This window comes from Eublepharis macularius, chromosome 12 (genome assembly GCF_028583425.1).
Source record: "Eublepharis macularius isolate TG4126 chromosome 12, MPM_Emac_v1.0, whole genome shotgun sequence".
Lineage (NCBI taxonomy): Eukaryota > Metazoa > Chordata > Lepidosauria > Squamata > Eublepharidae > Eublepharis > Eublepharis macularius.
The window spans coordinates 26,220,445-26,342,340 of NC_072801.1; the positions used below are offsets into that span (position 1 = coordinate 26,220,445).

Below are 121,896 nucleotides of genomic sequence, written 5' to 3' on the forward strand. Positions count from 1 at the left end.
TATTGTATCTGCTTCTCTCATTTCACCCTGCACAAAGCTTTACATTTTGCCTTTCTAACATCACTTGAGATTGCCTCATATGCTTGCTAAGCAAACTCTTTGGACCTGATCTTCTTTTGAAACTGCTTCCTTTTGTGACACCCCTCCCCCGATCTTTGTTGAGTATATAAATCTGCTGGACAGACATACACTTCCATTCATCTGATAAAATGAGCTGGGACTCAAAAAGCTTCCACTGGGACTATGTTTGTCTTTAAAGATGCTGCTGCAGTCCTGTTTTATCTGTTGCTATAGAACTGGTGTGGGCTACTCATCTGGTATTACTCTCGTGAGGGTATTTAGAATTCAATCTTAAAAAATAAAAACATTGCCTGGAGTTCAAAGGTTCATTTTGCTATACATGTCAGAAGGACAGGAATTGGGGATTTCAACTCATGGGCAACCTCAGGGGATCAGTTGCATAGGAACTCCTGAAGGCATAGTTCTCTGGTTCAAGTGACCACATGGAGGGTGGCATGATGAAGAGATGCCAGCCTACCACAGGGGCTTGGCTCCCTGGTGTCATGGAGATGGCTGGCGTCCCCTTCTGGATCTGTGCCACTGGGGGCTTGCAACACCATAGGAAATGCCGTGGACCTGGGTGCCACGTACACAAGCCTAGTATACCTTGCTTGGGATTACAAAATACCTGATGCCAGGCCTGAAGTCCTGTCTGTTAAGAAAAGCAAATACAGGAAGGGGGGGGGGCGCAATCATGTGCCAGTGTTGCATTCCGAGGTGTTTGAACAGGGCAGCCTGTGCTGCCTTTGTTCTTAGATCGGTATCTCTCCCTCAGTGAGGCTAACAAAATCGCCACCACGGGACAAAGCAACGTTCAATTGTCGCTTGCTTCAAAAGAACCCTTTCAGTGTCCCATTTCCCACAGAGGCCAGCCAGATACCTTCAGGAAGACTCTAAGCGGGGCATGAAGGCCAAGGAGCCGCCTTCTGCTGACCTTTACACAGCAGCTGAGGTATACTGCCCATGAACATGGAGGTTCCACTTGCTCGTCAGCATCAATAGCCACTGATATTCCAAGTACAGTTGCCAACCTCCAGGTGGGGCCTGGAGATCTCCTGGGATTGCAACTGGTCTCCAGGATACAGGGATCAGATCCCCAGGAGAAAACGGCTGCCATGAAGGGTGGACTCTCTGGCATCGTACCCTACAAGGGTCCCTCCCCTCCTCCAGCTCTACTCCCAAATCTCCAAGAGTGTCTCAAGGTGGAGCTGACAACCCTAACTCTAAGAATATATGAAATTTCCCAGTTAAAGGCATAAAAGCAACCAGCATGACCACATTTCCTGTGGAGCCAGTATGTTGTACTGGTTAGACTGTTGAACTAGGATCTGGGAGACCCAGGTTCGAATCTCCACTCAGACACAGAAGCTCACCAGGTGACCGTGGGCCTCTCACAGCCTCTCAATCTTGACCTACCTCACAGGGATGTTGTGATGATAAAATGGAAGGCAGGAAAATTTTGTAAGCCACTTTGAGTCCCCCAGTGGGGAGAACTGTGGGGTATAAAGGAAATTAAAGTCATAAAAATGCCTTGGCCACTCTTGCAGCTTCCTTACGGCTCAATCCTAAGCAGGTTTACGCCAAAGTAGGTCCCACTGAATTCAGTCTAGGACATTCTTCTCCTGCCCTTCCTCTGCGAAACTCAGGGTTGTGTACATGATGCTCCCTTCCCTTTTGTTTTCCCAACGACCTTCCAAGGTAAGCGCCGTTGAAAGCGAGCAACTGACCTAGGTCTTCCCAGCAAGCTTCATAGCAGTGTGGGGATTTGAACTTGAGAATCCTGGAGCCTAGCCTGACTCTCCACGTTAGATTAACAGAGCTTGCTTTCTTGTACACCTACTGAGTCAGACCCTTGGTCTATTGTCTACTCTGGCTGGCAGCAGCTGTCCAGGAGACATCTTTCATGTAACTGATTATTCCATCCTTTTAACTGGGGATTGAAGCAGAGACCTTCTGCATGCAAAGCTGGTGCTGTAACCACAAAGCCACAGCCCCTCCCCAAAAGTCGGCTGACCTTGCAGCTTTATACTCTGCTTCTGCATCTCTCCCCGCTGCATCCCAGGAACACCAAGACCAGCCAAGTAGCACCGTCCCTGTCCTCTCCCGCCAAGCGTGTGCGCGTGCAGACATCCCAACTGGTAGGTTGCTGGGAGCATATTTAAAGCCCCCCCTCAAACAAGGTTTTGGCATTCCAGCAGCAAGCCCTGCATAAACACACACCCTGGGCTGCTGCTTTTGGGCTGTGAAAACAAGCTGATGAAAGCAGGCAGGACGTCTCCCGATTAGGGACCCACTCAACCGATAGGATGGGCACCTGAACAACAACAACAATAACAACAACAGCCTGCGCTTATGTACCACTCTTCTAGACAGATTAGTACCTCACCCAGAGTGGTGAACAAGTTAGTGTTATTATTATCCCCACAATACAGTTGGGGAGCTGGGGCTGAGAAGAACGGTTTACCCAAGGCCGCCTACTGAGCTCATAGCAGTAGTGGGATTTGAACTGGTGGAGTGCTGATTCGCAGTCAGACCACTTAACCACTGTGCTACAGCAGCTCTCATAATCTAATCTTTCCTCATGCAGGAAAAATGGGTAGCTAGATCTCCAGAAAGGTTCTGTCAAACCCAGACAATATGCAGTAGTAGTGGTTAATGACTAGGAAGACCTGTGCCAGGCAATCTGTCTCTATCTGACCTACCTCACAGGGTTGTTATTGTGAGGATAAAATGGAGAAGGTGAGAACAGTGTTTGTTGTAAGCCATTTTTTGTCGTCACTGGGGTAGCAAGTGGTAAGTATCTAATTTAAATAATCAGAATATATATATATATATATATATATCCAAGCTGATGACATGCATACAACACTAGCACAAGCTGTTTGGTTGGAAATGGAACTTTTGTTTAATTTTATTAAAACTTCATTTTGTTGTGGTGATTCAATGTTGACTTTCATCCTTTTTGGCTAAGCTCCCAGAACATATGTCATATTCAAGCTCCGTAAGTTGTTCTGGACATGGGAGGAACTAATTTTCTACATGGCAATGTTTTCCATGTACTGAGACCCCTCCACCCTGCTTCACGATATATTTAGAGCAATGAATCAACAATTCAACACTTTAGCATCAGTGTCTCTGGGGGGAAAACTAAAGGACGCCCCAGTATAACATCTCGGACATGGAAATTCTTTCAGGGCTTTCACTATTAACTGTTATTAGCCACAGTAGTTAAACAGAACCTCTGCATCCAGGAGCACCATTATCTGTTGAGGACCAAACAGGTTGGTCCAGCTTGTATGTTCCGGACTAGCTACTGCAGGCAACAGCGTTCATCAAGATAGTCTTCTGTCTAACTGCTGCAGTCACATTGCTGATGACTTGAAATTCCTCATTTTCAAATTATCATAAGCAGAATGGTAAGGTTTAATGGAGTAGGGGAACTTGCACATCGTTATGTGGCCAGTAGGTGTCACTCTCCTGTATGCAAGGACATTAATTCAACAATTGGGCACCTGGATCCTTTAAATACATTCCTGTTAAAGTGATTTTTGGAACTGCGCCAGTGTGTTCACGCCTCATCATAATTTTTCTGGGACAATGGGAACCAAGGCACAGGGACCACACGTTTAGTTTCTGAACCATTTCCCCATACTAAAGTCAAACCTAGCATCCTAACCACGAATCCACACTACCTCTTGGAGATCTTCGGGGTGGGGTCCTCTAATAAAATGATTCCCCCCCAAAGATGGCAGCGAAGTAACCTACAGCTTTAATGCAACTTCCATTTCTTTACCCCATCTAAATCATGCCTCCCCCTACCAACCTGTACCCTCCTCTTCAACCACACTGAGAACCAACACCAGAAACCAGACCAAAGATGTGATAGTTTGAAAAGTTTTTATTTTGTAGAAAAAATATAACAAAAAAGACAAGTGTCGCACACTGCAGAACCACTCAGCTCTGATTTTTGTTCATGTCCGAGGACCAAAATACTCTGCGTGTAAAGTGCCTGTGTTTTAAATGGAGTTTTCTTTTTGCAAGAAAAAAATTTAAAGACAGACAAAGACAATGTAAACACAAGAAAACTTGCCCACCAGCCCACCCCCTACTGTTCCCTTGGGGGCGGGGAAGAGAAAGGGAGTAGAGAGTTTTGCCAGTATAGCAGCAAACAGGTTTTCTTAAAGTGCTTCACAGGAGCACACAGAAACATCACATACAGACAGACACAGCCTTAGTTCCGTATGGGCTGGTTTGACCCTCTCGGTCAACCCCCCCCCCCAAGTCTTCCACAAAATGGGATGCAGAGAGGCTTGGAGGGAACACCCTTTTCCTGCAATGTTCTCAGTTTGCAAAAGATGCCTCCTCCATTCCAAAGTCCACAGTCCCGTCTCTTGCCAGGGAGCCCCCAACTGGCAATCTCGACACCCCTTTTTCCGAAAGGAAAATGGGGAACAGATTAAAAAGCGTCCCCTTTTCAAAAAAGGATTTGGAGGCACAGTGCCCTGGAGGGGTGGGCCACGCCACCCTTGGCAGAAGGCAGATGCCACCGAATGGGTAGCCAAGTCTGGATAGCAGAACAGCCTCTTTCCTGGGGGAAAAAGTCATCCTAACTGATCACGCAGCGCTCTTTGTCCTTGGCCTGCCCACCTCGGATGGCCTTCTCCCGGATGTACATCAGGTCGCTGTGCACACTGGGACGGCGGGCAAAGGGAGCCACAATGCCGTATGCTTCACCGCCAGCATCCCGAGCCCCTTCTTTCAGCAGTTTCTTACTTTTGAGTGCCTTCTTTTGCAAAAGTTCGCAGTACTGGACGGAGACTTTCCGGTGGAGGTCAGGGCTCATTTCGCTGGGCAGCTTAGCCATACTGAATAGAGCTTGGAACATCTGGTCCAAACTGCTGTTCTTCTTGGCTGATATCTCAAAGTAGGCGCACTTTTTGGGATCCTGGCCCACCAATTGCTCGATCTCCCTGGGTTCGACCTCTCGGTAGAAATCCCGGTCGCCCTTATTCCCGCAGATGACCAGTGGAACGTCCACGTTCTCCTTGGTTTTGTTCTTCAGGCAAGACTTGGTCTCTACAATCTGCTGCTTCAGGCGCTGGACCTCTTCAAAGGAGTCTCGGTTGTCCAGGCTGAACACGAGAATGAAGACGTCTCCTGTGGGAGGGGGAAAGAAGACAGAGAGAAGCAGGATTAGACCTCTGCAGCAAGAACCACTGTCCCTTCCTGAGCCCAGAGAAGCATAAACCAGCTAGGTATAGGGAATAGCTGCGTGTTTCCAAGTTCAAGTTATTTATTCTGGAGGGGAAAAAGCATCTTTAAAGAACTTGTCACTTTTCCACAGGGGTGGAGGTGGCAGCAGAGAGAGAAAGCAAGGGTTTTTTTTTCAAAGGGGGGGGGGCTCTGCAATCCCTCTGCTGCTTTGCTTTGGCAAAGAGTTGCCCCGTTCTCCTTCTCAGTTCCTCAGAACTGCAACACTGAAGAACTCTCCAGCTCGCTTATGCCAGACCCTAATTGAAATGCAGTTAGTCTGCAGCTCATTAAAGGACTTGCATGCAAAGCAGATCATTGTGTTCTTAGGGAACATGGAACCTAAGTTACTGAGCCATTCCCAGCTAGTTTTGAATAAATGTGCCCCCCCCCGCCCAATTTTGTGCAAAATCACTCCAGTCCAGCCGTCTGAAACCAGAACTTCCCATAGGATTGCATTTTGATTTCAGACCACTGAGGCGATTCTACATGATAGTAGCAAGTTGTTCTGAATATCAAGAAATATGCATCTACTTGGGAGTTCAAACCAGCAAGCCTGACTCCAGGATGTCCCTTTGACAGATAGCAGTGATCTTAAGAGGGGCAGCTCGAAAGAGGCATGCCTGGCTTTTCATAGTGCATCTACCCCATACCCTCCTCTAAGCCAACAGGTGAGAGAGGTTTTTCAAAACCGTGGGCAAACCTACCCAACCTGTTTGACCAGAAGCAACAAGCATATATATCAGGAATAGCCCTCCCGGTTCTGCTACCTTTGGAGAAGGAGTTGAATAATAGAACCCGTAACTATTATTATTAATATTATATTATTATTAATCTCGGTATTATTCTTCACACCGTCTCACCTGTGAGGATGGAGAGGCGCCTCATGGCCGGGAACGGGTGGTTCCCCGAGGTGTCCAAGATGTCCAGCTGGTACACCTCCCCGCGGATGCTGTAGAACTTGCGGTGGAAATCCTCGATGGTGGGGGTGTACTGCTCCTCGAAGCGGCCGGTGAGGAAGCGGGAGACGATGGCCGTCTTGCCCACCTTGGACGAGCCCAGGATGACCATCCGGTAGCAGTTCTTGGCCGGGATGTTGAGCTCCGACTCGCTGGGACCCATTTTCTTGATCATCTCCGCCAGGCGCATTGGGCAAGACCGGAGCCGCGACGGCGCGCACGCTGCGAGGGGCTGGCGAGGCGAGGCGAGGCTGGCTCCGAGTGAGCAGGCGAGGCGCAGGCGAGCAGCTGAGCCGACCCCGGCGGCGGCCCGCCTTATGTAGAGCCCGCAGGGCCCGCCCCTTCGGAGGGCGGCGGCAATTCAGCCGCTCCAGCGGGCTGCTTCGCTCCAGCTTTGCTCACAGCAGCCCGGGCAAGCTCGGAGCGCGCTTGCTTGGTGCAGCCGGGCCGGTTGGGATCCGAGCGGGGCGTCACGGAGAGGCTGCAGAGGCGACGGTGCCTCTGAGCAGGTGCAGAGGGCCGTCTGTGCCCCCTCCCCCAGGGTTTTCCAAGGCGGGCAGGGGTTACTGGGAGACGATTGCTTGCCAGAGGCAACCTGCAAATGGTGGCGATTAACGCATTTTGCAGACGGGGACACTGAGGCTGTTAAGGGTTGGCGCAAAGTGGAATTTGAACTCCGAGCTCCGTGCACTGCAGAGAGTTTAAGGATTGCGGTTAGCCGGGCAGGAGGAACTCTGCACACGCTCAGGGGGCGCGTGTTGGGAAGGAGAGGGGGAGTCTCACCCCCCCCCCCCAAGGAATTAAGGCTGCAAGCCGAAGCCCCCTTTTCCTGGGAGTCATCCCCATAGAATAAAACGGGACCTGCTTCCAAATAGACCTGCTTCTGCTTGCTCTGTAGGGGATCGGGACCGGGAAAGGTTCTGCCACGCCAAACACTTTAAAAGGCACAAGGCTCCAAAGCGGCGGCGTGGGGTGGGGGGTGTCCGCAGCGGGACAGCCCTCAGCCCCGGCACCTTTTGCGGACCAGGAGCGAGCGGCTCTCTATGGCACGCGGCTGCGGTGTCAATGGTTAGAGCCCACACTTGTCGCGCGGATCTGTGCACGGTTACTCTGAAGTAAGCCCCACCAAATTCCTTAAGCGTGCACAGGATCGCAGCCTTCGGCGTCGTTGGGGGTGGGGAGCTGAAGATGGATCGGGGGGCCCTCACCCCTCTGCAGGGGTCCTCCTGTGGACTGCATTTCCCTGGTTAAAAGCGATGTGGGGGAAATGAATAAAGAAAATAAATCTCGGCAAGGGAGCTGGAAGAAGAGGGCTTGTGTTCGTTTCTGCAGGAGACCCAACCGCTGGCCGCTCCACTGCATTCCCTCCCCGCTGGCTCCCACACCTATTTAGTATTCTCCAAATCATCACAAACAAGAATATTTCTTCCCCCAAGTCCTGACTCAGCTCCGGAAGGTAAAATAGCAAGGAAAAATGCACTGCCACTTTCATGAGGCAGAGGGCACGATCCCCTGACTCCCGGGAGTTAAGAAGAATCCCTCCTCTCTTCCACAACCTTCCTACCAGAGCACCCCCTGAACATGTGCAGAGTTCCTTGGCTCTGGCTAGAGCTCTCACAAGTCTGCAGTGGAGGGAGACTGCAGTTCCAATTCCACTCCCCCCCCCCGCCCAAATTCTCGGGATTGCCCTGGGCAAATCGCTGTTGGCCTCAGTTTCCCCATCTGTAAAATGGTGGGAGAAGCTGGGGGTCATTTTCCTACTCCCTCTAACTGCCGATTCTCTGCTGTGCACCTCCTACTTGGTTTTAGGGAAAGAAATAATGAATCGGTGGCCTTCCAAAACTCTTGGCACTTGGCCAACTCTAGACCCACTTCCCCCCCCTTCAGCTGTCCCTCCTTCCTTCTTTCCAGAGCAAACAACAGCCTCTTTCTCTTTATTGTCTTTGCAAAATGAGAAAGAACTCTTCCAGAGAGCCTCCAGCGGTGGCGGGGAAAATGTTAATCGTTAACTAGATAAAAAAGGATCTTCCATCAACGGGAGTTATGTATGATTTCATAAGAAGTTGGGGGACGGGTAGAGAAATTTAAGTTGTGCTCAGTTTGGGGACTCCTGTTTCATAACCCCCACCCCACTCCGTCTGAAAGCATCAGCTGGGAAACAAACAAGGCCTGGTTCACAGGTACCAGGAGGGAAAGTGATCTCCAGCGGCTTCATTATGCAATGCTGGGGTCACCGCCGGAATATGCTTTCCCCTAGCTCCACTGGGGGAAAGTTGTGTCTGGGTAGACACCGTGCGGCAATTTCAGCAAGGGTGTCACAGGAATCAAAAGCCAAGTCAGTATATAATTTACACAACTTTACATTCTGATGGGAAATGAAAAGCCAGAGAGCAGTCCAGAGGCTTAGAAAGGGCAGCAGGTAATACTTCCTCTTTGCCTCTGTGCATACAAACTAATACAATAAAGCATATCTAGCTATTTAATATGGTGGAGGGAGGTAAGTGGAAGTAGGTGACTCTGGCCAGCAGCTGCTGATTGGACAGCAGATTTTGTTTTGCAATGCCTTCTGAGCAAGAGCAGTCTATCTGACTACTGAAAACCCTGAATTTCAAGCAATATTATCTGTAAAAGTCTATCATCCTTTTCAACTCATCTCAGATTTTGCCAATCACATCTGCCAAACTGGGGGACTGGAATAAAATAAAATAAAATTCAGAGTCATTCCAATGATTATTATATGTGTGTATTTGTGCACTTCTCTGTCAGTTGTGCTGAGAAGTCTTGTCTGTATTGATTAATCTGTGATGGCTCATTCACACATGCAAGTCATCCCATGACGGAGTAGCTGATGGGATGGAAATGCATTTCCGATCAGCCTGTACAATTTAGTCTGGATTTTAATGTATTTTATGCAACAGAGAAAATAATATTCCTCCCAGAATGTCAGCACATGTTAAATTGTAAAAAGCTACAATGTTTTGGCTATCTAACCAGAAAGCTTCTTAAAACAAATCAAATTGGAATTTATTTATTTATTTATTTATTTATTTATTTATTTATTTATTTATTTATTTATTTATTTATTTATTTATTCCTCCTATTCTCCTCAAAGGGGGCTTACCATATCATTCTCCCCTCCTCCAAACTATATCCATATGGTATAAGAATCTTATTTCTGCCCTATCTGGCCAACCTCATATTTCTGCTGAGAGAACACCCCTTGCATAAAGAATAAAATCAAAATGGGTAGCCCTGTTAGTCTGTCTGCAGCAGTGGAAAAGAGCAAGAGCCCAGCAGCACCTATAAGACTAACAAAATTTGTGGTAGGGTATGAGCTTTTGTGAGCCACAGTTCACGAAGAAGTGAGCTGTGACTCACGAAAGCTCATACCCTACCACATTATCTTTTAATACAGTCGTTCGAATTAGTATTGGACAGTAGTTGCAGCTCTTCATTTTCGCCGCTACGAGGCAGCAGAGGGCACATTTGGCGTCCTCGGGGTTAAGGCACACAATTATTGAAGGGGAGGGGGAAGGAGATAAAACCTGGAGCTGAGAACAAGCGCCAGTCTGCAAAGGGAGTGTTAGCAAGAGATAAAAAGTGGGGAACGTACCATAAACAGTGCCTTGGGGCTTCGTAATAAAATTTAGTTCTTGATAACTGTGGCCTGCCCAGGGCTATGCCCAGGGCAGGCAGGTGAGGGGGGTGGGGTTGAGCAAATGGGCTGAGGATACCTGCAAATTTCTCCCCACTGATTCCATATAGAATGCCTCTTTTCCCTCCCGTGGTGCACCAAGCAAATAAAAACAAAATTACATATTGCATTTACATACTTGGAATATTTTCCATCAGAAAAAAATGCATTTCAAAATGTATTTTTTAAAATGCGTAACCATTTCTTACGGTCAGCCATTCAGATTTGTTCCTGATGTGTAGAAAAAGTGTATAGATTAGGAAAGACAGAGAAACCCACAAACAAAAACAAACCAATGTTGAATGCTGGGTTGTTTTTGTGTTGCTGTGTGGAAGGATCCTTGTCCCTCTTCTAGTGAAATCGATCAACTAGTTCCAACCCCTTGTACGAAAACATGGAAAGTAATGGAAATGTTGACAACCTAAATTCATACGTTATGAAACTCCACACATTCATGCATTTCCGAAGACTGGGTGTGTAGTGTGAACCAAGCCATGCTTAGTGAAAAGGAAGCCCCCTGGAGTTCAACAGGATTTACTCCCCGGCAAGAGGCCTGCAGCCTAAAATTCATCATCTTTTATCTGAAGTGCCAAAGAGAGGAGGCATTTTTTGCTCCCCAGTCAGCCATTCCAAGGGAAATGGGGAATCCTTAAACTTGTATTTTCCTAGCAGAGGGGATGGGGGGGGGGCATTTGCAGGGGAGGGGTCAGCAAAGGGGAGGGTGGTGCTAAAGTGTCCTCCACCAACGGAGTCTTGCCTGCAAATGCTCCCCCAAGGAGCCCTTCATTCAATGATTTATTTTTAGCTTTATACCCCAACTTTCTCCCAGACAAGGCCTCAAAATGGCTTACAACATCCTCCTCCAATTTATCCTCACAACAACCCTATGAGGTAGGTTAGCTGAGAGTGTGACGGGCCAAAGGGCACCCAGTGAGCTTCCATGGCTGAGCAGGGATTCGAACCTGGCTCTCCCAGATCCTAGTCTAACGCTCTAACCACTATACAACATCATCTCCCTCAACTTGAAAAACTGTATGTGAGCCTGGCTTTGCGGAGGAGGAGGAGAGACTCAGTGGGCGCATGGGCGTTGTAAGCTTCCTGCTCTCTCACCCCCACTGACCTTCCCCTGCAAGTGGATCCTGCTTCTGCCTTCCCCCCTTAGCATAAATGATTTTGTCAGGATTAATCCATTTGCAGAAAGAGTTCACTTACATTATCTTTGCCAGCGGTTGCCATTATTATTTACATTATCTTTGCCAGTGCCATGACAGTGGTTTCTAGTCCTGATCTCATTTGGCTTGCAATACCACTGGTGAAAAGAGCGGCCAGATGAGAAGACGAAAACCTGCCCTGCCTACTTGAGTGCCAGCAGTGTGATCTGCATTGATCTGTTCAAATCAGTCAGTCAGCGAAAGATTCCTGTGGCATGCAGATGGGACCTCCGCTGCTGGCTTATGGCTGTGCCTCAAACTGGAGCTACCAAAGGCAGCACCACGAAAGCCTATAAAAAAGTTGGCAACCACTGGTGTGCTGAACCAAACCAGCTGCGACACTTTCTGGTGAGAATTTCACAGGTGCCCAAAAAGCTGCTAAGAGAGAATGGGCGACTCTCATGATGAAGCAGGCCTCCAAAATGTCATAACTAATAAACCAATTAAAAACTGGGCCATTTGACCTCAAGCAACATTCAGAGTTTCAAGAGATACAAGAAATCTACTAAATTCTTCTAGCACAGCGACGACTCGGATCCTCCGCCTCTCTAAAGACTCAAGGCAGAAGCTTGGGATTCAATTGTCTTCTGTCGTTCCTCCAAGGAATACAACTACCCTGCAAGGTAGATGAGGCAGACTGGCGTGTGGATGGGCAAGGCGATGGAAATTAACTTCTTTCGTCACTGCAGTTATGCTTGTGGAAGAGGACGGAGGAGAGAGTCCACCTCCCCCGTCCTTCTTAAATCCAACCACCCCCCAGCCCACACACTGTTCCTTCCACTGGGGCCTGTGATCTTGTGAATGATCTTTCCAGGGACCAGAAGGGAGAGGAATGCAGGAAAACACTGCTTTCCCTGCACAGCACGTCAGGATACTAACCACTGAGTATGCTTTGTGACTGGGCTGGGATTTGAACACAGCCAAAGTCAACACTAGTAGGAACACCACAGTGGTTCTCAGTAAGGCCACTGTGGGCATGGCATGGCAGACGTATGGCCTTCATGGCTGACACACAATTGGGCTATCGTTCTGTGCTTGGGACCAGAGAGGAATTGCCCGTACGCCGGCAAACTCACTCACGGTGCCCACATTATTTGGGGTGCTCAAGAGGTCACCAGCTAATTAAAATGCATTTTTAAATTTTTATTTTGCTTGGACGTAGATACATTACACGTATGGTCTTTAAAACATTTTAAACACCTTCATGGTCCTGTTGTCTAATCCAAGCATTTTAAAATGCCCTTTTTTAAATATTAGAAATGTACTATCCCCAAATTCACACATATGCAAGCCCTTCTCTGGTGGTGCTCTCCTGCTCCCAAGTGTGTGGGTTTGGGGTTTTTAAAGAGTTCAGCTGTCCTTTTCCCATACCCCCCACTAAATTTGCCGCAAACCTGCCCCCTTAATTTCTCTGGCATTTTCTTCTCCAAAGAAGTACACTTTATGTTTCCAGCCATGACGGCATAGGGGAATGCAGAAAAACAGGAATGCAGTCTTCCATCAGCAGGGCTGGTGGGGGAGCACAACCACAAACACTTTCAGACAGAGAGTCTCTCTACATAAGACATCTGATGAGTGAAGAACACGTGCCAGAATATGCAATGTTAGCGGGAAGGGTAGGTTAAAAAGACAGAGAGGTGAAATTGACAACCTTCAGGGCAGTGAAGATGAAATTAACAAACCCTCTGAAGAGCAATCTCCGCAGGCTCTATCTTTTTAAACTATGCTTCCCGGCAAAGTTTTAGACTGGACAGGTGAAACTGACACCTCTCCACCTAGACTGGGAAGCAAAGATGAAATTAACAAATCCTCTGAGGAGCCATCTCTACGGGCTCTGTCTTTTAAAACGACGCTTTCTAGCTAACATTGTGCCTCCCTACACTTGATGAACACCCGCCGAGGTGTCTTGTGTAGACAGACTCAGAGTTCACTTATCCTTTTGCAAACCTTTCTCTTTTTCAGGTCAGAAGCTTTTACATAAAATAACCACCTTTGTGAAGTACCTGGCCGTGCTCACAGAAAGGTGCTAAAAAGGAGATTCCCCCCCCACCAACACACACACACCTCTGCAGGTCCATTTAAGCATCATAAAGTGAAAACACCTTGAATTTTGTGGGGAGGCAGAGAGGGATGAATCAGATATATGAAGTCTTAAAAACAGCTGCTTTGGGAGGCTTGTTCACTATGATTGTCTAGTATTTTAATATTTTTTAAAAAGCATTATTTAAAAGGAAAAAGTCATGTTGTACAGTGGTTAGAGCATCAGACTAGGATCTGGGAGACCCAGGTTTGACTTCCCACTCTGCTATGGGACCTTGCTGGGTGACTTTAGGACAGTCACAGACACTCAGTCTAGCCTACCTCACAGGGCTGTTGTGAGGATAAACATGGAGGAGAATGCTATAAGTCCACTGGGAAGAAAGGTGGGACCCTGTCTTTCTCTGTTCCCTTGAGGGCTAGACCCTTCTAAAAATACAGACTGAAGTTTCGAACCTCAAGATTCAAATTTCAGTCCCCTGTATAGCGACCATGCCATTTGTGCGCTGTAATTATGGAAGCACAAAATGCCACGCCACCTGGCTAACAAGACGTCACGATGGTTCAGGACAGGCGCTGCAGAGAAAAGAATCACTTTCGGCTCACAAAGTCCAATCTAATTACCCAAATTGGGATGTTTTTCCTGTTTGAGTGACTCTGACAAGAGGGTTTATTAGACAATTATTATATCGTGTACATCCCCCCCACCCCCCACATCCAATAAACAGTCTGCCTTTAGTTTTCCAGTAACTAACAGCTACGCAGAGTGGCTGTCCCTTGGGGACAGACAAATTGGATATTGATTAGTGTCTATTGCTAATGACAAACTATTAATAGCTCGGGGGCAGTTTAAAAATAACAAGCTTATCCAGTCTCAGGCAACAGAAAGCGTATTTGCTCTCCTCAGTGGGGCTGTTCCTTCGATGGGAAAGGCAGCCACACTCTGACAGCCTCATGAGGCTGGAAAAAATGCAAAGGACCAACATTTTTAATTTTGTGGTGTCATGCTTAGAGCGTCAGACTAGGATCTGGGAAACCCAGATTCAAATCCCCGCTCTGCCATGGAAGTTTGCCGGACAACCTTGGACCAGTCTCAGCCTAACCTACAAATGGGGAAGTGATTGTGATAAAATGGAGGAGAATGACGTAGGCACCATGGTGAGAAAAGGCAGGGTATAAGTGAAATAAACAGCGTTTCAAATCAGAACATGGCTGCTCCTCTCCTTCTGCAACCCCAGACCTTTGGCCCCCCAGATCTGTACCTTTTGGTGCTCCAAGCGAGCTAGACCTGTTGCGTTCTGAGTCTGCTCTGCAGGAGCTTGGTTTGGAACTGGCAATGGCAGCATAAATGCAAGAGGTAATGCCAGACACCTGCCAAGCTGCTGAGGGCTGGAAGACAACTGGACTACTGTGGGGCATCTGCATGGCCCTTGCTGTGTTGCCCTAGGCAGTCACCTGAGTAAACTTCGCTGGCAGTCCGTCCCTGTTGTCCAAGTATGACTGAATAAAGCAGAATTATGTACTTCTCTCCAGGTGGGGAGTTCACAGGGAGGGCCTCAGGCCAGTTACCCATTTCACAGCCTACCCTACATCACAGGGTTGTTGTGAGGCTAAAATAAGGGAAGCAGTGATTTTTGTACACCACTCTTAGTTTTTGGAGGAAACGCTTGACAGAGATGAATGATTTTTGCTTGTTCAGTGACTAGCTTGAGCTATATATACTAAAAATAAAAATAAAACATGGGAAATCTCTCATAGAAAGAACTTGTGATGAAAATCATACCCATAGTGCGGGATTTACTCCCTCTGGCCATCTTTCTAATGCCCCTATGTGCAACGGAGCCAAGCTGACTAATTCTAGTGGCTGCTTTGGCTACGCCAATGACGTACAAAGTGATCATGGCTCTTCCGTTTGTATCCGATATGGGAACTGCTCGAGTCAGCCAGCTCTCGGAGGACTGATTTTAGTACCAATCAATCCGTCACATTATTGCTTCTCTTTCTGCCTCGCTCCCCCATTGATTCCCTGAAAGATTTTTAAGAGGGAAGGAAGAAATAAAACATTTTGTGGCAGTGTACAACTCAGCAAAAGGAATTAAATGCCAAGGATTTTTTTCTAACTGATCCTCCCATCCTACTGATCTCAGGGCCAAATTATATCATACATTTTTAAAATGAGTCTGTTCCAAATTCCCTGGACTCAACTGGATTCCCAAGACCCAGCCTGTTTTCACTACACCAGTTGCAGGGAATATCATTTTTAAAGACTGCGGGAGCCTGATTCGGCTCAGGGCTGTGGTATGGAAGTGCAGAAGGCCCCCTGCCTCCCGCCACGCCATCTTCTCCAGTTGAAATGGCCCTGTTGTGCATAACTTTGGGGCTGCACATGTTCCAAATACATCAACTGCAGGTGAAAAGTTACTCAACTCTCCATAACGGCCATTTTGGATCAGGAAATAGAGCAGAGGGGAAGGGAGGAGGCCCCCTCACCCCTGTGCCAAGATCCCAAGCCCAACTGGGCTCCTGCAGGCTTTAAAAATGACATTCCCTGCTACTGACATGAGGCTGCAGGGGAAGCCAGTCACTTTCATATCATTTGGCACCTTTTAAGTTCTGTTCCTATGCCTTTATCAATCACTCGGTGCTTAGAAATTCAGGGTCTGCAGTCACACATAGATGGGTATCGCACCACCTTTGCGCTAGAGCAGCCATTTGTAACTGGCCTTCCCTGTGTGGACACGAACATCCAATTGTAAGCATTGGCTGTCCATGTCGCTGTAGCAGATGCATTGTTGCCATTGAAAACTACAGCGCTTTGTCTCTTTCTCTCTCCCCCCATAAGGCCTAGTAATAAGAAATATGCACCATGATATCATCACATGGTAAGCTTCCCCCATCACTGGCTGTTACTTGCAGCCCAATGATAGTTCAGTTTGCCTTTAATATTACGAGATTTCCAGAGGAAGGAGACACAGAGCTGCTGTTTTCAGCGGCAGCCCTGTGCCTGCCATAATATCTCACCCCAGTGTCCCTCTTTGGCAAATTGCTCCATTCCAAGCAAGCCCTTAGCTTTGAACACCCTGACATCTTGCTTTAAAAAGAACTTGATGGATATCATCTTCTCCATCTTCCCCTCTCCAAAACCTATGTCTACTCTCTCTCCTTGCCTTTCCCTGAATCTCTACAACATCCCTCCCTGCTGAGACAAAGATCAGCAAGAACTACTGGGAGATCTGGCTCCCTCCCCTCTCCCTGCACTTCTGACGTGGCTTTGGATCTAGTTGCTACGGATCACTAGGTCTGCAGATCCTCCTGAAGAACAAAATATTCCTCACCCAGAAGCAGCTGAGAAACATCTAAGCATGTGGCCAGCCTGTAATTCAAAGCCCAGCTTTTGGTATTAACTGCTAACCGACTGGTGATTAAGAGTCTAATCCTATGCAAGTCTACTTGGAAGTCTGTCCCATGTTACCCCACGGGGCTTACTCCCAGGAAACCAGCCTTAGGATTGCAGCCAAAGGTTGGACAGCATGATCATGAAAGACCAGAGCGCATGGACGTTGTAAGCTGAGGATGTTTGGGGTTTTGTAGGATCTTCCCGTGCGGGTCTCGAAGACAGGTCTGACATGAGAAGCTGCCCTCCTTTTCTACTGGCCCTGCACCTGTATTTTTAACCTCCACCTACAGATCCTTCCCCCTTGGCAATAAATAAGCCAGGATGTTGCTAAGTGAAAGGGCCAAATCCATCAAAATCCAACATCTCCAAATTAGATTGAAAAGGACAAATGCAAATATGCTTTGTTTGCATAAGGAAGAGCGTGAGTTTCCCTGGTATAGCATTTGGGGATTGCGGGGGGCAGGGGTGAGTACATATAATAAATCAAGTTCTTAGGACAATGACTTCCCAGTTATGTGTTATGAAAAAAACACCCACAGAAAGAGGCTGCCTAATGCATCTCTGCATGATTCAGTGCTGGGGGAGGTGGGAGTAATTTCGCCATGTCTCGGCAGCGGGCTTGAGCCAAACATTCATTCAGAATACTGGCCTAAGCTCTTATTAATAACTGCACCACCTAGAGAATCAGAATAAAGACCCAGCAAATGATGCCAGACCTTTTACTGCCCTGTGAAATTAAATCTATTCATTTATCATTCACAAACATATTAAAATCCCATCAGGCCCACCTGAATTGCAAAGCCAGGAACGTCACACGTGCTGTAATCGCCAACTCAGGTCTTTTAATTTCCTTCTCTAGTTGAGTAAGTACACGCTGACCACCCCTTGTTAACAGCTGCCGGGCAAAGCAGCTGCATGTGACCCAACTGCCTATCTGCAAAAGGGGGAAAGAGTCGTGTGACCTCCTCAAATGCTTGGGATGTCTGCAGCATAACAATTTGGCAAGGGGTTGCCCAGAGAAACAGCAATGTAGGGGGCAAAGAAAACAAAAGAAGCCCATTACCGGGGGAGGAAAAAACAGCCAATTTAGCAGGTTCTATATCTGTGAATCTCCCCATCCATCTGTTTTTCCCCTTCTGAAACTGTTTTGAGGATAGAGAAGCTGAGAGAAAGAGCAAACTTTCCCCTAGAAGATAGATCACCAGATCCCATCTAGAAATTGCACAGAGGACTGTCACTTCCTTCCTTTGTGCTAGGAAGCCACCAAAAGCCATCAGCACTCATTACACCAATGCCCATCTCCTTTTGAGACCAATTTGCATGTCAGGCAACCAACACATGTCACTATACCGAAAGGACCATATAATGTTCTTTAGTGGTCTGGAAGCAAAGGATTAAGAACAAAGGTGAGCAAATAGAAGTTAAGAGTGTCAGACTAAGATCTGAGACACCCAGGTTCGAATCCCCACTCTGCCACAGAAGCTTGCCAGGTGACCTTGTGCCAGTCACACACTTTCAGCCTTACATTTCACAGGATTGTGGTGAGGATAAAAAGCAGAAGAGGACAATGTTGCAAGCTACTTTGAGTCCCACTGGGAATGGGGTACAAATGAAGTAAATAAATAAATATGGGTTAGCAATGGTTATGACTTTGGCTGCCTTAGCATAAATGAATCTGGTGATGTGAACTGACAAACGTCAAATGTGTACAAGGACTTAACAAAAGAGCATCGATATCCCTTAAAGGATGAAGTCTACAGAAAATGATACCTATCAGTGTTTGAACAGAGATCATGTGAAAAAGTAGCATGTCTGAACTGGGCAAAGCCAAGGAAGCTTGGTTTAGACGTAACCATGATTTGTTGTCTAAAGCCCTGAAGGACTCGGGGCTCCCTTCTGCACTTTTGTCTAATTAACAAGTCGACTCCCTCATTTGGGGCAAAGCACAGCGTTTGGTGTTACCTCTGAACTGCTGAACGATGGCTTGCAAACCAGGAGTGAACCATGCTTTGCAAACCTGGTTTGCAACTGGCAAACACTTATCACAGTTGCCAGTTTGGAATGTAATGACAAAACTGGTTTGCTATAAGCCAGGAAGATATTCATCTCCTTGTGGCGTGTGAGGGGAGGAGGACAAAGGGCGATTTGTTCCCCCTTTTAGGGGGAAAGAGGGGTGCACTTGTTTTAATTCAATACATGTAAATAAATTAAATGATTGGAGAACCAAGTCAAAGAATCGCACTATGAGACCTAGGAGTGGGTATTTTGGGGGGTCTAGAGATGGCTAAAATTTACTCTCTGAGAATCTGAAGGATAGTAATTGTGCTGCCAACTGCAGTAGTCCCCTCACTTAAAATTGGCCTTGCTTATATAGCAAATAAATCTCCAAAAGAAAATTAAACCCTGCAGGGTTTCTGCTGGGCTCCCCCGTTATTTCAGCCCTCCGCAGAAATGGCTTGATGTCTGAATCAAACCAGCAAAGGACTAAAATCTGGATGCATCTCTGTTGTTAAGCCTCGTTTTTCTGGCAAGATGCCCTTGATTTTGCCTGCACTGGATGCACTTATTTTTCAACATAGCAATACCTATCGCTCCACTTTTTTTTAATCCAGGGAACTGAGATGGTTTCTTTCTCCTCCATTTTTACCCTAATTTTATCCATATGAGGCAGGCTTGGCTGTGTGAGAGTGACTGGTCCGAGGTAACCCATGAGTTTCATGCCCAGTGAGGATTTGAACCCGGGTCTCTCCCTGGTCTCCGTCAGACAATCTCATCACTACGCTACACAGGCTCTTTGAATCGTGACTGAGTGTCGTCAGCAACTTATGTGCGTGAATGTGCTTGTGGAAAGTGACTCACTGTGTTTGACCTGGGAAAGGCTAACAGCAAGACCTTGAGGAAAAGCCAGGGAGAACTCGGAAGAGCTGGGTCAGGGTAACATGGGAGACGACAGCGGTGTCAAAAAGCTTTGATGTTCACTTTGGTTCAGGAAGCAGCACACGTAATCTTTTCCCCATTTCATGGCGCTGGAGTGACCTGCTCCGAACGTCCCTCTCAGAACAGAGCTAAGAGGCCCACTGGTCATGCCACATCTTTAACCGTGGCTTCAAAAACTGAGACTGACCTTTTAATCTCTCCTATTGAGTTGTATTTATTTATTTATATCCTGCTTTTCTACCTCATGGGGACCCAAAGCGGTTTAATCACATTGTTCTCCCCCTTATCCTCTGTATCCTCACAACCAACCTGTGAAGTAGGTTAGGAAAAGAGATTTTGATGAGCCCACGGTCACCCAGTGAGCTTCCATGGCAGAGCAGGGATTTAACCGCAATTGTCCTGGGGCCTAGTTCAACACTCTAACCACTATGCAGTGCTCTTCCATTTGTATCTCCCTTTTCTATTGTGTATTTTGTTATTTTAAATTGATTTTATTATGGTTTCTATTTGATTTGTGAGTTAACCTGCATTCCCCCTCACAAAAAAGGGAACTAATTTTTTTAAAAATAAGTAAATAGCTTTAAAAAAAAACACTCAGTTGAGTCTTAGCCATTTCATAGATCCAGAGGAGATAGCCATGTTAGTCTGTAGTCGCAAAACAGTAAAGAGCTGTGGTTCTCGAAAGCTTATGCTACAATAAAGTTGGTTAGTCTTAAAAGTGCTACTGGACTCTTTACTATTTAGACTTTTCAGAACAACATCTGCCTTCCTTTGGAGCTTTCCAAGGTCCTGTAAAATCCTTCCACCATCTTTAAGATGACAAACCAGTGCTTTCTGACCTTTCCACCATGTTGTACGACCTCTTAATTTCCAGGCCTTCATCTACTACCTTTGGTGCTTTTAGGGTGTGCGTGCACGCACGCACGAGCACACACACACTCTCTCTCATCATCCCTCCTCTCTGGTTGTGGGCATTTGTATATCTGTATGTTTTTATTGTATTGATAGTTATATATATTTTCAATGTTCTTTTAGCATTTTAAATGTTCTAATGTCTTGATATTCACTGCATTGAGGGCCTATTTGGGGGTAAAGGTGGCATATATATGTTTTAAAATAAAGAAAGAAATGGAGACTTCAATTCACAAAGGAAGAAAGAGAGATCCAAAAATAAAGAACCAGAAAAACGTGATTGGTATTCCGGGAAATCTGACACTGGGACAAGTTTGCCTGCACGTGACACGTGATATCATTATAGACCCAAAGCAGAGAAAGCCCTGTGGTTTACATAGCACATGGATGGATATGGGGTGTGAGAACCCACACCTTTGTTTTGTAATGCTCGCACCGCCCCTGGCCCTTTTCGCTACTCGGTTACGAGTGATGCACTGAATGTTCCGAAAGCAGCCCAGTCTGAATTAGCGTCACCTAGTTAACTGTCTGGGACGCCAGCGATGCGGAACACAGTGTTGAGAAACAGAACCCTGTTATGTTGCAGGTGTGGGGGAAAAAGGGCCTGGCCTTTGTCTGCCAGTGGGGTGCGAAGCATTAGCATGTCCTGGTGTTGTACCCAGAGAGAGAGCTCCATTCTAACACCTTCTGCTTGCTTCTAAGAGCCCGGGATTAGGAAGAAAATGTCATAGGTAACTAGAGACAGCCCAAACCCTGCACACATTATTGCAAAATATAGGCCATGGGTCGTAGTAGGTAGAAAAGCCAATCCAGCTGTTGAAGTTCCAAAATAGTGAAGGCAGCAGCTGTTTTGGAGAAAGTAAGGCTAGCTGCTCTATAGGAACTGACCACAGCCAGTTCCCTCTGTGGCCTACAGAGATGTTACAGATAAGCAGAGATAACCACAATACTCTTAAGAGTCTCTCTACATGTTACTAAGTACCTAGGGATGCTCAAGGGCAGGACTGCGTGTGTAGTCCTCAATTCACGTGCAGGCTGTTCTTGCTCAGTTGCACATGAATGCCTGCCTTCATGGGAGCTCCCTGTGTGTGGCTGCATCTGCAAGTGATTCCGAAGGGCAAAGCGCCAGTTCAGCTCTGCTTTTGTTGTGAGAACAAGTACCATAAGCGCCTTTGAATTGCCAATCTGTATTTCTCTAAGGTGTGAGAAAGTGTCAAGATCTGCATTTCAATGAATGGATGTGGAAGGTGGGGGAAACTGGGATACTTCTAGCAGCTGAGGAAGAACTGCTATGAAATTTGGGGAGCAAACTGAAGTGTGACTGTGTGAGCGAGAGCATGGAAAGTTGGAGGTGGGACATTTGAAATGAGGTTCACTTGAGCATCCCTTGTAATGTGTAGAGAGACTCTTAGGACACATACTTAATGTCGTAGAAGGGTCACGAGGTGGGGCAAAACCATGGCTCAGTGATTGCACACCTTGGGATGCTACACATTTTTGCTACTAACATGTTTGACTGTTGTGTTTGACTGTGGCGGTCAGACATGAGTAACCAGGTCTGTTTGGGTCAGCACCCGATTGCCTGAACACTTCACTTCTTGGAAGGTTTACATTAGGGTTTTGCAAAAGAGCACACGTGCGAAAATGCTGCTGATACAAACAGACCTGCAACTATTACATGTCACCAAGGGCTACATCAACAAACACCAAACTGTAGGCTGTTTTTCAAACACGGCAGTTGTTTGTGACTGATTTAACTGTCTATTTAAACAATTACCTTTGGGGCAGAGCAACAAGGGTGGGGGAGAAGTCAGTTGGGCTGTGTGAGAACACCCATGCACGAAAAAGGCAACTGCGCTGTACTGCAGTTTTAATAAGGAATACAGTGAAGTAACCCAAGAAAACAGCCACAAACTGGCAACCGACAGACAACTGGTCCACTGAAAACTGTCGCCATTTGCAACTGGTGAACGTGACATGAGCCAAAGTGGTGAACGTTTGAGCATTGTTACCTGCTTTGCATGTGGAAGGCCCTCACTTCACTCCCTGGAGAGCCAGTATGGTATAGTGGTTAAAGTGTCAGACTAGGACCCAGGAGGCCCAGGTACGAATCTCCACTCAGCTACGGAAGCTGGCAGGATGACTTTGGGCCAGTCACACCCTCAGCCTAACTAACCTCACAGGGCTGTTGTGAAGATAAAGTGGAGGAGAACAACATAAGCTGCTTCGGGTCCCCACTGAAGAGAAAGGTGGGACAAATTAATAATACATCATTATCATCATCATCTCTAGCTAGAAGGATTTCAGCTAGCCATTTCTGGAAAAAACTTTCCTTGACATAAGATAAGGGAGAGTTGCTGCCAGTTCGTAACAGAGAATACTATGACCAGGGCTTTTTTTCAGCTGGAGCGGAGTGGAGGGCAATCTAAACTCCCCTCTGTCTGGAGATCAGGGGGCGGGGCCACCAGCCATGTGACCATTTTCTCCAAGGGCAACCCACTGAGTTCCACCACCTCTTTTCCCAGAAAAAAAAGCCCTAACTAGGACTGATGGTGTGACTTGGTAAAATGCAGCTTCACATACATCCCAAATGTAGGCAGCAAATTTTAAACCGCTATTTATTGGAACAGTGAGGGAAAAGGGGCTTGACCACTAGTGCTGGTTAAGGTCTGCACTGTATTTCTTAAAGTGATGCCAGAGCTTTGGGGAAACCTAGAGCATTTTTAACTGGGTCAGAAACAAACCTTCTTTGGAGGTTTTTAAGCAGATGCTAGATGGCTATCTGACAGCAATGCTGATTCTGTGAACCTAGGCAGATCATGAGAGGGAGGGCATGAAGGGCTACATCAGTGCTTAGTTCTCACAGCCTTTTGCTTTCTGTGGATGACCAAAATAAACGTGTCAGGCAGTGTGTGTGTTTAATGAGCAGCAGGCATCTCCAGGTATCTCTCTTCGTTTAAGAGGAAAAGTAAACACTGTTTTAAGTTCAGGTCAGGCCAGACAAATATTCCACCGATTGGGTGAACCAGAAAAATGCAGTGAGCAGGTAAACACAGCCCATCTGTAAAAAGGGGGAATGAGTTGCCTCGTGTTGTTAAGAGAATGGGAAAGGAGCAAGAGAAATGGGTGATTTATTATGATTCCCTAGCAAAATGACAGCCATTATATGTGATGGTAGGGCTTGAACCTTGCAAAGATCCAAGGGACAGAATTCATCTGTGTGCCTGTAGATCTGCTTTGCCCCCAGCAAAATCCTTATCCTTGTGAGAACACTAGAAGAGCCCTGCTGATGAGACCAAAGGTCCACCTCCTCCAGCATCCTACATCCCTCAATGGTCAACAAGATGCTATGCAAAGGCTTACAAAAGCAGAGCAGAAATGCCTAAACACCTTCTATTTGTTGCCCTCCTACAGGTATACTAGGGGTGGCTCATTGGTAGAGTACTTGCTTTGTATACAGAAGGTCCCAGGTTCAATCCCCTACAGCTCTACCTAAAAAGGGTCAGATAGCAGGTGATGTGAAAGACCTCTAATTGACACCTGGATTGAAATCCCAAGTTTGGGCTCATTCAGTGATCTTGGACTGTGCACTCTTTCTCAACCTTGCCTACCTCAGAGGGTTGCTGTGAGGATAAATGAGGACCCCAAAGGAAGAATGGAATTGAAATGGCAATAGGGTTGTTTATCTGCAACCTCTTGAAAGCAAGCCTTGTCCAGATCCCATGTTTTATGCTGGTATTTTGGTCTGCTTTCCATTCATAAAGTGGCACTTATAATGCAAGCGTCGAGTGATGGCTAGACTAGGATCTGGAAGACTCAGGAGACCAAGGTCACTCAGCCTAAGCTACCTCGGAGGAGAGGAGAATAGAGTAAGCCACATTGGGAAGGAAAGTGGGGTATATATGAAGTAAATAAAAACACAATCTGGCTGGTGCCAGAGGCTATGCCTAAATGGAGTTCAAGTGCCAATCTCAGCCTGGAATGTATAGAATCATAGGATCACAGATTTGGAAGGGATCTTAAAGACCATCTAGTCCAACCCCCTGCCCAACGCACGAACAGCTTAAAGCATTCCCAACAAGTATTCCTCTAGCCACTTCTTGAAGACTGCCAGTGAAGAGGAACTCCCCTCATCCCTAGGCAGCTGATTCCACTGTTGGTCCACTGACCAGCTGGTTATATAGTGGGACAATGACATCCTGTGATTTTGAATGTTATGCCTTTATTTATACACCCTAAGATTGCATTCACCTTTTTTTTGCTGCTGAATCATACTGACTGCTCATATTTGGCTTCCCATCCACCTAGACCCCAAGGTCTTGTTCATACACACTGGTGCCCAGAAGTGTATCCCCCATCCAGTATACATGCTTTGCATTTTTGTTACCCAGATGGAGAACTTAGCATTTACCCTTGTTAAATTGCATCTTATTCAAATCTACCCACTTTTCCAGTGTGTTCTGATCTTGTCGAATAGAAAGAAAAGGAAAAGGGGATTAAAATGTTCTTGTAAGCCCTGGGCAACTATAGTTAGCGAAGTTAGTGGCAGGTGGGTAGCTGGGTTGGTCCGGAGTAGAACAGCAGGATTCGAGTCCAGCAGCACCTTAAAGACCAACAAGGTTTTCAGGATATAAGCTTTTGAGTGTGAAGGCTCCCTTAGTTAGATAACCAGATTCATATCTGATAAAGGGACCCTTGACTCTTAAATCAGATAGTTAGTGAAGTACTGTTCTGACAGGGGTGGTAACGGTGGAAAGGAAGCAAGATCCAGGCAGCTGCTCTTTCTTAGAAATGAACAAATGTTTCCCCCCATTCCATTTAACATTTTCCTCAACAGTTTTAGTTCCCTGCTTTTTTCGCCATCGGTTCCGCAGTTTAATTTGTGTACAGAACATTGCATGGATTTTATATGCAATTTATGTAGCCATTATGAAATTGATGGACGTCATTTAGACACGTGATCAATGTTTAATATTGATTCACTGATGCACCAATGACATCCAAAAATATATACATTTCCGGGGGGTGGGAGGAAGAGATGGACAGATCCTTTAACTTACAGGGAAGTTCCCAACAGGCTGGTATCCTGGAGGTCCACTGGCCACCAAGAGGCACTGGAACCAAATGGTCCTTGTCAGGCTAGTAGAGAGCAGTGTGGGCGTGCTCAGTGCAAACCCAGACTGCAGAGATGAGGGCAACAAGATTGAGCTTACCTACTGAGTGACTTGGACCGGGCTGCTTGCTTGGGGTCAGTTGTAATGTCCTAGTCCACTCCTACATTTTACAGGGTGCAAAAAATGATGCACAGAAACAGAAAAGGCACAAAAATTAAGAACTGGGGTGGTTTGGTTTGCAAAAGAAAGAAGGAGAATCAAGAGGGGGATTATTTTCATGTCAAAAACAGCAGAGAGGAGAAATTTGAAATCATCCATTTTCAGAGCCAGATTTTGGGAAGTGAGGCTGGGAAGGCCACCTGTGCGGACTTTGAGCGTCTCCTGAAGGATTCGGCTGCATATCGTTGAAAACAGAAGGCAGGGCTAGATGGAATGACAGTCTGATCTGGCAAGACAATGCTTTGGCCTCTTCAACTCTGGTCTCGCTTCACTGCCTTGATCTGCTCCAGTGTTTAGCGACTGTTTAGCCCCTTTGTTTTTATTTCCTAAAACTCTGCAGAGTGATGGTGTTGTTTGCCAAAGATGGCGTGTGATAACCCTTCTTCCCCCTCCCCCAAAGGCCTGCAGCCACCTGTGCACCAGGCAGGTGGCTCAGGCAGAATAAAGCAAACACCGGAAAAGAAGCTCAGAGAACAGCCATCAAGAATGCCTGCTTTGCAAGGGGAAAGAGCACCGAGTTCACTGCCAACCTTTGCAGTTAGAAGGCACTAAGGACTGAGCAGCTGCCGTGTTGGATCAGGGCACAGTCCAGACAATTCTGTGCTACTGGAGGATCAATGGCTGTTTCAGATGAACAACAAAGTGGCATTTTGCAGACTGCGACTCTGGTCTGCCTAGCCCAGTTGCTCTGCTAAATGTCTGGTGAGCTGAGGTCGTTTTCCCTTGTGCCAGGGGCCTCGCACCTACAAATCATTTGTTCTACCACAGGGCAACAATGCTGATCCATATAATGAAGTCACCACTCTCTGCAGTGGTCATGTACGTATGCCACGAACCCAGCCCACTTGCCCACAAAGCAGAAATGAGACAGAACCGCTCCAAAGAGAGTCGCTGGAATTGGGGTTTGTCTGGAAATGACATAACCTTCAGTCCCCATCCCAGATGCATGAGGACTTCCTCCAGGAGCGGACCAGCTGTTTAACTTAACAGGGAGTGTTCTCGATGGGACTTGACACCCTTTATTGTTGCTGATGGGCCTGGTTTGAGCAGTGCCCTGCAGTGTTGGCTTGTACCATGGTAGGGGCAACCCAGGTTTGTTCCTGGGCATTTTAACTTCATGGTTAGCTGCAGTCAGAAAAAACTGGCATGAAATCTGCAGAATACCTTTCGTTTAGACCCAGCAAATGGGCTCAAACCATTATTCAAATTTTTGTCTTCACCAGATTGCTTTCTTGTCTCAGGCTAGTCATAAAAATTAAAAACAGAGAAGAGGTGAAAAGCGGGATCTTCAAACCACGGTGTACGGTATGAAATTGCACGCATCCTCTGAGTAATACGAACAGGCAAGTGGTAAAGAAAGCTGCACATAATCGGAGGCAAGTGCAAGTTTTCAGGACTGGGGGCTGAATTGTGCCTCTCCGAAGTCCTGAGATTGCAATTTTTAAATTTCAAAACCTGACCCCTCCCCCGGGTGGGGATACAATGCACAGAGCCAGAAATGGATCAAGTGAGTCTTGGATAGAACCTGACTGAATCCGACAGGTCCTGGATGGAATCCTGAAAACGGAATTTTTGCTACTCGGAGCCCTGACATAGATTACTTGATAGTTTTGTTGGTCCAGCAGAATATTGGAGAATGAAGGTTAGAAATCATCAAACACCCCCCCCCCCCAGACCATGGCTGAAGGGCATGCTTGTAACCTTTCCCATACCGTTGCAGGCCCAGCCAATCCTTTCTCCGTTTTCCTTCCAAATAATTCTAACATGTTTTGTTCTCTCACGTTTAACGGGGGGGGGGGGGGAAGCAGGTTTCCCCGCTGTGGAATTCAAATCAGTGTGAAAGGCACACCGTTCTGGCACAAACAGGCTGTCACTCTGAGCTCATTTAGCAAGCAGGCCGAGAATAATATCTCATTTTCTACTCCGGGAGTCCTTTCTTCTCTCCCCACAGCTGGGGTCGAAGGCGGGGGCTGCAGCTCCCTCCTCCAAAAGAATAGCCGTTCTGTCTTCTGATTAACAGAGACAGGTATGAACCGAATCCAGCTACCTGAGACCCAATTAGTCTCGATCTCATGAGGCATTGCTTTGGAATAATTATCCTTCAAATAAATAGTAACAGAGCAGAAATTGTGGGCTCGGCCGGTGGCATTATACTGCTCAGCTCCACCAACACTCCATTCAGAAATTTCATCATGATACATAATTAAGTCCCCAAAGGATTTGTTGTTATTGCTATTTTTTTTAAAAAGGAAGATTTGAAGGGAAGAGGGGGACAGGTCTTTTTAGCTGTGACTTTGTAACGATCAAAGAAATGACTCTGCGGGAAACTGGGAAGTTTAGGTTGGAAAAGATCCCCCAGGGGCTGGTTTGGCTCCATCAGAACGTTTCCATAGATGGATTTCCACTCACGGAATGCACTTTCTCTCCTCCCCCTCCTCACTAGAGCCCCAAATGCTTCCCCCAGTGTTGTTCCTAGGGGTCCCCACTCCAAGACCTGCGTTTCAAGGGGAATTTGGAACTGCTGCAAGACGGAGGAGGTGAGAAAGTCACATTCCCTTGGTGGAAACTTATGCATGGAAATGTTCCACCAGTTCCAAAACATTTTACTTCTTTAGGTCATCACCTTTGAGGCCTGCACCGCCATGACTTGGCTGGTGTGGTGCAGGCTTAAGAGGAGATGCTCATCCTGTGCCCCCAGCTTCTCTGCTAGTGGCTGGAAGCCAAGCATTCTCCTCTGTGGTACATTAATGCCCACCTCTTTGTTCCACCCCAAGCAGTTGCCTGGCTCGGCTACAGAACCAGTCCAAGCACTGCATACAACACCATGACGGACTTAGGTTGAAAAAGCTGGCTTTAATGTTCAAGCAATTTTCTCCAGGGCTGAAGTCCAGAATGTGCTTTTAAGAAAAAGCTGCTGGGACAAACCATCTATTTTCAATGGTTGCCATAAATAGGGCATGAACAGAACAGTCCCTCCCCTGTCTTCCCCAGGTACATTGCCTCTGAATTTGCAAGTTCCATTTTGCAAGCATGGCTAATAGCTATAGGTCAATTTCTCCTTCTCCATAAATTTATCTAAATTCAGCTTTGTTTCACTGGTTGTGTGAATGACAGTCTTTTACTGTATGCAGTATGCTATGTTTCGTGCACTCTTCTCCGATTTTGTATGCCCGTTTACTGAATTGTTGACTCTACATATTATCCTGTTCTGAATGCATTGTTTTAGTTTGGCAAGCCACTTTGAGTCACAGTGAGAAGGGCAACCTAGAAACGGATGAATAAAAGCAATCAAAGCTGACGGCTGCCACTGTACTCTGTGGCAGTGATTTCCACAAAACAACTAAGCATTGTGCAAAGGAATAGCTGTATTTGTCTGTCCTGAAATCAGTGGGATAGGAACTGTAGAGTATACTACTTCGTACTGTCTGTTGCTGCAAGTAATGCTCCTGCTGGGTAGTTTCTGCATTGTTTTATATGTTATGTTAAATTGCTTATGTTTTGTTTCGAGTTCTGTATCAGATTTCTGCTTGTTCTTTTTTTTCAAATTTCTGTACCCCATACCTTATTGTATGATTGTATTGACTTATGCTGTTTTGTCTGCCTTGAATCTCAGTGAGAAAGCTAGTCTATAAATAATGTAAGTTTTAAAAAAATCTAAGCTCTCCACTCTGCTTACTGAATTCTACAAGTCCTCTGGGAATGCAGGGCTGGATTTGTCACTCCTCCCACTTTGGCCTGATATCTTTCTTTCCCTTCCCAAGCACCTGGTTGACTCCCTTCTACAATCATGGTAGGAAACTGCTTCCAAAATGGCACCAGATACGTGTACTGTGCACTGGTGTCCTAGAGCAAGAGTGGTCTCTTGCATAAGACTTGTTCACCTGAGTGTGCAGAACTACAGACCTGTTAATATGAGCAAACGGTTGCCAGTGGCTCTTGCATGGCAACTCCATAAACAGAGATGCTGCCAGCTGAGTATTTTCCAAATCCTAGAAATGCCAAGTGATTAATGACAGCTTCAGTAGTTCCTTAGAAATGCTGAGACTTCATCTTCCACCACAGGTGTTGTTCAAGACCCAAGTAGCTCCAATGATGTCTGCTGTATGAAAAAATACTGGCAGAATGTGAGCAACAGGCTGCCCAGAAGAGGCTAAACCAGGATCCTGGCCAGCTGTTATCATTATTACCACAACCTTCTTCTCAGAGATGGTAATTGTGAATTATACACAAGAACAGTGATAGAAGCGGTTGTTAACATTAGCTCCAGGCAGAGCAGGTTGGACTGTGAGGCAATACAAGGTGCAAATCTCCGTGAATGCTGAGCGCCGTGAAAGGTGCTCAAGTGGAAGATGGATCTGGCCCAAGGAATCAAATCTGATGGGACGTTTTCAGGGCAGACCCTGTGGAAATGAACAGAAGCTTGCACAGAACCTCCATAGGGTTGGGATGCCATCTTGGTTTCTTGCTGCAGGCAGGCCTCAAGCTATTTGATTGGTCCACCTTCCAAACATGAAGACAGGCCACTGGGGGATGCAACTGTGATTTCTTTGGCCTAACGTTTAGGTTGCCATCTTTCTTTGGGAACAAAAATTGTTGTGAAGATCAGAGAGCATTGTTGTGAAGATCACACCCACCATAGTAGACGTTTCAAGCAATGCTCAATCATTTTTGGCCAAGAAAGAGAGGCAAAAGATCAGGTGCGGCAAGGCAGGGGTGTTTGATTATCTGAAGAAACCAACTGCGTATGCTTCAGCCATTTTGTGTGGGTCGAGAAACCAAAATGACATTTCACACCCCAAATCCAGCAAACTCTCAATGTGTGACAAACAGAAAGCTCCTCCTTCTTGGTAACTATGCAGAGGTCTGGGATGTCCGCATCTGGTCATCTCATTGGACACTGTGAGTTCCACCTGGAGACGTTCTTCCCTTGCACTCTCTACTACTGCACTGGATTTTCACTTGTCTTTCGGGCTGTAATTCTCATAGCACATGGATGTGGAGTCCAGGAGACAGTGGTGAATGAAAAATGGGCTCTTCCTTGTGGCAACACTTGCTTTAAGCAAGCAAAACTGCTTGCAAGTTTGGGCCCATCTGAAGAAAGAGAGTTTCAACTAAGGCAGGAGAGCAGGAAGCTCCCAAGGGAGAGCGAAACAGGTTCTCAGACTGAGTCCCGGCACCAGTAAGCACTGAAGGCTGCTGAGCTCCAAGTGAGACAGCTGAAGTTGAATCCAAAAACAAAAAGCCACATAATAACTCTTACGAGGAGACATGAAAACAGCATGCAAGCTTTTGAGCTCTACAGAGCTCTTTATATGTTGGAGGTTTAAACCAAATGGAGGGCAGGGAGAGATCTCAGATGATCTTTGATCTTGTCCTGCGAGCCTCCCTGAGCAGATATGCACGTCTGAAATGGTTCTGATGTAAGGTTGGGAAGAAGCAAAAACTGGAAGAATCTCACTGACAGTACAAAAAATACCAGATAGGAGCCCCCTTAAGAGGCTGAGGAAAGAGGAAGAACAGTTCTGGAACATGCCTTAGCTAAGCGCTATCTATTTACATTGTTTCCTGCCCTTTCTCCAAGTATCTCAGGGTAGCATAGTATAGTGGTTAGAGTATCAGACCAGGCTCTGAGAGAATCAGCTTCCAATCCCCACTCTGCCATCGAAACAAATTGGGTGAACCTTGGCCAAGGTTGGCCCTCTTTCAGCCTCATCTGTCTCACAGGGTTACCGTGATGATTAAATGGAGGACAGGAGAATGGCATAGTAAGCTGCTTTGGGTCTCCACTGGAAAGGAAAAGCAGGATATACATGTTTGCTTCCCCCCTCTATTCTCTTCTTACTGACAACCCTGTAAGGTAGGTTAGGCTGTCAGAGAGTGGCAGTTTCATGGCTGAGGGGGGTCTTGAACCCAGACCTCCCCAGTTAACTACTACACCACACTGACCTTTCAGGATCACAGAATCTCAAGGTCTCACTTTGGGGCCTTCTCTGATTTCATTCCCCCCCCCCAAAAAAGATCTCTTTAGAATCAGACAGTTCTGCAATTCAGAAAACATTAAAAAAACTTAATCCTTTTGATAGCATTTGGGAGTGAAATTCTTCAGGTTACTAAAGACTCAACAGGCAGGCTCTGATCTACAGCGGCCAAAAAAATGCAACGTATTTGGAGGATCCTGGCATCATCTTAGTGGGCTCCTGTAAATGTAAAGCTGTAGAAAGTTTCTAATAAGGTTGACAAAAGAAACTCCAACTGAATGAGGGCAGAAAATGCAAAATAGTGACATGTTACAAGGGAGACACAACACACAAAAAACTAGATTGGAGGGGTTTCCCCCCCCCCCCTTGGTTTATTTTTTAAACAAGTGCATTTACTGCTCAATACCTTGAGATACAACTGATGTGGACATAATGTAAATAATTCAGATATCTATTCCTAGGTGAACAGCTCAGATCTCACTGGGGCTCCGAGCTCCAGAATGGTTAATCCGGCTCAGGTTTGGCATATAGTTTGGCATATAGTTGGATTATTACTAAAATACCGGCGTGAGCTCAGAAAACTAACAGGTACAAAGGAGAAGGGATTAGGGCAGTGGTGGAAAGAATGTGGCTATATCCCAGAAGCTGATATAGCGGTTTGTTTGGTGGCAGAGGGAGACAATGGGAAGGCATACTCTACTAAGGTTTAGATGTCCAAGCGGCAAGAAACCAAGGAAAGGTTTCTGAAAAACAACAGCCCCCAAAACAATAGGGAGAGAAAACAGACAAAGGCCTTTTATAAGTCCAATCCACTACAAAGCAAATAAGGGTCTCCAATTCCTGAGAATGAGACAGACGGTTTTTCCATTACCCTAAAGTGGCTGCAGAGCCAGATACATTGGTGGTGTTGGCCTTCGGGCCAACACACACACACACACACAAAGAGATCAAAACATGTACAGTTAGAAGAGAAGACGGCTTGAAACAATGAAGTACTGAGAGAAATTTTTACACAGCATGTGCTTTCAACCCTTGTTTTGCTCACATCTTCTAAAAGACAGCAGTTGCAACCTGCTAATGCATGCGCCGAGTGCATGTGTCCTTGTGCCATATTGCTCTTATGCATTTGCTGTCATTTTTGTTCTTTTCTTCTCTGTGTGTGCACGCGCGCTTACATAAAAATTCTCAGGCCTCCTACCTGCTTTACTTCTCTTGACACTTTCAAGCATATAATCAAACCCATTCAAACTTCCACACTTAACGGAACCTGCTGAAAGCCAGAGGTGGAGCCGGGTTCCTTGCGAAAAAGCCCACCTGCCTGGTATTGGTGGGAGGCTTTGCAAAGCACTGAAGCTCCCACCGCCCCGCCTTGGCTTCCATCTCAAAGGGACTTCTGAAAAGTTTTAGGAAAGCGGAATTAAAATCACTCTGAACCTTCATATCCCATTGTATTGTCCTGCATAGGGTGGCCGGTCCTGGCAGACCATCTTCCTGCTTCCAGACAACCCTGTTGTTTTTTTCTGGGCCTCTGCCTCCGTCGCTGCAGCTATTTACTCTTGGTTGCTTTCTGGTGATAGATTTCTTCAGTAAAAGGCCTGGAATTTGGGAGAGGAGTATGGGTCAGAGAAGGTAAAAGGTTTTGGAGAGGAAAGAAAAGGAGACAAAAGAAAGAGATGGGAAGATGAGTTTTAAGAAACCTGAACTCCAAAAGACAACTAGAAAATAAAAAGAGCCTTTGAGACAAAACTCGCCGTATCCTCAAGGGGACATGTGAGTCTGGGAATTTCACTCTGTTAATATTGTCCATGTATGACACTCTGTACAAAAAAAGTTGAAAATAAGAATCAGACTAGTGGAGTACTCAAGTCATACTGGTTCTGCTTTGGAAGCAAAATCAGCTGATTTGAACCAACAAAATCTAGGAAGGAATTTGGGGGGAGGGATTTCTGAAGCGTTTCTAGATCCTTGGGTTCCAAACATCACACTTGAGCTTCCAGTGTGACCAAGAGATGGAGCTAGGAGCAAATCTGTACCCCCAGTGTCACCTAGTGAGAGAAAGTGATACCAATCAATTTGCATGTAATGTGGCAAGGACCCCTTTTTTTGTGCCTGGGTCTTTGCGCTGCACATCAGCATCATCAAATTGGGATCTCTCTGGCAGTTGGAGAGGATGCACAGTTCAACACCCCTGCCCCTTGCCGCCAACACTTCACTTGCTTTTGTAGATCACACATGAATGAATGGATAGAAATATCTGCAACTGCTAAACTATAATTAAGACAACCAGGGAAACTTTCCCCCCGTTTCCTACAGATGTGTGGGTTTCAGAGAGAAACTCATGAATGGAACTGCAGAGTCCCAAATGTTTCTTATGGTATTGGGCTGTGTGTGTGTCAAATATTGCTAGTCTAGGCTCATACTCTAGAATGTCCTCGGATGAGCAGAAATCTTCTTTTACGAGGGCATCACAGAGTCACTGGATGATTATGGCCGGAGTAACAGCGCCACTCCATTCTGCTGCAGGGAAACAAATCTCCCCTGCAAAGCTGAGGATCAGATAGAAGGCAATGTGAAAGATCTCCCCTGGGACCTCAGAGAGCCGCTGCCAGTCAGAGGAGATGACACTGACCATCACAGATCGAGGGCCTGACACAGGAGAATGCAGCTTCATGGCTCAAATGAAGAGCATCTGCTCGGCATGCCGAAGGTCCCAGGTTCAATCCCTGACATCTCCAGTTAAAAGGACCAGGGAGAATCAGCTTCTGTACCCCCACCCCATTTTCCTGACCCCCCCATGGACAGCCACACATGTACTGACAGGCTACACATAACGTTTCCCCAGCAGGGCAATTTCCACCTTCAGGGTTGTTTTGAGTCAGGAAAATGGTGTGTGTGGGGGGGGGAGGCAGAAGTCCTTTCTTCACATGTGCTGTTGTCCCAATCCAAGTTGGGGCCCTGTCCGCTTGAAAACTGAATTCCCAATGGAGAATGGCAGGATCTGAGTCCAGCAGCACCTTAAAGACTAATGAGATTTGCAGGGGATAAGCCTCCCAATGGGGAAGTCGCAGCTGACATCCGGCTAAAAGTCAAAAGACAAATGTAAAACACAACATGCAGTTAAGCCGTTAAGTCACTGGAGAGGCCTTGACCATCTGAGTAGACACCCAACAGGCAGGAACTTCAGCCACGGCGGGAAATACACACAAGAGGTTCGCTAGAAAAACGCTCTTGGCACAATTCTCCGAAGCGGCAGGTAATTAATTTTTGCTTGCCAAGAACCAAAACAAACTCACCCTTCATACAGCATAGCAATTGTGTAGCACAGAGCTGTGATGGCTGTCAAGATGATCCCAGCTGGACTCGCATGCCTGGTTTTGAAAGGACAGAGGAAAACACAGGAGAAGGTAAGTGGGCTTTGTGCCATTGTGTTCTGAGCACGTCTTACGTAAGATACAATTGAGTCACTGGGATAGGAGGCCACAGCGGGTGAGATCAACCTCCGAAAAACACCCAGAATTATAGTGTTATGCCAAGTTCCCAACTCTCTTTCTCGCCATTTCTTTTTGCCCACCGTTACTTGCAGAAAGTTGCTGGTCCCTTGGTAAAAATGGCCTCCCAACCTAATTTTTTAGCTCCTTGTGGCTGCATTAAAACAGTGCTTCACTTGTAGGAGACAGAATGACAAGGCTGATTTTTATCAAGGCAATTGAAGAGCAAAACTCACACTTATATAAAGAGCCTCCTTGGCTGACAGGTAGGCACCGACAGCCACAACAGAAAGGCAGGACAAACTAGAGTGAGGTGCAAAAACATGCACCTGCCACAGCAGCAAAGGCAAGTGGGCAGGAACCCCACACACAAGTAGGGTGGGAACAGCTTCCACACACACTCATTCCCTGCTGCCTAGACCCCCCCTTCTTCCCTGTTGCACAAAAGAGATGCAGCAGCTCCCCACAGCCTGGAACTCCCTTTCCCCTTTCTCAGGTGAGCTGCACTATAGGTACCAGGGAAAGTGGAGAAAAGCCTTTAAAGAGCTAAAAGGGGGATGGAGCATGTCAGTGAGCTGTCCCACGCCATTTCAAAAGTGGATTTTAGCTCCACCCCCTCCCTTCCCAGAGTTGCATCACCTGGTACCCAAGATCCTTTGAAGCTAGAGATGCTAGTGATTGAACTTGAGCCTTCAGCATGAAAAGCAGATGTGCAACCACTGAGCCATGGCCCCGAAGCACAGCTGCCTTCTTATGAATCAAAACTTTGGTCTATCAAAGTCAGTCATGTCTACAATGACCTGCAGCCACGGTCCAAGGTCCGGAGACCCTGAGGCCTTTCCGCACGTTCTACATGCAAAGCAAGCAGTCTACCACCAAGCCACAGCTACTCTCCAGCGCCGCTTCATTCCCCTCTCCAACTCTAGCAACCTACTAGCTCCTCCTGGCCATTCCAGGTCAAAGCCTTTGACAGCCACACATAAAACTGCCTTCCGCTGAGCCAGACCCTGGGCCCATTAAGGTCAGTCCTGTCTACTCAGACTGGCAGCTGCTCTTCAGGGTCTCAGGCAGGTCTTTCACTTCACCCACTACCTGATCCTTAAATGGAGATGCCAAGGACTGAACCTGGGACCTTCTGCATGCTAAGCAGTTGCTCTACTAATAAGCCATGGTCCCACCCCTTGCCTGTGACTATCTTCCCCCTAGTCTCTGCATTTGTTTCCCTGCTCTCTTTAGACTCCGGCATACTTTTTATTTACCTAGCCGTTCTCTTCCCTACATCCAAGTTGTAACTGCTTTGGGTCAGATTCTTCACTTCAGACTGTTGCCAAGTGCAACTGGACTCCTTAGTTCAGACTGTTCTCTGCTGGCCTCCTGGGATACCAAGATGCAGATCTGCTTAGATTCTGCCTTACCCGGCTCCCGCTCTGGCTGGAACTTGAAACCTTCTGCTTTCCACATCAGTTGGTAGCTTACAGCGAGCATGAGTATCTGGATAAAATACTGTACTGGCACCCACCCCCAGTGCTTGAGATAATAGCTCTTGTGTTATGCCCGTCTTTCAGCTCCATATGATTCCTGACTTGTCTGCACGGTGCTCACACATGCTTCCTCCACATATGTGCAGACACTTCTTCCACATGTTGGCACAGTGTGGACAACTTGGCAATTGCAGGGAGATAGGGGGCAAAGCAGCACACTCAAGCCCACCTTTCCTCCCAGCCCGGTCAGTCAATGCATGGACAGACTGTCTGTACAAAGCCAAGGAGAGAAGAGATCTAAACATAATTTCACAGGCAAGATGCCTATATTCCCAACATTCTGTTCAAATTAACTATTTCCCTCTCTCTGGTTGAATTGCAGGAAAAAGTTCTATGATGTGTCAGCAGAAGTCAGGTATGTCCACTGCTAACTCGCTAACACTGATTACATTACAAGCTGGTTTCCCCTGCCCTTCCTGGAAGAATCTTGCAACCTAACTAGTGGTTGTGCCTTTTAAAAAAAGAACGCTTAAATGAATAAACATATAAGCCTAGCTTATGGGCTGGGGGAGCGGTCAGCTTGCCTGAAGCAAAGCAAGACTGAACCAACTTTTGATTCTTTGGTTTGTCACTCACATTCTCTTATTTAAAATATTTCTATCCCCCCTTTCTCCAAACAGACCCCCAAGGTGGCTTACAAAAATTAACAACTATCAAACACACAGGAAGCTACATTAGATGTAAAGAACAGTTCAAACCCTGTGCTACTTCCAAAACTGTACCAAACTGCAAGTCTCTCTCACATGATCACGTGATTCCTTGAGAAAGGGGCCACCACAGAAAAGGCCCATGAATGGGCAGAGACTGATCTCACAGAACAGGACAGACATATGTCCTGACCGGAGGGGCACTATTGTCATGGGAGTCTGTTATGAACTGGGAGAAAACCAAGCCCAAACAGCTGAAGAAAAATCCACTACCATTCCTTCCTGTTAAATGTTATACCTGCAAACACACACACTATGCACATCATAGCTTCAGATATTGATCAGTAGTAGAAGAGAAAGATTCAAGTCCAGTAGCACCTTCAAGACCAACAAGATTTCTAGAGTATAAGTTTTCAAGCGTCAAAACGCCCTCCTTATTTGACAAAGGGCATTTTGACTCTCGAAAGCGTATCCCCTGGAATTCTTGTTGGTCTTTAAGGTGCTACTGGACTCAAATCTTGGTTTTCTACATGCATCATGTGATTTTTACTTCTGCCAGGCTAACTTCTGCTCCACACATCCCGATTTCCAATGATGCCATCAGCAAAGAACACTGTTTCAGAGAGACCACTCATCAAACCAGAACTGAAATCCATTAAACAAAATGGAAGTTGCTTCCCACCCACCCCCAGCGCTTTGGCCAGGTTGAGGTCCTTTCTAAACATTACACACCTTTTCCTTTGAGTGAGGACCAGTTGTTGGTGACACTTCTTTTTTTCTCTAAGCCCAATTAGAACACAGCTTTGTTCGGATGAAAACCGGGCCCATTCTCTCCCCCACCCCCTGCCTTGGGCTGAGTCTGCCATTTCGAAATGGGTCACCGTGTAAAAGACAAAGGAATGATGTCAGACGAGACACCGGGGTAGTGCTTAGTGTGAAGATTATGGTTGCGAGGGCAGCAGGTATACACAATACAGAAGACACAGGAAGATCGAAGCTCTGGGGATCGATAATAAGGTCAAATCACAGACACAATAACATCTGGGTTAAACGCTGCTCCAAAATGAGATCTGAGATAACAAAAGACCAGGGGAGGGGGGCTCATCCTGCGATTGCTCACTCCAGATTATCATGAAGGGTGACTGTATCCTGAAAAGTAGGCTGAATGAAATGCCTGAGATTTTCGGAACCTGATCGGGGATGGGATGTCTTCACGATTGCCAAAGGCCAAGCCTTGGCTATCTTTCAGAAGCTTTATGGAAGACTTCTCTTTCTTTAAATGCTCCAACTATTACATGCAAATAAGAAGAGCCTCGCTAGATCAGACCATGGGGTTTTTTTTATAAAGGAGATAGGGTTGCAATTTTAATTGTCTGTGAAATTTTTAGGCTGTCCTCACACCATTCTGGATGCTACGATACTGTCTCTTTTTTTTCATTTTCCGCCGTCCTGTTTATTGGATATACGATACTGTTTTTGTTCTCCGTTCTCAACAGAACTGCTTATGGTATGCTTTTGTAGTGCTTTATAACTTTGTAATTGACCTCGAGTTTCAATGAGGAAGATAGAATGAACAAAGTAAAATAAATACATTCTCCTGTTTCCCACAGCAGCCAATCAGATAATTCCAGGAAGTCCATGAGTAGAGCAACAATTCCTTCACTATTAACACCAAGATATGCTGCCACTAACCAAGCAGGTTCCATTCTCAGCCATCAAGAGCCTAAGAAGAGCCCTGTGGATCAGTCCAAAGGTCCATCTAGTTCAGCATATAGTTTCCCAGTAGTGACCGACCAACTAGATGCCTCCCAGACAGAAGGCCTACAAGGAGAAAGCCAAAGCTTCCTTTTACGGAGACTCCTTAGCAACAGGCATTCATTTTCATTATTGGACAACGGACTCACACATGCACCAAAGAAACAATGAATGCTGCCTTAAAATTACAAAGACTATTCTGTTGTGCTACTACAAATAAAGAAAAATATGCATCAACACACAAATGCCCAACAATTCCAGACTAAATGGGTAATGCAGAACCTGCCTCGGGGTTTGATTTGAGTCATCAGTGTGTGCTGAATAGGATTAAGGCTATTGGATATAAGAACAGAACCAGCAGAGCTGAAAACGAATCTTAAGAGTGCAAAGGCAAATCAAATTATTCCAAACAATACCCTCCAGTCCCCTACGTGTCAAAGCCACTGCGAACACCCCTAGCAGCGCCGGGAGCAAAACAATGAGACTGGGAGGAAAAAGGTTGACAATGAGGGGAAAGATTTATCGTCTGTCAACAGAACTCTTTTGTTCAGAGGACTTCACAGCAGCAGTTCCCCCTTGTGGTCTCTTGCATTCTCTCTCTTTGTGTGTGTAAAAACAGTGGGTGTGAAGGATGGGAAAGGAATACTACCCCAGACACTCTCGGTGGAATGCCGAAGTTCAGATGCATGTGAACAACCACATGGAAACGTTTTTTTACACCAACTTCTTCCTGTGTGGGAACTCACTTTCCACAAGGGAAATTTAACATTTACATCAGTCATACTATTTAATTGTTTTATTTATTCACTTCACTTATACCCTGCCTTTCTCCCCTCTGGGGACCCAAAGTGGCTTACAACCATTCTCTACCCCTCCATTTTGTTTTCACAACCCTGTGAGGTAAATTAGGCTGTATTTGCCCCAAGGTCTCCCACTGAGCTTCCATGGCAGAGTGGGGATTTGAATCTGGATTTCCCAGACCCTAGTCCGGCACTCTAAACACTACACCACATTGGCTCTTGAGTCTGAGACAAAGAACTAGAATGTTGGAAACTGTGTATTCTACGCCCCGCTTTTCTCCTCAAAGCAGCTTAGAATGTTATTCTGCCTTCTTCCATTTTATACTCACAACAACAATACTGTGAGGTAGGTTAGGCTGGGGGGAAGAATCCCACCCCTATCTTCCCACTCCATGGAGCAAAGTTTGAAGTCTTCCTTTAGCCTAAGGAGACTTCATCCAACTTAAGTAGCTCTTCCCTTGAGGGAAACTTTCCATGGCAGAGTGCAGATCTGAGAGCCAGTTTGGTGTAGTGGTTAAGAGCGTAGGACTCTAATCTGGAGAACCGAGTTTGATTCCCCACTCCTCCACTTGAAGCCAGCTGGGTGACCTTGGGTCAGTCACAGCTCTTCCAGAGCTCTCTCAACCCCACCCACCTCACAGGGTGATTATTGTTGTGGGGTAATAATGACATACTTTGTAAACCACTCTGAGTGGGCATTAAGATGTCCTGAAGGGCAGTATATAAATTGAATGTTATTATATTATTATTAACATGGATTTCTCAGAGCCCGGTCAGATACTTTAACTACTACATCACACTCTCTCTTTCTACATTGCTCTCCTGCCCACTCTTTTCAGATGTTTACACAGGGAAGTACGGACACATGTAGGAGAAGGAGAGTGGGATCATAGTGGCAAATTCTACTCCCAGCATGTTCTTTGGAATGCATAGGTAGCAAGCTCTCTCTGTGCAACCGGGAGACCCGAAAATGCTGGCGTTCTGATCGTACAGAAACAACCGCATGAGCTTCAGCTTCATACAGACGTCCCAATGAACATGCGTTGGTTGGAGAGATGAGCTGGTTGTTGACACTTCTCCACCATCTCATGCTCTCTTTTCTCCCCACGAAGAATGTCCAAAAGTACAGACGGCCCAATTCTAAACAACTAAATCTGTGGCACTTGCTCACCTTTACCCTGCAACAAGTCACTTACCATCACCAGCTTGCAAATGACTAATTGCAAAAGGAACAAATTTGCCTGGCTGCTTATTGACAGTAAAAACTGGATCATTCGTCTGCAAGTCCACAATTTATAAAACTTGCCATCAGGGTAGACCAGTCTGTTGGTCTACCAGGGATCACTGTTGGCCAGGAGCAAACTGAGCTAAGGGGCCCCAGCAGTGAGCCCCTTGGACTCAGCTTGCCCCAGAGCTGCCTTAATGGCTTGCTCTTCTCCTGTTTGTCACTACGCATGCAGAATAGTGTTGGGAGCATGGGAGGGTACAGGAGAACAAAAGAGGGACCCACTAATTCCATCCCTAAATAATGATTCATTTCCTTGTGTTCCAATAGCAATCATATCTGCATGGATGAAAGCCAGTTCCCTACCAGCTACTTTTATCCCATGACGAATCACATTGTAGAAATAACAAAAGGCAGATACAGAATAATATCTAGTGACCTAGTTTTTGCATTCATGTTTGAAATTAAAAGAAAGGTGGGTCGGGATGATAGCACAATATGGTGAAACGGGAGAGGCAGCACTTGCACAATCCTTTTGACACGAGGTTAGACATTCAGGCATCAAAATATGTCTTCAGGGTCTGGACACTCGGCCACAAATGAGGCCAGTTGGTCTGGTGAACCCCAATAGATGGATGTTAAAGTCTGCACTTCTGGGGTGCAGAAATCAGCCTGTGATTCTTTTCATAGGGAGGAGATAAGCACCTGTATATTAACCTGTTCAAGGCACAAGAGCAGGGAATGGTGAAAAAAGTTCGCAACCGCAGCTCTGGTCATGACAATACTGCAGGGTCATGATGTAAGGCCACTAGGTTTTTTGAGACAGTATTACATGAGGAGTGTCTGTTTATTAACTTCATTTATACCCAACTTTTCTTCCCAGTGGGGACCCAAAGAGGCGTACAACATTCTCCCCTTCTCCATTTTATCTTCACAACAGCCCTGTGAGGTAGGGTAGGCTAAGAGTGTGCGACTGGTCCAAAGTCAACTAGCAAGCTTCCACGGCATAGTGGGGGATTTAAATCAGGGACGCCCAGATCTTAGTCTGACCTGCTAACCACTATACAACGCTAGCTGCTTTATTGTAAGAAGCAATGAAAAAGAAAACATTAATATCTCTTAAAAATCTCACATGAAGGTGCATCCTTTGTTTCCTAAACTGAAAATTATCTTCATGGATGAATGGATTTTCCATTTCATTCCTTTATTGGTCTGGAAGTTTGCTCAGCACAACATTTCATTCACCCGTAATTCCGGTTCAACTAGGAAAGTTTCTAAATTTAATTGCAGAATTGGAGCTGATGCAGTTTCCCACTGCTTTCAGTTCCATTAATCCATTTGTATGATTCCTCTTTTGGACCAGACTGGATTTAAAAAAAAACTACAAAAAAAGCAACTGGTGCAGTCCAAAGCATGAATGCATCCAGATGCTTATGTAGCTGCAGTTCTGGGCACAGGTGAAATACCACCCACATATACCCACCCACACCCCCACAAACACATCTTGATTCATATACACAATGTCAGCAAGATTGCTGTTTGGTAGCATTTCTCTCAATGTGCCTGCGTACCACTATTAACACAAAGCAAGAAGAAGTTGCACAGGAAAAAAGGGTATAGCAAACACTACATTGCACAAAGATATCTACACGTTGTTGGGAGGGGAGGACCAACAGAATACTCCTAATGCAACAGTTCCCTTTCATAAATGAGACTTGGCAGTTTGGAAATCCAAAACCCAAGAAGAAATTCAACCGGGGAGAATTTTGGAAGTATCATAGCCCTCACCCAAGTCCCACCTAGCGCTTTTCTGACTGTCCTTTAGATACCAGGCAAAACATTTCTTTTTACTTAGGTTTTTAACTAAGGGACTCCATCTTTGAAAATTCTTTTTACTGTCAGCTCCTAGCTTTACAAGGCTCCTTTTAGACTGCCAGACATTTTATGCTGGTTTTATGCACTGGCTAGGTTTTAATGGCTGGATTTTTAAACCTCTTGTTAATTTTAATTATTTTTATGCTGCTTTAATTTATATTTGACTTTGTATGCTGACTTGATCAGGTTCTCTAGAAAGCAGGCACAGAAATTTTCTAAATAAACAAGAGCTAAGTTTCTTTTTAAATGAGTGCTTTATTCTGACAGTTGTATTTGTTGCTGGTTTTTAAAAAGGTACTTTTCTTCGTGATTAGTATCACCACACATTGCTCCAGACAACATACTGGGAAAGTGACTTGTATAAAACCAATCAAACAGCAAAAGAATAAAAATGAAGAACATTTCTATTCAATACTGTTATCCATTCATTCACAAGAGCAGCCAAAGCCTCAAAGTTGTCCAACTTTCACATTTGCAGCATTGTGAAGAGCGGAGGAGGAGATTTTTTCCTCCCTGAGCTTTTTAACATCAGCCTATGTTGTGCTTAAGGATAGGAAATCTGATACGGTCTCCGGGTCCCTTTCATGAGGTCATACAGGACATGTTCTCATGCAGCGAATGGAAACAGCCTTGGCTTTTGGATGTCATGGTGACGACAGTGAGATCAGCCCTGGCCAAAATGGGCCGTACGCGTGTCGTCCAGCCTGTTATTGTGACAAACTCACAAAATTCTGTTTCTGTTAGGCAGTAGTGGATGAGTGCTGGTGCTCCTATGAGCTGCTTGCATGCACTTGTTTGTATAAACACACAGACATGAGAGTTAACATGGGTGGTGGGTGTTCACATAACAGAAGCCTGGAAGTGAGAGAAAAAATAGCATCGGCAGAGCTCTAATGCCCAACCAGAAGTGCCCAGAGGAAGCCGTGCTATCCAGTTGTGCCGTGTCTGGGTCTACCACAAGGAATTCCTATCAGATGTGCACTGCAACTTCCCCATCAGGAACTCAATTCCCAAATGTGTGGGGGCCCAATTTGGGTTGGAACCACAGTGCAAGGAGAGTGGAGTTATAGCCCTCACCCCTCCTGCGTGTGCTGAATTTAACTGAAATATCCCTGTTAAATTACTACTTGCCCAGTTGGGAGAACCACGTATACCTGTGGAGTACATGTAGGTTTCCCCCATGGGGCAACTAACACCCTCAGCACAGTAAAAACAATGGCACTGTGAGGGGAAGCTTAAGACCCTCTTCCCACATGCCATGGCCCCAATCCAAATCAGGGTCAGCATGCACATGGCAACTGGGACTGTGCATCATATGTCTGCATGGAAGACCCAGACATGACACAAGGGCTGTGAACCATAAAGTAAGGTGTTAAGAACCAAGCCTGCTCCTATGTGCATAGCTGCTTCCAAATATGAATTCTGGACTTCGTTTTTGGTTACCCAGTAATGTGATGAGACCTTGGGAACTGGCTTTTATAGATTAAGACATGACAAAGAGCCCACAACTGATTGCTGCGTGCCACCACAACGCTATTCATTTCTTGCACAACATCAACCGAAGCATTGCTTATTCTAAAGAGTGCAGCTCCGTGCTGCTGTCAGGTTCGATGCGCTTCAGCTGGCCTTTTGCACTATTGCAATCTGCTGTTCACTGGTGGTATCCTTTGGCATCATCTAGCCAATTCTTAAGCATAAGCCAGACTTCTGCTGTTGATCTTTCCATTACACCTGTTCTCCATGAAGGAGAAACGATGAGGCCTCACCCTTCTGGAGGAGATTTGTTCCATGCAAGTTGACTTGAGAAATGTTTGCTTTTAGAGAAGCTCAGTATTTGCTCCAACTTTATGGGGAGTTGTAGAATGACTAAACAGGGTGGTCAGAGAGATGAACAAGATCTTGGGAGCCAGAACAACTCTGCAAAATTTATAGAAAATATTTAAATCCCAATTTTCCCAAATAGAAAATGGGCAGCTTCTGACCAAAACATTGCACCAAATAGCTCAAATTTGCCAACGCTCTTGGATCGGCTGGGAGTCTAGGGGATTTGGTTTCAATCTCCCGGTGACTACCAAAAGGGATCTGGAAGACTGTGGCATCCCACAATGAGGCATAACAGCACTGCGGCTGACTCCTCAGCATGGCTGAAAATACCCAAATGTAAACATGGGCAATCTGGTAGTGGCTGCATCACGGTTACACCAGGAAAAGAGACTCTCATCGGTAGGAGGATTTAAGTCTAGTGGCACCTTAGACACCGAGATTTTCAGGATGCAAGCTTCTGAGAGTCAGAGCGATCTTCTTCAGATGCTTCCATCAGTAGGAATCCAAAGGTGAAATGGAGGCTAGGGACAGCCTGGGAGGCCAAGCCGAACAAAATACAGTTTCTTGTATTCCAAGGTTGCTATTCTGCATCAGCCCCCAAAGCACCCTGGAAGGGAGAACAGGGCTGGAGAGGCCTCTGATAGAGGAGCACAGGGATAGACTGTTCTCTGGGAACTTTCCCAGTGGCTTAAATATCCAGTTGGCCACTGAAGGGGGAAGCTCGGGAGAGGAAAGGAAGCAAAGGGCAGCTAAAGCTTGCATGTTGCAGAAGACTCTGCACCACGAAGGATAGTTGCCCAGTGAGAGAACAGGAAAACCTCAGGATGATGTCACCTTGCCACCCCAGGCACCCAACTGGATTCTAAAACAAAGCACTTCCCACTGTTGTGCTTGGATATTTTTTTCCTAATGAAGTAGCAACTACAGTCTCTTTGGGCTATGGGGAAAATGGTCTAGAAAATGCAGGAATCTGTTGTTTTAAAAAAAACCAGTGAAAACTGGACCAGGTATTAGAAAATATAATGTAGCAGAAAAATCTGCTATCTCAGAATGGGCATGAGTTGGACAACAGTAAAAGCTCTTTTTGGTTTCAAGCCACAGAAAACAATTAAGAGTTCTAAACTCAAGAACAGATTAATGAGCCTTGGATCACAGAAATTGCTGCAAACCCACTCAATCCCACTTGATAAAAACCACTCATCTTCTAAGGCAGCAATCCTGTGCTCCCTTTCTTGAGAGTAACCCTAACTGAATAAAGAAAAAAAATGTAACACTAGCAAAAACTCTGAAAATCCTATCTAAAGGCAAGAACATATTTATTGAACTGCAAATACAATGAAAATATTTACACTAGTGTGGTGAAGGAATTAGCATGTCAGATTAGGATCTGGGGGACTCAAGATTGAATCCCCCCTCTGCCATGGAACCTTGGGCCAGTCACACACTCTGAGCATAACCTACCTCTCAGGGTTGTTGTTGTGAGGATCAAATGGCGAAGGGAGGTATGCTGCCAGCCTCTATTGGGTATAAATTAGGAGAATAAATACTGAAATGTGGAGTGCCTTGTGGGAATTCAAGTAACCCTCCCCACACCAAAAGTAGTCTAGCTTTTTGCAGTGGCCTTAGGAGCTACCAAAGACACCCAAGGAACTAGCTAGCAAGTCCCAAAGAGACAATAAAGGACGGAGTAATTGCCAGAACTCACATGATGGACCATCCCAGGTAGATGGTGGTGCTGCCCCAGTACATGGGGTTGTCCAATACGCTGAATGGGAAGCAGGTCACTTTGGCCTCCATGAGGATCCCAAAGTAATCACCTGGAAATAATGTACATGGAAGGATTAAAGGCAAGGATGCATAGAAATGCTAACTAGCATTTGCACGGAACAGCATACAGAATCTCCAGCCTTTTCTCAAAGACCCTCGCGAATGAAAAAGTCCACTAGCAACATCATAAACATTTAGCAATGACACACCATTTCCCAAGCAACTAAACTGATTCATAGCATTTTGTCTTCCAACACTCCTGTGAGGTAGGCCTGTATTGTTATTCCCCTACTGATGGGGTAGCAGATGGCCAAACACCAGGTAGAGTGAGGTTTAACGCAGGCTCACAGCCCAAACATTTAGGCCACGGGCTCTATAATTGATGGCTCCTGAGCCAAATGTGGCTCAGTGTGGAAACAAATTTTTAAAAAGAAAATGGAATCTTTAAGTCAAGTGATATGGGAGGAGAAAATAGCAAGAGTCCAGTAAGACCAACAAAATTTGTGGTAGGGTATGAGCTTTCGTGAGTCACAGCTCACTTTATCAGATGACTCACGGAAGTTCATACCCTGCCCCAAATTTTGTTAGTCAGATATGAGAGGAGTAAGTGGGATGCCTGTGTATGAAGAGAACACATTTTGCATTTTTCTTCTGGGCAACACAATTTGTGACATCAAGATTGCTTTCTCTTCCTCAAGCTTCCATTCCCTCCAAATGCAGTCTCCACCCAAACCCCTGTCCGGTTAGCTGAAAGAATGGAATGTTCTTTGGCTCCAAGATGGAGGAGGTGCTCCGGATCACTCAGGTGCACGCCAGAGCAAGAGCTGCTTACTTCCAACAGCGAAACAGTATAGCAGATCAAGAGCCTTTCCCATGAAGCGGTGTGTGTGCATAAGCTGGGTTTATAAAGACAATGCAGGGTTGTTGTTTTTAAAAACATCCTTTAAAAATCCTATCTCATCTCTTGGCCAATATAGCTCCCAAAGAAACAAACAAACAGGAAAGGAAAATTTGATGCATGACACGCAACAAAAATCTGCACTAAAATCAACACCCAACTCAACTCAGCAAAAGAAATCTTTAAAGGCTAGAAGCAATGCAGAAAAAAAAATCCAAATATAAATAGGAAGAAAATTCAGACCGGATACTACCCAATGCCTAATGAAAAAAGGACAGTTTGAACTATCAGAGATGGGACTGATTACATTGGGAGTTCCAAAGCCTAGGACAGGGTTTCCCAATGCGGTGCCCTTGGGTGCAATGTCATCTGCAATATTTCCCCTGGCACCTACTAAGCTGTTCATAAAGTGAGTGGGGCCATTGTAAGGCACAGCTTGTTACTGGCTCTTTCGAATGAAAGGATTTTCCACTGGAGGATCAGGAGCGACTGGTAAGCACCTAGGCTTTTCTTAATCAGTGTTTCCATTTCGCCTTCAGGTTTTCTTTCTTCCCAGGAAGTGTGCGGAAGGAGCTATTCCATTTGACTCCATCTCCTGAGGCAGCCATTTTGGGGTGGCACTTACTACCCACTCTCATAATTCCAAATGTGTCTGCAGGTTCAAAACGTTTGGGGACTGCTGGTCTAGAACCCGCCACAGAGAAGGGTCTGTTCCCTTTCATGTCACTTACTCATGTAAAGGGAACACAGAACAAAAAATGGTAATGTACTGGGGGGAGAGGTAGACCTGGTTACTCACTTGTTGAATTTCCTTTCCCCAGAACTTAGGCTTCCCATTTACCCACCTGGGGCAGGGCAATTACTAGCCCCAAGGAACTGAAGAGCAGAAGAAAAAAATGCCTCCACACAGTGACAGTCTAGGAATTTCCCCTGGTCTCCATGGTAAAGGCAATAGAGGTTACAGGAGGTATCCTGGAGTGTCACCTGAAAGTCACATACATCCTCCACAAATTCTGCCCTTCACCAGGCATTGCTCCCAAGACCCTATTAAGACTTGGAATTATTTCCCTCCTGGCCCCTTGGGTCAGGGACAGCGATGTTTACTCTGCCCAATCCGTCTTCCTCTAAACCAGGGGAGATTATTTATACTGGAGTTCAATGGGAGCCAATCAGAACTCAGATCATATATACCCACCCCTTCATCCGCATAACCCTGCTCCTGGTTCCATTTCTCAGTCCTGGTGACAACAGAACCAGGCTTTTTTCTACACTGACTGCTGTAGATGTTTCCATTGGTAGAATGGGAAAGTCTCCAGCTCCAAAGAAATTTGAATCTGAGTGAAGTGGAATAAATTCACATGACCTTTACTATTACTTTTGCATGTAATACAATTGGTATTTTGCATTTACTCTGGCCAACTCGAACGCTGGCTGGTTTTGTTCAGACCGGCGTGCCCTTTCACAAGGGAGCGTGGGTCCTTTGTTTCATTTTCATTCCAATGCTTGAGAGATCCTGGAAGTTTGGCTAACTACCAGCATGTGACCTCAGGAATGTTTGCTGATGGACCATTCTTGCTTCTGCACCGCTTTGTTTTTTTCTTCTCCAGAACACATTTCTCAAAGAGCACACCAGGCCTTCCTCATGGTAACCTCCCATTCCTCCTGTCTTCTCTCTGCTCTGGCTCCTGGCATAACTTAGCAGATAACCCATTGCCAGCAAGACAGGGCTGCTGGATGATTCACACAATATTTCAGGAAGAAGGCCTATCCAGCAAAAGGAGCAGGTGAGAACATGCCAGTGAGAACCGTGTGAGCAGTTGACAGACATGTTTGTGTATTTATTAACATTTATTGCCAGTCTTATTATTATCAAGGGTTAAGGCAGAGTAACGACATTTGGAGAGATGCCATGCGAATAAAAGGTCAACACAAGTGCTGTTACAATGGAAATCCACGGCTCCCACAATTTGATTCTAAAAGAGAGAATGTGAGGTAGTCTATCACAGTCAAGTAAGGCGCTGGTGGGAAATGGCAAACCGAGACTTAATGCAGACAAGATGGAAGCACAGTTGGCCGGGGACGCAGTGGATCTTGTTGGATGTGTAAAACTGTGCAATGCTTCTTTGTACAGAGCACACCAGTACTTCAGAAGGGGCAATAGAGCTAGTGAAGCCAGACGAGTCAATTTCCTGTATCCTTCCACTTGTCTGCTCAATGCTACTCTAACTCCCTTTTCTTCCTTTTTGTTTTACTGACTGCCATGAGGCGCTCTGTAATCTCTCTCCATTATAGCCTAGACAAACAGAGAGAATGTTCTCTCTTCCTTTCCTACCAAATCATGGAGTTCCTGTACAATAAGGACTTTTATTTCTTTCCTAAGGTAACAAGCTTCATGTGGACTTTATTCCAAAAGCAACATCAACGCCCTTCCCCAGTACAAACCAAGCTCCACAAGGAGGGGGTCACCGCTTATTTTGGATAGGTTTGCACTTAGAATGAGATCTTCAGTTCAGTTTTGCAGCTTGGATGTCCAGGAGGCTGCAGTGACCAGCAGCCTTTTTGACCAGTCTAAACCCAAAGTCATCCATTCCTTTAAAAGAAGGGCTGGGCCACAGTCATATCCACTCTGGTGACTTCCAGACTGGACTATCGCACTACGTACTCAACACCAGGCTGCTTTGGAAAAATGTTCAGGAATGACAACTGCTCCAGATTATTCCTGCTGAGAGGGGTAAATGACTTGTTACTGCAAGTTTTAAAACCACTGCAGTTGTTTTCAGTTTGTTCTATGCCCAATTGAGAGTCTTGGGTTTGATCATTAAAGTTCTGAATGGTACAAGGATACCTCAAGGATTGTCTCCTCCCGCTCGAGTCATCTTCCAAATTCTTTCCCTGAGTATTCCCTCATTTTTATCCCTCTCTTCCTCCAAGGAGATCAAGTACATGGCTTTCCTCTCCTCCATTCTATCCTCACAACAACTCTGTGAGGTAGGCTAGGCTGAGAGGTGACCAGCCCAAGGTCACCCAGTGATTCGAAAACAGATTTGAATCTGAGTCCACCCTAGGGTTGCCAGTCTCCAGGTAGTGGCTGGAGATCTCCTGGAATTACAACTGGTCTCCAGGCCACAGAGATCAGTTCACCTGGAGAAAATGGCTACTTCTGGGGGTGGAGTCTATGGAATTTTGCCATGCCAAGGCCCTTTCCCTCCCCAAACCGCACTTTCTCCAGGTTTCTCGCCCCCGATCTCCAGGAATTTCCTAACTTGGAGCTGGCAACCCTAGTCCACCGAGTTCTCAACAGACACTCTAACTGCAATGGTGAAATGGGTGCCAACTGGCCAGTGCCAGGGAATCACCTCTTGTCTTAAGTAGGAAAAAAGTGACCCCCTCTCCCCCCCAACACAAAGCCAAAGTAATCAAAACGAGCCTGGTGAAACAAAAGGGTATTAGGGTCTCTTACAGCATTCCAACAGCAAAATACAAAACCAACATCACTTGCAAAAGCATGAGTCAGCAGGCCACCACAGCGATTGCTAGGCAACAGCAAAAATTCTTCTGAGAAGGAAAACTTTTTCAGCTGGGTCATTATCCCACTTAAGGGCTGATGGCAACTGCCCAGGGGAAAAGAAATCAGACAGGGGCTGATCATTCTTGGAAGTTCAAACAGCTTGGGGGGAGGGCACTGTGTGAGGCCACGGAAATTGCAATCCTGACCCACGGAGTAATGCCAATAAACTATAGCACTTGATTCTTCCTGCAGTGCCTTTCAGAACCGTGATTGCAAAACACTTTGCTAATGTCAATTATAGCTCCCTGCATAACCTTGCAGAGGAGTCAACTTTTGTTTTGCAGGGGGTAAAAAAACAAAGGGCAGAGGTGGTGACATGACTCACGGCAAGGCCATAATTTCTGTGGAGGCTTTTGAAACCTAAACTACTTTGGGATTCTTAACTCACGAGCACCCTACCGCAGCTTCAGAGAAAAAGATCATCAATGCTCTCATCTGTATTTATTTGCTTAGATCAGTCTTCTTTTTAAAAAAAATTCATCTCAGGAACTTAAGCTTACAGCAGATAAATTGCCACCTTGACACTGCTCCCCCTGCCCAAAAAAACAGGTAAAAGGGCTTGGTGGTGGTGGGATGGCTTGGGGCCAGAAACACAGAGTTCAGGAGACCGAAAGGGAAGGGGAGAGGACAGAATCCATGGACACAGGGATACATGGGAATCCAGCAGAAGATGCATCGCATCCTATAAAGGTGCCTTCGACCAAACTAGACCAATGGCCTATCAAGGTCTCTCACACCACCTGCTACCTTTTTAACTGGCAATCCCAGGGACTGAACCAGGGACCTTCTGCATGCCACTGCCACTGATGCTCTGCCACTGAGACACAGCCCCTCCCCTTCAACCTATAAGTCATGAAAGAAAAGCACCTATTTTATTTCTGAAATGATGTAAAAAGACTCTGTTACTGGAATGGCTTTGTGGCCCCTCCAGATCACCATATCCAGAGACAGCAAATCTATGAATTCTGGTTCTATGAGGAAACCTCAGGTCTCTGTGCCCTGTCCACTGGCCCTTCCTTTGGTCTCTATAACAAGGATATATCTCAAGAAAAACTGGTGCACTTTCCAAAGGAGTGCCCTTTCGGGGGGGGGGGGGGCTTCCACTTCTGGGTCTGGTGGTTGTGGGTAGACATGAGTTCTTTCCCATGAAAAGAGAAATTTGCATGCCTACACAGTGTCTGAAAGCGGCATTCTGATGCCGTTGCTGAAAGAACGAGGAGGCACAGCTGGTCATTAAAACCCCTATTCCTTATAGGCCGACTGACGCAAAAACCTGATTACGGGCACAGCCCGAATGACATGCAGTTGACATCGCTGGAGATGTCTCCCTCTGCTATGCTCTCAACGGACTATCCATTATTTCATTTTGTGGCAAGGAAATTGCCCTTTTCCTCTCTATCAATTTACCTTCCTCACTATGCTCCACTCGTGCTCCAGGTGTTGTTCCCCATATAAATAGTACATACTGCATCTCTTATCCCTTTCTGAATTCCAGAACATCATACAAGGCTCTTTTGAAGTCAGACTCGGGGTGTGCGTATGTGGATAAACAAGCAAGGAAAAGTCAGTTGCCTGCTTTGTTCTTTCAAAAATTGCAGGCAACTGGGTTGGGCCATTAGTGGGGAAAAACAGGGAACATAATGCCTTTACTAGAACACCCCAGAACAACCACAAAGGACCACACAAGCTCTGGAATACATCAAACTCTTCATGAAGTTGAATGTTAATTTTTAAAAGAAGGGAAGAGAACAAGAAGTTGTTAGACATAGTGGGCAACTTTCTGACTGCACTTTGTAACATTTATTATTTTTTTAGTGCATCCAGCCCTTCTGCTGAGGGGGCACAGCACAGCATATGTGGTTGTCCCCTTCTCTGTTTTCTCCTCACAGCAGCCCTGTGAGGTATCATAGAATCATAGAATTGGAAGGGGCCATACAGACCACCTAGTCCAAACCCCTGCCCAGTGCAGGATCAGCCTAAAGCATCTCTGACAAGTATTCATCCAGGTAGGTTGAGCTGAGAGAGAATGATCATTGGGTGTCACGGCAAGTGAGAATTTGAAATTGGGCCTCCCTGACCCTAGTCCGAACACACTAACCATTACACCCTATATGACTGTACCACAGCAATAAGTCAAATGGGTTAAGATCGTAAAGAGAATGACAGAGGAAAAGTGTTTTGGTTTCAGACCTGATTCAAGATGCTCATTAGTTTGTCTTAGTCTCTATGGTACACCAAAGGAGAAATGGAAGACCCATAACTTCTACTCTTTGAAGCAACTCTAGGATTTTCATTTCTCTTAGATTCTCTCTACAACAAGACATCTTACACGGGAATGCTCAAGTGTAAGGAGACAAAATGTTAGCTCGGAGGTAAAAGGTAAAAGTAGTCCCCTGTGCAAGCACCGAGTCATTACTCACCCATGGGGGAACGTCACATCACGTTTTCCTGGCAGACTTTTTGTTAGGGGGTGGTTTGCCATTGCCTTTCCCAGTCATCTACACTTTACCCCCAGGAAACTGGGTACTCATTCTACCAACCTTGGAAGGAAGGCTAAGTCAACCGTGAGCCGGCTATGTGAACCTGGCTTCCACCAGGATCAAATTCAGGTCGTGAACAGAGCTTAGGCTGCAGTATAGCAGCTTACCTCTCCGCATCACAGAGAGTTTAAAAAGTCAGAGCCGCGGAGATCGCTCCTCAGAGGGTTTGTTAATTTCATCTTTGCCTCCTTGAAGGCTCTGTCAATTTCACCTCCCTTTCTGGGAGGCAAAGATAAAATTAACAAACTCTCTGAGGAGCGATCTCCGCTGGCTCTGTCTTTTTAAACTACTCTCATGTAGAGAGGTGAAACTGACAGAGCCTTCAGCTGTCTTTTTAAACTACACCTCCTGGCTAACATTGCGTCTTCCTACACTTGAGCGTCCATGTGTAAGATGTCTTGTGTAAAGAGACTCTCAGGCTATGTGGTTTCTCCAGGGGAACTTATTGCTGTAGTCTGGCAATTCATGTTAATTCTGGGAGAACTGCAGGCTCTACCTGGAGTTTGAAAACCTTAGTGTCGCTTCAGTTGTGGAACTGAAGCTATCTGTATGGCCCTACCAAGGAAACATGGAGTATACTAAATCTTTCCCAATTGCCTCAGACCCTGAGTGGACCATTCATCTCTTGTCCTTTCTCATTAGTAAGTCTAACAGTGCAATCCTAAGAAGAGTTACTCCAGTCTAAGGCCATTGAAATCAATGGGCTTAGACTGGTGTAACTCTGCTTAGGATTGCATTGTAAATCATACAAACGGAATTAGGCCAAGACATGAAATTTCAGCAGGTTCCTTTCCATTCATGTCATTAATTGGTTGCCAGAAAAAAAAAATCTTGACCTGAAGCAGATGGACTCGTACACATACCCTTTCCCTCCTCCCTCTCCCCTGCCACGAAAACCTCATTACCTCCTTCAAAGTACATATTCACTGCAAAGCACAGTGGAAAAATAGGCCAAGCTGCGTGGTGAAAACGAAGCGTTAAAAAACTAGGATTCCCGGGAGTGCCGAGCCTTGGCACAATAGCTCCAATTGTAGCGTAACAATGAGGAAGGAAATACTGGGGAGCCGTCCCACTGACTATTCAGGAAAAAAAATTAGCCCGCACTCAAGAAAGAAAATGGGCCTACATGAGCTCAAAGAAGATATCCGACAGATGTAAAATAGAGGCCTCAACTGCCACCACTGTGAAGGAAATTGGGTGGGCATAGGGAACTGGCTTAGTACAAGCGATTCTCCATCCACTCCCAACTGTTCAGCCTACATTTACGAGTCAATATGCACAAGGGTCGCTGGGAATTTTAACTGGGTCCTTGAAAACAGAACACTTGATTGCTCAATTTGAAACCAGCCGCCATGTTCTACTGACTCATCCAGATATTCCAATTGGTATCGCCGGATCTCCTGCAACATTTCACAGGTGAAAATATTCCTCTTTGTTGGAGAGGTGATAGCACATGAACAATTTTATTAATGTAAATACTAGTACTAGAAATCACTAGTTTCACTGTCAGTATTAGATTCTTTTAATCCTGGATGGCTTCACCTGCTTATAGATAAGCTGAACTCGTTTGATTTGGATTGTGACTCTCTGTTGGCTTTAGGGAAGACTGGGTCTCATATTTTGGTTACAAGCCTTCTTCTGGTGGAAGAATGGGTGGTCTTCAGGAAGGGAAGTGGTGTGTATGCTCGCCCATGTATTTTGGATATTCGTATTTAATTCAATACCAGTTACCAACGGTACCATGTTACTGGAGATTTTTTCCCCCGATGCTAAAATGAACTACTTGCTGTCTTACATGGACGATTTACAGGCCAAGAAAAGAGATTCATAGTTTGCATCTGTGATAAGTCTTCAATAGAAACTACTGAGCATTTCATCTTTTTCTGTGTAATTTATTCGGATCTGAGAAGAAAATTTCTGGATCCACATTTGAATAAGAAGCCTGTTTTCTCTTCTAACGATCATTTAATGACTGTTAGCAGACCTGGATTTTAATACAACTTTGGATGTGTTTAAATATATAGCTGCTGCAATTAAATGTTGTTTGTTTTTAATCAATATTGAACTGCAATAACTTTTTAGGTATATTGCTGTCTTTTTCTGGTCGATCAGCTTATCGGCTTTAAGACCTAGATGGGATGAGATAGGATAAATACTGATACAGGGCATCTTTGGTCTATGTGAACTCTAGGTGGAGCTGTAGTGCATTCTGCCTTCTGTTCAGCTAGGCTTACCAGTTGCCTGCCAGGGGAGGGCAATCTCCCGAGGGTCTGCCTCATTGCCTGCCGAGGTAACAACCCCCCTGCCAATCGCCCGCCATTGGCAGGTAACCTGAGAAAGTACACACTGAGTGCACTCCTGGTGGGGCGTGACAATGTCACTTTCTAAAGTGTTGTCATTGCACCGGCTGCGGGCATGCTCCTGTGCTTCACTAGGGCCAATTTTGGCCCCAAATGGGCCAGAATTAGCCCCGTGCAAACTGCATGCCTGTGGCTGGTGTGATGACATCACTTCCTGGAAGCGATGTCATCACGACTCTCTAGAAGCATGCACACACAAAGCACACATACAAGGAAATAAAAAAGGCAAGTCCCAGGTCCCCCCGTCCCACTGGGAGGTACAGGGACCTAGGAACCCTGTGTTCAGCTCTCATGGAATACTTCTCTCACTATGCTTCTTCTCTACCTGTGCTTTTTGCCCGTCTTTGCTGTTGCAGCGCACTTTATTGAAAGCAGCTGTGCATTAGTGGACTGGATTATCTCCCCAATTTGGCTAACTTTCATTAACACACAATACATTAGCAACCATTCAAAACAGACCTGAGCAACCACACTGTGTGAAATAGGGAAGGCACACGCCGCACAATGTCTTAGCGTTCACATGCAGGCATTTATACACAGGTGCAATTGAGTTATGATGCACTAGGGTTGCCAGCTCTGGATTGTGAAATTTCTGGAAATTTTGAGAGTGAAGCCTGGGGAGGGTGAGGTACAGGAGGGAAGGGACCTCAGCAGGGTATAATGCTATACAGGCCACCTTTCAAAGAAGTCATTTTCTCCAAGGAGACTACTCTCTGTCACTTGTAGATCAGTTGTAATTTCAGGAGCTCTCCAGCTACCACCTCGCCGTTGGCAACTCTGCAATGCTCTCACAGCACCTCCACAGCCTAAAAACTAAATGCATCTAACTAATAGATGAACACTTCATCCATCTGATGAAGCAAGCTCTGACTCACAAAAGCTTCTGTAGGAATAAACTTTGTTAGTCTTTAAAGTGTCTCTGGACTCTGGACATCTAGTCTCATATAAAGCAGGTGTGAAACAGCTCCCTTTTTTGAAGTATTGTTTTATTTCTTTACTTCGTAGACCTAAATATTTCCAGTTTTTCCACTCCTCTGGGGCATGATGGTACATTTCTTTCTGTATTCCTTATGAGACCAACACCATCATGGTGGGTTACAGTTCAGCTCTCCTCATAGGTGGCAAAAACAAATGCACACAGTCAAAGTACATGACTTTAAAGCATCACGTAAACACAGCACAGGGAGAAGGTGTGCCTTTATCCTGACTCACCTGTTTTGCTTTTCAGCTGAAGCAACAACCAAGGCAGTCATCCACGCTGGGATGACTCACATCTGCCTCACATCTGCCGTAAAACACTCTGACACTCAGGCAATGCATCAGCTCTGGTGTCATCCCACAGGCTCTCCAAATGTGGTGGGCCCCTTCTACTTTTCAGATCCCTCTTCAGATATTCAATAAATCAAAAGTACCCATTGCTCAGGTTGAACTGTTTTGCTGAACAGAGGACTTTCCTTCCATTCCACTGTTTGCCTAGACTAGAGATGGGCAAATTACATCTGGTTTACGGGACCTTTTCATACGGCACCTAACAAATTTATTGGGAGCATCAACTTCGCTTCAACTTTAGACTTACCCAAGAATGTTCCAACAAAGCCCAGTGCAAGGAAGCTGGAGACAACAAAGATAATGCCTATTGCCATGAGTCCAGCTCCGGAGTAGTAGCCAGGAAGGGAGTCCAGAGCTTCCAGTTTCGGCTGACTCTTCATTGCTTCTGCAAAACTACAAGGAAAAAGAGAACTCTGATCCAGTGGCTCCATCTCATTGACCCTTTGTCTACTCTGTTAGAGTGGTTCTTGAGTGGAACAGGCTTCCTTGGGAGGTGGTGGGCTCTCCTTCCTTGGAGGTATTTGAGAAGAGGCTAGATGGCCAACTGACAAGAATGATGATTCCATGATTCAGTATGATTGTATGCAGACTGGAAGAGGGAGTGCATGAAGGGATGAGATGGTGCCAGGCTCTTGTGGCCCAGGGTAATGCTGATTGCCACCTTGGGGTCAGGAAGGGATTTTCCTCCAAGCCAGATTGGCCTGGGACCCTGGAGGGCTTTTGCCTTCCTTCTGGGCGCTGGGGAGGTGAGGGGGGGAGATAGGTGTAAATTTTCTGCACTGCACTGGTGGTTGGACTAGATGACCTTTAGGATCATTCCAGCTATATGTTTCTATGTTTCTAAAGGCAGTTAAACAAAACACAGCCATAAAACAAAGGGTCATTAAAGGCTGATATTTATAGGCTTGCTTGTAAATAATGCATTTTGCACATCAAGGAACATTGTGAATATACAGACTTTTCAGTTCCAAGGGTAAAACTATATACTCAGACCCAATGTGGTGTACATGGGAGACCCATCCCGGTTGAAACTGCCCCTTAAACTATCACTGGGTGGCCATGGGCCTCTCTCTCTCTCGCTCTCTCACACACACACACACACTTTCTCTGCCTATCTTACCCCCCAGAATTGTTTTGATAGCATGGGGAGAGAAAATAACACATGCCACCCGAGGAAGGGTGGGATAAAAATTTAACAAATAGAGACATTCATTGTTGCAGATAAGCATTCCTAACAGGCAGGTTCAGAACTATTGGTGGTTTGATTAGAAGGGGAAAAAATAGAGCCAGTAATTGAATGTGCGCAATTTCATGCAATTAAGCTAACTGCATATACGAAATGCAAACATGATTCTGATCGGCATCCTACTGATTAAAGAGATCCCCGTGTTTGTGAACGGGGAACATTATGCACAAACAGGATGATTACAGATAATAACCTATGCACAGCTGTTTTCTCATATATATGGGGCCCCACAAATTTGGTGCTTGCTGCTAACTTATCCCTTCTTTCTGCATATAACAGAGAGAGTGAAGAAGGGAAAAGGCATTTTGGATGCGGCACAGCCGAGGTTTGAGCAGGCAGAAGCAACTAGCATAAAATAATTGTGGTACTCTCCCTTTGGTCTGCCTTACCAAGAGCGAGGTTGCCTCTACCTTCTATTCATTTTCTAATCAAGCCAAGATTTTCCAGAGGCATTTGGCAACACCTGAGATGCGGTACTTTTTTTTTTTTGCCTTCCCACGTTTTAACGAGGAGGTTAGATGCAGCACATGGTGCAGAATGCTCCTGTACAAGACCTTTTATATATATGAAGAGCATCATTGGCCTAGCAGTGCAAAATATCATGGGTCCACTTTTGCAGGTAAGTGTTCCAACTGTGCAGTGTCAATGAATTGGTGAATATCACAGCAACCTCCACTTGAAAGACAAAAACTCGACTGTAAAGTGTTTTTCTGTCGAGCATGGGCAAGCAATTTTTTTTAATGCAAATTCAAAGCTCCTTTGAGCATATGGAGTTAGTTTTCAGTTTTCTGGATTCAAGCCAAAATTTGGTTTTTATTAACTAGAGTCAAATTCAGCACAGATTTATTTATTTACAGAATTATATTCCTCCTTCCTGCCCACTTAGAGCCAGATTCCTACAATTTTCTGAAAAATGGACCATGCCCTAAGATTAGGGTTACCCGTCCCCCATTGGGGCGGGGATCCCCCACTCCCACCCTCTCCCTTGCCCCCGCTTACCTGGCCGGCAGGAGAGAACACGCCTCCTGGAGTGCGCTCTCAGAAGGCGCTGCACACAGGAGCGCACTGCAGCGGTCCAGTTGAGGACTGATTCTGGCCAAATCAGGCCCAATTCGCCCCCAATCTGACCCAAATTGGGCCACTGCAGAGCGCAGCAGCGTTCCCATGCTCTGCAGTGGCTTGATTTGGGCCGAATCGGGCCCAATTCAGTCCCCCTGTGGAGCGTGGGAACACTCCCAGGGCGGCACATGGACTGTGTGATGACATCACTTCCCGGAAGTGATGTCATCATGCAGGCCAGAAGCACACATGTCCTTTGTGTGCACACAAGGGAACACCTAAAGTTAGGTACTGAGGGGTACAGGGACCTGGCAACCCTACCTAAAATTAATAGCCCCAGCAACATCCTTGACCAAAGGTCCCCACCATTTTTGAGCCTGTGGGCTCCTTTGGAATTCTGACACAGCATACTGAGCAGCACAGCCACAAAATGGCTGCCACAGGAGGTGGAACCAGCCATACATGGCTGCTGCAGCTATCTGCAGTCACACAGTGAAGATCCTTGTGCCGCTGCCAAAGTAACACTTTTAAAAATCTGGACAGTCAATCAAATCTCCAATAGGCAATCAGAAGCCTTGTTGGGCAAAAGCCCCACTTGGCACTGCTCACTTCCTAAAAACACTCGGCAAGCACCCTGAAAAAGTGTCAATGGGTGCCATGGTACCTGCAAGTTGGGAACCCCTGTTGCTGACAGACAGATATTGCTACAAATTACTCCTCAGAACTAAAAAAAAGCCACTGTTCCCACAAGCACCTTAGCAAAATCCTTTGGCACGCCCCCAATTTCTTATTATAGAAACAAAAATATACTTCTTGGGCATCCAAACATGCATTGAGAAAGATCCCCTCCTCTATCTCATTCTTTTCACTCCTACACACACCTCTGCAATATTAAATACTTTACATAGCTCACATGCACAGGTTTAAAAATATTCTAGAAATAAAGCCTAAAATTAGAAATGTGGGGAGGGACAGGAGAGACAACTGTAGAAGACAGTTTTCTGGAAAAGGTCCAATATTTATTTTTTACTACCCATTTGAGTATTGGGCTAAGTTTTGAAAAGAGCCAGTGAACTCCTAACAGGAGGGAACATAATCTTAATGGTGTTAAGAACCCATCTTGTGTTTGTTTTCCCAGTTCAGTTTTGGAAGTGTATCATTGGAATTGTGGGAAATGTCTTTGGGACAGGGACATATTCATAATCTACCAACCCACCCTGCTTCAGTTTCTGCCATACCAATTTTTCCAGACTAGTTTTATCCCACACTTTCTCATAGGATCTCAGGGTAGCTCTTTCCTCCATTTTATCTGCACAAGAACCCTTCAAGGTAGGCTAGACAAAAAAATAGTGAGCACCCTGAAGTCATCCTTCAGGGCTGAGTAAATTCAAACTCAGGTCTTCCTTCTTTTAATCTGACACTGTAATTGCTACACCTCTTGTAGCTGGCAGCTTGCTAATAAAATTACCACTAGGCATTTATTTTGCATTCTGAATGTTCAAAAAGCACATCACCACCATCAGCTCTCTAATTCTTACAAACATCCTGTATATTACCTCTCTAAGAAGTACAAACTATAAAGTTTGTTCTTCCAACATCTTTGATGAAGTGGAATCCTGCAAGGAAATCACATTTTGTATAAAATAGTAAAGAGCAGCCCTTTAAGACTAACCAACTTTATTGTAGCATAAGCTTTTGAGAACCACAGCTCTCTATGCATCTGATGAAGAGAGGTGTGGTTCCCGAAAGTTTATGCTACAATAAAGTTGGTTAGTCTTAAAGGGGCTACTGGACTCTACTATTTTGCAACTACAGGCTAACACAGCTAACTCCTCTGGATCTAAGACTCTGTGTGTGTATGTAAAGTGCCATCAAGTTACAGCTGACTTACAGTGTCCCTTCATAGGTTTTTCAAGGCAAGAGATGAACAGAGGTGGTTTACCATGGCCTGCCTCTGCATAGCAACTCTAGCCTTCATTGGTGGTCTCCCATCTAAATACTGACCAGGGCCGACTCTGACAAGATCAAGCTAGCACAGGCAATCTGCATCAAGGCAGCACACCTGTAAAAACTCCCTGCCTGACATTACAAGAATTTTTAATTTACCAGCTGCTGCGGAACTGATAAAATAGAAATAAATGTTCATATTCTGAAAAAACACATCTTTATGAGATTTAGAAGGATGTGCATGAAATTTTTCAGAGGAAGAAAAGCAACCACTTGCTGCTCAAAGGAAAGTTCATCTTTAATTATTTCTTTTTCATCCCACCCAATTCATCACCCCAAGCAATTATCCTCCTAACTGAACCCATGCAAAGTTTGCAGCTCCATGAAAAAACAGAGATCTAGGCTTTGCCACAATGCGCCGCCCCTCTCCTCACCTGCTCGCCATTCATGCCTCAATACTCCTGTAAACAAAACATCACCTTCATCAGCATCTCCTCCAACCAAGCCACCTGGCTATAGCTAAGAGGGAAAGTGTTTGCAGAGGGTAATGGACCGTCTTCCCCTGGGGTAACAATTCCGTGTTTTCTAAACAGAGTTTCTATTTGTATAGCACATGAACTCAGGCAGTATTTCTCCCCACACCAAAGTGGTAAATAAACTTTGCAGGCTTTGACAGTTGGGTGCTGTAATAAACAGCAAAACATTATTTCAGCCGAAAGAATCAGTTGGCATTTGCAATCCATCTTGTTCCTTCCATTGGAGCAACCAGCGTCTCTCCACTTGCCAAAAAATCGCTTAGACTACTTCCACCCATTATGAAAAGTAGGAAGCACTGCAGTTTAAAAAGTGTGGCAGACCTGGTTTGAGTCCTAGCATCATCAGTTAAAGGGAAAGCACAAACACAAATGATTCCTATGAGAATGAAAAATGGGAGGAGCTTAATACGGTGGCTTCATAGGCAGCTTTCTAATGAATTGAGAAATAAAAAAAGACTCTTTTAGGAAATGGAAGGAGGGCCTTATAACCAAGGATGAATATAAACAAATAACCAATGCTTGTAGGGAGAGTGTTAGAAGAGCTAAAGCTCAGTATGATCTTAGGCTAGAAAGAGATGCTAAAAACAACAAAAAAGGGTTCTTTGCTTATGTTCAAAGTAAGAAAAAGAGCAAGGACATGGTAGGCCCGTTGCAGGGACAGGGAAGTGAAATTGTAACAGGCGATGAAGAGAGGGCAGAACTGCTCAATTCCTACTTTTCCTCAATCTTCCCGTGCAAGGGAGATTGTGCTCAACATGCCAATAACAGAACACATGACGGAGGAAGGGAGTTACAGCTTAGGATCAGCACAGAGGTAGTACATAAACACCTAGTTTCTTTAAATGGAACTAAGTCCTCAGGGCCAGATGAATCGCACCCAAGGGTACTAAAAGAACTCGCAGATGTAATTTCTGAGCCTCTGTTCATTATTTTTGAGAATTCTTGGAGATGAGGTGAGGTGCCAGAAGACGGGAGGAGGGCAAATGTTGTCCCCATCTTCAAGAAGGGGAAAAAGGAGGATCCAGGTAACTACCGACCCGACAACTTGACACCTATACCTGAGAAAGTCTTAGAACAAATCATCAGTCAGTCCTTGAACATTTAGAAAGGATGGCTGTAATTACTAAGGGCCAGCATGGGTTTCTCAAGGACAAGTCATGTCAGACTAACCTTATCTCTTTTTCTGAGAAAGTTACTACCTTGCTGGATCAGGGGAATGCTGTAGACATAGTTTATCTAGATTTCAGTAAGGCTTTTGATAAGGTTTTAAGCAGAGGCTAAATGGCCATCTGACAGCAATGCTGATTCTGTGAACCCAGGCAGATCATGAGGGGGTGGGCAGAATGGGTTACATCAGTGCTTAGTTGTCTTGGCCCTCCTTACATGCCCAAGGTAATGCCAATTGCCACCTTGTAGCTGGCAGATTTATCCAGTGACACCCCTGGCTCCTGCTGAGGGAGAAAGCAGAAAAAGAATATATGATACAAGTAGCCCATTTATTATCAAGAGCAGTGTTGCCTAGTTGCTTGGATCAGCAAGCCTGACGCAAAAGCTTTTGTAAGGAACATAGCAGGATCCAAATATTATTCTTCCCAGACCAGTTAAACTCTTGCAAAATAGTGCTCCCACATCCCATGCATAATGAATGAAAAATGCGTATTTTATTTCTGAAATGTCATAAATGGGTTTGATCCCATGGACCCAGTTCTGCAAGCACTTTCCACTGGCAGAGAGGAGTCTTCCGCTGAGCTCTGTAAAAGAGGCCTACAGAAAGAGCCAGTGCGGTGAAGCGCCAGGGCCAGACTAAAATTGGGGAGACCCAAGTGCAAATCTCCACTCTGCCATGGAAATTCATCGGGTGACCTTGGGCTGGTCACACACTCTCAGCCTCACCAACCACACAGGACGGTTGTTTGTGATAAAACGGAAGAGAACAGCATTGTAAGCTGTTTTGGGTCTCCAGCTGGGGGAAGAAAAGCAGGGGGATAAATTTCTAAAATAAATCAATACAAGCTAACCAAAACCTGTGATCTGCAGGTTGGTTTTCAACCTGCTCTCCACTTTGGTATAAACTGGGCCAACAGGGAATGCTCCTATTGTCTGGGAAGGCCGGGGAGGGGGCAGCTACTGTGTCCTGATGTCTCCACAAACTGTTGTGTAAGGCCAGTATTTGGTATTTAATAAAATCGCTTTCTCCTGCTCCAAGCCCCAGTTTTCCCCCTTTCACTGTTTTTACCTTTTCCTCTAACGGTCACATCGGCACCTCCTCCAGAAGCCTCCCTTTCCACTTTCCACGTCATTTGCCATCTCTAAAACCTTTTGTAAGGCTCTTGCCCCCACCACAAAACACAGAAAGGGATATCCCACTGATCTTTAATGCAAAATATCCTTTTAAAACAAGCCGTATTTTTGTACCCTCTGCAATTTCAATATTTTGTGTTTATCCCAAAGGAAGTCAAAGTGTCTCTCTAAGTATGCAAATAAGAAAAAGAGGGGATCATCTTACAGTCATATACAAGTATGTACAGTAATTTTTTTTAAAACCCTTTTTGTGTATTTTAAGAAGATCATCTTAAATTTTGGGTCAATTCTGGTCAATACAGTAAAAATCAGAGGTGTCATGCTGGATCAGACCAGGGGCCCATCTAGTCCAGTATTCTGTTTTACACAGCAGCCATCCCATTGCCCTGTAAGTTGCCTCCTAGTGTTAGAATTCAGAGGCTGACTGCCTCCGAATACAAAAACTGCATTTAGTCACAACAGATAGTAGCCACTGATGGACCTCTCATCCAGAAAACTGTCTAATCCGCCGTAAAAGTCACAGTAAATTCCACTATTTCGTACACAACTGCAAAAATAAATCAGCCCACTCGTCAGTAATCTAAAATCAAACTATTCGTTGCTGTACAAAAATAAAAGGTTTTGCACTTTATGTAAGAAGAAATATTCAATATTGCACACACAACTATGCCTGTTTACTGGGAAGATAGTTTCAGGAGAATAGCCATGTTGGTCTGCAGTAGAAAAGAAAGGTTCAAGTCCAGTAGCATCTTAAAGACCAAAAAGATTTCTGAGAATCGGTCAAGCAAGGCACGGCCATTACAGTGGAAGAGCTTGCTTGGCAATGGTCGGGTCATTCGTCCATCAAGTTCGATTCTGTCTATTCCAATTGGCAGTAGTTCCTCAAAGTCTCAAGCAGGCAGAGATTTCCCCAATCACGCTACCCATGATCACAATGTTTAACTGGAGGTGCTGTGTACAAAACACATACTCTTACCACTTAGCTCTGAGAGACAGTGTTGCATAGTGGTTAGAGTGTCAAACTAGAATCTGAAAGACTCAGGTTTGAATCCACACTCTGCTGTGGAAGTTCACTAGGTGACCCTGGGCCAGTCACAAACTCTCAGCCTCATCTACTTCAGAGTTGTTGTAAAGATACAACAGGGTGCAGAAGAATGTGGTGAGCCACTTGTGGTCCACATTTGGGATAAAAATGGGGTAGAAAGAAAGAAAGGAAGGAAGGAAGGAAGGAAGGAAGGAAGGAAGGAAGGAAGGAAGGAAGGAAGGAAGGAAGAAAGGAAGGAAGAAAGAAAGAAAGAAAGAAAGAAAGAAAGAAAGAAAGAAAGAAAGAAAGAAAGAAAGAAAGAAAGAAAGAAAGAAAGAAAGAAAGAAAGAAAGAAAGAAAGAAAGAAAAAGAAAAAGAAAGAAAAAGAAAATAGCTAGTTCTGGATCTGTCCCAAGTCTGATACAGTGACCAAAGAAGAAAACATTTGTACTCCCTAGTTTAGTACTGGTGCAAGATAGGGCTTATGCAACTTTAATGTTACTTAGCTTAACAGTGGGCACCCTAGCTAATTTTGCAGAGATAAAAGAAAGACCACCAAAAATTAGCAGAGATAAAAGAAAGACCACCAAAGTGGGTTTTTGCAGGGAGTGGCCATGCCAAGTCCACTTTGTGTGATCAGCGTCAGGACATCACAGCTGTCAGGGTAACCATGGGACTCTAATAGCAAGGGCATGTCAGTGGAGCCATGGCTCAGTAGTACAACACCTTTGCTTCCCGTGCAGAAGGTCTTGGGCCCAAATCCCCAGCATCGCCAGTTAAAAGGATCAAGTAGTAGGTGATGAGAAAAGACCTTCAACTGAGACCCTGGAGAGCTGCTGCCAGTCAGAGGAGACACGACAGACTCTGATACATCCAAGGGTCTGACTCCACAGAAGGCAGCTTCACGTGTTCATATCTTGAAATGGACCTTCACTAAGAACATTCTCTCTGTTCAGGAAATTGTGCTTGGAAAGCAAGTTCAGGTCACTGCAACACCCAGAGGCAAACTCAATGACTGGGCTTTTCCACAGATTACCTGTTTTGCTGACCTAACGATGTGGGTGGTCTCTCGGCCCCTTGCACTGACCTATCAAGCCACGAGCAGATCGAAAACAACAAAACTCTTGTCAACACACAGCCCTCCTTCTCCTTTCTACCAGCCATTGTTTATGTCAGGAAACCGAAACTGGCATTTATTGAACATTCACGTAAGCCAGCAGATAAACCCTCCCCTCGTAACACCCCCACACACACACCTCAAACACAACTTATCTCTCTATCACATAAACCAAACACCTCTGATTACCTGGGAATCAATTATAATAATAGTCACCATCTCTCCTATCCGAGTTCTTACTGGAAAAGACCCAGAAACATTTCAGGGGAAAAGAAACAAAAGACAGCAGTCAATCTGGTTTCCAGATAATGTTGGCTAGAAGTTTGGTTCTCGAGATTTCCATGCTTCTGGAACGGCCTCAAGACTTTGCAACCAATCTCATGGCTATTAACTGGATGTGGAGCGGTGGATTGAAATCTGCCTCATGAAGAGGACACAGAGCACTGTGACAGAGAGCCAAGCTACAAGTGACAAATGACACTTGAACGGCAAGTGAACAGACTCACATGTATTCCTCCCTGTTCAAGTGGAGCGCAAGTGTCATTCGTCACTTGTAGCTTGGCTCAGAGCCACTGCTTTAATGTCTGGCCTCTCCGGCAGGAAGATTGCAGGCAGCAAGGGCTGAGGGAGACATTCTCTGCCTCACACTCTGTAAAGCTGCTGCAAGTCTGAGGATGTAGTACTGGAACAACTCGATAAGAACATGGCTGCAAATGTTGGTATGCCTTTATGGGGTTCAGCCCCCAAAATTAAAACAAAAAAAATTAATAGAAAATATTCTATGCTATGGAAATTCCAGTTCTGTACCCAGAAAAGCTGAAATCTGCAAACCGCATAAATTACCCAGATGAAATACATTTCCTTAATGTATGCACAATTTTACTACTTTGCTTCATTGATGACCACACAAAGAGATCTTTCTTCAGCAAACAACAGTGTAGAATTCCACACAAAGAGGCAAACTGCAGTGCAGAATTCCACCGACCCATGGAAAACTTATTTTTTGACAGGCACATTTCCAAGCATCCCTTTGTAGCCGTACACTTAAGAATTTAATGAAAGCTCAGATTCTCTGGAAGGTGAGTGAATTGGTACACCATTTATGCAGTCCTGTAGCATCACTTCATACATTCTAGGGATGTAGATTTGTTTCCAGATTAATCAAAAATTGTACACCCCCATCATACATTTGTTATGTTAGTGGAAACAAGTTGTACTATTAATAAACAGGAAAAAACTAATGAATGTCATTCATTTCGTTGCTGGCTCTGATTTAGAGAATTTAAGAAGGTTGGAGGAAGGAAAAGTCAATAGGCACAAAACTGATACTTGTGCTTTCCAACCAGCAAAGTAAACAAGTCTTGCAACCAAAATGGTTAAAGAGAAAGTCAGCAGAAATCAGAAGCTGGGTAACTAACACTGAATTTTTTCCCAATAATCAAAACCAACCAGAACTTTTAACAGAAATTGTGCATTCATTTCTAAATGATTAAGAAAAAACACTGAAAAAGTTCCATTTGTTACATTCATTAGAAAAACGAAAATGACAGGAAAGGAAGCTAAATTTAAATGCAAATGAAATGAAAACATAAAAATGAAACTTTAAATATTGCCCATACCTAGTTGGATACATGCTTACAAACAAAGTCAGGGTCATTTGCTAGACTTGATCAGGCCTTGCCCCAAACTTTGGGCTCAAGTGATGGCTGAAGGAATTGGACATAGTGGTAAGAGTTCTGTACAAACAGACCTGGATTCAAATCTCCACTTTGCCACAAAGCTTGCTGAGTGAGCTCAGGCTACTCACCCTTTCTCAGCCTAGCTTACCTCACAAGATTGTTGTGAGATTCAAACAGCACAGGAAAGTACAGTATTTGCTGCCGTGAGCTCCCTGGATAAACATGTATTAGATAACAACCAATTGCCCTGCCTCGGCCAGTGATGAGCCAGGGCCAGTCACCAAAGGAACTGAAGCTTGGGAGCCACAGAGACCAACTCTAGTTTGGTTACCTTGGCTGCACTGGGAACATCTAAGGACACATTACCATAATGTACAGCACATCATTCATACCGGATTACTTGCTAGCAAGTGGTGAGGGGGGAAGGGGTTATCTTGTCACATCAGAGATAAGGGAGTTAGAGCAACCTGTATGCTTAAGTGCCCAGATAATCCTTACAGCTTCTGCAAATGGCAAATACTGTAACTCCTCCACAATAAGCAGGGGATAGGGCTTTTTTCCACCTGCCTCTCATGCTAAAAGGAGAAGAGACTGGAGCAGCTTGCAGCTGTTTGCTTAAAAGGATGATCATGAATACCTCCCTCCAATTGTCTGTTTAAAGTGTCATCAAATCATAGCCAACTTATAGTGACAAACAGGTGGTTTGCTACTCCCTTTCTCTGCAAAGTGACCCTGGACTCACTTGATGGTCTCCAATCCAAATATTAATCAGGGCCGACCCTACTTAGCTTTCGAGAGATGATATGATTGGGCTAGCCTGGGCCATGAAGGTCAGGGTCCTCCAACTATACAAGGGGGGGGGGAACCAGACTGGGGAACAGAAGTGAAAGAGCAAGATAACTGAGTTTTGTTAATACAAAGGGGATTCTGAATGACTTGCCAGAGAGCTCCACGGAACACATCAAGCTCTTTGGGGTTCCTTTTATTTTATTTATTTTATTTTAATTATTTATTTCACATTTCTACTCCGCCCTCCCTGCGAGTAGGCTCAGGGCAGATCACAACCCATTAAAATACAAATTCCATTTCCATAAAACATTTAAAAACATCATTAAAATAAAAACATATTTCTAGTTATACAGTCAGCCTTACAAACTAAAACAGGATGGTGGACAGCCTTCGGAGAGAGGGTTAGATTATATACACCCCTTGTTGTTTCAGGCCAGAGGAGGCCCAGACCTCAGCCGTGTGCCTGGCGGAACAGCTCTGTCTTACAGGCCCAGCAAAAGGACAGTAGGTCTTGCCAGGCCCTGGTCTCAGTAGACAGAGCGTTCCACCAGGTGGGAGCCAGGACCGAAAAGGCTCTGGTCGAGGCTAAGCGGACATCCTTGGGGCCAGGGACCACCAAGGCTTCCCATGGCTCCATAAAACAGTGCTTTTGCCGCAGATTAACCCCTCTAAGATAGACTCTGGGCCCCATACATCTTCCTCTATTACATCTCAAATTATTTATTTAGAAAAGTTCTGCACCGTCCTCTTCCAGGAATCTGCTTGAAGTAGCTCGCGAAGACTAAAAAAAAAATCATAAAAACAACAATGTAATAATGATCAATACCAATTGATATTGAGAGCCACTGAGGTGTAGTGGTTAGAGAGTTGGACTAGGAAGTGGGAGATTCAGGTTCGAAACCTCACTCTGCCATGGAATCTCACTGGGCAACCTTGGGCCAGCCACACACTCTAAGCCTAGCTTACCTCGCAGGATTGCTGTGAAGATAAATTGGAGGAAGGAAGAACAAGGTAAGCCGCTTTGGGTCCCCTTTGGGGAGAAAGTCAGAGTATAAATGAAGTTAACTTTTTAAGGCTTTACAAAACAAGCTTGGGGCATCAAAAACAGCAGCTTAAATGGTATCTGTAAAATAGTAGCTGACTATTAAAACGTTGAAAGTAATGGAAATCCTTGGATAAAAGGCTGAGTAAATTGAAGTATTTTGGCCTAGTAAGGTAGGCACTGGGGGAGTTTCAAGGGGGAGGGAATTAAAGGCAAGGGGCTGCCATTGACATCCAATGTTATTCACTGGGGTGTATTGTCAGCAAATGGGACCCTCGATAGTCTTAATTTTATTTCCTGTGTTTGGGTGCACTTTTATTTTAAGCAGAGTTTAATTCTGGAATGGCAGCCCTTATTTGAAACTTGGGGGAACTCCCTTGGGGGAATTTTCTTCCTTCAAAGTTTCCATTCAAATAAGAAAATAAGGTATAGGAAAATGTCAGTTGTACTTTCAAAGTCCCCAACTGCCAGCATTGGCATGGAATGAACAGAATTACATTTCTTACCAGTGAGTTCGCAGAAAATTAAGTAACAAGATGATGGCTCCTAGGAAGTAGCAGGCAGTGTACGGGGAATGGAAGATGCGCGTCAGAGAGCGGGTCCTGTGCTCCCATCTTGCTACCTGATTGAACAAATTGAAGTAAAATGAATGAGACTCAAAAATAGGGCAGGCCCAACTGACCAAACTGTCTGCCCAGAGTCAACTTCCCGGTTCATTAACAGTCCCTCGAATGTGAGCATAGTGTAGTGGTTAGAGTCCTGGACTAAGATCTAGGAGACCCAGCTTCAACCCCTCCACTCTGCCATGGAAGCATGCCAGGTGAGCTTTGGGCCAGTCACACACACACACACACAGCCTCCTTACTTCACAGGGTGAGTTGTCAAGATAAAATAGATGAGAAAGATGTAAGCTGCTTTGTGTCCTCCTTGGGGAGAACAGCAGTATATGAATGAAGTAAATAAGTATTCTGAAAGAACACAGGAATGCATATGACGCTACCTTATACTGAGTCGAACCCTTGGTCCTTCAAGGTCACTATTGTCTGCTCGGACTGGCAGCAGCTCTGCAGGGTTTCAGGTAGTGGCCATTCACATCAACGACTCCCTGGTCCTCTTTAAACTGGAGGTGTTATGGTTTGAACCTGGGCCCTTCTGCATGTAAAGCAGAGGGTCTTCCACTGAGCCACAGTCCCACCCCATGCAACAGTGGGGAGGAACAGGAAATGCAACAGTGAGCCCAGCCAATGGTCTCTCTTTAATTCAGAAAAAAAATACAACTCAAAGGAATATAGCAGAAGTCTACAAAATGATGGACAATGGGGAGGGGAGGTCTTCTCTATGGGGCATCCAGGTAAGCTGCCCCATGTTCCACTCTGGAGAGGCCATGCAGGGCCACTAGATCCCACCCCCTCATCACTGCAACCCCAAGCAGTGAGGGGCAGAGCAGAGGCTGAGGGTTGGCTCAACCTTGGCTGTCTTGGCCCCACACTGGTGCTTCCCCCCCCCAACCAAGGACTGACCACTGCTACCAGCTGCTGCCTTACAAGTGCCCTGTCCCTACAATTCTTTGCAGCCAAGGACAGAGGCTGGCTTGGGGGTTGACTGGACTGCCACTGCCTGCCTCTGTGCAGCTCAATTGATCCCTGAGGATGGAGGGAAAGGAAGCAAAGAGTGGAGTGGAGGAGGGATGCTGGGCAGCCAAACCTCCATGGGCCTGGCAGGCTCTTTCTCCAAGCCCCCCTTCTTTAGGAGCAGGGCCGGTGGACGGGGCCTTATCCTGGACCCCAAAATCACTAAGACTACCCCCTGTGCAGGATGCAAATGATGTGGAGAAAGAGAATCTTTTTTTTCTCCATTTCATTCAATATATTAGAACTTTGAATCGCCAACAAAAAGAAAGTTCTAAATAAAATTAGCTACATGTACAACATAAAACTGGGTGCCAAGGGATGTGCTAAATGGCCATCGGCTTTGACGGTTTTAAAGAAAGGTTAGGCACGCCCATCGATCAAGCTCTTGTCGGTTATGAGCCACGAGAGCGAAAGGGAATCTCCACCTTCAGAGGCAGCAGACTTTTGAAAACCCGGCGCAGGGAGTTGAGCAGAGGGACAGCTGTTCCCTTCCTGCTCTGCATGTGGCCTTCCCAGAGGCCTGCAGAAAAGAGGACACAGGACTAGATGGGCTGTGGGTCTTATCCAACTAGAGAGGAGAGTATGTTCTTATTTAGGGCAAACTTGCATCCTCCAGTCAGGCAGCAAACTCTGAGCCAGAAAGCAGATCACTAAGGCAGCTAATCTGAGGAAAGAACAACTGGAGCCAGCATGGCTTTGTGGTTAGACAGATTAGGATCTGAGAGTTCCAGATTTGAATCCCCATTCTACCATGGAAGGTCACTCGGTGACCGTGTGTAGAGAGACCTCAGAGTCACTCTACACAAGACCTCTTACATGAGGATGCTTGAGTGAAGGGAGATGCAATGTTAGCCAGGAAGCCAAAGGCTTCCTCTGTCAATTTCACCTCTCTACACTATCTAGTGGAGATCCTTCCTCAGAGGGTTTGTTAATTTCATCTTCGCCTCTGGGAGGTCTTGTGTAGAAACACTCTCCATCTAACCTACTTTACAGGGTTGTTGTTGCAATTATTAAAAGAAAGGAGATTGATATTGCAAGCTGCTTTGAGACCCCATTGGGGGGAAAACAGTATAAATCTCTAAATAAAGAAATAAATGTCTCCTTGTGCAGCTGAAGGAGGCCTTTAGATTTTTTTCTCACTTTGCATTACCCCTGATCTGCCCACACCTTGGGCTGTCCTCTGCCTCTCTTTTGATGATCCCACCCCCTGCTTTCCCCGCCAAAACTTTGCCCTCCCCTTCTGCTACTCAAGTCTGATTCTGCTACCAAACAATAAACTATGTGGGACTTCAAAGCAGATAGTAGGTGTGGCCTCATAACCACGCCCTAGGATTGGCAAAAACAGATAATCGTGCAAATGATAAATTCTGCAAAATAAGCAAACATATAGCACAGAAAAAAGGGTGCACCTCTGATGCTCTTGGTGCCAAATCCTGATGTTTTAGACAGTTTAAACACAACCCATGTTCTCAGGCCAGGGCAGGCCAGAATAGTTCTAGAGCCAGAGGATGCCATCTTACACTTAAATTCCCTAAGCACCGCAGTGATTTGAGCTAGAGAAGGTTATGTTCTGGCAGAAAGAGCAGGCCAAATTCCCCATATGTACATACTAGGCTTGGCTAATTCAACAGTTTCATTCTGCCAGGGAAAGAGCCAAATTCCCCTTCCCACTATTACAATCCCAATCTAGCTCAAAGCTCCCTGCCACTGCCTTTTAGAGTTAAATTACAAATCTGGAATTCCAATCACATCACACAATAGTTTGGCCATGAGGTTCCAGGTTTGAGACTCTTTATTCTTAATATTTCCCTCTTCTGAGCTGGCTTTCCACTAAATATTCATGCCACACCCATGGCCATGACCATTGGAAAACTGTGGTACAGGGACAGTTTGCCCTTTTCATGGGGGAGTGGGAGGCGCAAATCCAAACGCTAAATCCAGTCACTGGTACGTCCTGTGGCACGCACCGCAAGACAGTGAGTTGATTTATTTATGCAACAAGCATTTCCTCACTACCATAACTCTTCATGTCACAGTGCAGATGTACAACCCCTTTCTTGCTGATATAAATAGTTTGCAGCTACAAATTTAATGTTTAAAAATGGAAGCATGCGTCACAAGGGTGTTATAACCGGAGCTCCAGGAAAGGCAGGTGAACACAGAAGGACAGCAGCCACATTTTTGTAAGTCACAGCTGAATTGGATCCATGACAGGCTGCTGACTCACAAGGAGAACAGAGCCAGACATGAGAAGTGCAAGCAAAGAGATGATAGCTTGTCACATAATATTGCTTGTCACATGTCATTTGTGAGATGGATGCGGCATGTCACTTTCATCTAGGAAAACCATCTTTCTAAGACTGCTGCTTCTGCTATTCTGAAACTCTCCTCCAATTCCTCAAATTAAAAGCATGCGGAACCATGCTCAAACAGGTCATACATCTTAGTCTTTCAAAATTCACACCACTGGATATCAGCCCGGAAGCAAAGGTTAGCAGCAGTTTATAGGATATAAGAAGATGCTGTCTAATGGCTGACAGTGTGACTTCAAGGAAGCTTAAATCACACCTTGGCCACAGAACATATTGAGGAGGCCTTAAGCTAATAATTCAAATGTCATTCTGCCTTTTTCAATATGGCATTAATGCTGTTCGCCTACCTTTCAGAGTTGTTAGTAGTTTTAATGGCTTACAACTGTAGTGAATGTTCTGAACACATTTTAAGTGTTGTATAACTGCTAAATACTACTACTACAGGCAATAGATGAGTAAGATTCGAGTCCAGTAGCACCTTAAAGACCAGCCTAGATAAAATGTACTTAGCTGAGCTAGACCAACTGTATTGCTTGTATCTGAGAGATTCTGTGCTGTGTGAGACTGTGTTCTTCTCTGTGTTTCGTATTTTGTCCCCTTCCCTACCCCTTTTGAATCTACCCACCATTTCACCCATTTTCTTATAATAAACCTTTTTCTGAAGCCTTTTTTATTTGGCTTCCGTGGTACTATACATCTCTCTGGGATATTTTTCTGAATCTCTTCCTTACATGCCAGATCGCCTGGGCACTATGTAGTTTGTGATATCTTCCAGGCTTTCCACCCTGTTCCTTTATTCTTCAGCTAGGACTGAAAGGGTATCCTCTCAGCGGGTCAGTAGTTTTGCTATTCCTAGAGCTACCAATGGGGGAAACCTGGAAGTGATGTCATCATACAACACCAGTGAGTTTTTAAAATTTCCCCTTCTGCTGCTTGGGGCAGGGGAGCTTTCCTCCACCACACTGGGGCAAGAGGCAGCTTCAGAAGAATCCTATAGGCATCATCTTTGCGTTGATAGGGAGCACCCAATTTGACACAGCAGCCCCTATCACAGTAGAATGCTTGTTCTGGACCCTTCTCACATTTGGTGGCACTTCCCAATGCTTTGAGATTGGGCTCAGCCCTTATGGCAGTCATTTTGTGATGCTCTACACATAAACAGAGGAGGTGATTTTATTTTGGGGACAACTGACTGTTAAAATTCTGAGAATGCCCACAGGTTCTACAAGGTTGGGGACCTGTGGTTTACAGCTTTAACACATACAAGCTACATGTTTCACCTCTGCCCTGAATTCACAGGAGAGCCTTCAGTGTCAGACATTTCCCCTGCATCCTTATCAGCAATATCTGAAAAATACTGGCCCCAGTAGGCAGAACCTGTGAGTCTGCAGAATGTCCTGACTATATCAAAAGGATCATGGGGTCAGCAGTATGATGCATTGGTTAGTGTCAAACTAGCACCTGGGAGACCCAGGTTCGAATCCCTACTCTCCCATGGAAGCTTGCTGGGTGAAGTCAGGCTAGTTACATGCTCTCTGCCTAACCTTCCTCTCAGGGCTGTTATGAGGATAAAATGAAGGAGAAGGATGTGAGCCACTTGGGGTCCCCACTGGGGAGCAATGCAGGGTACAAATAAAATATAGAAATCAATAAATGTACCTGCATACAAGAGGTCTTGCTCTTGACATACACTCTAACTGTCTTGATTTACCAGGAAGGGCCCCTGCTTTCTGCCATTTTTGAATGATTTACTATTTTTTTAAATTACAATAGTGAGTACCTTGCAGATATTTTGGCCAGATGTTCTGCCTTACCCTCTGCTGTTCTGGATGGCAGATTTAACAAGATTCCTTGGAATGAGAGACTATGTCCTTGCATACTTGGGGAGGTCGAAACCCAGGAACATGTTTTCCTGAGATGCCCTTTCTATAAGGAAGCACGTATGAGATTTATTATTCCCTTTCTGGATGGTATCTCTGAACATTCGGATAAGAAAAAATTAGAGAAACTGCTGTCAAACTCCGATTTTACTGTATTACACCAGATAGCGAAATTTTGTGCTCTGGTCGTTAAAGCCCATTAGAGCCTAGGCCTCCATTTCAGTTGCTTGCTTAGAACTATGCTGACTTCCTGGTTTTTACAAATTTTGATAGATATTAGGAAATTATATTTTTAAATTGTATATACTTATATGCTTCATGTTTCAAATGGTTGTAAAATGTGCACTTAAATTTTATGGTTAACGTACTGGCCAAGTGCTGTAATAATAAATTACTTACTTACTTGCAGATATTTATATGAAGAGATGGGGCAGAAATAAATAAATTCAGTCTATATATTGCCTAGTTTTTGCCTCCTTAAATTTTTATTTATTTCAATATTTATATCCCAGTTTTCTCCCCCACGGGAACCCAATGCAGATTACAACTTCAGTCTCCACTCCTCCATTTTATGCTTACAATCCCTGTGATATATAACAAGCTGAAGAGTCTGGGACTTTTCAGTTTAGAAGAGATGACTAAGCAGGGGTGGGGGAGCATGATAGAGCTTTATAAAACTATGCATGGGGTAGAGAGGGTGGACAGAGGGGACTTTTTCTCCCTCTCCCAAAATACTAGAACTTGAGGGCATCCAATGAAGCTTATGGGCAGTAGGTTAAGGGAGACAAAAGGAAATACTTCCTTACACAATCAGTGATTAAAATGTGGAATTTGTTGTCATAATGATGGCCACAGAAATAGAGAGTTTCAAAAGGTAATTAAACAGAGGCATGGAGGATAGGTCTATCAGTGGCTAACAGCCATGGCGACTAATGGGAACCTCCACATTCAGGGGCAGTCAACCTCTGAATCCCAGTGCCAGGAGGCAACCCTAGGAGAAGGCTCCAGCCTTTTCGTCCTATTGTTGGCCTTCCATAGGAACTTGCTGACCACTGAGCAATACAGGAGGCTAGATTGGATGGACTACTGGTATGAGCCAGCAAGGCTCTTTTTTTGTTCTTAATTAGCAACAAAGCCCTTTGTGGGGGGAAAACACAATGGGCTCTAGAAAGAGCAGGGCAGGTGGGCAAAGCATGCCCCAATCTAGTTGAGGGGAGGGCTGGGCAGCCAGGCCTGGCATTGCCCCCTCTGCCACGCCCCGATCTGGGCAGAGGGAGGGCTGTGCAGTCAGGCCTAGCATTCCCCACTCCACTGCACCCCGATCTGGGCGGGGAGAGGGCAGGGTGGCCAGGCCTGGCATTGCCCCCTCCCCAGTGCCCTGATCTGGGCAGGGGAAGGGCAGCAGCGCCAGCTGATCTTGGTGAGGAAGGGCTGGGAGGCAGGCCTGTTCCTCCTGCTGCATCCTTGCCCCAATCATGCTGCGGAGGGCTTGGCAGGCGGGTGGGCCATTCCCTCCACTGGCTGATCCCGGGCCTGATTCTGGCTGCTTCGGAGCCCAGGAGCGCTGCTGGGGCAGGGGCAAAAAGAGCCCCGGAGAGCTCTTGCACCCCACAGCTGCCCAATTTGGCCCCAATTCGGGCTCCTGCAGAGTCCGGGAGCACTGCCAGGTGGGGATGGAAAGGGTCCTGGAGTGCTCCTGTGCCCAGTAGCTGCCTGATTCGGCCCCCATTCAGGCTGAATCAAGTAGCTGCAGAGGCCAGGAGTGCTGCCAGGGGGGGCAGAAGGTGCCCTGGAGCGCTCCTGCACTCTGCAGTGGGTCGAATTGGGCCCACTTTGGGCTGAAATCATCCTACTGCGGCGCACAGGAATGTGCTGCACCATCAGGGAGTGTGCCCCGGGAAGTGTGTTCCCTACCTCCCCCGTCAGCCTGGCCTCTGAGAGGATAGAGGCCAAGTCTACCTGCCCTCCAAATCTATGGCAAGTAGATCTGGGCTCTGTGGGTCTGGAGGCCAGGTCTACTCACTTTGCAAAGCCATGATGAGTAGACCTGGGCTCTGCAGGTCTGGAGGCCAGGTCTACCTGCCTTGCAAAGCTGTGGGCAGTAGACCTGGCCTCTGAGGGGACGGATGTCAAGACTACCCACTGTGTCCTCCTGCTGTAGATTGAGGCTGGGGGGCAAAGCTTGGGAAGGGGAAGCGCAGGCAAGCTGTGCTGCCCCCCCTGCACCCCTCTTCCACAGATGGAGGCTTGGAGAAGGCTTGGGGAGGGGAAGTGCAGCCAAGCCGTGCTGCCCCCCCCCTTACCCCCTGCCACAAATGGAGGCTTGGGGAGAAGGCTTGGGGACAGAAAGTGCAGTCGAGCCGTGCTCCCCCCACCCTCGCCGCAAATGGAAGCTTGAGGGGAAGGCTTGGGGAGGGGGAAAGAGCAACCAAGCCTTGCTGCCCTCCCCTGCCCCCCTCCCCTCACGGAAATGGAGGCTTGAGGGAAGGCTTGGGGAGGGAAAGTGCAGCTGAACTGCACTGCCCCCCCCCGTACCGACAGAGTAAGGCTTTGGGGGTGGAGCGCAGGCCAGCTGGGGATGCCCCTTTCCAGCCCAGCCCAATTGGGGCTGGGGAGGGCGGAGCCAACCTGCAGGCCCTTCTGAGGCAGCAGAGGCTTGCCAGGACTGCACCTGTGCCAGGATAAACCAGTGAGTCGTCTCAAACACACTTAGGGTTTTATGTAGTAAGATAGGAACTTGAAGTGGCTTTGCTCCTTTTTATCTGGGTTTGTGTGTGTGTTATTTTCTAATTAATTTAAAAAAAAACACTCTGTGAGGGAGATTTGGCCAAAAGAAATTGACTGACCCAAGGTCACCCAGCAAGCTTCCATGGCACATTGGGGAATTGAACCTGTCGCTCCCAGGTCTCAGTTTAACTCTCTAACCATTACACCACACTGGCTAGCATGCATTGCTTAAATTATGGACTTAAGGAGAAAATGAAGGAGAAAAGAATATAAAGCTGCTTTGGGTTTCCACTGGGGAGAAAGGTGGGGTATAAGTAAATTTAAAAAGTTGTCAATCTTTGGAATTCAGCTTCCTTCTCACTGGGGGTCTCTAGCAGAACTTAAATCTTTGTGGGTGGTGGTGGACATCTCTTCTCTCTCTAACATGTGTGTAATTATCTGAGCATGCACACTAAGGCTTGGCTCCATTCGGCACATGGCCAGTCACTGCCCACCCTGCAGTTGCTACAACACATTGTGAACTATAGGATCAGTATGTTTTTTTCTGATATGTATATAACCAGATGGACATGTGCTGTCTTCACTTTTAAATCAGCAGGGGACAGGCTATAGCAGGGCACAAGAGTAAAGAGAAGCCGCAGCTGGAAAAACAATACCTTCAGCCATGCTCAGGGGTGGGAAAGGAGTGTTCAGGTGGTGACCCTTAATATGAAAATCAAATTGTGTGTGTCTGTGTGTGTCACATACACACCCCTGTTTTCATCAGTGAAATATTTATTCACTTCATTTCTCACCCACCTTTCTTGGTGAGACTCCAGGCAAATTATGGTGTTGTAAAAATGACGCAATAAAGACCAGCTGATACATACTGGAATAAAACCAGAACCCATCAATTAGGCAAGGAACAATGAATGAAACTGGCTGACCACATCAGAGAAGAATGAAATAAAAACAGTAGAATAGGCGCTAAACAAAAGGCTGGAGACGGGGGAGAAACTATGTGAAGATTTACACAGGTAATTAAAGTTGCAACCCTATTCTCTGTACAAAATGCACCCTCTTGCATAATTTCATATCACCATATTTCTACTTGCTTTGTGAAAACGCCCTCCTGAACAATTCTGTTGCACGCATGCTGCGAAGTGACAGAAGGGTGGGAGCCCTCCTAACATTTTCTTTCTTTTTTAAACTCTGCCAGTTTTTTAACTCTTGCTGTTTTGGAGGGTAAGGCTACAAATCCTTGTTGAACAGGCACACCCCGGTCTAGCTCTGCCCAGTCAAACTTAACCACTAATCCAGGGCTTGGCAACCAGGGCCGTTTCCACACGGTCTAGATATAGCGAGAAACTCCCGCATACTTTCGCTCCAAAACTCGTCAAAACCCGACCATGCCCGACATCACCTGTCTTGTTCCGCCTCCATTTATTCCGCGTCAGTCCGAATTTTCAGCAGTCCGTGTGTTCCTCTGATGACGATTCCTAACGTTTGGGAACACTCCGTCATTGTGGAAGCCCGCCCCTGTTGTCGCCACAGCTAGGCAGCCCAACCTTTTTTTGTTTTTAAAAGAAAAGGCACGTTTTGCGCAGTTTTGCGCATCCATATCAATGGATGAAGGGCAAGATATTATGAGGGGTGAGGGGCTCTCTTTGCCTGTGTGTGGCTGCGAGGAGCAGCAGGTACTTGGCGGTGTGCAGGGCTGGAGCGAGCTGCCGGTTATTGCTGGGCAGGAAGACAAGCCGGCGACGGCTCCTCTGGGAGGAAAGGAGGCAGCGGCAACACAGGCGCCTTTGGCCACGGGGGCAAGAGAGGCGGGAGAAGGAGCCAAGGTGGACGTTGGGGAGAGCGCTTGGAGCTCCCCGAGGGAAGGAAGGAACATTCCACCATCGTGGAAGCCCGCCCCCCTTTTCTTTTTTGTCTCTGCCGCCAGGCAGCCCAACCAATTTTTTTTTTTTTAAGAAACATTTTGCGCAGTTTCGTAATTTCAATGGATGAAGGGCACGATATTATGAGTTGGACCCATGTTTCAGGAACCCTGGCGGGCATCGCAAAAAAAAAATTGGTGCATGAAAAAAGTGATCTTTTTTTTTAAGGTGCAAAGGAAAAAGTGATTTTTTTAAAAATGGAGAGGCAGAACCCAACGTGCTGTGGGGGGCTGTTTTGATCAGCAGCAGCCTGCAACACCCCTCGCCCCGCCAACTACTTGCTTTGCCCTTGGCGCCCCTGCAGCTCCTCGCAGACCTCCACCCTGCTTGGCTAGGAGCGCTGGGGCAAGAGGCTCTCTTCCCCTGTGCGTGGCTGCGAGAAGTGGCCGGTGCTTGGGGGCGTGCAGGGCTGGAGTGAGCCACCGGTTGCTGCTGACAAGAGAGGCGGGAGAAGGAGCCGAGGTGGGACGTTGGGGAGAGCGCCTGAAGCTCCCCGAGGGAAGGAAGGCAGCACAAGAAAACTGTAAAGAAAACATGGAATGGGTTTTAAGAGCCTTGCTGCTCTGGTGCTTGGAATAGCAGCCCCTAATGTGGAGTTTGCCCATAAACCAGTGCAACCCATAAACCAGTGCCCATAAACCAATGCAACCAATAGCCCCCCCCCCCCGAGAGATTTTCGCGGGCAAACTAGCAGTCCTATCACAAGCCATCCTTGGAGGAGCGTCAGATTTATCTATTGAAATCCCGAACTAACGCAAAACTCAGCTCCCAAACAAAAAAAAAAGGCGGAGACAGGGGGCGGCCAAGCCGCCCACTGCCCTGCAGTTTCTAATGCCCGTGTGGGCTGTTGGGAGCGGAACAATGCGGCACGATGCGGAAGAAGCCGCAATGAGGAGGGTGATCATGGGGTTGTGGGAAGGTGATTAATTGCGCCTGATTTGCGGGATTTTTGACCGTCTGGAAACGGCCCAGAATTCAGTTCAGCACCGGAGCTGTCCGGCGGAGGCAGACAAGCAGCAGAACCGGATTGTGTTGCACCAGCAGGTGGGGTCTGGAGTTCTCCCAGAATGAGAAGCGATCTCTAGATGACCAATATCAGTTCTCCTCAATCAAATGGCAGCTTCAGAGGGCAGACTCTAGGGCATTTTATCTCCAGCGAGCCCCTTCCCAACTTCAAAGTCTGCTCTTTACGAGAACTATCTCCAAACCTCCTGGAACTTCCAAAGCTGTAGCTGGCAACCCTAACCAACAACTTTTAAGGACCAAAAAAACCACGTTCTTATTGTGCACCAGACTATCCAACACTCTCCCCAAGTCTCCATTGAAGCTCTGATCCTGATAAGGATCTAGTCTCTCTCCTCCTCTAATGTAAGGCTATGCCAAACAGTTGCCTCTAGTATCCAGCCAAGCACTGTGGATTTCATCTGTAAGTGTTCTTGTGATAATTGTGGAGAGCCAGAGACAGGTCTGTCCAGTTTGGGGGCAGCTGGTGGGACACGTGAAACTTCCTTTGTTTCAGACAGGTAGCCATATTGATCTGCAGTAGATGAGCAAGGTTTGAGTCCAGCAGCATCATAAAGACCAACAAGAGTTACTAATTGAGTCCATTCACAAATTCAGAACAATGGACCTCCCCTGCCTCAGAACTGAATAGGGACATAGGATCCTGCTGCCACTACAGATGCTCATTTCCTGTATTTCCTCCCCCGCTCTCATCAGGCTAATTACACTTCACATTATACCTCCACATCCTATCTTACTTCTTTGCAACGCCTCCGAGATTTCCATTCCTACTCATATCTGACAAAAGTAGGTCGATTCTTGAAAGCTTACACCATGGACACTCTCGTTGGTCGTTGAGGTGCTACTGGAATGGATCCTTGCTCATCTTTATACTCAGTAATTCGACAGTGGAATCAGCTGCCTGGGTATGTGGTAAGTTCCCCCTCATTGGCAGTGGCTGGATGAATACTTGTCCGGGATTCTTTAGGCTGTTCCTGCATTGGACAGAGGGTTGGACTAGATGGTCTGTAAGACCCCTTCCAATTCTGATTCTATGAGTCACAGTCTTGTCTTCTCTGACAGGCAGTGGCTGTCCAGGGTCTCAAGAAGATGTCTTTCATATCATCTGTGACCTTACTTGATGACGCTGGAGATTGCTGCATGCAAAACAGAGGCTCTGCCATAGAGCCACAGCCCCTCCTTTTCCCCAAATTGTTGGTTTCCTAGATGGCGCTCCCAACTGGGTGCTGGTCTTGGGACTTCCCAGTGCCCTGATTCTGCACGATCTTCCTCTTGAAGAGGCCTTGTCTCAGGCAAGTGACAGACATGTGCAGTCCCCAACATATAAGTCAGCTGGAAACGACACATGCCTGGAGAGACAGCACTGGGGCAGATGGTCCATTGACTTGACTGTAGCTTCTTACTGTTTGGATGGGTAAGCCTTCCACAAAACCGAGGCAGGCAATCTAACACTGAAAATAGTTGCTGGTGAAATTTAAGAAGAAAGAAAGCAGAAACTAATTTCCTCTGAACACCCCCCCACCACCACCACCTGCAATCTTTTTTATATTAATATTTGTAGCCAGGCTGCAGGACTTTGCAAGGTCGACTTTAAAAAGCTATTCCACTGCTTTGGTTTCATCAGTCATCAACACCATATATGACTTTTGCAGGCTCCACAGCCCGTATATTCTTGCCTTTCATTCATATTCAGTGTTTGTTCCAGGGACACGGATATACTGTTTTCCATCATCCCACCAAGCCTGACTTTTCAACATGTTGCATTTTAATGGAGACAACCTTGGGCTTTGAAACCCCAGCTCCTGTTCTATTTTCCGCTGTTCCATTTTTAACTGCAGTTTACCGCAAAACGTACAGTGCAACGGCATATGCAAATGTTTCAAGACTGAGGAGATTGTCTTATTTTGCTCTGTGCTAAGCCATCTGTCTAGGTCCTTATATGGCCCCTGTTGCCCCAGCCTTCAGCCATTTTCAGCCGTTTTAAATGAGAAGGTATGTACAGTCTCCAAGGGTTGGCAGTTTCTAGGCTTGTTCTTGTAGTCCTGCCCCACTCATTTATTTATTATATTTCTATTCCGCTCTCCCTCCAAATCAAACTCCAAGTGGATTACATCATAATATAAAACAGGTAGCATAATAAAACCAGAATCAGTTTATAAAATCCAGCAGCACTCACTCACATTATCCTTCCCTCATGGTAGTAGTTTCCTCCCACTCAAGAAGGGTTTTTTTTCAGTGGGAACGCAGTGGAACGGAGTTCCGGAACCTCTTGAAAATGGTCACATGGCTGGTGGCCCCGCCCCCTGATCTCCAGATAGAGGGGAGTTTAGACTCTAAACTCCCCTCTGCCTGGAGATCAGGGGGCGGGGCCACCAGCCATGTGACCATTTTCTCCGAGGGCAACCCACTGAGTTCCACCACCTCTTTTCCCAGAAAAAAAGCCCTGGACTCAAGTGTACTTCATTTGCAGATGGCACCTTGTGCTAGAGGAAATCACAACAATTCTGTAGTATCCAGACTAGTCTCTGTAAGCTCCAGCTACTCATAACTAGAGAGAGACCCTTTTAAATTTCTTTTATATTTACATTTTCAGCAAATCTTTGGTTTGGCCTATTTCCATCGTTGGATGTCCCATTGCATTTCCTTATTTTGAGGCCACTTTGGCACCATTTTTATGGCATTTTAATTGCCTCGTGCACACAACTGTGTACACATTTCGTGGGGAGGATTTGCCCCTAAGAAAAAGGAAATGACTGGCAATAAAGGCTCATGGGTTTAATCAGCATCAGGGAAAAGCAAAAAAAAAAATCCTGGAGATTTTTTTTTTTTTGCACAACTCCCTCATACGAACATCAGACAACAGAAGAGCCCCCCAAGTCCAACAATAACCAGGAAACCTACAAGCAAGGCAAGAAATCTGTCCTGCAGCAGCCAATATTCAAACATATACCGCCTTCAAATATGCAACTGACACAAAACTGCATATATACCACGGGGAAAATTTACCCCTGTGAAACAAGAAAGGATGCAAAAGACAGATCAGCGGCAAAACAAGCCACAATGCTGACAGCAGGGCTTGTCCTTCAAAGCGGCAACCAAGGCGGCAGGGACTAATGAGAGGAGGAAATGAGTGGAAGGCTTTGCCAGGGAAAAGGCGCGTTGTTTATTGGGGGGGAGGAATACTATGGGACACGGTTTGTTAGTCAGCATTCTTTTTCTGTCCGTAAAACAGATTACAGAATTAGAAAGATGCAATCAGAAAGGACGTAAATGAGGAGAAAGCAGAAAGGGGAAATCAAAAGATGGAGAATTAAAAACTCAACCGTTAGTAGAGTTGCTGCAAGCCAAGGAATTCAGAACAAGCCAAAAGCATATTGAAGAGTATCTCTTTCCAACGCTTAACACTGAATAAGTGCAGGAAGTCCATCAGTTCCCTTCTCAGGCCTCCCCACAGTCAAACTGGATATTGTAAGGTAGTTGTGGCAGGAGATTATTTCCCCCCTTTTTGCTTGTACAGTGAAACTCCACGTGGATAGGTGGCATTATATAAATAAGGGTCAAACCACACAATACAAAATACACTTGCATTACACTCAAATACACTCGGATTACAAAATACACTCAAATTACCGGTCTCACCACATGAGACAAAATACACTCAAATTACTAGTGTAATTCGAGTGTATTTTGTCTCGTGTGGTGAGATCCTTAGTTGTCTAATTTTTAGTTCTGAAGTACACACAACAAACTAAAAGACACAGACACTAAAACCACACGCTTGGAGCCAGAGCTTAGGACTATAAATGTCTACCAATCTGTGGGTACCTGCTTTCCCCCCTTGTTATTTGTTTAAAGTATGGGAAGGGGGAAACCCCACACGTTTTTAATAGGCTCTTGAATCAAGAGTGAATAATCTATGTTGCAAAATCCAGCAGAATCAGCACACATGGGAAAGTGAACAAACTGTACCCAACATTCTGACATTTCCTAAAAAGACCATCAATCTCCTTAAGCTTCCGCTAAGGATCCCACAGTTGATTAAAAGGTTGCTGCATTCTTCCACGCCTGGGGAATGCAGACCAGCCAAGAAGCATCAGTGAGAAATAAATCTCAGGCCTGGATAAGAGGCAGCAATGTGCTAAAGTCTTGCATCAGGACCGACCTAACCTTGCAGGCAATCTAGCCGCCTGCTTAGGCTGCTAAAATTACATTGGGTATCTTTGTATTTCCTTACTTTATATATACCCTGCCTTTCTCCCCAATGAGGACCCAAAGCAGTTTGCATCATTCTCCTTTCATCCATCTTACTCTCACAACAACCCTGTAAGGTAGATCTGACCAAGAGTGTGTGACCGGCCCAAGGTCACCTAGCGAGATCTCACAACAGAGTGGAGGATTCAAACCTGGGGCTCCCAGATCCTAGTCCAACCCTCTACTACACCATGCCAGGTTAAGTGTCAAAGTGGGACATACAGCTATTACAAGCTCCCAGAGCAGTTTCAGACATTAAAACAGCATTGGCATTGTCGCTGGGGCCATTTGGCTTAGACTTAGTCCACGGCAATGATGGGCAGAATCTCTGTAGCCTGGATCCAAGCCAAGTGCAGGGCTGGTGCTGCAAGGGCCACTCAGCTCAACTTGCTCCTGGATCCCAGTGGACTTCTAGAGAGGTGGCCAGTCCACCCCAGACAAGCAAATTAGCAGCATGATCTGAAACACAATCTAGAGCTTTCTGACTATCACTGGCTGTCCAAGGCACTGGCTGTTACTGCTAAATCCAAGAATGCAAGAGCCCTGCTGGACGACAACGACAACATTTGATTTATATACCGCCCTTCAGGATGACTTAACACCCACTCAGAGCGGTTTACAAAGTATGTAATTATTATCCCCACAACAAAACACCCTGTGAGGTGAGTGGGGCTGAGAGAGCTAGAAGCTGTGACTGATCCAAGGTCACCCAGCTGGCTTCAAGTGGAGGAGTGAGGAATCAAACCTGGTTATCCAGATTAGAGTCCTGCTGCTTTTAACCACTACACCAAACTGGCTCTCAGGCCACAGTGGTCCATCTGGTCCAGCATCCTGTTTCACACAGTGGCCAACCAGTTGCCCTGGAAGACCAGCCTACAGGGCCTTCACCTAATGCTGCCTCCTGGGTTTCAGAGATTGACTGCCTCTGAATATGGAAGTTCTGTCTGAAAAGCTGCCTTAAGTGACCAACTCTGAGGGGTTTTGAGCAGAGAAAGGGCTGTCCCAGTACCTGCTTATCGGAAGACCAGGGATGCCAAAGACTGAAGCCTTGTGGATGCAAAACAGGATCGATTACTGAACCATAACCAAACTTGTAAAAGAAGAAAATAAGTGGTGTGCATGGATGTGAAAATAAAGATGAGAAAACAATCACACGGCTAACATTTGAGTGCATAATGCGCTGTGGTTATGAGACTTGGAGGTCTTGGGGGGTGAGAACCGTAATCCACTAGGGCAGCATAAAAGCCTGTAATTCTTCCAGCCTCTGCAGCGTTTGGGGAAATAAAGTTCTGGGGAGTGTTCCTGCAAGTGATATCTTCATCATACCAGAAAGGTTAATCAATGTCACAGCTATTCTGACAGTTCCAGAACAGCATTACTCTCCCTCATAGGACACAAAATGTGGAATCTGTGGTACACCATATTCCGTGAGCTCAGCTCCATCCCCAAGTATCAGTGTGCTAATTGGCGTATTTGATACATATCCAAAGATCCTTCAAACATATGCACGACCTCAACTTAATATGGGGTGAGGCCATGCACAAGATCCCTCTTCTCAGGGAGGGGTCACGTGACCCTTTCAGGAAAAGGGGGCCATGTAACGACCTATCAGCAGGGCAACACAGAGGTCTATTCAAGGGACTCCAAGCTAATGTCTGAGAATGCGGTTGTGAGAACGTACAGAACTGCTTTTGCATGCAGGAGGGAGCAATGGAAACTTTTCTCCCACATACAAAGCCTATGTAGTTAGAGTGTCAGAGCTAAACTACATGAGATGAATTACATGAGGACGCTCAAGTGAAGGGAGCCACAATGTTAGCCGGGAAACCGAGTTTTAAAAGACAGATTGGAAGGCTCTATCAGTTTCACCTCTCTAGATCCTGCAAAGATTGCTCCTCTGAGAGTTTGTTAATTTCAGCTCTCTACAGAACAGGCAAAGATGGCTCCTCAGAGGGTTTTTAATAATTGACAGAGCCTTGGGGAGGTAAAGAGGAAATTAACAAACCCTCTGAGGAGTGATCTTTGCTGGCTCTATAGAGAGAGGTGAAATTTAAACTACGTTTCCTGGCTAACATTGTGTCTCCCTTCACTTGAGCATCCTCGTGTAATTCATCTCGTGTAGTTTAGCTCTCAGATTAGGATCTAAGAAACCTGAGAGATCAGTCATTGAAGCTTGCTGGGTGTCATTAGGTCAGTCACAATCACTCAGCCTAACCTACCTCACAGGGTTTTTGTGAGGATAAAATATAAGACAAGAGTAGGATGTCATCCACTCTGAGTCATATTTAAATTGAGTCCCTGGTAGAAGTAACTGTTTTAGTAGGAGCTCCATTGCCTGACAATGCTGTTCTAGGGAAATGGAAGGTGCCATCTGTGGCACAGGCAACTGTGCTTGTCCACTGAGAGAACAGGGAACGTTATTTCCATACCAGTGAAAACGGTTGATGGGAGGGAAGGGAGAGGAGAGAGGGAAAGCAGGAACAAACTGCTAATTAATTTGTACAAGCTGGCAATTAGAGACGCCTGATGTTTGCATGAAATTGCTAATGAGCCTCTTCAAAATACGGCCTACGTGCGGCCAGACTCCATCGGAACGATCGAGGTGTCTCTACCAACAAAGGAACGCTGCAATCTTCAGCAGCCCAAGAGCTAATTAGGAAACTTCATTAGGCTGTTTAAACTGTACTCAACTAGCTGGTAACAATTAGTCAAGCATGTACTGCTATCGCATTCTGTGTGCACTGGGAGAATGAGTTCGAGAGAGCCTGGATTTCTGAATTAATTTTTCCAGTTTTTAAGGGGAGGAGGGGGCCTCCTACAGCCGTTAACCAAAGCTGATTTCAAGCATCCTTAGGTGAATCATAATGACGTGCAATATTTATGCCGCAGTTTCAAGAGAGAGTGGAAGAAACACAGGCTGCAATGCCAAATTCAGCATTCCTCTTCCCCTAGTTTGTTTGTTTAAGCAATTCTCTAGTCCTTATGAGCATGGCAATGCCAGGTGACATCTCAGAAACGACAGAAATTGCTGGACCACTTTCTGAGAGGTTAGAAAGTGGAACTTTGGCTTCCCAGGTACCTCCTTGCCTTTCTCTCTAACTAAACACAAGCAAGAATAAGTAATGCAATTTTTTTTTAAAGGAATACACAAATACAAAAAAGGGCTCTTTTACTTGATTTGTATACTATATGTAGATGAAGAATGTATTTAGATACACCCTGCCTTTTTCCCCAGTGAGAGAAAATATTGTTCTGCTCTCCTTCATTTTATCGTCACAACAACCTTTGGAGGTAGGTTACACTGAGAGTGTATGACTAGCCCAAGGTGATGCAGCAAGCTTCTGACCAGGGCTTGTTCAAGGCATTCTGTCATCCCAAACAAGATATGCCCATCCCGCCCCCAGATCCACACCACTAAGGTCAAGCCCAAGCCAATGTCCTGCAATGTATCTGTACCCTCTTCATTGCGGGAGAACCAGCATCGATTCTGAAGTAGTCTAAACTTCACATCTGTCACTTGAGTGGATGGCAAAAAGACCTCATTTAAAAAAAAATCCAAACTGATTAATGAAATGGCCCTCGAGACAAATCACGTAAACACTATTAGAGAGATGAAATTCTTATCAAGGGGTTATCATGCATGGATTTCTGGGGAAGGCGCAGAGGAGATAATCTCCAAGGATGGGCAGAAAGCGAAAACAACATCCTAGACCTTATGAAACCTGCATCTGTTTATCGCTTCCCAAACTGTTTTGCTTTGCCTCAGCCAGAGCATGTTGGGCTGAAGGTAGTAATGTCAATTCAGTCTAATAGCCTTTTAAGGTAAACTCATTCATGGGCTGATAAGAGTTTTTTTTTTATTTAAAAAAATCTGTCACATCAGCAACAATCATTCTTGTTCACCCACAATGAGTATGCAGAGTGGTCCAAAGTGACTTCCTAGGCCTCTAGAGTCACCCTTCCCCAACAGCCAAACCAGCTTAGGAGCAAACTGGATCATTTTATATGCAGCAGAAAAGAGCTCCATCAATCAGGCCACAGAGCAGTCTAGACTAGAGCATGGGGCTGCAACCTTTTACAATTAAAGAACCAAAGTATGTTGACTGTCAAAGCAAGAGATCAACAAACAGCTGGTATAAGGGTTTTTGGGGGGTTGTTATCTCTGTGTTAGTTGCTATTCTTTGTTTTGTTATTCTTTGTTTTGTTATTTCCTTGTTAGCTGTTATTCTTTCTGTTATAATTTTTTTTAGTTATTTTTTATTTTTATTGTAGAAAAGTTAAAAGACAGAGCGAAAGAAGGAAAGTAAAACATAACAAAAACACAACTACAATGAGCTGACAGTGACCTACAAATCAATCTACAAAGTTAAAAAAAGTAAAAAGCATAATAAGCATATCGTTACTCCATTACAGTTTTTAGCCTACAACACTTCCTCCTTTAATATCAATCAGCTTGCCGTCTAATAAATATCTTTTTTCTGTAACTCATCTTCTTGATATCCCAAATCCTTATTCTTAAAAATCAAAACCACAAATCATTAATTCATTTTTCTTCATCTCTAGCAGATAGTCCATAAAGGATTTCCAATTTGCCATGAATATAGAGTGTGTTTTGTCTCTAATTAATGCTGTAATTTTGGCCATTTCAGCTAAATCCCTCATCGTTCCAATCCATTCTTGGAATGAAGGTAGATCCTTACTCTTCCATTTTTAAGCAAATAAAAGCCATACCACTGTTACCATATATAGAATTAAAATACCATACTCATTTTCCAATTTTTATCCATAATTCCCAACAAATAAAACTCTGGTTTAAGCTGTAGATTAACCTTTAAGATTCTCTCCATTAACATACGTAATTCTAGCCAATTTTTTTCTTTTTGTTGCACATCCACCAAAGATGATAAAATGTTCCTTCATGTTGTTCACATTTCCAACATTTATTTGAGACACCTTTAGCCATTTTTGCAATTTTGCCTGGAGACATATACCACGATACATCATTTTATAAAAATTCTCCTTGAGAGTGGAACACAAAATATATTTGAGGCCCTTAACCCACATATTTTCCCATTGATCCATTTGTATATTATGCCCAAAATTCTTTGCCCATTTTGTCATACATTCTTTTATAAAAAAATTTAATAAAAAAGAGAGCTTTTCTTTGTAAACAAAGAATTATATTTATTGCAGAGAAAATTGGAAGCCTCTTTTTAGTTTATATAGGGTTTTTCAGTTATTTGTTTTTTGTTATTCTTTGTTTCGGTATTTCCTTGTTAGTTGTTCTTCTTTCTTTTATAAAAAAAATCATTAAAAAAGCTAGTATAAGAAAGCCCACTTGCATAACTGAAAGTATACAACTTAGCATTACTGGTAACACATTGATTAAGAATCCATAAAGTTTCTGCAACCCAAACACTGGTAGTTGTGAGACTTTTATGAAGAAGTGGCACATATGAGGTCTCTGAAGAAGGAGACCCCACCAAGGCAAAACGAAGATGAAGAGACAATTGGTGCAGATTAAATAAAAGAATCTTTAATAATTGTACAACCCCCTATGCATTCACATGCAGCTTCTTCAGGGGGAATCTACCAGATTCTTTTTACACTGTGTATATATGGGAATGGAACTAAAAAGAATCTGGAATCTTTTTACACTGTGTATATACGGGAATGGAACCAAAAAGAATCTGGAAGATTCCCGCTGACGAAGCTGCAAGTGAAACATGTTGTACACTTATTAAAGATTATTTTCTTCTGCACCAATTGTCTCTTCACACACAAGGTCTCACCGTAAGTCACAAGGGTACACCACTGCACCATGAGTTATTGTTTCTGTGCACCAGCATAAGTCTGTGCATGGTTTACACTTGGATTCTAAGTAACTGTTTCCCTCAATCATTTCCCTTTCCACAAAGCATCTTAAGAATCCCTTCCGTCTCATAAAATGTTTAATAAAATCCATAATCAAGGGATGAAGTAAAATGCCCCCCCCCTTTCTGGTTAGTCCCCACCAAATACCCTTCAGAGTTAAGAAGGATATCAGAAATGAGGGTTGGGGGGGGGGGTGGCTCAGAAAATGGGGAGGCAGGGAGTTTGCTTCTCATTTTCCACCCCCATCCCCAGCGGCTTTGAAGTCCAGTTTTCCACTCAAAAAACTGTAAAGGTGGAGGAAATTTTTAAAAAACAAAACGCCACTTCTTACAAAATATTTCCTCTTTTGTAATTGCTTTTTCTGATAACTTGTCTTCTAGAGTGGCTTACACAATTAGCATCAGGCAATTCTCATTCCCGCATTCTACAAACTCAACACTCAGCTCTCTAGCCACTTTTTTCAGCGTATGAAAAGAAACCAATTTGAGTTTGGAATCATCACCAGAGAAAGGAAAGAACAGAAAAGCTCATTTCAAAGCCATGGAAATCTCCTCTGAAGTTCAGTGAGATAAAAAATGAAAGCTTTTCTTTAAAAAAAAATAGAACCAAAAGGGGGGATCAATTTGAAATCCCACCTTCCAAAAACCTCCCCTTCTTTAAGAGGGAGACGGGCAAACAGATTTTTACCGCTGTCCCGCTTCCCCTTAACTGATACTTAGCTGCTCTCAACATTCTGTCACTGCCAGAACATTTCTGTCTTCATTAGACCTGTTTGGGGAGGTTTCTTTCTTTTTTCCTCTTATTTACAAAATCACATTTTTTCTGCATATCTGGAGTGTGTAGAGAGACCTCTACCTTACCTGAAAGCAGCTGTGTCATACGGCTTTTATTAGCCATGCTTTTCTATTTACATATAGAAAATGATCTTTTAGAGATGTTGAGCTGCTTGTATTCCCAAGGACCTCCGCTCAACATTCTCATAACATTTCTGTGGATACAACAGGGGTGATTTTTGCTAATTCCCCTTTCCTCTGTTCTGACTTCTGATCCCCATCCCCCACCCCAGCTTCCCCCGGGGCCCCATTCCCAAGGAGCAGCATTGGGGGGGGGGCATTTGGGGCTGCTTCGGAAAGGGAATCAGCCAAAAAAAGACTCCCTTTTTAACTTGTTATAAAGTTAAATGCAATATCCAGAATTTACTGATAGCCCTTAATAAGCATTTGATGTTCTTCTACAACTAAGAAACGTTACTAACAGTACAATCCTAAGCAGAGATGCACCCTTATAAATCCATTAAAGTTGATGGACCTAGAAGGATCTAACTCTTGCTTAGGATTGCACAGTAAATCTTCTCAATTACTTGTGAAGAGGCACATAAAGCACAGGGTCACAGTTGTATCAAGCAAGCAATTCCTTGCAATCTGTATTCTCTTTATGCCTGCACAGTAGCATTCTTTAGAGGACCAACAGCAAATAGGTTGATTTGCCCATTTTTTGTGCTGGTGCAGGCAGCAGCTATTTGTCAAGTGATTGTAAGAAATGGCAGTACGATTAGCTAGGTTCTCAGATAGAAGGCAGAATGCACACAAAGACATCTAAGTAGCAAGTCCCAACTCAAAAATCTCATATGGCTTTTCCGCCTTCTACATCAACAGTAGTAAGCAGCAGAATGTAGCAACAGCCTAATCATACTAAAAAACAGTCTAATTGTACAAATGGACACAATCAATTTACTTTGGGTGCATCCAAACAGCTTATTTTTTGTAATGTATTCTGATATTGATAGTCTCAGGGGAGGAGGGACACAGAAACCCAGCCTCTGATTACCGGAAATATTGTCTAATCACCCCTTTGTGCTACTGACAACCTTTGAAACATATGTGCTTTCTGACTTTTTTAAAAATCTTTTCAGCATCTAAATTCAAACCCAGTCCCTGATTCTACAGGTGTTTTGCACTCCCACAGAATTGCAACCACACTCACAGGACTTCAAACTCCCAACCCCACTAAGGGAAACGTGACTCACGGGTCCCTCTGTTACTTTGCATCATTACGACTAATTATTTCCAGAAGGGAGCTTATAAATAGGTTGAACCCCTTGTGTCAGAGGCAGGCTCCTTCCCCAAGGCCTTACTGACTATTGCTAAATGAGTCCATTTAAGCTAAGCGTTCGTTCCTCACCTGCCAACATGGGAGCCATTTAAATAAGCCTTGATTTATTTATATTCTAACTCACTGATAACTGGCATGCCGCACAGGCCTGGTGGGTTTCATTAGCCCGTGGCTGGAGATGACAATAAAAAAACTCCACAACTCTGCATAATTATTATTTTAAAAGTGCTTTTCGAGATTCTATTTTCAGCTGTTTTGCCTGCCTTCAATTAGCCACCTGCAACTGAGGAGTCTTTTCGCACACAGCACAGTGCTGTGAAAAACCACAGGCTATCAGGGGCTGCCCCCCCCCAATGTTCCAATGCGCATACACCACATATACTCAGGAAGCAATTAAATCATGTTCGGAAGGAACACATCTCATCAGTAGCGTCCGCACAGAAGAGCCTCCCAAGGGGACATACAAACAAAGGGCAGCACTCTGCATATTATTAGGGGATAAAGCTCTGATCAGACTTGAGGATATACGAAGCTAAGGCAGAGAATAGAAATATAATCTTGAGGATCAGTACAGGGGTTCAGGCTTTTTGCTGGAGCTGGAATGAATTTTTGCTTCCTCTTCTGCCAACTTTGATACCCAGCATTCACCAGATCCTCTCTGCGTATTTGCGAATCAAACCACTTTGTTCCAGTCAAGTTACTTAGCTACACTGATGAGAAAGGAACAGTGCCCCCTTTTGGGACAATATGGAACAGACCATGAGATAGTCGAAGGCTGCCATTTGCAGAATCAAGTCGCTGGGGACAGCATGGTGTAGTGGCTAGAATGCCAACTAGAATTCTGGAGACCGAGGTTCGAATCCTTGATCTACCATGGAAGCTCGCTGGGTGACTGCGGCCCAGTCAAACACATTCAGTTTAACCTACCTCACACGGTTGTTGTTGCAAGAATAAGCAGCAACATTAGGACTAGTTCCTGGCTTTGAAAAAGAAAATAAGAGAGTGCGTGCATACCCGGGAGGAAGGAAGCCAACGGAGAAGAAGCCTTATGACCCTTACCTCACTTTACTGATAAAAATGGCAGAAAATGAATTCAGAGAGCTGAGAGGGTGGTAACCAGTGGACAGACCAATCAGCTCCTTGGGGAAAGGAAGAGGGGGGCATGAGAAGCAGGAGTTTTTGATTCTGCATGGACATAATACATGCCAGCAGCAACTGGGCAGCGGCTTTAAAAAAAATCACGGTATGTCTGCAGGGGGAAAAAACTGAGAAAAGTCACACAAAAACCATTTCTGCTTCCCATGACTCCCTTGCACATGCAGAACTCTGGACAACATGGGAAGCAGAATAGATTCTGAAACGCTGTAAAGTGACCATGTGGAAAACACCTCTGTGAGAAAGGCAGACTACAAATAATGTAAATAAAATAAAAAGAAATAAATAAACCAATCCTGTTAGGAAAAGCCCTGCTTAAAATTGTGGAGAGCTGCTGCTAGAGTAAGGGATCTGACTCTGCATATACATTCATAAGCCTGGAATCACGTGCAGAGGGTTATGTCCCCCCACCCACATCCCCAAGCCACACGGGTTACTCCAAATTGCCTGCCCCAATTGCATCACTGGGATTTTAGCTCTGCCACTCTCACTAGCCACTAAACCGGGAGCACTGCTCCTGCAATGGCCTGGCACATACAAATCAAACTACACTGCCATGGGTTTCTCCCATGCCGTCTCCATAAAACTAGCAGGGCTGCTGATTAATGCTCTTGTAATGAAAACCAGTCGCATCCGGTGTGGATAAGTAAATATGCTCAATATCCGTTAGAGCTGCTGAAGCAGCGGAGGCACTTGGGATGAATAGGTTTGCTGGCATCAACAATGCGCTGCTGAGCAAGCCCAAACCCAACTCACAAATAATAAGGTACTTAATATTCTCCCCATTAGCATCTCTGGGGCCCCATAGCTGCACCCATCAGGAGAAAGCAAGTGTGTCGGGGGGAGGGGGCACTGGTTTAAGCATAGTCTTATGCCAAGATTGTTCATTTGTCATGTTTAAGCAAAAGATGACTGTTTTTTTAATTTATTTGCTTTATTTATTGACTTACTACATTCACTGGAAGGACCTGGGATTGAACCTACCAGCCAGTGAAAGGATCTCAGCTAATGCCGTTAATAAATACTCCTGCTTAAAACGCTGCTCAACAGAGACCCGAAGCAGCTTGTTATCATTCTCCTCCCTTCCATTTCATCCTCACAACTACTCTGTGAGGTAGGCAAGGCTGAGACAATGTGACAGGCCCATCTGCCAAGTGAGCTTCCATGGCAGAGTGAGGTTACAGGCAAAAGAATATGCATGTTCAATGTCATTAACAGCTTGTTATGGGTGGGGATATGAGAAGGATTTTTTCAGCCCAGCCACAATTGCAGTAGTCAAGCCTGTCCCGAGTTCTAGCGGCACCCCCTAAAACAGTTATTTTTCACAGGCACAATGACAGAATTGGAAAGACATGGGAGAGGGCAAAGAGGAGGAAAAGCAAGGGTACATTTGCTTCTCACATTTATATTCCAAAGTCTTACTCTCTGGGTTCCCCATCTGCAAAGGGGAGGCAGGTGACAACCACAATCAACCTCCCCACCCCTCAGGACTCATCTGCAGCCTAACTATCCTTTCGGTGCCAGGCCAAAACATTTCTCTTTATTCAGGCTTTTCACTGAAGCACTCCATCTTTTTAAATCTGTTTTTATGATCCACAACTATCCTGTTTTATGCAACTCGTTTTTATAGCCCAGAAGGTCCCCAGTTCAGTCCCCGACATCTCCAGCTGCAGATCTTTGGAAAAACCTTTCTCTGCTTGGGACTGTGGAGAGCCATGGCCAATCTAAGGAGACAAGACTGATCTTGATAGACCATGGGTTGAGCTCAGGTAGAATGCAGCTTTTTTTTAGGGAGGGGCCTAGCTCAGTGGTAAAGCATCTGCTTTGTAGTCAGAGGGTCCCAGGTTCAATCTCCAACATCTCTGGTTCAAAGGATCAGGTAGTACGTGATGTGAAAGACCTCTGCCTGAGACCCTGAAAAGCCACTGCCAGTCAGATCTTGATAGACATATGGTCCAATCCAGTAGAAGGCAGTTTCGTTTAGGGAGGGGCTGCGGCTCAGCGGCATATCCCTTTAAAAGGAATACATAGTAGGTGATGAATGAGCTTTCTACAGGCGATCCTGGAGAGCTGCTGCCGTCAGAGGGAACGAAACTGACCTTGACAGACTAAAAGCCTGGCTCAAGGTAAGGCTGATCCATGTTATCACACGATGCACCCTTCCCTGCTCTCCATCTGAAATTGAGCGTTCAATTCAACAGACACTCTAAACTCAATGGCAAAAAACCCACAGCATGATCATCAGAGGATAGAGGAACGTTTAGAAAATTCGGGGTGGGTGTGTCAAATTGTATTCAGCTTCCTCAATGACAGCAGCCACAATCTCAAAAGCACAATCTCAAAAGCAGACTCTTGCAAAAAGAGTCTCCCATCTTCATGAGAATCTGGAGCTATCATCTTGCAATGAAAGCTGTGGTGACCCCCAAGGAGGAGGAACAAACATTGCTCAGATGGGATCGGACAGCTTAAGAGAGGGCAGGTGGGCCTTGGGTGTGGAAAACCTGAAGGCTGCTACTTTGAAGGAAACTCATTTCAGGAGGGTAGCCCTGTTGGTGTCTAGTAGAAGAGCAAGATTCGGGTCCAGTAGCACCTTAAAGACCAACAAGATCTCCACCATGTAGTCTATCGAGGGTCAAAGCTCACTTTGTCAGATACAAGTCAGAATGGAGATGCCAGAGCCCTTATATCCCAATCAGAAGGTGGGAGGGGTGAAGCAACAAAACGCAATTTGGATGTAAAGGTGCAACATAAAACTACAAGTGCTAATTTTCTTCATGTCCTACCTCTAAGCATTCCTCCTCTGCTCTAATTAAGCCAATTACATTTAGTATTATACCTTTGCAACCTGAGTCCCTTCTTGGCAGCGCTCCCCCGCTCACCTTCTGACTGGAATATAAGGGTTCAGGGATCTCCATTCCTACTTGTATAAGACAAAGAGAGCTTTGATGACAAGCTTACACCCTGAAAATCTTGCTGATCTTTAAGGTACTACTGGATTCCAGTCTTGCTCTTTGAGGGAAACTTGGCTGCCTTTCCAGGTCACCTATTCCTGAACAATTCCAATAAACCTCCAGTTTGAAAATCACAGAGAGGTTCTTCACAGGGACCTCTCAGACCTGCTCTTCCATCAAGTCTAAGCACCCACTACCTAGGGTAACAGCTCATTACCACAAAGCCAGAGTTTTTACAAGCTGTCAAAGCAATTTGCAAACATTTGCCGCACGCCCAGCCCCTAATGGATTCCAGGAATCTGGGCCCAAACAGACAAAGCTGTTATCTAAAGTACCCATTGGCTATCCAATTCCAGACATAAGATAACGCCTGCACACACCACTCTCCCCCACCACTCACTTGATGTCATTTCCAGCCACTAATTTCAACCAAAGTAAATATAGAGAGGAAACAAAGAGAAGGAACCAGTAGCCTTTGTTATCACACTGAAATTCAAGTGCTGGGTAGTAAAATATGGTCCAAGGGGCATCCAAGGCAAAAACACACACACCTCTTCCCATATCAATGTGCATATCCAAACATCACAACAAAGAAGGCAGGAAAGAGGACAACATAGATTGCTCCTTTGGTGCCCCCTGCTGGTAACTGGAAGAGCTAGAAGGCAGCCAATCCTGCTGAGCCATGGTGATATGGTAGCTGGACCTGGCAGACTCTGGTTCAAATCCCTGCTCTGTCATGAAGTTCACTGGATGACCTTGGGCCACACACTTTCTCTCTCTGTCTGCCAAACCTACCTCAAAGGGTTGTTGTGAAGTCACAAGGAAATCAAGAATCACAGTTGAGGTAAAATAGAAAAGAGTCCAGTAGCACCTCAAGCAGTTGTGGTAAGTGAGAGAAACCAAGGACTGAAGGAGGAGAAATCAGAATGCACCCCTGGTAAGAGATTTTTGGCTTCTGCTTCCCCACCTCGCTCTGGCTGAAAGAGAGCAGCCAGTGACTTCTCCTTGCACCAATAAGTCACAGTGCTTATTTTATTTTTTTTATTTATATCCTGCTTTTCTTCCCAACCAAGACTCATTGCAGCTTATCACTTTGTCCTCCCCATCCCGCTTTGTCCCCTCAATAACCACCTTCTGAGGTTCGATTAGGCTGAGTGATCATGACAGGTCCAGGGTCACCCTGCGAGCTTCCAGGGCTGAGTGGGGATTCAAACCTGGATCCCCTGTAAAACGTCTGGCCTGACTTGCTCACTGGTCTGAGGAAGAAGACAACCCCTTCTTACGGAGTCTGCCATCCAACATCCACTCTCAACTGCAGAAGAACCCAATCTGATGGACTGTGAGAAAGCAATTTTTTCATCACAAAGAACACTGAGTCCCTTCGTTTGCTAATGAGTAACCACCCCAGTATTTTTATATGTAGAGTAAAGTTGGGGTGCTTACACATGAATAGACCCACTGGTGAGGAGGGCTCCAGCTTTGCTTGCAAGGTCCAGACTAGGGAAAAAAATATCAAGGGGCAGATAGAGACTCCACTCCCCCAGCCAGTGGTTTTATTGGTATATAAGCTCATCTGCAGATAGCACTGCTTGCTCGTATGTAGTCTTTCGCTGCTCTTTGGAGCAGGCCGTTCAAAGGACCTGGGTGAACAGCTCACCGCTGGGTCTCCTACGATCTTTGGAGATTCAAATGCTGTGACCCAGTTTCACACCTTTGTGCATAACCGAGTCATGGCCAGAGACTCAGAACCTAAATTTAGCCTATTGCACCATTTTTGCCCATCCCCAGGTGTCAGTTATGAGTTAGCCTACTTAAACTATTGTCGCTTTACTGCAAAGGGATGACACAGCAGTACCAATCAATGCCTTTTTAGCCAGCAGCCCCTCTTCCCAGCCAGCTTCAATAGCTTCCCTTCCTGATAAATGCAGTTTAAAAATCTTTACTAGTCTGATGGAGATGTACGAGACGAAGGTGGCTATTGTCACTTGGCTAACAGGCTGGCTGATCACCCATAGCCACCTCTCTGGGCTCAAAGACATGGCAAACACATCTATATTTCACACGCTGAGACATTACCAGAGGAAGAAAGGGTTATCCATGATGTCAGTCTTTGTAAGACTCCATTAAAAACTCAACTGCAAGTTTTAAAAAGGAAAAGCAATGCATGACTCTGCCTTTTTTTATCAAGAGACATTAGATCTCTAAAAAAGCTAACGGGAGCTCAGCAATGCCCATATAAAGATTCTAAGAACATTTCCCAAAATGATCAGAGGCTGGCAGCCAAAAAGCTTAGCATCCATAAAGCACTCTTTGATCTCAGCAGTCCTGGTAAAAAGCAGACTGGTATGATGATCATCCCACTGCCGACGTTAAATGGCCACCTAGCAAGGTTGCGGCAGAGGCGAGATTCAAACTGGTGATGCAGCCCATGAGACCACCCAAAATCAACTTGCACATTTTAAAATGTTTTGAGTAAATAAACAAATTTACCAGCACATAAAATCTGAATTGAATTCAGCCCCCATGAGAAAAGATTATCAACATCTCAGGTTGGCGTCTCACCAGAAAGCATTCTGCTGCTTTGTGGATCCCCCCCATTCCAAAATGAGGATGTGTCACTCCTTAGGAGGAGATGCCAATGTCCACATCTGCTGATCTGGCTACCACCAACAATAGACAGCCTGGAGATTCAGAGGTGTGGGAATGAGTATAAGACAGAAATACTTGAGTAATACTTGTCCCTTGCTTTCCAGGTTTTTTTGGGGAAGTGTTATCTCAGCCTGAGATGGTACTTGTTCTGCCCTCAGCAGCTAAAAAAAGTATAATATAGTGGGAGGGACTAGCCACAACTGGTGGTGCAAACTTTGAACTTGTTAGCATATGGGCACCACTGCATACTGTTGGCCATAAGTCAGTTGCAACTTGACAGCACCTTACACATACACATGAAAGATCACAGGTGACTAAAAAATGGCTGCCTGGAGGGGGCTGGGGCCAGAAAAAGTTGGATGTTCTAGGCCAAGTGTTCTCCTGAGATGGAAGCCACTCTTTTTCTTTCTGAATGGGGACGATGATTCATCCTCCCACAACCGAGGTGCAAGAAAATCAGGATAGGCTCACTGCTTTCGGAAATGAGGTATGTTGGTGGTGAAGGAAATGGGTCTCATGAAACACTGTGGTGGGTGCTTCATTGTGGATCGCTGATTTACTCACTGGCAGCAGATTTCTGGGTCTTGGGCAAGGAAAGGCCATTCCCTATATCTGTTATCTGAGACCCCTGGAATCAAACCTTGGAGCTTCTGCAGGCAACCACGGAGCCACGGTCCCCACCAGACAAGCTGTGGTGTATTTTGAGAGGCACCATGTGATCCAAGAAGCATGACCCAACATCTGGTAATACACTGCAGAGGATTCTGGAAAAGCTCCTTTCCAACCCTATGGGGCATTCATTTGGAAAGGCAAAATGCCGTTGGTCATCCTTGGCCTGGAGAAAGAACTGCTGCCCTCTCAGGGTGTAGGATGGACACCAGGGCACGAAAAAATGGTCCAGCCACTCCACCAAAACCAAACCCTCCAAGTTACACATTCCCCATTCACAGAAGTCAGCTGACTGCAACTCAAGGCCTGTTATCTAGTAATCCCACCCCCTCATAAATTGATTGCTTGTGGCTACCTTTCTTCCATTAACTGACTTGTCAACACCTTGTTTTTTACTGACAGCAGCTGCAGGGAATTTATCTGTTATCATGACATTGTGGGTGGTTTACCCTGCTGAGCTATCGATGTTCGTTTGTACCTATTATTATGTTGCCACTGTGGCTATCACAGTCAAAACAAATTCTCATTTCCTCTTAGTCACCCTTCCCCAACATGAAGTCTGACTCTTGTGGCAACAGGTTCCCCTCCATTCAAGGAACTTAAGCCCCCTCCCACAGGAGAATGACTTCCAAAAATTCTCCTTGTCCTAATTTTGTCTTGGATTTGGGAGTTCCGATTTAACTGGGGCTGGGTCCCATACATTCCATTTTATTAGCACCCAAGTGTTGAGGCATTCCTCCAGCACAAAGAGAAAAAAACCCAGGAATTTTATGAACATGCCTTACACTGGAAGACCACATCTGGCATCTGGCATCCCAAGTGGAGTTAAAAACCCTCTTTAGTTCCACTGTCCCCACCTCCCAGTTTGGTTTATTTAGTTATTTAAAATATTTCTGTCCCATCTTATCTCCTCAGACTCAAGGAGGTTAATTTTATTTATTTACTTCATTTATACTCCATCTTGCTCCCCAGTGGGGGGCCCAAACCAACTTGCATTGTTCACCTTTCTTCCATATTATCCTCACAACAACCGTGTGAGGTGGCTAAGCTTGACTGAGGGTAAACTATCAATGGAGAAAGAAAAACCCAATAAAGGCCTCCAAGAATGGTCAGAGGAAACAAACACAGAGCCCTCAGTCAACCATCGCTCGGAGATTAACAGTGCCACCCTATGCAGAGTTACACTCTTCTAAGCCCATTCACTTCAACGGATTTAGAAGAGCCTAACTCTGGTTATGACAGATCTTTAAAACAACTGCTTGGAACTAGGCCACATAGGGGAAATTGCTTCAAATGGCAAGAACACCTAAAATTTGTTTTAAAATCCCCAGATGGCAAAAGGAGACCATGCATACCAGATTCCAGAAAAGTGGGTTGAAGGCTATGAAGAAGACAGCCACCACAAAGCTCGAGTCCGTCACATCCATGTAACTAAAGAAGACAGCCATGGCTGAGAGATCAACCTGAAAGAGGTAACCAGAGTTAGTCAGATGCCCAAGTACTGCACCCATTCGAAGCATCAGTATTTATTTACTTATTTTATAGTCCACATTTCTTGCCAAGACTCAAGGCAGACTACAGAATTATTTTTATTTAATTTAATTCACTTATGCCCCACCTTTCTTTCCCATGGGGATCCAAAGTGACTTATATCGTTTTCCTCTCCTCCATTTTATCATCCAGCAACCCTTTGAGGTAGCTTAGGCTGAGTGTGTGTGACTGGCCCAAGGTCATCCAGATAGCTTCTACAGTAGAGTAGGGACTCATATCTGGGTCTCCCAGATCCTAGCCCAACACTCTAACCAGCACACTGTCCTAGGGAACAATGCAATAAGAACCACTGCAGTGCATAGAACACCACAAACCAGTTCTCATTTGGAATCATTCCGAATGTCTCCGAGACCACAAAAGAATAAGGACCAGGTCTGGGGCGGGGGGGGGGGGGAGTGTTACAGTTCCATTGTGAATTGTTTTCACCATTGGCTTCTGTACCACAGAAGTCCCACTCTTCAGGGAATGGCCACAAACTGGCTTCCAGTTAGGAAATCAACACAATCACTGGATTGTCATACAGAACCCACATCTTCAAGTAGACTATGAGCAGGACGTTGGGAAGCAGTAAGGACAAGCAGCCAGGAAGCAGTCAGATGGCCAGGAAGCAGCCATGACACCTGGATCCAGCTCTAGTGGTGAACATTTCTGCTGAATTTTATCACATACATCCCCCCCACCTTAATTCCCAAGAGCCAATTTTGGCTGAAAAGCAGGATAAATAAGTAATTTTTTAAAAATTCAATGAAGATGCTTAATAATATTGGTATACACAGTTAGAAAAAAATGCAATCAGAGCAATACAAGCAATTAAAACCCCCAATACAAATTCTCAAAATTAGAAAACAATGCAGTAAAAAAAAAAGAATTGTGTACAATAAACCATGCTGTAAACTACAATCCTTGTCAAAGTATTCTCCTGAAGAGGTCCGTTTTACTGCCAACACTTCACAGGCCATAATCCAGGAGGAGTTTGGCTTGGGCAGATCATCACTTACATAGTATTCGTCATTTTATATTTTGCCTGGTCTTCCTCCAAAGCACTCAGAAAGATGTTCAACTACAAAACAAACCTGCAAGGTAGGTTAGGTTCTCACCATTATCCCTTACTGCCTCTCCCTAATTTGGATGCTGGCTGTTAACATATCACTCCTTCCTATAAAACCCAAACCATTCTGAATACCACAAAACAAGATCAACGTATCCCCAAGTGGGTCTTAAGACTTGCGTGTGAACAATATTCTGTACTTGTCCAAGTCGCACAATTTCTCCAACCTGCTTTGTATTTCCAACATGGTCCTTGAGTGCACCCTATATCATCTTCATCTAGATTTGCCATTTAGTGGCCTGCAGCATGAAAAGCCCCTGTCCTTGCCCCAATCCCCCACATTCAAGAAACTGAGGAGTGGAAGAAAAAATAGCCAGGAAATGGCTCCATAGTGACACTCTAGGAATTTCCCCATGTTTCTATGATATTTAACACAGAGATTAGGAAAAATTCCTAGAGCATCACCTAAAAGTGACATCACTTCTCTCCCCCACCCTCAATATCCCCCAGCATCTGCTAATGCTGGCAACTGTCCCAATGTATTTAGATATACCCCTCTTTTCTTCCCAGTGGGGACTCAAGGCAGCTTACAACATTTTCCCCTTCTCCATTCTATCCTTACAACAATCCTGTGAGGTAGGTAAGGTTGAGAAACAGTGACAGGCCCAAAGTCACCCATCAAGTTTCCATGGCAGAGTGAGATTCGAACCTAGGTCTTTTGGATCCTAGTCCAACATTCTAAACACCACAAACATTTCTCCCATTGCATCTAACCTCTCTCACTTTGAGCTATGGTCAGGAACATCTTAGAGACCGTTTCTGCCTCTTTTCAACACAAAATATTGTTTTGTCAAGATCCTCAAAGCAGGCCTGCATTCATGACCTACTAAAACATAGCCAAGTCATCATCAATAACAACGCCGTTTTTCCGAAGCTAACCTAGATCTTTAAAGGGCAACAGTTGGGACTGAACACTCCAGGTGGGGGGGGGGTTAGATGTCATGTAAGTACCATACAAGATAGGGCATTCCACCCCCTTCCTGAGCTTGAGCCTATGTAACCCATGAGCCTGATCATTTTTTTAAAGCTATTTTCTTTCCTCTGAGAGTCTCCCTGGTATTATTTTAAAATCACGATCAGTGAATAGAGAAGGAGTCCAAGGCGGAGAGCAAGGAAAATGAGCCAGGAACAGTTATACGCAGGTTTGAAAATGCACAAATTGAACTCTACCCAAAAGAAATCAGGGTAGCAAAACCCTTAATTAGGTTTTTGGCAGATTCCCCACAGCCCAGTCAGGCCTCACCCCATCTGACCCTACCATTTACTCACTGCATTTCTATCCTTCGCTTCTCTAAGTAAACCTCATCAAGGCTAAAGCCCTTTATATGATGTCTGCCCTGTTGTACAGGATCACTGCCTTGAGCACTTTAAAAAAACCTGGCCCCATTCCAGGCAAACTGAAGTTCAATCCAGACAAAACACAACAGGCTTGTATTTGATTGCTCTGATTATTGGATCATCGGCTTGTTTTTCTTACAGCTATTTCAAATTTTTGTAATCTAGTTGTTACATTACTGATGGTATTTATTTATTGACTTCATTTATACCCTGCCTTTCTCTCTGATGGGTTTGCCATTTGGCTGCCTGCAGCAGGAAAAACCCCTGCCCTTGGCCCCAATCCCCCACCCTCAAGAAACTGAGGAGTGGGAGAAAAAATGGCCAGGAAATGGCTCCATAGTGACGCTCTAGGAATTTCCCCATGTCTCTATGGTATTCAACAGAGATAAGGGGAAATTCCTAGGGCAGCACCTAAAAGTGACATCACATCCCCCTCCAACTCCACCCTCAATATCCCCCCAGCACCTGCCAAAGCAACACCAGCAACTGTCCCAATTTATTTAGATATTTATACCCTTCTTTTCTTCCCAATGGAGACTCAAGGAAGCTTGTATCATTCTCCCGTTTCTCCATTTTATCCTCACAACAACCATGTGAGGTAGGTATGGGACTGATCTTTGGATCAGCTTAACCTGGCCTTGGTGACCGATGCATAAAGAGCACTAATCTGGATGCTACTGATGCAGGGCTGCTGTCAAAGAGTTCTTGGAACTCCCAACAAGTACAAAATGCATCAGCTAAGCCACTTCGTCTTGAGAATGCACTCGGACAATTTGGAGGACAGGTATACTGGCTTCCCACTTTGCTCTGCAGTTTGGTTCAAACTGCCGGTTCAGTTTGGGTCCTTGGAAGCACGGTTTGCTCCCAACTCTCAGAAAGGCCTTGTTTTATGTGCTGTAAGCATCAGAGCTCAGGTGGGCGGTGACCAAGGCGAGGGCCCTCTCGGTAATCATACCTCACTTGGGAATTCCCTCACCTTGTATGAGCTTATCTAAGCTTTAGGAGCTGAGCAAAGACTTTGAGTTGCACCAACCAAGGCTTTGAGGTAACGTTTTCTGGCCTGGTTTGATCACACCCACGGTACTCTCCTCTGATTAATCAAGGGTGGGCTGGTCCTTTAGCCCATTGGGAATGTTCCTGATGGTCTGCTGCCGAAGACAGCCACTGGTGGTCACCCTGTGGCCCTTGGTATGCTGGTAGCTTCATCAGTTACACGAAGTGCATTTTCAGACAGCACATACAAAGAGGTCATATAATGTAGCATAGTACAATGGAATAGTTCAGGAAGGGAATAGGATTGCATTGTCTGTTGCACTCTTTATTATATGCACTATCTTACTACCTTTTTTACTTTTGCAATACCATTTCTTTTGGACTGTTTGACATACTGCATCTGATAAAGGAACAAAGTTTCTAATTTTTGAAATCTGAGTCCTATTGTGTTTATTGGATCTCTCATGCTATTTTTACGTTCTGGAGAAACAAAGTGTAAAACAGCCAACAACTATCACCACAACATCCACGGGATTGTGTGACAGTCCATGCAACTGCTTGGACCAACGGGGAGAATTTTTAAATGCTAGACTGAGGGAAAATGCCTCCTTTGGGGCTTCAACCATATTAGGACTGAAACTGAAATGAATAAATCATGCCAAACATACAGAGAAATCATTTGGTATGCTTTTTATCGACCTTAGGGGCTGAATTCACATGGGAAGGAGTCTCCACTTTACAACGCTATGCTGTGGATTATTAGGAAGGGAATTGAAAACAAATCAGATAGTATCATAATGCCCCTGTATAAATCAATGGTACGGCCTGATTTGGAATACTGTGTACAATTCTGGTCACCACACCTCAAAAAAGATATTATAGCACTGGAAGAAGTGCAGAAAAGGGCAAATAGAATGATTAAAGAGATGGAACACTTCCCCTATGGAGAAAGGATAAAGCACTTGGGGCTCTTTAGCTTGGAGAAACAACTTGGAGAAATTGCTGAGCGGTTGGGTTAGAACGGATAAAAGGAAGTACTTCTTCTCCCAAAGAGTGATTAACACATGGAATTCACTGCCACAGGAGGTGGTGGCAGCTTCAAGCATAGACAGCTTCAAGAGGGGATTGGATAAACATATGGAGCAGAGAGGTCTATCAGCAGCTACTAGCCACAAGGTATAGATGGAACTCTCTGTCTAGGGCAGTGATGCTCTGTATTCTTGGTGTTTGGGCGGGAAATCAGTGGGAGGGCTTCTAGTGTCCCTTCCCCACTGGCAGACCTCCTGATGACACCTGGTTTTTTGGCCACTGTGTGACACCGAGTGTTGGACTGGATGGGCCATTGGCCTGATCCAACATGGCTTCTCTTATCTTATGTATCACTGCTGAGAATTTTAGAGGCATGTCTAGTGGAAACAGGAGTTTTCTGCTCCCTTTCCTATGCCAGCTACTATTTTACCCCAACTTTTATTTCCATATGGCACCACCAAGCTATCTTTTGACTTTTTTAAAAAATCAGTAATTGTTAGTGTGCTATATCAATTATCAATGTTAAAAAAGAGCCCCATCAAGCCCTCTGGTGGTACAGTGGGAAAAATGGCGACTACAAAGGGCTAATGGAAGGAAAATGGTGTCCACGAGGGCAGAACCTTTGAAAGTGTGTACTGCCCCATCCAGATGGCACACTAAGGTGCTTAAACTACATTCTCCCAAAAGATTGGAAAAAAGGATCTTCTTAAAACCATGAGAGCTAGAAACTTTGCTTAATGAAAAAAAACTGTTTCAAAATCTCAACCTGGACATCTTGGGGCTTCGTGAGGATCTTGTTTAAACTGAAAAACTCAAGGTGAAAATAAACAGCATGAAGAACCATTGACGGATACTATGATATAGTAAGCCGAACAGACAGAAGTCATGTGAAAAATAACTTGTGTGATTTCTCCACTTCTCTCCTACACAATTACCAACTTCAGGAAACCATCACTACCCATTTCTTCACCCACCCACTCCAGTGACTTGGCCTAGCTTGAAAAAGCTTTTAAGACATTCATGTTTTGAAGGATCAGTTCCACTAGTATATCTAATCATCACCTTTCAGCTCTTGAAAGATGGAGTGGGGTGGAGTGCAAGAATTTCTAACAAGGCATAGAAATGCCTAAGACTGATACCCATGCAACCAGGCAGCCTTCCTTATTGTCCAGAGGTTTCCAGCAGCAAAACCACCAGAAAGAAATTGCCCTGCCTAGAGTCCATTTTCAAATGAATTTGCAAACAAGAGTTCACAGAACATTCCTACATCTCCCAGCACATCATCTTTTAGGAACAAGTCACCGGAACGTTTTATCATGAGTTGTATTTTCACTTTTTTAAAAAGCATGTTTTGTTCTGGGTCAAAATAACCTCAGAAGGATTTCGGTGAAGAGAGTGTGGACACTGAAACCACTGGAGAAAGACCAGCAAGTAGGAAATTTAACAGCAAAAGGGAAAAAGTTATCCTCTGATTTGAGCGCGCCAGAATTCGGTGGACACATTTCTCTAGAGAGACGCCCCTGATGTTGCACATCTGAATCCAAACCCGAGCATTTGCCCCCCCCCAAACACGTGTCTGTTTAAGCGAGCCTAGCAAAAGGCTGAGATGAGACTGTAAGGCAAAGAAAACTTGGAAGCTTTTTGTTTCTGCCTATCACCCTTCCTTTGGGAAATCCTCTTCAAAAAAATAAACAATTGCCAAAATAAATACATATATCTACCTTACTATAATCCACATTACCCAGTCCTTCACAGCAATCCAGAGAATGTGGCAGGTGATACATTCAGAATACAGGTTAATATTAATTTTAAAATGGGCTATTCCCCAAGTTTGGGGGGTGGGTGGAATAGTGACCCGATCCGACCCCCTTCTCCCTGCCCTCAGTTACTGATACGATGCAATGCAACTTGCAAACAGCAAATACACCTTCCGGATTACTCATGAGCGCAAATGCTGCACAAGGCATGCTGGGAAATGTAGTCAAGTCCCCCCTCCCTTTTTGAATGCTTTCTGCTGGTCTAGAAGGACGAACTGCAAAGCCCAGAAAGCAACGGGAGGGTCAATTTGGGAGTCCTCTGAAATGAATCGAACCCGTGAGAAGCCCTTCCGCCTCCTTGCACGTGTGCAAGTGGGGAAGGGTTCACACGCTATTCAGAAATCAGTTTGCCGATGTCTATTCGTGGCGTGCAAGCTCTGAAACAGTAGTGTGTGTGCCTGGAAACAATTGAAAACATGAGGCGTTAAAACGTTTTTCTGGATTCGCGCAAAAATCCCTTACGCACGTTAAACTGCAGCAAAACCGACCTGGCTAGCAAGGGTCTGCTTAACGAAGGATTTAAGCCAATCCCTGTTTTCTGACGAGCAAAGCAGCAGAAGTCAATTTGATGCACATGCACATTTTTTAAAAAATCACGTCAAAATCAGCCTCTACAAACGCACCAGCAAATAAGAGTTAGGCTTTAAAAATCAGTTTTCCAAAGACACTAACCTTTTCCAACATTGTTCTGGCTGCTTGGGATGGGAAGTTCGTGGTGGTGCAGAATCTGACTCGTTCACATTGAGTGGGATGGACTTTATACATAGGCATATCAAAGTCAAGTGGACACCAGCTGGCGCTTGGTACACGTTGCTGACCTTTCGGTGTTTGCAAGATATGCTCTACATGTGTCACCAGGTTTATCGTGCAAGAATATGTAGAGAGCATGGTGTAGTGTTAGAGTACTGGCCTAGGATCTGGAAGGCCCAGGTTCACATTTCTGCTTTTGTTGTGTAAGCTTATTGGTGACATTGGGCCAGGCAGACACTCTCAGCCTAACCTACCTCACAGGGTTGTTAGGAGGAGAACTGCTTTGGGTCCCACTGCCAGGAAAAGAAGGGCATAAATGGAGTGAAATGAATAAATAAATAAATTTTAAAAGACCAATATTCAGAATCTGACAAGCAGTTAGAATGTTGGAATAGGATCTGAGAGACCCGGTTCAAATCCTCACTCTACCATGGAAACTCACGGGGTGACCATGGGCCAGTCACACGCATTCAGCCTAAGCTACCTCACAAAGTTGTTGCGAGGATAACATGGAGAGGAGAATGATTTAAGCTGATTTGGGGAGAGAGACAGGGTATAAATGATGTAAGTAAGTAAATAAATAAATTTCAACAGATCACGAATGAGTTTTTAAGGCGAACCTAATGACACTTCCCTGGGACTAAGACCCCTTGAGTAAACCTGAGGGGGAATCTAAGCAGACCCACTTAGGACTGCTGATCTAACTGCTGTGCTATGTTGTCTGTTATGGAAGTCCCTGTTAAAGAAAAACTGGAAAGGATAATAAGGGGGGGTCTTGTTTCTCCCCCTGCGCTGCAGTCTCCATCTTGGTAAGGAAAAGGAACTGGCAGAGGGAGAGATGAGGGGAGACGGCCTCCCTCCTCAGACATGAAGTGGGCAGTGGGCCACCATTGCGAATTCACTGGGGCTCATTAAAAACGCATCTTGTCAAGAGACCAGTTGGAAGCTAGAGTAGGAAAAACACGGGAGCTTGTTTTCACACCTCGAAATCATGCTGATTGCCTGCCAGTTATTTTGGCAACTGGCTTAATTATTTGGATTTTCAAAAAAAAATTCTTAGCATCTCTGCTAACTAGTGACTCCCAGCATTTGTGTGTTATGATTAATATGAGTATTAATATGAGTAATAACAGGCTGCCAGAGGGGCTGTGGCTAACCACAAAACAGCTGCCAAAGGAGCTGTGACCAACCACAAAATGGCTGCCACGCAGGCTGGGGCCACAATATGGTAGCAAATTACAAGCCAAGCATTCTCCAGCCCAGTCTTGTGAGAGCTTGGAAACGAAGCAGAGTTGGCACTGGTTAGTACTTGGATGGGAGACCACCAAAGAAGGCCAAGGTTGCTATACAGAGGCAGGCACTGCCAAACCACCTTTATTTATTTATTTATTTAGATTTTTAGTCTGCCCTCCCCACAGAGCGGGCTCAGGGCAGAGCACAACATTTTAATTTACATAAAAACACATAAAAGCAGATAAAACATTACAATAAAATTTAAAACGCTACATACAATAAAAACTTCTCCTCAGATGGCGATGGAAGAGTTACTTCATTTCAGACATGGCCCATATAGCCATATCTATAGCTATATATAAGGTGGTGGACAGATCTTTTCAAGTCAAAAGTCAAGTATGGCCGGCGGGGGCCCAGCCTAGCCTCCGTCATATGCCTGGCAGAACATCTCTGTCTTACAGGCCCAGTGGAAGGATAATAAATCCTGCCGGACCCTGGTTCCACCAGGCTGGTGTCAGGACCGAAAAGGACCTGGCTCTAGTCGAGGCCAGGCGAGCCTCCCTAGGACCGGGGACCACCAAAAGTTTCTTGTGTGTAAAACGAAGTGTCTTCAGCTTCATCCTCTGGGGTATATATAGGCCTTGCCTATAGGTCCCTTGCCTTGAAAGCCCTATAGGATCATGATGTTGGTTGCGACTTGATAGCACTTTCAGGGTTGTCAACTCTGGGTTGGGAAATTCATGGAGATTTTGGAGGTGGAGAGTGAGTAGGGCAGCGTTTGTGGAGAGAAGGATGCTCAGCCGTGATGGCACATACCTGATGTTGGGCCTAGTCTGGCCTAGTGCTCCTAAAGGAGTATACGGATTGATCACAGGTGGAGCCAGAGGATGTGTGCTCAACTTAACTTGTTTAACTCTTTAGACACACTTGTGCCTTGAACTTCATACTGCACCATTGAAATAGGCCAATTAGCTTGGATTACCAATACCATATACAGAATAGACTGCCTTTAGTATAAAAGGGGCAGCAGCTTTGTTTTCTGTGATGAACCTGAGGTAACTTTCTTTGTGTTGAGAACTGTTCCTCCCTTTATTGCAATAAAGACTTTCTGTACTCCTTCTACTCCGCCTGCCTTCTCCTTAAATGGGCCAGGAGTGGGTGGGGCCCTTTTGGGCAAACAGCAGGGTAAAATGCCATAGAGTCACCTTCCAAAGCAGCCATTTCCTCCAAGCAATTCTGGGAGATTTCCAGGACCTGTTCTAAGTAGATGGAGGAAAGCCAGTTATGTGTATTGAGACTGGATGGCAATGCAGTGCTTCAAACAATCAACATTTATTTAACGAATAACCCGTAACAGGGAACATGACTCCAGCCATCTATAACTGGCTGTAACTGTCTCTTCACAGGCTCTCTCTGCTCTGAGGAGAACTAGTGGCTTCACCCCCAAAACTGCAGTGGCTCCAACAGTCCAAATACATAACACCCCTTCTCCCTTAGTCATAATAGTCCAGCAGGTGTCTCAGCTGGAATCTAACATGCTGCAACTGACGTAGTCCCTGGGCCAGGGTATCCAGCGCCCCTAGGTTTTGCTTATGTGGACTTACACCCTCCAGTTCACTCCCTGAGTCCGGCCCGGTCCCACTTGTTTCTTGCTCTGGTCGTGCAGACCCTTCTGAGTCCCTCGATTCTACTATGGCCCATGAGCTATAGCACTCATTGTAGGCACTGGCATCCGAAAGGATTGGTTTGGGCAATCACCTCCTCATTTGGTCCATGTGCCGGCGTAACTCCTGGCCATCAGGAGTTTCTGCCCTTTATGATACTGGCCCCATTGCCTGCGTGATCCCAGCGGGGATCCATGTAGTCCCATAGTTACGGATGTACACCGGGTCCGATGGCAAGAATGAGCAAGTTGCCCTCCGTGCTTCTGCATCCCATACAGGCTACTCCTCCATCAAGTCAGGGTACAGTCGGTCCAACAGCGTTGTCAATCTCCAATGCATCAATAGCTTGGCGGGGCTCCTTCCTGTTGTTGTACAAGAGGAGATATGTTGCATTAGGAGGAAATTTGCCAGCTGTTGGTTCAGTGACAGTGTGGGAGGTTATGGAACCGACTGGTATAACCTCCAACCACTTGGAATATGAGTCTACGACGATCAGGAAGGTGTGACCCTGAAATGGACCAGCAAAGTCGATGTACAATCTCGACAATGGCGACTTCATTGTCTCCCATTGCTGTACTGGGGCCTGAGGCAATAACAGTCTCAGCATCTGGTATACTTCGCATCTCTGGACCCATTCTTCCATGGCACTGTCCATCCTGGACCACCAAACACAGCTCCATGCCAAAGCCTTAATTCTCACTATGCCAGGATGCCCAACGTGAAGTGCTTCCAGTACCCTGGTTCGCAATGCTGTTGGGACCACCACCCTGTTGCCTCACAGCAAACAACCTTTGTGTACCGACATCTCATGTTGCCTGGATGTGAACGGTGCAAATTCCCCATCCAGCTGACCCAACTGCCAACCCCTACACACCCAGGTGAGCACTCGGGTGAGGACAGGACCCTTGGAAGACTTAACAGCGATGTCCAATGCATTAAGGGGGGTTCTGGTAAGGACTCCAATAACATGAACCCATATGCCAGGGAGGGGCCCAGTCTGGTGGATGGGAGAGGGAGGCGACTCAAAGTGTCTGCATGTTGTTCACCTGGTGTCCAATTGGAGATTTGGTTCCTCTTGCTGAACCCTCAAAACATCCCCACCCCGGGGGTTGGAACTCACACTCTCTGATTGTTGAGGGTGCGGAAGGGCTCCTGCCCCTCCGCACCTCCCGTGTGCTTGTGTCAGCGGCTTCAGATGCCAGTGCTTCCTTTAGTGTGATTCAGAAAGTGAGGACCTTCTTCGCAAACAACCGCCACTGCAAGGCGTCATCTCACAGACCACACACCAACCTGTCATGGAGCATTTCCTCCAGGTTAGTAGACTTGAAATATTGTGCCAGCTGTCTCAGTGCCATGACGTATGAGGCTATGCCTTCAGTGGGGACCTGGCTCCATAGGTAGAATGCACGCCGCCTCACTATTTCAGACAGTTTCAATGCAAAATGTTCTTCCAATGCAGCCACGATGCCCTCATAAGAAACAGTTGCCAACTGTGTGGGCTCCAGAAGAGCCTGTGACAGGGCAAACGTGCTAGATGTCTGGGGTCTGAGGCTCAGCCCCTGGACTTACTGGGAGGAGGGGACAGGAGACAGCTACCCAGCCTCCCCAATGGGCACCCAGGTCCTGCTCCTGCCGGCAACAGAGGGAGGGAAAAACCACCCAAGCCTCAGAGGGTCAGACGGTGCAGGTGGAAACCAGCTAGCCCCACCCTCCAGTGGGAGGCTAGGAGCCCAGGCAGGGAGGGGGAGGACAACCAGGAAGGGACCTGACCAGAGGGAGAGGGCACAAGAAGCAGGGACAACCAGCCAGCAGCAAGCCAGCCGGAAACCTTACCAGTAGTGGAGGAAAGGCAGCACAGGGCCACGCCCCAACCTTCAGGTAGGCTAGAAGGGATTAGCAAGGACCAGGTGAGGCTGGGAACAAAGCAACCACAGGTGGGGCTGCCTGAGGCAATCAGCAGAGAAAGCCTGGCAGCCAGCAAAGAAGGCACAGGTGTGGCTGCCCAGAGCAGCAGGCAAAGCAACCACAGGTGTGGCTGTCTAGGGCAGCCAGGGCCATGGCTAGAGGGCTGGGGGGCATGGCTGGCAGGTGGAACAGGGAATGGGTGAAGGGATATAAGGGAAGGTCACTCACAAGGTGGGGTGGTGAGTTAGGAGTGGGAGATGGGAGGACGAGGACGAGGACGAGGACGAGGACGAGGACGAGGACGAGGAGAGAGGAGGGAAAGGAGGATGTTCAAAGAGGAAGAGGAGGGGAGAGGAGGACATGTGCTGGGTTGGTGCGGGAGTGGACAAGAGGATGAGAGGTGATGTATAGCCCCCCTCCAGCCATGGACCTTCTGCCGGAAAAGGGCCCAGTGATTGCCTCCCCGATGCTCTGGTCTGCCAGAAGGGCGCTCAGCACAGCGGCGCCCCTGCTGAGATATGGACAAGCAGCCTACCAGCAACCAAGGCCAGAAGCTAGGCCTCTCAATGTGGCTGCACCACAGCTGGGATGGGTGACAGTCAACACCAGCTGACCCTCAACAGGTGGAAGGGCATCAGGCTCAGTACGCTCAGTTGCCAACCTGACATACACTCAGGAACACCACTCTATTCTTGGTAAGCTCTGTAATTCCATTAGCCAGCAGGTAAAATTCTAGTTGCGGAGAATAGTTTTCCCATTTCCCTGGGCAAGCAGGATCAAATTCCTCTATGTGGCCCTGAGTGGCCATGGTTTCCTCTTCCCTTCAACCAGTCACTTGCAGTTACCAGGCCTCAAAATTCTGCTTTGTCCTGCCATTCAACTCAGCCAGTCACTCTGCAATTGCCAGACTTTAGTATCCCATCCTCGTCGACAGTAATATGTATAGAGACTGGAAGGCAACTGCAGTACTTCAAAGAATCAACGTTTATTGAACAATAACCAGTAAAAGGGAACAATGACTGCAGCCATCTCTAACTGGCTGTAACTATCTCTTCACAGGCTCTCTCAGCTCAGAGGAGAACTAGTGGCTCCGTCCCGCAAACTACAGTGGCACCAACAGTCCAAATACATAACTGTCAGGTTTGGCTCTTTTGATTTGTGAACTGACATGCTGTGGGTACTAGATCAAATCCAGCCTGAATTCTCCCTAGAGGCTATCAAAACTGAGGCTATCATACTTTGGTCACATCACGAGAAGACAAGATTCTCTGGAAAAATCAATAATGCTAGGAAAAGTAGAAGGCAGTAAGGAAAAGAGGAAGACCTAAAATGAGATGGCTTGACTCAATAAAAGAAGCCACATTCTCCAGTTTGCAGGATCTGAGCAAGTCTGTTAATCAGGGCTTTATTTCAGCCAGAATGCGGTGGAACAGCATTTCAGCACCTCTTGAAAATACTCGACAACCCTACATTTTATCCCCTCTCCTCCGGTCTGACTCTGCAAAAAGAACACTTAGAGGCTGTAGTACACTGTGAATTACATTTCCCAGAAGGCTCGACGGGCAGATTGACACCCTGCCTAGGGCAGTGGAGCGAGCTGGCTGCGTTGTCCAGAATCGGCATTGCCCTTATGTGGAAGAAGCTGCTTGCTTCATCGCAGGGGGTGAACAGATGCAGACCCAGGAAGGGCTCTAGGGTAGGGAACAGGAAAGTGGGGTGCTGTGGATGCCACTCACGGTTTATTTCCATGTGCATGTGTCAATTGGAGGTTGCTGTTGGAAGCCTATGTTCTTGTTTAAGGTCTGGTTGTGCTGGGAACACATGCTCAACTCTACTTCCTGCTATTTCGTTGCTTCCCAAGTTCCATATATGAATGCAGGCAGATGTTAAGTCCCCTGAGCCATTTCGATCATTTCTCTCTCTCCAGTTAAGTGAAGTCCTCATTGAATCTCCTCATCCTTCTGAATGAGGGTGATAAACAATTTTAATACATTTAAAAAGAATACACACCTTTTTATTATGTAATAATATTAGACTGGAGTAACTGCTTAGGATTTCACTGTTAGCGCAGGACAAAATATAAGACTAGTGTGCCATGATCAAATGTGTGGTTGCTTTCTGCTGGTTGCGCACAGTCCTCATACCTGTCACCCAGAATTTGGGGGCGGGGGTGATAGCTAGTACTCCCCTCATTAAGCCTCGGTTAAAAGGACAGGATATTTTTCTTCAGGCCTGTTGGCAACTCTGACTGGAATTAGGCATTCCCCATTCAAGCAAGCAGTCGTTTACTGTCAGAAAGAGCTCAACGACCAGCCTTTGAAGGGGCTGTGAAAATGTGACTAGAAAATCCTTACTTCCTCTATAAGCATGCACTGAAATGGTGGGGGAACTATCACGTGGAAGCCCCCTCCCAGTCTAAAGCCAAAGAATAAATCCTTTGTGTCCTACCCCAAACCAATGAATTAGCTTTCTATGTAGTCCCCATACAAACCAGTAACCTTTCCCGTTATCACCATTAGACTCTGCTCAAACCATTAACTTCCCATCTGACAAAGGAAAATAGTCCCATCGTAGCTGTATCTGAACCTATGCATTACATATTGCCAGAAAAACAATGTCTCTGTAACCTTTTCCTTATAAAAGTTTAGTTCCATCATGACTAAGTTCAGGCCAAGTTCAAAGTCATTCCCCTCCTTAAATCAGAATCTGTCTTACAGTGGGGCAGCAAAACTGATGTAAGTCCATAGCGCATGAAAATAATATTATTTCAAAGAATCCCGTGAGTTTCTTCTTGATTTCCCTCTTGATTGTTCCGCCACCTCTTTTCCCAGAAAAAAAGCCCTGCGTGTTAATGACAGGATGTTTTGGAGGTCTTTCCTTCATAGGGCCACCATAGGTCGGAGATGACTTGACGGCACATAACACACACTAATGCTGGGGAAGAAGCACCATATTGCACCATATTGGTGGCCCTTCCACTGGAGTCATGTTGGGGTCACTGCTTAATGGAGAAACAGAGGGAAACCGAACTGGTTCCAAGGGCCATCTCAGCTTGACCCTCTAGAGCCATAATCTCTCTCTCTCTCTGTCTCATGAGAGCCATCTTCCTTTCAGATGGAGAGCTCTGGCATCAACAAATGGCCTCTCAAATCCAGTTACCAGCCAATGGTCTTTCCTTGCAGTTGTCTCTCAAATTCAAGTGGTTCCTCTGTTTTTGACTCTCCCTCTTTGTCAAGCACCTTTCCATTTTAGAGGGAAATGGCACAAACATTTAAGGGAGCTGAACAACTCAGGTTGGGGGCAAGGTGGGGGGTGGGGCATAGACAGATATCTCTCCACCTTGGCCTTCATCTTGCCTTCTCCTCATAACTTAAGAAGTGAATGAAGAAGCCCAAGTTTTACAGACTGACAGATTGATTGGGTGGTGAAAACCAAGGATAAGAAAATGCAAAAGTCCTGGTGCTCCTTATGTTGTCATGGAAATCAGAAATGCCATGCAGGATCAGACTCAAGGTCCATCTAGCCCAGCATCTTGTTTCTCACAGTGGTCAACTCCAGGTGCTTCTGTCCCACAAGGAAGACATGAAAGCAACAATCCCTTGCAGTTCAGCTCTAGCACCTGGTATTCTGCGGTAGCCTACCTCTAAGCATGGAGGTTCTCAGAGAGCAACTACTGATAAGCCTCTAGAAATCTAATTTTTTTTAAAACTGTGTAAGCCAGGAGCCAGTTCCATATCTCATGGCACTGATGGATGAGTCTGCCCTGGGAAAACTTCTGTAGGGGTATCAAATGGAGTGAAAAGAACAGCAAGCAGTGTTAGTGGAATTAAAAAAATTTAGCAGAATGCCTTGAGCATTGAGAAAGACTTGCATATCTCTACAAATAAGTGAGGTCTCCAAGAGATGTAATTGCAGGAGACCGTGGTGAGGTCTCCCAACATTTCGATTCTTTTTAAACCACTGCTGGGGACTACAAATTATATCAGAATACTGACTACATTTTTTTCTCTGGGTCATTTCTCTGATCTAAATGCTTCCCTCATGCTGCAGTTAGCACCCCCACCCCAGGAAAAAGATAACATCCTTTAGAGGGCAATTTAGATGCAGAAGACAGAATAGGGGAGGGATGTGTAGTGTTTTGAGTGACACTGACAAAGTAGGATCTGGGAGACCCAGGTTCAAATCCACAATCTGCCATGGAAGCTTTCTGGGTGACTTTGGGCCCATCACACACTTGCAGCCTAACCTACTTCACGGGGCTGTTGTGTGGATAAAACAGAGAAGGGGAGAATGTTGTAAGCCACTTTGGATCCCCACTGGGGGCAAAGCTGGGGAATAAATAATGAAATTAATAAAAATAAACATACACACTCTTCCTGGTGGCACTGTTTCCTTTTGATTTGCAGCACCCATTTATTACTTGTAAGAAAAAAGAATGGGACAGGTACAGTACAATTTTAACTAGAGTTAAGCTTTCTAACCCATCGGCTTCAATGGCGGTAGAAGGGGTTCACTCTCACCAAAGATCTTTTGGCCCTAGGATATCACCCGGAAGAGAAATTCACTGGAAGGGCTAGAAACGAGATAAGATCATAAGAAGAGCCCTGCTGGATCAGACCAGTGGTCCATCTAGTCCAGCATCCTGTCTCGCACAGTGGCCCATAATTTCCTCTGGTGGGCCGCAATAGAGCACAGAGGCCAAGGCCTTCCCCTGATGTTGCTTCCTAGCACTGAGATTTGGAGGTTTACTGCCCTTGAATGTGGAGGTTCCATTTGGTCACCGTGGCTAGTAGCCACTGAAAGGCCTCTCTGCTATGATGCTGTCCAATGTATCTCAGCTCTGACTACATTGCAGGATCAAGTTTATCTATTGATTTATTGACTTCATTTATTACCCCCCCCCCTTTTCTCCCCAGTGGAGACCCTTAGTGGCATATAGAATTCTCCCCTTCTGTCTTTGTTCCTTGCAATTCGGATACATTTTTGTTTCTGTGGCCCTGCTTGCTTTCTGAACTGCTTGCACAGCAAAACACAGATGTGTTCCTCAGTTGCTCATTACAAATTTGCAATGCCACACACACAAGGACAAGTTCTAGTTTTTGTGTGTGTGTGCAGGCCAGAAAAAAGTCTGCAATCAAGAAGTCACTTCTTGTACTTTGCTGCTTAAGTATTTCTTTTTTTTTTCCCCAACACAATCCTGGTACGTGCAAAAAGAAGGAGAGGGGATGCTTATATAATGTTCTCAGCTGAAATGCAAAAGGCGGGGAGTTATATTTCATGAAGGGGCTTTACATTGTTCTGTTGGGGTGGCATTGCTGCTGGTGAAATGTTCCTTTGGCATGTTTGTTCCGATTCTGAAATGAACTTGCTCCACCCACATGTGCGCAGTCTTTTGCACCAATACAAAAAAGGTTTGGTGTCCCTGGGGAAGAAGAATAAAGAGCCATTTTTATGTACAACCGCAATGAAAATTACTTCTCTGTTTTAAATCTTCTGCCCCATCCTTTTTCCAAGGATCTCATGATGGTAACCATGTGGCCCACCCCGCCCCATGGCAATGGTCAGCTTGCTCCCTCCACAACATTTCTGAATGCCAGTCTGCCAACATTTGATCCAGGAAAAAACATTCTTTAGTGTTACACTGCAGGAACAAATCGAAGCAGGTCTGAATAGGAGTAAGTACTCTTTTATTCAATGAGGCTTACTCCCAGAAAAATCTGAGGATTGTAACTAACAGCAGCATCCTACACATTTCTGTTCAAAATCCTGCTCAAATCTCTTCAATGGGGCTTACTCCTGGGCAACTGTTCTCAGGGCCTGCAACCCAAGCAGGCCATACAATCAAGGCAGAACTAAGTTCACTGTTTCACTCTTCTCTGAAATTTCTTGCTGACTTTAAACAGGATTCCAGACAGCCCTTAAAGACAAACGCAAATTTAATTACAGCAGAAGTGCTATTTATTTATTTATTTTATTAATTTACTTCATATATACTCCACCTTTCCCCCAACGACAATCCAAAGCTGTTTATGCCTTGCCTGTCCTCCATTATACCCTCACAATGACCCTGTGAGGTAGGTTAGGCTGAGAGAGAGTATGTGCGACTGGCCCTAGATTGCCCAGCAAGCTTTCTTGGCAGAGGGGGGGGGATTCAAATCCGGGCCTCCCAGATCCTAGTTTGACACTCCAACCACTACACCCTCACTGGCTTTGCATCATATGTATTAGTTGCATTTGATGAAGTGAACTCCAACTCATGGCAGCTTCTGCTGGAGTAAATTTTGTTAGTCTTTAAGATCCAGGGGAGTTCGCTGTGTTAGTCTGTTGTTGCAAAGTAGTAAAGAGTCCAGTAGCACCTTTAAGACTAACCAACTTGATTGTAACATAAGATGCAACATGCATCTGACAAAAAGAGCAGTGGTTCTCGGAAGCTTATGCTACAATAAAGTTGGTTAGTCTTAAAGGTGCTACTGGACTCTTTACTATTTTGTTAGTCTTTAAGGTGTCACTAGACTCCAGTTTAATTTTTTTACAACAGATTATCATAGCTGCCTGTTTAAAGCACACTTCTTTCTAATAATTTCTTCCTTTCTAATACATTTCTTACTGTCTTTCCTATGGGCGGTGCTTGAAGCAGAAGGTGAGAGGTACCATTTCATCTAGTTTCTTACCAGAAATGTGTACCAGCCCAGGCTGTGCCAATTTACTGCTGATCACAGACATACTAGCTGGGCCCATAAGGGTATTTCCCCCCACAGCTGGGACAGGATGGATAGGCTTGCTTGACAAAAGTGGCTTGCTGTGGAGTGGGGAGGGAGACCTTTTGTGATGTAGTGTTGAGAGTATCCGACTACAGTCTGGGAGACCCAGGTTGGAATCCCTGCTCTGCCCTGGAAGCTCGCTGGATGACCTTGGGCCGGTCACACTCTCAGCCTAGCCTACCTCACAGGATATTGTAAAATAGAGCAGGGGAGAATGATGTTGGTACTTTGAGTCCTCATTGGGAAGAAAAGCAAGATATAAATTTTGAAATGCTTTGCTGAGATCATTTTGTTTGCTTGTTTGTTGAAAAGACCGATGCCCCCATCTTTGGTGTCCAAGGCAAAAAATTAAAACAACACTTCAAGAATCAAATACAGAAATGGAATATAAATATAGCCCCCTTACCATGATATTTTTATAACAGAAGGGCGGGGTATACATTTTCTGACCATGAATAGAACATGA

At 45.4% G+C, this 121,896-nt stretch overlaps 2 protein-coding genes across 5 annotated transcripts; both read right to left on the reverse strand.

The window, feature by feature from the left end:
• Positions 1-3,942: 3,942 nt before the first annotated feature.
• Positions 3,943-6,537, reverse strand: RASD1 (ras related dexamethasone induced 1). Of its 2 annotated transcripts, none has more exons than XM_054992288.1 (2): positions 6,174-6,537; positions 3,943-5,217 (listed from the first exon to the last, which is right to left on the reverse strand). In XM_054992288.1, exons 1-2 carry the CDS (start codon positions 6,457-6,459, stop codon positions 4,667-4,669), a joined length of 837 nt encoding a protein of 278 aa, XP_054848263.1. In that variant the 5' UTR covers positions 6,460-6,537; the 3' UTR covers positions 3,943-4,666. The 2 variants fall into 2 exon arrangements, with proteins under 2 accessions (XP_054848263.1, XP_054848264.1); XM_054992289.1 differs by having other exon boundaries at positions 5,067-5,143.
• Positions 6,538-32,139: 25,602 nt separating this feature from the next.
• On the reverse strand, positions 32,140-109,843 carry PEMT (phosphatidylethanolamine N-methyltransferase). Of its 3 annotated transcripts, none has more exons than XM_054994726.1 (7): positions 109,790-109,843; positions 102,637-102,744; positions 70,632-70,747; positions 57,633-57,778; positions 46,629-46,740; positions 35,062-35,136; positions 32,140-33,363 (listed from the first exon to the last, which is right to left on the reverse strand). In XM_054994726.1, the coding sequence occupies exons 1-7, from the start codon at positions 109,799-109,801 to the stop codon at positions 33,315-33,317; spliced, it is 618 nt and encodes a 205-aa protein (XP_054850701.1). In that variant the 5' UTR covers positions 109,802-109,843; the 3' UTR covers positions 32,140-33,314. The 3 variants fall into 3 exon arrangements, with proteins under 3 accessions (XP_054850701.1, XP_054850703.1, XP_054850700.1); XM_054994728.1 differs by lacking the exon at positions 109,790-109,843 and adding an exon at positions 109,042-109,185; XM_054994725.1 differs by lacking the exon at positions 109,790-109,843 and adding an exon at positions 109,022-109,185.
• Positions 109,844-121,896: the final 12,053 nt, after the last annotated feature.

Coding starts and splice junctions, on each gene's coding strand:
- PEMT (XM_054994725.1), bottom strand. CDS start 109,084: ATGTATCACCTGCCACATTCTCTGGATTGCTGTGAAGGACTGGGTAAT. Junction 46,741..57,632: donor CTTTGTTGGAACATTCTTGG/GTAAGTCTAAAG, acceptor CATTATTTCCAG/GTGATTACTTTGGGATCCTC. Junction 33,364..35,061: donor ATTGCTATGCTGTATGAAGG/GTGAGTTTGTTT, acceptor CCCAAATTCCAG/GCCTTTTACTGAAGAAATCT.
- RASD1 (XM_054992288.1), bottom strand. CDS start 6,459: ATGCGCCTGGCGGAGATGATCAAGAAAATGGGTCCCAGCGAGTCGGAG. Junction 5,218..6,173: donor GCGCCTCTCCATCCTCACAG/GTGAGACGGTGT, acceptor CCCCTCCCACAG/GAGACGTCTTCATTCTCGTG.